This window comes from Lissotriton vulgaris, chromosome 1_1 (genome assembly GCF_964263255.1).
Source record: "Lissotriton vulgaris chromosome 1_1, aLisVul1.2, whole genome shotgun sequence".
NCBI lineage: Eukaryota > Metazoa > Chordata > Amphibia > Caudata > Salamandridae > Lissotriton > Lissotriton vulgaris.
Genome location: NC_141685.1, coordinates 145,233,802 through 145,377,584, shown reverse-complemented (window position 1 = coordinate 145,377,584; position 143,783 = coordinate 145,233,802). Strand labels below are relative to the sequence as shown.

Sequence of the window (143,783 nt, the reverse complement as noted above, 5' to 3'; positions counted from 1 at the left end):
TCTCTTGAAGATTAGATACTCCCCCATATTCACACAGGCCTTGGAGAGTTTTCTAACCACGCTCTGCATCTTCCTCATCGCCGCTTGGGATTTACGGCTGTCCTGGCGCGCTTACTCCCTATGTTCTAGAACTGCCTGATGGTTCACTTCCAGGATTGGGGGATGAGTTGCTTCCAACATAGGGCTACCCTGGAGCATCATTGCTGAGGAATGGTCCCAGCTTAGATCCCGCTGAGGCTTCTCATGTGCTTTTGAAGTTGCCGTTGCTTTTATTGCAGTCGCTGCAAGTTCTTGTTCCAGGTCACTCTCAGACTCTACATTACTGTCTCCCAGATAAGAGCTTTGCTCATCCTCCGCTTCTGACCACTCCGCGCCTTCAGAAACGGAGAAGAAGCACTCACTAGGGGCCTTCTCTTGCGTACTTTTGCCGCTACTAGTTTCTGGGGGATCTGAGTATACAAATTCTTCCCTTCTGGTCAGGTCGCTATTCATTAAAGTAGTTTCGGGGGCGCATTGGGCCTGATGTCCCTTTATAGCACCGGGCTAATCTGATCCTGGGCAAAACTGTCGCTGCTCCCTGTGATGCAAGTAGCTGGTTGCTTTGTTTTATCAGCGGTAGCAGCAGTACTCTTCCCAACCATGGGCGACCCCAGAGGAGCATCTTTCAGCTGATCTATTAACTGGGCATCTGGAAGCGTGGGATGAGGCTTTGGGGTACAGCTGACATCCTTCCCCAAGGGGGAGGGTTGCATAGCGCCATCAATAGCAGAGGCAATCATCCCCTGCTTTCGACCTGAAACCTCCTGAGCATTAGCCCACTCCCCCACCTCCTTAACCACAGTAGTGTTTGCCTCCTTCTCCTTACCGCTCCTTAGAAGTAAGTCCACAATAGACGCCGTAGCCTGGCGAGTCCTGGCAATGATCTGCTTACTTTTTTTAATCAGTCCTGCAGGGGGCGTCTGCAACTGCGTCCCTGCTGTGTTTCTCCATTGGGTATTATCTCCTCCAATTCCGCCTTTTTTCGAGCTGCCGCCGCAGCCTTTGATAGTGTTTTGGGTGCCATTACACCTCTCTGCCTCCGCAAACTTCGCGAGCTCCGTCGGTGCCTTTCCGCCGATCTTTCCTCTCGGCTTCTCGGTCTGCTCCGCCCACTCGTGCCTGCTCGGATCCTCCAGAAGGAAGAGAGTAGAGCTCTAGCGAAGGCTACCGACTGTGCAATTGTGCTCGGCACCCCCAGCCAAAACACCCGGCAAGTACAGGTAATCAGCATGAGATCCTTCAGCATAAAACGTGCGGCTTTTAGGATAACGGTAACCAGCTACAAGCAAGGTTGATCATAACAGGTCCATATCCTCATTGCTGCGCTGCAAACGGCCACCACTACACGGCCGCCATCTTGCTTCCCCGTTCATATTTTTTTTGCAATGACAAAGAAACCTTTATTGCAGCTTGAGTCAACTGAAGAGATAAAACCCCTGGACGTGTTTAATTAACTACTGACAAACATGAATAATCAAAAACATGAGTTTCTGGAAAACTATCAACCACCCAATCAGAATCAGCCGCCCTTCACACCCAGGAATTCTTGAGGCTTTGGAGAGGATGAATTGCACGTGGTATAAGAGGAACACTACATGACTCAAAGCTCACTTCTCAGGGATGTACTAAACTACCAGCCTCACGGCACACTTAGCCAGCTCTTCCCCTCCTCCTCCTCAAACTGTTGACCAGCTATCAGGGTAAATGAGGCTGCAGCAAAGCATCAATGGCTTAATTCCCCACCGGGACAGGCAAGGTGGTCAACTCCATACTCCTCCAAGTCAGCAAGCACTCTGGTCGAGCCAGTCCTAACCCCACATGAATGTTCCCCATCACAACTATTTTAATGGTACTAAGTTATGGTTCTGCCAAAAATTGAAAGGTTTTACTTTGAAGTGCTGAAAGAAAAATCATGAAGTTTTTCAAAATTTCTGAGTCTGCCACAGTACACAGGAGCATTATTTCTCTACAGCAGCAAATCATGTATGCGCCCTGTAGAAAGCACGTTTGAATGAAACATGGAATGCATTGCAACCAAAAATCCATGCAACAACATTGAGTGCAAGATAACTTGTGTTATTATTCCAGCAGAACGAAATGCCATTACTAATGTGTACATCATTTTAAAGACAAACCCAGAAAAAATGTATGGTCAGTGTTGTTCTTCTGCCAGTTAAAGACAATCTCCATTAATGTGCCAGGAAATAAAATACTATGAGAAATCCTACTCTATGGCAGGGTGCTGCCTGTCACTATATTGCAGGTTACTTCCAACATAATCTGATTTATACATACATACTCCAGGGTGCTGCCAGCTATCGGGTCTGCACGCAGCAGACTGGAGCCACTCAGGAAGGAGGTAAGCTCTTCATTTCATCTTAATCCCATAGGTTACATTCACAGCCTGATGAGTCCGGAGAACTTTATCTTCGCTCTAACTGCGCCGAGCAGATAGACGTAGCCCAACATACTCTGTGTTGTGTGCTGGGTGATGCCTGAAATCTTATTATCATTGGCGGGAGGATGAAGGTCTCATAGGAGCTGCTACAAGAAGAGCAGAGAAACAGGACCACAGATCGCCACAGAGCGACAACAGTCCAGAAGCTGAAGAAAGAACTCTTGAATAGGAAACTTCCTACACCTTGGAAATTTTACAGGATAGGAAAATGATGGTAATGAAATGTAAACTGCAGCATTAAGGTCACACACTACAACATCTTTCCCTTTAAACCGAAGATAACAGCAGACAATAAAAAACAAACCAAAAAGCAACAAAACTAGAAAATGCATTTCCAAATGCTTCAAATGCTTTCTTGGCTTCACTCCATCTGCAGCAATAACGCTCTGAAAGGAGAAATTACTGCTGTGAGTCTCAGAGTCTTCAGTGTTACTGCTCTCAGTCACGAAGACTGCGGTGTCGGAAGATAACTTTCTCTTATTTGGCTTTATAGTTCCCACAGTCACGTCATCGCTTTTAGCAGACATGCTACTGTCAGCAGCATCATAACTTCAGGCAGATCAGCAATGCGGATATCACCACTCACATTGGGTGAACAGACTCATCTCTGCTACATACATCCACTCTGTTCTCAAATTTGCTTGGGGCTGTCAAAATGCAAAGAGCTGCAATATATTCCTCACACTTTCCTGACTACCTTGTTTTTAAAAGTTGTGACATTCAAGTGTGATTCTTGGTTCATCTGCAAGCTGAATTTTTTTAGAGGTTCTATTGTCACACAATACTCGTCCCATATTCCAATTTGTCCACAGGGTGCTTGAACCCTGGTAGGTTATCAACTGCCTGTTTTGCAGATAATTTCAGATAGTTTCTGTAAGAAACTGAATTTCTATTTGCGGTAGATGAGGAACAATCACAACCGTTGTCAGAGTGAACTTTCAAAGCCATTCAATTAACCTAGGATCAACCCCCTGGTACCTAAGCACCGAACAGGCAGGCTTAACGTAAGGTAATATGTAAAACATTTATGCAGAAACCAAACAAGTAAAAGTCAAAATGCAAAACAATAAAAACTCCAAAACGAAATAGAAAAATAAAGGAAAATGTATTGAACAAAATGACACTAAAATGACAAAATCCAATAAGGGGATTTAGATATGAACTATAACACTGTAAGAATCACAAGGTGCCAATGGATGAGGGGCCCGGGCATGGAGTAGTCTCTCTGGAGCTGACTGCCAAGTCAGAGGAAACTGGAGGCCACGGCCTTCAAGCACATAGTGCAGGAATTAGCCGCAGTGGTCCAAAAAGACATCTAGTGCTCCAGGATCAGATAGGGCTGCTGGCCTACAGGGGGATTCACTGCAGGTTTGGGCGCAAAGTGCTTAGAGTATTGAGAACAAGCAGCAGATGCCCAGCAGGGCAATAGCAGACGGTTGAAGGCAGCAAGGCCCGGACGAGACTGAAAGGGAGTGACAACTATGGCCCTCACAATCATGCAACAGGGTAGTGGAGCTCAGCGGGAGGACAACCCAGTGACAGCCACCCATTGGGGCTGGGACCCCCACGACAAGGCAGGCCTGTCTGGTGATGTGGTAAGAGATATAGCAGCCATGTCCTCAGCGAGAAGCAAGAAGGATCATAATCTAACAAAGATGCTGACCAAGCTCCCGATGACCGGCAGCAGAGAAGGGAGGCTCTCCCCAATGACACAAATCAGCCAAGATGCAGACACCTCTGAAGCCCCAGTTACCCACGCCTTTTTAGAGTCGCTATTCGGTGTATTACGAGGCGACTTGCAGACGCTAAAAAGGGAAATAGCGGGGGAAATGAAGGAGATAACCGATGGAGGCCACACGTTCCCAAACGGCATCAATGTCCCGCCTCATGATAAGGCGGGACGTCGATGCCGTTTGGGACCGTGTGGCCTCCATCGAGGATCAGGGGCATGCGCGGGAAGAGGAGGTGGAGCATCTACAGAAAGAGATACTCCGGCTCCAGGCTCAACAGAGCGATCTCCAGGCACACACAGAAGACCTGGAGAATCGGTCTTGGTGAAACAACATCCGCGTTAAGGGAGTTCCACCTAAAGAAGAAGGGCCAGACATCACACAATACCTGCAGGGTCTCTTCAGGAGCACACTGGGCGCCCTCACCGGATATTTTGGCTTACATTCCAGACTTTCAACTAAAAGAGTGTACACTACGAACTGCCAGGGACAAGCAAACACTAAGATATCAGGACCACTCCATAGCTTTGTACCAGGACCTGGCTCTAATACCCCTTCAAAAGTGTTGGGTGTTCCGAGTGGCAACCACACGTCTTCGAAATCAAGGAATACCATATTCTTTGGGTCACCCTTTCTGGCTGATTTTCATATGGCAGGGCAAACTCCTCCAGCTCGGATCCATGCAGGACACTTGCCAGGTGCTGGGCATTGAGAAAGATGGCATAAGGTCTACGGGAGGCGTAGCATAGAGCGAGCAATGAGACCGGACCCCAAGACCATGTCACAAGAAAGACTGGCATTTCTGAAGACATTGTCGAAGGAGACATTCCCCCATGATGACACCGTGAGGGACAGATAAGTGACATTTGCAAGGCTTGGTGGGCGGCGAAGAAGTCTGCGGGGAGCATAGAGACACGGGGAGTATAGAGACACGGGGAACAGGCCACACACATTCCCAACTATTCCGACTTCCAAGGACGCGTACGTACGAATGGCTGGCCCAGGACAATTGGAGGTTAATGGGTTTCTAAGTTGGGGTTAGGGAGGGGAGGGTGGAGAACTGGTATGCAGGTTAAAGGCGTTGAAGAGAGGATCATAGGGCAATGGAGGCCGGGCAGACGTTGGGAGCTCAGGGATAAGAGGGATCACAGGGACCCATATACAGGCAAAAGCTGGTGCACTCACTATGACACACTATTTCCCAGCCCACACTGAAAATTCTCACTCTCAATGTGAGAGGTCTCAACAATCCCAATAAAAGGAGGTCCATCCTTTCCTATCTCGATAACATGGAGGCAGATGTGTGCCTCCTCCAGGAGACACAGCTCCTCTCCAAAGACTGGCATAGAATGAGGTCACAACTCTTTCCCCAGCTGTGTTCTTTTCATCCACCCTGGAAAAGAAGGCGGTGGCTATTTTAGTAGCCAAACATTTTAAGGGGACAGTGGGGGAAAAGGTCGCCGAAATCAAAGAGGTTGATGGGAGTAGGGCCATCGATAGTGTAGGTGTTGGTATGAGTATTTTTGATGCCAAAATTGTGTTGCAAACCGCCAGAGTTACTGCTCCCGCAATCACCCTTCACCCGATATACGATCAATCCAGGGGCTGCCTCAATTGCCCATAGATAGGAATGGGTCCCCCCACACCCCTATACCAATAACCATTTCAAATACCAAGGGATGGTGCTAATAGTTTAAACAGGCCCAGTGGCTCAAATCAGAACAGGCTGTCTAGTACCTTGTGCATTAATGTTCCTGCCGCCCCAAGAATGAATGGCTAATCAGGATGTCCTGAGTCTGCCGCCCGCTGCTTGCCCTTATGTGTTGGTACTAGCAGGAGTACCTACTTTAAAGAGGGATCAGTATAAGTCATGGGACCAACTACGCAATAAATGGGCAGACTGGCTATCAAGGCATAGAAGCTTCCATATATCCGAAATATAGGATATTAATATGCATGCAGGGTTGGGTGAGTCAGTGCATCTACAAAAAATATCGAAAGGTAAAGTATTCTAATTAACTTTTGCAGACCTTCTTTGGTGAGACACCTATTAAGGGGTTGCGAATTCATAACACCTAATAGCACTAACATAAGCGCACTACCCCTTCGTTATTTCTACAAACCAAGTCATGCTCCTTTCACCAACTATTCCTCTTGAATTACTACCTCTAATAGGGTCCAGGCCTTATCTGGATTAGAGACCCAAGACTGACTATCAACTTTTGGGGAAAATACTGATCCTGAGATTAGGTTACCTCAAACCTGCCAGTAACTGAGTGTACTATTCCTACAACCCACTTATCCCCCCTATGCAAACGAAGGCCTCAGCAAGTTCAGACCTCCTCATCTTAAGCTGGAATGTTGCAAGGTTGTACTCTAAACTGGTTAGTGGAAACATGAATCTTATTAACATCTGTTTAGAGGCCCTGTTTGCACACCCAGTGGCTATCAGCGCCTTTACCAAACTCAGTGGAGCCATTAAATCCTTGCTGTCGAACCCATTCGTACAGTACTGCGCGAACCTAATCCGGAGTGCTCAATTGTCAACAGGAAGCTCCGCAAGGCCCTATCTCAAAGCCCTAGGTGTAGTTTAGTTTAGTTTATTGCTTGATTAATTAAAATTCTAGCATTACACACAACGATATAACATTTGTAAACGAATACATATATATGACATAATTTCATTTTGTCTTAAAAAGCGTAATGGATATACTTTAAAATCGAACGATATCCTGGTTAAAAAGTTCATACGGTTTGTTTTGCAGTGAAGGTATAAAGTTGAAGTAAGGCTAAGGGTGTGTCCCCGTCTGGGGGTGACGCCAATGTCCGTAAATCTAATAGTCTATTGTGAGGGCGTGAACAACTGACTCAGAGTCAGAACGTAGTGGAAGTCTAAGGGAGTTGCCGGTTAAAAGAGCTTGGGTGTGCGCTACTGTGCTCAGGCAGTGGCAAAAAGCTTTATTTGGGCAGTTTCATAAAGCGGACAAAGCTGCAGGTTAGTTTTACATTGGCCCCGCTGAAGCATGCCTTCACTGCCTGTCTGCACGTCCGAATGTGCATTTCATTTATATGCGGTTTTAACAGTTCTCTCCTCTCCCGGTCTAGGCCCTTACATATGCATAGGAGATGCAGCATATCTTCTTTGGTTTCTCCGCATAATCTGCATTGGTTAGATTTAAATGAACGTTTCCAGGGGGGCAAATGGGGTTTAACAGGAAGGATCCCCATCCTCAGTGCCAAGAAGCCTTCCTTGGATGGCCAAGGCCCTAGGTGTAATGATTTGGTCAAGTCCTTATGGTTGACATATAAGCAGGCTATTGCTAAAAGGAAGGAACAGTTATTAGGTGAGCACTGGGATGCGCTCATTAATGCTGCCAGCTTAAATAATGGGAATATATTTTGGACTACCATTAAAGAGTTAAGATCAATGGGACAACCGTTAACTGCCATCAGCTGCAACATAATGAGCGCTACCTGGGAAAGTCACTTTTTCACTATTTACCAAGAGCCTGCTTTTTAATCCGAACCTTTTATTAACAGGGTGCCCCTGGAGTCTCATTATCAATAAACGAGGTTGAGGAGGCTATACGTCAGAGTGCGGGCAATAAAACTCCAGGCCCTTATGGGTTGTCCATCGATCTTATTAAATATAAACCAGATTTTTGGGCCCCACTGTTGTTAAATATTTTTAATATTCTAACCAATGCCCCACTGCCTAAGACATGGTGCACTAGCACGATCGTTCCCATTTTTAAAAAGGGCGATGGCACACAACCTTGTTGCTGTAGACCGATCTCCCTCATAGATAACACCCTTAAAATTGTAGGCAGCGTTTTATAAACAAACATTTTAACCTTGACAGAGGACAATCAGATTGTAGAACAATGCCAACTAGGTTTCAGCGGTAAAGTTTGCACAAACGAGCAAAGTCTTAATCTTAATTTGATCATAGGGAAGTACACTATTGCACAGCACTCGCCACTTTGCTTAGCTTTTATAGACCAGTCCTCAGCTTTCGATGTTGTCAATAGGTCCCGTCTTTGGTCCATCCTTTCAGAATATGGACTGGATGAGGCCCTTGTTCATTTTTTGGCCTATCTCCATACGGACCTGAAAACGCAGGTCAGGATTGGTGGTGGGGAGAAGTTTCCAATTACATCAGTGTAGATAGAGGGGTCAGACACTTATAAGGTCCCAAAGGCGAGACCTACTGGCTATGCCAATGCTTGGTCACCTGATAGGCATTGGCTGACCGCTACCTGGTTACTGAGGGCTTAGTGAGGTTGAGACATATTAGGGGGAGTTTTAGCCACATCAGATGATGCTGTGCACGCCCAAGCCTAGGTAGCAATGAGGCGCAGTCGGCAGTGCTGACTGTGAGTGTTTTCTTTCACTTTCAATTGACGGGGCTGCCCCCCTTTAGTCTGGTGAAATGCAAAAACAGAATCCAAGTCGATCTTCTCATCACACAGACTTTTCAGGTGAAAAAATTGTCAATGTTTGCTGTGGCCCTTCAAAATAGTTACCCAGCTCCAAAAATGAAGGTCAATGAACATTCATTGCAAAGACAGTTTTGGTGAGATGCACACCTTTTTTGTTGTTCGCTTCTAGCTTTCTCCATATTCATTCATTTTCAACCTTTGTTCGGCATGCAAGCTTGCTCCGCGCTCCGCCCAACTGCACTGCAACTGTGAAACCAAACTGAAGAGGAGCCAATTATGATCCCGTCAAGCTGCACAGCCGTGCCTTCAAATAAGTCCAATAAATCAAACTCATGTTATACTTCCGTTAATCCATATTTACTCCATTTTTATCAATCTTTTTATCCTTTGTTTTCTTCGATTTATTTTACTCATTTAATTTCTTTGTCAACGTCTTTTCACAACAACAAAGGAGAAACGTGTTTCCACAGGTCACAATTTATTCAAGAACACTCAATGCATTTCGGGATTACCCTTCGTCAGGGGTTTATCTGGGGGAAAATATATACACAACTATCATTAAAGTCCAACTTCTAAGTTTCTGTACATAAGCATCAAGCCAAGTGTAAAGCGTCATTTATCAGTGCTATCTACTACAACAGTCAAACAGTGTGCAACATTTCATTGCTCATTTTTCAAACTCCACAGCTCGGTCACAATACCCTCCTCAATTTAATACATCATGGAGCTCCCTTTTTGATGTGGAAAACTAAACCGTTAATATAATTTACATATTAGTGGATTGGCAATCGCATCCTTTGGGGAAACTTTAAAGTACATCAAGACCCCCAGTTTCCCCCTGAGCCCTCCATCTAAACTCTGTTCCAGTTTAAGCAATCGAAGAATTAAACCCCATACTCCGCTTACCGTGACTAGTGTTCGTTGGCTATTTAAAAGCATCATTATAATCCGCTTTACGTGTTTTATCAGAACTTTCCCGTACCATCTCACGGTCTATCTGCGGTTACCCCCGCACTCCTTTACAATCAGTGTCATGATCAGGGGTGTCCATAGATAGAGGGCTCACAGATTCGTATTGGTAAAGAGCCAGGTCTTCAAGGCCTTACGGAATGAGGAATGAGTTTCCAGAATCGAAATTGAAAGAGGTAGGGAGTCCAACAAATTGTCCGCAGCAAGAGAAAAGGACCTCCCCCCATCTAGATTTTCTGAATCTAGGCACAGTCACCGAATTACTTTAAACTCAATTCTCAGACCTAAAGGAAGCCAAGGAAGGCTATTGATGGTAGCCGCAACAGAGTGGAATTTAGGAAGGCCCATCACCAGCCTGGCAGCAGCATTCTGCACAAGTTGGAGTTGGTGTAGGAGACCCTTATTTATCCCTACATAAAGGGCATTGCAGTAATCCAATCTGGACAACACAAGCTCCACCACTGCCTGTTTCCGCGTGGAGGGGGAGAGAAATCGACATATCTTTCTGAGGGTTCTTATCACTTCAAAGCAGGTGGAAACTTCTATTTATTTGGGGGCCCAAGGAGAGGGAGGTATTAACTATGATGCCTTTATTTTTGGCACTGAGGCCAGGGCGAGGGCAAGATCCAAGCGTATCTGGCTTCCAGGCCCTGGACCATATCTCCTGATTGACTCCGAAAATTTAAATCTCAGTTTTATCCCCATTGAGTCTTAGATAGTTCTCAGCCATCCATGCAGCTATCGCCTGTATGCAGCTTTTAACATTTGCTGCTGAAGCTTCAACACTCTCAAGGATGGTAATCATGATTTGAGTATCATCAGCATAGGATAACACTTCTAGGCCAAACGATCTTACAAACCTGGCAAGCAGGGCTACATAAAGGTTAAAAGGGTGGTGCTCAATGAGGATCCCTGGGGAACTCTGCAGAACAGCCGTTTAGGAGCAGAAAGGAATTGACCCATCGTAACTCTTTGAGCCTGTTCCGTAAGGAAAGATGAAAGCAAATTAAGGGCGGAGCACTCAATCCATATTTCCCGGAGCCTCCTAGCCAATCTAAGGGGAGAGATGGTATAGAAGGCTGCCGTTAGATCCAGAAGGGTCAGTAAGGTGGTGTGACTTGCGTCGACCTGTTGGCGAAAGTTGTTAAAAACAACGGTTAATGCCGTCTCGGTACTGTGCTCACATCTGAACCCATGTTGTGTGCCATCGAGCAACTGATGATCCTCCAGATAGGTGCTAAGATGGAGGTTCAGGTGTTTCTCCAAGATTTTAGCTGGGACGGGTAACAGGAAATTGAACTGTAGTTCCTTAGTTCCTCCGGATCCAGAGAGGGCTTCTTTAAGAGAGGTTTAACCACGGCCATTTTCCAGGCAGTGGGATACTGGCCAGAAGTAATAACGGCATTAAGAACTACGGTCAAAGTAGGAACAATAGCCTCCATTCCTAGTTTCAGGATCTTCAGGGGACAGGGCTCCATAGGGGAGCCAGATCTAATTCCCCTTACCATCCGTTCGTGTCTTTTTGAAGTATAGGGGGAAAGGCGCTCAAGCGGCAATCCTTTGGAGGAGCTACCAGAGAGTCCGAATGACGATCGGCCTTTGACCCTCCGACATTGGATATCGCCAGGGAGGAATATATGTCCTTGATTTTGTCAGTATAAAAGCATGCCCTCTTATCACATTGCTCCTGGGGGACCTCGGTGTTGGCAGAGGCCAAGGGGGCTAGGAGGGAATTAATCACAGTGGAGAGTTCCCTCTGGGATTTGATGGATTCCGTCATCTTGGAACAGTAGATAACCTTTTCCTCATTAATAGCTAGCCTATATTCCTTCAATCGGAGTTTATGCAGGTCCCTTTCGGCTGTGATAATCTCACGGTGCCATATTTTTTCCTGCTGTCGGCATACCTGCCTACGGTTTCTCAAACTTTCAGTGAACCAGGGCGCCGAAGGGTGTTTTCTGGCCACATAATGCTCCTTAAGAGGGGCAAGAGAGTCCAGTGCCGCCAAGAGCCAGTTGGAAAAATCATCATAGATTGAGTTAACATCCAGGTGTGGGAGACAGCAATAATTACTAAGCTTAATTAGAAGACCCTCCTTATTTATGCGGCTACGGTTTCTCTTCATCTCCACCCTGTTCTTAAAATTGGGATCTGGGTGGGATTCTGCAATTTGCAGAAAAAATGGAATGGCATAATGATCAGACCAAGAGAGTGGGATGGGATCATTCACCTCCATCCTCGGGCCGTTAGAGAAGATCCCATCCAGAATATGTCCCACCGTATGAGAGGGGCTCCTCACCAGCTGAGGAAGGCCACCTGCGTTTCAGAGCACAGAGTTTTCTCCAAATGGAAGTTAAAATCACCCAAAAGAGTGACATTGGATCTAGCCAAATAAGGCTCAATCCGATTGCTGAAGTTCTGATTAAACATTCCTCTGGGTCTGGGAGGCCGGTAGCTGACCACTCCCACAAAACTATCAGTGCGTAGGATCTTCAAGGAGAAATATAGGTCCTGGTAGGGATCTGAGTGACCTGGCCTCGTGGCGTGGTTCCCCCCGTTCTGCAGTACCCCGACAGTTAGCCCTGCACCACAGTAAACCCTGGTCGCCCCGTTCCTTGTCCACCCCGCTCCCTACACGACCCTGCCAACGGGCGACCATCCCGCAATTTCACCATTCCCTTCCCGGGCGCCCCGATCCTGTCATTCCTACCGGGCCCCTGGCCGCCATTACCCTTCCCGAGATCCCTGACTCCTTAGCCCTTGCCTGACCGCGGCCCCAGCGAAACATAGGCTTCAAACGCGCCGTGCCAGGCTGAGGGGGAGAGGGCTTCCCGAGGAGATAAGACAAAGGGGTTTCGAGGGCACCTCCGGCCTCCCCTGAGAGACTGGTTTCTGTCACACCTCTGGCCTCTCTCTGTGGGCTGGTTTCGCTCACACCTCTGGCCTCCCCGAGAGCTGGCTCCAGACCCTGCTGGGCGTCTGGGAATCCCCGGACAATTCTTCTAAAGGATCAAAGGGCCAGCTGACGGGAAACTCCTACGACCAGCCCCGAGGCATGAGATCTCCGCCTGCGAGAGTCCGGACATCAAAGGACCAGTCGAGTATATCAAGGGCCGCCACAGAAATAGCGGGCAGTTGCATCCTGGACAAGAGAGCCCTGCTGACCTGGTCGCGGCTCAGCCATCTCGAAGATAGAACTCTGCCACTCATCGAGCCCTGCTGACGTTGTCGCGGCTCATCCTACTGGAGAAGGAACTGGAACTTCGGAGCCCTGCTGACTTGGTCGCGGCTCAGTCTTGAACTAAAGACATTCGTGAAGACCCTGAGCCCTGCTGACGTTGTTGCGGCTCCTCAAGAAGCAACAGACACTCTGACACTCCGGATCGAGCCCTCCTGACATCGTCGCGGCTCGAGGAGTACTCTGGTCCGGCTGGACCATCGCCGCTACCAACAAGACCCGGCAAGAAGAGTGAGTACAGCAGCTAGTACGATCACCATCTTCCGTACCCCCCGGCTCGAGGATTGAGAGCTGTGCGCAGGGTACGCTTCGTATTGGCCCGATACTGAGACTGTCCCGCTTCCCTATTCCTTGACCGAGACTTTATGATCCCTCGATCGTTGTAAATATCTGTTCGTATTCCTGCAATCTTACTGTTGATAAAGAACCTCTTACTGAGATCTACGGTGTGGTGTCCGTTCCTAAGTGTGGTGTGAGTTCAGTGTGTACGATCCTAGACCCACAGTCCTCCCCGGCGAGGACCTCACGATCAGGCTCGGCAGCATTTGTGGGAGAGGTGGGTCACGGAGTGGTCAGGAGAGTAATTCCTGCCCCTCTCGGATTCGCCCTTCCAACACTCAGGGAAGCACGAGAAAGTGTCTTTATAAAGTACTCCCAAACCCCCTATCAAGTCTGGTCAGAGCATACCCTGAGGGGATGGCCTTCACCAGGTCAGGCTCTGAGCAATCGCTAGCCCCGGTTTCAGTAATAAATACCCAATCAGGCATACGGAAGGAGACAAAATCATTAAATTCTGCTCTATGTTTAATCAGAGACCAGGAGATACCCTTAAAAGGACTGTTTCATATTATTTGCAGGAGAATCACATAAAGGGAACCTCTAAATTGTATGAAAAGCCAGAATCAGAAATAACTCTATCTGTAAAGTCGATAGACAGACCACACACAACAAATGTGTGCTAAGATATACGAAAACATTTTTTTATCATATAATATCAAATAGTAAACTGATATAGAATCTGCTCAGTTAGGAATCAAGGAAAAGTTCTCAAGTTTAAGTTTTTAGACAGAGAGAACACATTATTGACATGGTTCACGATGAGGTAAAAATTACAGCAATCAATGAATGTTCATGAAAACATGGCACAACAAAATGTAATTTAATAAACCACACCTACAAAATGAATAATGAATAATTAATTGTGACTCTTCCCCAAAAAGCCACAAGTCATTTTACAAGGTAATTCCCTAACATAATAACTGGATCTTAATCACAGTATACTTTTCTGGCCATTCATCATTGACCCAATTTGTACGGGAACATTTGCTGACAGCTTATTAGTTGTTTATTAGAAATGCCTACAACTTGGACTCCTTTCCCAAGAGGGGTAGTTTGGGGGCTCCTGTCAGTCTGACTGTGGAACGGGAGGCACATTTATTGATTATAAGAGATGCTGGATTCCCATTTACTTCTTCTATAAAAGGGCCACTCTGGGTGACCTCTAGGACTGGCCCAAGCATGCAATCCTTCTCCCATCTCAGGCACCGTCATTTTGTCTGATTAAGTCCAGTAGAAACTCCTAGTGTAGATGCAAGTTGTGGAAAATCCTTATTAATCACTGAAGGATGTTGTTGAAATCCTGAATTTGTTGAGAATTTGGCGTTCTATTCTGCACTGGGCTGTGGGGCCATCGGGACTGAAGGCGTGTTCCAATATACCTGCCTTTTATTCTGCATGCTCGGCACAGAGGCCAGTTGGGCTGGGACCACTGACTGTGACATCCCATTCTGGCCATCTGATTCATGTTCCAGTTTCCCAGGTTCCTGCAAACATCGCAAGGAGCGTGTCTTATTCTGCACACTATTAGTGTTTGAGGTATTTAAATTGCCACTATTAGTAAAACCTACACCCTGAGCAGGGCCGGACTGACCACAATGGGCTTCGGGTGTTTCCCCGGGGGGCTGGAAGAGTGGGGGCTGATTCTTCAGTGCTGGGAAACATATTGGTCACTGGGGGCTGGTTTTGCTGTGGTGCTGCTATATCACCCCCAGCAACAAAAGAGGCAGGGGGCTGGTCCGTCAAAGATGTCAGGCCTGGTTTGGGTTCCCAGTCCGGCCCTGACCCAGAGGAACAACATTTCCTCCTTGCACATACTGAACATCATTACTCAGCACCCCAACGCCGTGCATATCCAAATTCACACCAGCAACAAACCCAGAATCAAAACGAGAATACAATCCGTGAGAAGCACTTACGTCACCCGTTTGGAACATTTTTGTCTGAGCGCTCATTATTTTTTCTTTGATATTTTTCTGCTTAGTAACAAAATTCTCATTACAGAACTTTGCGTAAAACAAAATCTCATCCGGAATGTTAGTCTGCAGCCCCTCACATTTTGCTGGATATGAGAACTAACCTCTGGATGCAACGCTAAAAGATGCGCCCTCTTTTACCCGGTCTTTGCCTTTGCAATATTGTCTGTAACTCTGCATTAATCTCTTGTAATATAATAAAATATTTTGAGGCGGTTCACTCTGTGGCTCTTCAATTGGCCAGTTTACAAGCAACTTACACTCATTCTACAAATCTCTTGGGACAACAATTAACAAACTTAAACTCAGCTCTCGACTACCCCGTCTGGACAAACAGGCCTCATCTCCACTGCATCCCTCCTGTAGAGGCCCCACCTCCTTTGAACCACCCAAACACAGGACAGGTCTCACCTCCTCTACACCCTCCAGAACAGGCCTCTCCCCCTCTGCACCCCTGGACAGGCCTCACCTCCTCTACACCCCACTGGACAGGCCTCACTCACCTCCTCTGAGCCCCTGGACAGGCCTTGCTTCCTCTGCATCCTCCCAACAGGTCTCGCCTCCTCTGCACCAACCTTCAAACAGGCCTCAGCCCCTCTACATCCCATGGACAGTCCTCCCCTCCTCTGCACCTGCTGGACAGGCTTCACCTTCTTTTTGCCTCCCCCTGGACAGGCTTCACCTCTTCTAACCTCGCCCCAACAGGACAGGTCTCACCTCCTCTGCCCTTTCCCCCTCTCCACAGGTCTCACCTCCTTTACCCCTCACCCCCTCGCCACAGGTCTCACCTTCTCTGTACTACCCGGACAGGTCTCACCTCAGCTGAACCCCCCTGGACAGAACAGGCCTTACCTCCTCTGCACCCCTGGACAAGCCTCGCCTCCTCTGCACCCACGGACAGGACTCGCCTCCTCTGCACCCCTGGACAGGCCTACCCTCCACTGCACCCCCCTGGACAGGCCTCCCCTCCACTCCACCCCCCTGGACAGGCCTCACCTACAATGCAGCTCCCTGGACAGGCCCCACCTCCTCTGCACCCCTGGACAAACCTCACCTCCTTTGCACCCCTTGGACATTCCTAACCTCCTCTGCACCCCACTAGACAGGCCTCACTTCCTCTGCACCCCCCTGGACAGGCCTCACCTATTTTGCACCCCCCAGCTCTGGACAGGCCTCACCTCCTCTGCACTACCTTGGACAGGCCTTGCATGCAGCACCCCCCTTCCCTGACAAGCCTCACCTCCTCTGCACGGCACCACACCACAGAACAGGCCTCTTCTGCAACCCCCCACCAGAAAAGCATTACCTCCTCTGCACCCCTGGACAGGCCTTACCTCCTCTGCACCCCCTCAGGACACACCTCATCTCCTCTGCACCCCCAACCCTTGCAGGACATGCCTCATCTCCTCTGCCCCCACATGGACAATGTGAGAAGTGGCCTGGTATATGCTGTCTATTAGTTATAATGGGCACCGTGTACCAGTCCAAACAACGCTTATTGATGATAGCTATGGAGAGCAGCTTTCAGGCTAGGTCTTGAAGGAATGTAATGCAGCTTTTTTACCAGTTTATAATCTCACGAATGACCAAATGAAAGGAGAACCACACCAGGTATATATGTAAAATATATGTATTTATTCTAAAACACACCCCTAGTTTCTTTATGAGGCTAGAAGTTGAAGTACACAAGTTACAAGTCAAATACTCACAGTGAATAGCACAATAGGCCCCGGGGGGGACCAACCCATATTCTAAAATAGTGATATAAGAACCACAACTTGACTAGACACAAGGCCTAGAGCCTGTAGAATCACTGGGCCCCTTCGGAACCACCGAAGGTAGTGACACAGGGGACCCACGGGGGATGCGTACAGTGTGGGAACATCAGCCGCAAGCGCCGTTAGCTTCTATGGGGATAGTCGCGGTTGGAAATTTAAAGTTTCAGGACACTTAGGAGAGGACTAGGAACAAACCCTTTTGGACTTAGATGGTTCTAGGGCCAACACCCATGGGAGCACTGGAGTACTCGTGTTACCTAACCCAGGAAAGCCGGGAGCATAGGTGCCAAATGGTGTCGGGTCGTGTCGTTGTTTTCAATGGCAAGTTGCTGCAAAGTGCTGCTGACATGAAGAGGAGAAGTGTCCGAAGAGATCCAAGTCTGGATCGAAGATGAGAAGAACCTGAAAGCAGAGGGGACAGAGTTTCGGTCACTAATCAGTGACCAGGGGCACGATAGTCGAATGCCCACTGATATTGATACTTCAGGTGAGATGAGGGGAAGCTTGACTCTTCAGCCACGAGTACCAGGAGGCGTCGATGACAACCTGAAGCAGGTTTCAAGCTCACCCACAAAGGATGTCGAATGCTGCAGCGTCGGTGCCCGGATTGGACACAACAAGCTTTGGCAACAGCAACCGCGCAGAAAGAAAGCAATGGCTTCGGAGTGAACCAGCAAGGTCCAGGCGACTCACCAAGCAATGGAACGTTAGGGCACATCTGAAGCAACCAGGGAAGCCCAAGGAAAATCAGAATTGCCTTCTCAGGTACCCACAAGTCAACGGACAAGGGATCGTGAAGGTACCTCAAGCTGAATCACAAAATGGCAGCCCTCAGTTCACTCAGAGTTGGTAGGCCAGCAATCTTCAGTGGATTCTCTGCTCGGGGTCAGGATACAAGTAATCCAAAGCACAGCTTCAAAGAACGTCGAGAAGCTGTTGTACTTGCAAATGTGCATGGTGTCCAGGGGTTCGTTCCGGTTCCACATTACCCATGATGGCTACAGGTCTCGGCTTTGCTGGGGACTCAGATCAGCCTCGGGGAAGTCTGGAAATCCACCTCTGCTGTTGCAAAGTCTTTGGCGTCTGGCGGGAGCTTCGGAGATGCAGACCGGTCAGATGCGTCCTTGGTGCCTGCCAAGCAGGGGAGTAACTCCTTTACTCCAAGGGAGATTCTTCAGTCATCTGGCGTTGAACAGATCGTCGAATGTCTGGTCTGGTCCGGATTCAGTTTCAGAGTTTCGTCCAGGGATATCTAAAGTTCTGGTTACAGAGGTTCCTTCATTATACCCAAGGAATGGGTTGGACTAGCTCTAGGGACCCACCTATGGGAGGGTTTGGAAAGAGGAGGGGCCACACCCATTTCCTTTGTTCAGTTTTGCACCAGAGCAGGGGCTGGTAGCCCCTGGGGCTGGTTTGAACTGGACTATGCACAGGGACATCAAATGTGCCCCCAGTGAAACTTCAAAGCACTCTTGTAGTGCTCCCACCCAGCCCCAATACACAAACGCCTGTCTGGGAGGTGGTTACACCTCCCTGTGACAGGAAAACTATTGTCAAGGCCTCCCCTGCCGGAGTTTCGGTCAGCAGCAGGAGGTCAGACTTGTGTCTGTAGCTGCAGCATCCATTTTGTGATGCCAGGGCTCTTTTAAGCAGGCACAGGGTATACCTGTGCTGTCATGTCTCTCCCTCTAGAAGGGTGGGATCAAACTCCCACACCAGTTGCTGGTGTGGGGGTATGATTCCAAGGTGTTTGACACCAAACACAACATGTTTCCATGCAGCCAGTCCAAAGTTAGCATTTACCGCAAGGTTATAATGCACTTAAGAGTAGATAAAGCCAGGCAGTGGTATTTGATTTAGGTAACAAAGCACCACATAGAATAATTACACACATTATTTTAAGGAACCCAGTATTTGATGGTGCTAAAAGGTGAGGAGAGCCACCCCACTCCTCGGGATAGGCCTCTGGCTTCTAGAACAAATGACACTCCTTAGCACACGTCTCACTTATAAAGTAACATAAGTATGTAACACGTTTCCAAAAATTCAAAATTAAATAATGCGCAAAAGATTAGTCTTCCTTCTTCTTTGTTGGTCACTTTATTATGTGCAAGTCTTTCCAGAAATTATCTACAGCCAACACGTGTTTCGTCGTAAACGGGAGGTCGTCCCGCGACTTTCTCAAGAAAAAAGACACAAAAAGACCAGTATACATATTGGGAAAAACAGTCCCATTGATAACAAACAAACCATACTATATCAGTATTGGGAGAGTCACCAATCAAGTGTAACTCATGCTTGTGGTGGGATAAGAAATCAATACAAAAATCCAACAACACAATAACACAGAATATACCTCTGTGAAACAGTAGGTCTCTGAACTTAATAGCGAAGGAGAGACCAAGTAGGTGCGCTTAGTATAGTAAGAGCCAGCTAAAACCCTCCCACACTAAACTAGGTGAGAACTTTCCGCTGTTAGAGCGATTGTGAGAAGTGTGAATCATTACGAGGGCTAAGGGTCATATTAAAAGAAATCTGAAGCGCGCAATGAATAGGTAAAATAAAATAGTGATGTGAGTTAGTGAAACTTAGACACTAAAAGCAAGTCTTATTTGAGGGGATATAAATACCTATCGCCTGTATGAGAACTGATTCTGTAAAACAAGCAGAAAGATTTGTATATATCAATCCATCATTTGAAATTCAATGTTTGAGATTAGCTCTAATACTAGTGCCTTTAAAATGGTCCTACTTATTATGCGGAGATAATTCCAAACCGCAATGGGTTTCAGGTGTGGTAGTGTCTATGATTCTGAACGATTTCACTGGTTTCTCTTTCTTCCAGTAACAATCTTCTTAGTGCTGCAAAAATGTGAAATCACTAAATAATGCTTATTTGGAACCGTATTTCCTACTTAAGTCACTAATCATTACTAGCAACAAAGTCCTTGCTATTCTTTATTAAAAAGGCTTCAGAGCAACTGACGTGTTGTTTAAATATTATAGTTTGCTTAATGAACATGCAGATTGACAACTCAATCGAAATGAAGTATCCTAACCCAAAAGCCATGCCAACGAAAACCCATGCAGTATACTGTTTGTAATGAATACCTGCATATTTGGGCCATAGTTACCAAAATCTGCCTTCTTATGCTACGTGCAAAGAAGCATATTGTGAGCATCATAATCTTAATTTACCGTCGTATCGCAACCATAAGTTGGTGGATGTGAAGAGCCGGTGTAGTTAGAATGGCCGCCAAGTTAGAATAGAACGCTAAGACATCCTCTCTGTTTATACCATGAGAGTAGGGAGTGAATTCACAAACAACATGAACACGCTGTTTACACTTCTGGTATTCAAACTAGTTTGGGAAACTTCTTCGCACAAGCATACTCGGCATCGAAGATACATGGTGGCATCGCGGAGGATTCTCTTAAGAGTGGTACAAGGTAAAAAATAATGCTAATGCTGAGGTGGTAGCAAGACCCAGGAATTCTAGATTCTTCTAATGTTGAGTTTGCGATAACATTAACATTGTTATATGTCTTCATGACAACTTTTAAATATTTTGTTTTTTTAAGGGGGCATACTATAGCCAGTTGGTGTTTTTGAGCCGTATACATAGGTACATTAGGGAGAATGTGTAATTTTACGTGTCACCTCTTGTTCTAACATTAACAAGATGTAGCTCTCAGAGTGTTTAACATTCTAACTGAACCGGCACTTCACAACCACCAACTTATGGTTGCAATACGACGGTAAACTAAGACTATTTTTTGGTTCCTCTAGAGGTACCTTCGCAATCCCCTGTCCGTTGACTTGTGTGTCCCTGAGAAGGCAGCTGTAACTTTCTTTGGGCTTCCCTGGTTGCTCCAGATGTGCACTTACTCTCCATAGCTTGGTGAGTCCCCTGGACCTTGCTGGTCCACTCCGAAGCCATTGTTCTCTTCCTGCATGGGTTGCTGTTGCCAAGGCTTGTTGTGTCCAATCCGGGCACCAATACCTTGTGGGACAGCTCGAATCCAGCTCCTGTTTGTCGTGGACACCTCTTGGTCCTCGTGGCCGAAGAGTCAAACTTCCCCTCATCTCACCTATAGTATCCGACATCGGTGGACATTCGACTATTGTGCCCCTGGTCACTGGCAAGTGACCCAGACTCTGTCCCCTCTCCTTTCAGGTTCTTATCATCTTCGATTCAGCCTTGGATCTCTCCGACACTTCTCCTCTTCCCGGCAGCAGCACTTTGCAGCAACTCGCCATTGAAAACAACGACGCGACCAAACACCATTTGGCACCTATGCTGCCGGCTTTCCTGGGTTAGGTAACACGAGTACTCCAGTGCTCCCGTGGGTATTAGCCCTAGAACCATCTAAGTCCAAAAGGGTTTGTTCCTAGTCAACTTCTAAGTGTCCTTAAACTTTAAATTTCCAACAGCGACTTTCCCAACAGAAGCTAACAGCGCTTGCTGCTGTGTTCCCACACTGAACGCGTTCCCCGTGGGTTCCCTGTGTCACTACCTTGGGTGGTTTTGAAGGGGCCCAGCGATTCTACAGGCTGTAGGCCTTGTGTACAGTCATGTCGTGGTTCTTATACCACTATTTTAGTATATGGTTTGGTCCCACCCCCGGGGCCTATCGAAAACTGTGATATTTACTGTGAATATTTGACTTGTAACTTGTGTACTTCGACTTCTAGCCTCATAAAGAGACTAAGGGGTGTGTTTTAGAATAAATACATGTATTTTATATATATACTCGGTGTAGTTCTCATTTGGTCATTCAAGAGATTGTAGACTGGTACAAAAAGCTGCTTTATATTCCTTCAAGACTTAGCCTGAAGGCTGCTCTCCACAGCTACCACTAGGACAGCTTTCAATAAAGGTTTTCTTTAATCTATCATCAATAAGGGTTGTTTGGACTGGTGCATGGTTCCCACTATAACTAGTGGACAGCATTTGCCAGGCCAACTTCTTACACTCACCTCCTCTGCATCCCTGGACATGCTTCACCTCTTCTGCACCCCCTGGACAAGCCTCACCTCCTCTGCACCCCTGGAGAGGCCTCACCTCCTCTTCAGCCCCTGGACATGCCTCACGTCCTTGTCCCCTTGACAGGCCTCCCCTCCTCTGCACCCCTGGAGAGGCCTCACCTCCTCTGCACCCCTGGACAGGCTTTTCCTCCTCTTCAGCCCCTGGACAGGCCTCACGTCCTCTGCCCTCTTGACAGGCCTCCCCTCCTCTGCACCCCCTGGACAAGCCTCACCTCCTCTGCCCCTGGACAGGCCTCTCCTCCTCTGCCCCCTGGACAGGCCTCTTCTCCTCTGCACCCCTGGACAGGCCTCTTCTCCTCAGCAGGTCTGAGGTTTGATGCGGGGCAGGGGCTCTGAGGGGGGGCAGGGGCCAGATCTGGGGTCTGTGTGGATCTGAAGATGGAGGTAACTGCCCACCAGACAGGGCTCCTTCCTCCTCTGCAGCAGGCTGCACACACAAGCAGAGACAGGAAGTGATGTCACCACCACTGCTGGTGCTATCTCTGCCGCCGCTGACCCGGAAGAGGAAACCCTCCTCCTTTCCATTCAATGTGTGCTCAGTGGGTTTCATCGTCAGGCGAGAAGCGCCCTCTGGTGGCCGCTGACGGAACCGCCGCCTCCAGGCTCCAGCAGTGAATACATTTCACACAAACAAGCACTTATACCTGATTTCAGATGTCACAGACATGAATGTTTTTAAGGGCCAGACAGTTCAAGTACAGGGCCTCACACATGGCTGCTGCTGTGGAAAAGTATTCATAGCTTCACTTCAGATGAGCATCTTCCAAACACTGACGTAAAGGACTTAAGAGTATTTACAGAAAGGTGACAACTGGAAGTGCCAGTCTGTATTTCAATGAATATATCTGAATTTCAATGAATATATCTTTATTTCAATGAATATATCGGTATTTTAATAAATATATGAGTATTTCGGTAAATTTTGCAATCAATTATTCTTTTAAATCATTTATTTGCAGTTTTTCAAATCCACAACGTGTTAGATAGCAAAGTAAACAGAGGTAATAAATACCATGGAGTTTTAGACACCAGATCAAGTACAATGTGGCATAGGTCATGTGTCAAAGCGACAATTGAAGGAACAGCTTATTTCTAATTTTCCTGTGTCTGTGGCTTATTCCTTATATTTGATACAGTTTTATATCCTCGAACAAAACTGAATTGTAGGTTCTAATTAGGTTTTGAGTTTCTGGTTTGAGAGCACAACTGTCTCCTAAAATATCAAGATAGCGGCCTCTTCCAGGCTTTTTTGTTTTGTTTACAGTAACCACCATCCTCTCTCAACAAAGATTCACTGACAAAAAATAAAGCAATTTATCTTTGAAACAACTAATTCCTAAGATAGAGATATCAAGTATGAACCAGAAATTTCTCACACAGTTTGCATTGTATCATAAAAATGAGTGGGTGTTTCTGGTCTGAGGAACAGGGGAGGGGCATTTCACTACTCGAAAATATTCTACTCCTTCACATAGGCCCCTATATCCTAGTTAGGGCTCCCAGTTTTATGGTATTTATTTTTTTGCCATTTTTTCTGTATTTATCCACATTTAATTTTGCCACAAGCAAAAGACGACCTTACAGCTAGTATTTTTCCACATTTATTTAAATTGACAATTTTATTAGTTTTCTAGTACAATATAGTATATATTTAGGGCTCCAGGTTTTATGGTATTTATTTTTTGAAAATTTCCGTCTGTATTTATCCATATTTATTTCTTCATCATTTTATCTGTATTTATCCACATTTATTTTTGCCGCAAACAAAAGAAAATGCTGCAGCTAGTATTTTTTCACATGTATTTAAATAGACACTGCACACTGGCTCTCAGTTGCTATAGGTTTAGATATATTTATATATACCTAAAATCAAATAAACACAATATATTCATCTGAAAACTTAATAATTTAAAGAGAACATAGGCCTAAACAGACCTTGAGTAACTTCCATTAAGAAACCTTTACTGTGGGTCTGTATACTAGGGACCAGAGGGAGGATAGAACTAGCTTTTTGTAAACAGCTTTAAATCCTGCCAACTTGTCACATTTGCTGTGCATTCAAAGACAGAGGTCAAATGACAAGCTGTGTCTATGAAGAAGCAACCCATTCTTGTTTCTCATTGCAGAATAACATGTCTGGGATTATTTAGACCTACATAAGAATTCTTTTGGCAGATTTTTCTACTATTTTGTTTTTCCAGTGTACACTATTTATGCCTTGCTAAAACGCAAGGTGACTGTTCATATTTTTGAGGGCAAGTGTGAGTGAAATGCTTTTTTTTAAAATCGGAAATATTCTTCCCCTGGAGCAAACACATGGAACTGGCCCTGGAGGTCTTGCAGTGCTTTACCCGAGCACCAGTTAAATGTACGTGTTCATATGCATTGTTTACAGGAATGAGGAAATTAAGTGATATTCCCAGAATCACATGAAGGTTTTCGGATGCAGCATCCTAGATCACTCAATGAAAGTATTTAAATTGATTAACTGGCCTAAAGTGTTATACCCTGCAACAAAAGGGCCACAGAATTGCGTACACAATAAAGCTATGTACTGCTCGCCCTCCCCCTTCCGCTCTGAAGCAAACCTAAAGACAAGGGGCTGCTGAAAGCGCCGACCAAGGTAAAGTACTGCACATTCAATAGGGGAAGGCACTCAGAGGCAGGAGCAACAGGCTCTAACACTGCCCAGCTCACCTGTACACTGCGAAGCACTCTCAGATTACGAGACCTAGCACACATCCTGAAGTGACACGGGGAGAGCATGCTGGATGGGGATGACTACCCCAGGCTGCCCCCAGGGGTCTTGATGAATGACCTGCAAAAGGAGAGTGTCAAAGGCGTCTTCCCTCTTAGTAGGACGCCTTTCATATGCAGACAGATGGCTGCCACATTTCCCTTGGCATTAGATTAGGCAACCCTGGGGTGAAACACTGCCCGGGCTCAACTGAATGAAGTACGCTCAGACTACGAGACGTGGCAAACGCTGAGTGCAGCTGCATTCCTTTGTGCACTAGACTAGACAATCTTGGGCTGAAGCACTTTGTCGAAATCTTGTTTGTTAGTATTTTTCTGTTTATATTTATAAATACAGACAAAGGAAAAAACGTTTTCCGTCTGCATTTATATGTGAAAATCCGTTTAAACAGAAAACCGGGACCCTTATATATATTGTACTAGAAAACAAATAACAAACATTGGCATAGCCAATAGGTCTCGCCTTTGGGAACTTATAAGTATTTAGTTATGCAGCACAATATCCTTGGTGCAACAACATCAACTGTTGCATGGATAAACACTTATAGGCCCCAAAGGCGAGACCTATCGGCTATACCAATGCTTGTTAAGGTTTATGGTTCGATAATGGGGCCACTTTTATGTTGGTGCCAAGATAGGAAGGAAGTGCACGTGAAAGCAGCTCATACATGAATAAATGGGACTGTGCCAGCGCTGGCATCAGGCTATCGTGCTGTGCCAGGCCTCGCTGCCACTTACTAATGTAACCACTACAGCCTGTGATGCCCACAATGCTACAGACCTAGAGTACCAGCAGGCTAAGGGGTCCCTGCTCTCAGCAGCAGCGGTCCCTCCATTTAGTTAGTGCAGGCTGTGATGCCAACTTAAAAGGGGCTCCAAATCCGAGGCAAAAAATAAAATTAAAACAAATACAAAGTGGTCGGGGTACCTATTGCATGAACTGGGCAGTCAGGTAGGCAGTGTTACCAGGCCCACTATAGACATTTGGGTACTTCAGAGGGAACCAGGCAGCCAGGGGCTCCTCTGGAGAGTTCAGTTACTGGAATAGTACGGGTGCCGATGAGATGGTAGTGTGGCCAGACCCAGTGCAGTGTAGTGCTGTGAGACAGCCAGTAGTGTCAGGTGGCAGTCATGTGGAGTACATAAAAGCTACAGTGGATGAGACATCACTTCAGTCCTTAAGATGTCTGTCTTCCTGACAGACTCGAGGTTCTGACGGCGCTCAAAAGGCGCGCGAGGCAGCTCCCGTACTGTAACGAAACCTGCTGCCTCTCCCCGGAGATTAGTCCCTTCTCTCTGTCTATTCTAATGGAACCCTGTCTCGCCTATTGAATGTATGAAGGATAATTTCAAATAATAAAGCGCCATTATGCTGGTGTGCCAATTCTCTATACAGCATGACAATTGCGTTTATCAAATAACAATGTTTTCCCCCAAAAAACCTGAACGCAGACATGCCCCAGAGCAATCATAAATAAATGGTGTTTTTTATCAAACTGTTTCAAAGATTGAAAGACAAACTGATTCTGAAGAAAAATTATTTGTGTTGCGAGTCTCGCTATTAGAATATCAAAACCACAAAGGCAGTCACTATGGAAATCGCTGAGAAACAATTGATCTAAAGGGCATTTGCAATTTAGCTCTACCTGGCGGGTCTGATATCTGCGTATGCGAGAAGGGAGAGTGTCGAGGTGAGATTTTATAGTCCTTAGTCTTGAAAGAAAGCCACCATTATGCCACTGTACCAATTTTTGTATATTGCAAAAAGGTTTTTATAGTTGTCAGTGCGACGGAACCGCCTTGAAAAGGGAGCAATTTTAGATTGCTGCAAAACAAAAAAATCTTTAAGCTGCTGTTTGCCTAGGGAAGGAGAAGTTTGGTCTAAAGACGAAAAAGTATGGCATTGGACCATCGGAAAGTATGTTCAAATCTCGGCCTTGACCCAACATTATGTGATTCTGGGCAAATCATTTAATCTCCTTGTGACAAAAAAGTGACATAGTCTGGTTCTTTTGTAAAGCTGTCTTATACCTGTGGGCCAGGTTTGCCCTATAAAGAAATCACATGTTAAGAATAGTTGCCAAATGCTTTCTGGGAGATGCAGTTTGGGTTCATCCTAGTGCTCTCGTTGAACTACAGTGATGCGAGAGTATGGCAGGAGGCATGGTGTCTTTAAACCCTCCCCCTCCCGCTACCAGTCTAGGGGGCGCAGGTCCTTCAGCAGATCGGAGGGGCTGCTCTAATTGTTATTCACCAGTCTGTGAAGGTAGCCTGGAAATGTGACCTCTGCTTGGTGCATTTCCAGCCTGCCTTTCACACCTCATTTACGCAGGGGCGTAACACAGGCCCCAGCAGCCCCCGTAGTGCGGGGGGCCCTAAGCTCCAGAGGGCCCCCTCGGCACTGCACTATGCCCAGAGAGCTCCTGATTGAGCCTGGAGGGGGCCCCTCTGCATGCCGTGCAGGGAGGCCCCCTCAATTTTTGTTACGCCAGTGTATTTACGGTGATGGGAGGGGAGGAGCAGGAGCAAATCACAAGCCCTGTAGCCAGCGGCGCAAGTAGAGCCACATTTAGTGGGGGTGGGGGGCTGGAAAATATTTTGGGTCTCCCAGCAATAGTTAGATTGGAGATACAAAGGCTCTAGACGTAGTGACAAAACAACAAAGCCTCATTAACAAGCTAGAGGTCTTTAAAAGACCTGTGAAGTACTCGGTGCGGCTCTGTGTGTGCCCGGGAAGCTGTCTCAGCCCAGGCAACCACACACGAGGGGGGGCCTGTCTGCAGCTGAGGGATGGGGCAAGTCACCTTGGCTGGAGCACGTCCCCCAGCTGCAGACGTATCGGTTCAAAATTGTAGTAATGAATTGCAAACATAACAAGATAAACTATATGAACCCCAATGCCCCAGGAACTAAATCATGTTACTAACATGAAGTAATCATTGGTTTAAATACAGGAAGTACTTTGGGGGCGGCACCGTGATAAAGTTCTAGGTTAGAACGAAACGCGTTGGTGTTTGTTTGTTACGGAAAAACCTAATAAAATCTGAGATTTACCAAGAAGTTTGCTGTGGTGCGATCCGTTGCTTTTCATCAGGAAAGTGTGGAGAATATAGAGCGGGTTGCTCACCCGCGGGACACCGCACGGCTGTATGCAGCGCCTAGCCGCGAAATTGAGCAAAACGTGAAGAAAAAAAAAAATATATATATATTTGTTTTTTGATAAAGTATCAAGTTTCATGTGAGGGGCAAGTCAGTAAAGCCGCACATTTTGAAAAGAAGACACATGGGCTCCATTAGCATCATGCCATGCTGGGAGAAACAAATCGTACAATGTTTCAAAAATGAAGTTGGGTGAGACACGAGCAACAAATGAAAAGTCGAGCGGCCGCCATTATTAAAGTCCAAGCAGAGCATGCTGCATTGCAAACAGTCATTACATTGCGGATGAGTGTGTCGTGCCTACAACAACAGGTTGGGGAAAGTCTTTTAGGGAAATAGTGCTCCAGATTGTAAATACAACATACAACGCAGCAACACAAGTAAGGGGGCAGTCACAATGGGAGGTTACAACATGAGAAAAGGTGGCTCTAAGGGAGTACTAATACTATTATTTATAACTTTTATATAGTGTAAGCTAGACGTAAAGGTATCAGAGCGCTTTACATGAAAAGAAATGGCATATTGCAGCTTTACATAGGATGCATAAAATGAGAAATAGAATAACGTACTTCTGCGTAGGATGCCATACACTTAGATTAACGAGCAAGGATGAATAGAGATAAAGAGAATAAGGCAAAAAAAGGTGTGTTTACAGTGAGCGGACTAATTAGAAGAGCATAAATTATAGAAGTGAATGACATACTTTATCACTGAAACAATCAAATAACTAACTATCCCAAACCGTCGCGTAATGGAGAGAATGAGCTATTGGAGCCTAGTTCAGTTGGCGTGTGTGGGAGGTATTTGTTGAGGAGGTGTCTCAGGTTCCCTTTGAAGCAGGAGAAGGAGCAGTGGCATCGGAGGTCTCTAGGGAGTGTGTTCCATATACTGTGTGAATTCTATTCACCAATGAAAAGCCACCATTTACAAATGACAGTAACATGAGACAATTAAAAAAATGGGCAGAAAGTGGGAGGAGCTACACTCCCATATCCTGAATACAGCATGTCTCAAAGGGATAGCACAAGCGCTACCTAGGCGAGACCTAATACGGCCCTTGAATAGGAATGAAAGCCCTTGGTAGCCTAATGTTATCTAAATCTGGAGGCTAGTCAAATGTAGAAAGCATGTTAAAACTCACTTCCCAGCCGGGATGAGATGAAAACTGTAGATCAATGTTTTGTCCACGGGGCAAGGTAACCTAATTGGGAAAATTAATTAAATTAGGATCGCTATACAAGATATAGTGCCAAAGTTCATAATGCCATCTTTGATGCAATCTTTCCTAGCTTTACAGTGCAGGACAGTAGAAAAACGAATTTGCCGGGATTTGCGCTGAGTGTGGCACTTCTTTACGATCCCAAAGGGATTCTATAAGGACAGTATCCACTTGTCCTTGCTAAAATTTACATTTTGTTACAATCAGTCAGGGAACAAAGGGCCAGATGTAGGTGGTCCTTTACCGGTCGGTAAACCCGAAATTCGGTAAATTTCAGGTTTACCGACCAGTATTGAGCCATTTGACATGTAGGGGAGATACCGAATCGGTATTTACCGATTCAGTATTTACCGAATCATCATTTACCGATTAGGTATTTACAGAATCGGTAAATGATATGTAGGAAGCACTTTTGAAGAGTGCTTCTGTGCTTTAAGGATTCGTTATTTACCACCAACTATTAGTTGGTGGTAAATAACGAATACCTCTGTAAATGCAAATCTGTGCATTTACACCAGTGCCATGTGGCAGACATACATGCCCTTAGGGCATGTATGTGTGCCACATGTGCACACAAGCACTATTCAGGCGTGCAACAGGGTGTCAATGTGACACCCTGCCACCCTTGAATGTTTCCCTATTTTACCGCATCGGTATTTACCGATTCAGTATTTACCGAATCATCATTTACCGATTAGGTATTTACCGAATCGGTAAATGATATGTAGGAAGCACTTTGAAGAGTGCTTCTGTGCTTTAAGGATTCGTTATTTACCACCAACTATTAGTTGTTGGTAAATAACGAATACCTCTGTAAATGCAAATCTGTGCATTTACACCAGTGCAATGTGGCAGCCATACATGCCCTTAGGGCATGTATGTGTGCCACATGTGCACACAAGCACTATTCAGGGGTGCAACAGGGTGTCAATGTGACACCCTGCCACCCTTGAATCTTTCCCTATTTTACCGCATCGGTTTTTACCGATTCGGTAATTGGCATTCATTCCTATGGGCCTCCAGGCCCATAGGAATGAATGCCAATTACCGAATCTGAAAGTACCGATTCGGTAAATACCGAATCTTAACGATTCGGTAATTTTTACCGAATATTTACCTACATAGCATTTACCGATTCTAAAATACCGAATCAGTAAAATTCTGTATTTTAGAATCGGTAAATACTATTTACCTACATCTCGCCCTTAGAGTCTAATAACTTAAAGTATAAGTAAAAGATTCATATATTCATTTGAAGTTGTAAAACTCCACGTTCGATTTCTGAAGAACGAAAAAAATCATTGTGGCTTCTCTCTGCGCTTCTGGTTAACGAAACACGGCAGAGAAGACCTACAACATAAGCGGGATGCAGCTGGCAGCCCCAGCGTGTACATGCACGTTTTTACAGTGTTTAAAGATGGCCAATCAGTTGGGTGGCGGTTTAGCTGCCGCTTGCTGTATGGTACAAGTGGGATGATACGAAGTATGCATCTCAGACTACCCAAGGTTACAGTCCTATTTTTCAATCACAAACTTACTTCAAATGTTTAGTTTGATTTAAGATATTCCTGTAACTGTTAAAAACAAAGAGATAGATCTTGAGAACACAATTTGTCACAAGGTGAGGCTGAAAAACAAATCTCCTGGTTTTCTAGATTCCATCTTGTTTGTTACACAAAGTGGTTGTCACTGTCTGTGATGGTGAGACCGGGACTGTTCTTATCAAGGAAATGCCACTGAGTGCGAGCTGCCCAGACCTTTAATAGAAAGTTCTCAACCACAATATTTTGGCAAAGAGGTCAAGCCAGGAATAAATGGGTGAGGTTTGTGGCTGCCCAACTCTGTGAACTAAACACCTTGTTGCAGGGTTCACAAGGATTTTTTAAAGCACTCTGTACTTTAACAGAGCCCGTTACCAAGCACTCAAAGAGTTTACAGATAATAGACTAAAGGAATAAGGAGATAGTGATCCCTAAGAATATATTTCATACCAATCAAGTTACAGCCTGTGTAAACTTGGCTCCCCAAATGCAGCAATAGCAGGCAGAAAAGGCATACTTTAAGATCCATTACTGTTTAATCTATGTTTCTTCTAAACATTAGGGGATTCAACAAAATGTATCCGGTTTTATAAAACAAAAAAAACATTAAAGTCATGCATATGAAGTTTTTTTGCAGCAGGCTGCTGGGGTTCTGGACAAGGAGATGGAATTGGCTATAAGAAGATTATCTCGCTCACCTTCCCACCCTTCCCTAGTGGTTTCTTCTGTTGCTCCATATGCCGGTTCCCATACTCAGCCTCAGTCCCCTCAAGTAGGCTTGGTGAACATACCTCAAGATATGCCTCAAAACCAGGCTGTGGGTATTAACCCTCCTTACACCAGTTGTTGTCACGCGGGTCGGTGCCCAGTCGCCAATTTTTAGGTCAGCCCCTGACATGACCCCTGGCAATGGGTTGGGCCCAGGAGGCGCTAAAAGGAAGCGTTCCCCGGTTGGGGGCCCTTGTAAACGCAGAAAGAACATTGGATCACAGTCATCTTCAGCAGTCCACCCAGTAGTGCCTAACCCGGATGCTGTTCAGTTAGACATGCTGAAAGCGGCCTTGCTGTCAGCACTTGGAACTAAATTGGACCACATCCTACTACAACTTTCTGCACTGGAAAGCAACCTGTCTGCACTGATCGCCTCCTTGCAAGGTGACAATGCCCTTCTCTCCACAAGTATCCATCCTACAAGGCCTACGATCTCAACCATCATTTCCAGTCCCAGTGGTAGTGGCACAGGAGCAGGAGACAGAGCAGTGTCTATCATGAAGCAGACTAGTCACATGGTAGGAGATACACCGCCACCTATTATGCCCAGGACTGACCCTAAAGACCGTCCAGCCAACCGGAGAGGGGTGGGGGTCCCCCTGCACCCAGTTTCTTCTCAGTCTCTGCAATCTCAGGGTTTCAACGTGGGCGGATTTTACAATTCCAATGATAGGTGGGAAGGATGGAAGCCATGCCCCCCGGGGACTAGAATAACTATTCTCCTAGTTTGGACTCTGTTCATCTCCTACCTGAGTCCACTACGCTTGTTATGGTGTTAACTAGAGTACCATGCCTCAACCCCACGACCAACGAAGACTTTTACCAGCTGAACAATAAGGTGGTGCACTGGTTCAATTCTAACATTGCCCCTGGGCTTAGGGTGGAAAACCAAATTCTCATGGTGCGCCGGACACAGTGGGTTGGTAGTACCAAGAAATCCTGGCTGGGGGACTGTATTATCATCAATTTTAACAATCCAGTCATGGTAAACCGAACCTTAAGCACGGTTGCATAGTCTACCTACATGTGTTGGAACTCAGCAATCTTGACACTCCTGCTGAGATACTTCTAAAAACTCAATTATTACCAAGCACGGTCCCAGAACGAACGGCTCCAAGAGGTGGGTCATAGGAGTCGTGCAGAGGGGATCATAGGGGTAAGCACAGCAAATAGGTTTAGTCCTCTGAGCTCATTGGAAGATTGCGATTGACGATGTGTGGGTCTATCGGACCCTCCTCAGAAAAATGGTGCGAGGAGCTATCCTCCTTTTTCATTGATAAAATTGTGAAGATTCAGGATGGTCTGCGTATTGTCTGCCCTGACCAAAGGACTTCACCCTTGCTGCCTTCTCTGCCTACGTCTACTTCTGCTGTGTGCCAGTTTGAGAGATTTGCCCCCTCCGCAGAAGCAGATATTTTGGCAGTATTAAAGTCCATGAAGTCAGGGTCCCCTACGGATCCTTGTCCGGCGCGAGTGCTGGGGGGAGTGTCTGAGACAATATGTGGGGAGGTCACTCAGATTGTCAACCTCTCTTTTTTAACAGCGACTGTCCCGATCTGCTGGAAGCAGGCTAAACTATTGCCGCTTCTAAAGAAATCCGGGTTGGACCCTGCCACCCCGTCAAGTTACCGGCCCATATCTCTGTTGCAGACGCTGGCTAAAGTCTGCGAAAAGATGGCGTTTTGCCAGTTGGACAACTTTGTTGAGACCTCTAACGCCTTGCACCCGGCCCAATCAGGGTTTCGGGCAGCCTACAGCACTGAAACAGCCCTGGTTGAGATGACGGAGGCTATTCGGGAGTGCTTGGACGGAGGCGGTAGAGCGGTCCTAATTTTGTTGGATCTCTCTTCCGCCTTCGACACGGTGCCCCATGAGCTTCTCCTCGCCGGGCTGTCTGCTATTGGCATTACTGGCTCGGCCTTAGAGTGGCTGACGTCATTTTTAAATAATAGGACCCAGCAGGTTTGGATGCCGCCTCCTGCATCCTCACCTAGGATACTTTCTACGGGGGTACCACAGGGGTCTACACTTAGCCCCCTGCTGTTCAATGTTTACTTGACCCCTTTGATCTACCTAGCTGAGCAGTTGGGGGCAAAAATAAATGCCTATGCCGACGATACCTAGCTCTTGTTTACCTGGCCTGATGACAATCTGGATACGTCTGCTGTCCAACTCTGTCTCTCTTCCGTCTTTCGCTGGCTTGCGCTTGCACAGTTAAAGTGCAATGAGGAAAAATCTGAAGTCCTCTTTTATGCACTTTTCCCAGCAACTTCGGAGATCTTTTATGGCCACAAGAGGCTCCCTGCCCCAAATCCATGGTTGGTCCGGCAAAAAATCTGGGCGTATGGTTCAGCAAAAATCTGAAATTTGAGGACCATGTTAAGAAACTTACAGGTGTCTGTTTTGGCACCCTGAAAGCTTTGTGCAGATTTTTTCCACAACTGCCAAGGGAAGCTAAAGAGACGGTGTCGCGTGCCCTAATTTTATCTAGGCTCGACTATGCCAATGCCTTGTTCAGTGGCATTCCATCCTATTTGATTCAACGACTCCAGGTTGTCCAGAATGCGGTAGCTAGACTCCTGTTTAATATCCCTAGGAGGTCTAGCGTCCGCCTTCATCTGCGCAGTCTACATTGGCTGCCGGTGACACAGCTGAATCTATTTAAATCGTTGGTTCTCTCCTTTAGAGCGACACACGAGCAAGGGCCACTGTACTTGAGAAAACATTTTTCTATGTATGTTCCCAATCGCTGCCTGAGATCAGCTAACCAGTGCAGGATGGTCCTTTCCCGATTTAAGCGTGCTAGGCTGGGGGGGCCAATCTATCTCTGTTACAGCAGCCAGGGCCTGGAATGCACTCCCCCTTCACCTCCGGGCTATTCAGGACATTTCCCTCTTCAAAAAAGCTTTAAAAACTCACGTTTTTAATTCAAACAATTAATCAAGACTGTCTCACTCTTTTGACGCGTCTTTTTAATACATTCTCGGAGCCGGGTGCCATCCCCCCGGAATTCCTTCAGGCTACGGTCTCTGTGATTCCAAAACTGGGCAAGGACCGGACTGCTTGCGGCTCCTACCGCCCAATCTCGCTTCTGAACACAGACCTGAAGATTTTCACTAGTATTCTGGCGGCACGTCTGGTGCTCCATCTCCCGGGTATGGTCGACCCGGATCAGGCCGGCTTTGTACCAGGCAGGCAGACTGTTGACAATACGAAGAGAGTGACCCATATCCTGGAGAAGGCCTCGAGGATTCCCTTATTTAGAGAAGGTCCTGGGCAAGTTTGGGGTCGGCGAGAAGTTCAGGCACCTGGTTTTTAACTGCTACCGTTTCCCATCTGCGGTAGTCCGGGTGAACGGGTGCAGCTCCCGGCATTTCCCAATAGAGCGTGGTACCAGACAAGGGTGCCCACTGTCCCCTCTGCTTTTCGCTCTTTATATGGAGCCGTTGGCGCAAAGGGTCCGCCAGAACCCCGACGTCATAGGGGTCCGGATGGGAGAGTTCCATCATGCTCTCAGTCTCTATGCGGACGATGTAATCCTGACACTCGACGACCCGCGGAGGTCCCTGCCTGCATGTATCGCAGAACTGGACCTCTTTGCGACGGTGGCGGGCTTCAAGGTGAACCTTGGGAAGTCTGCGGCCCTTGATATATCGCTGACTAGCGCCACCAGAGCTGACCTGCAGAGGCTATTCCCCCTGAGCTGGTCTGGGGACCGGATTCCGTACTTGGGGATTCTCTTAGCACCCTCGCTCCCCGCGATGGTCACAGCCAACTACACAGCTCTGAGTGCGAAGATCAAGGAGGAATTGGCCCGTTGGGACAGGGGCACGTTGTCGCTGCTGGGCAGTGAAGATGACCCTCCTGGCACAGGTCCTGTACCTGTTCAGGGCGCTCCCGCTACAGCCCCCCACAGGATGGCTTGCGGAGACTCAGTCGGTCATCGCCCGTTTTGTGTGGCAGGGCCGTAGGCCTAGGATCAAACGGACCATTGCAAGGCTGGCACCGGAGTCTGGGGGACTTGGGATACCAGACCTACAGAAGTATTTTCAGGCCGCTCAATTACGTTACTTGGTGGAGTGGAGCCGGTGGGAATCGGACAAACACTGGCTGTTTCAGGACCAGGCGGTAGCAGGTAGAACACTACAAGAGGTGCCTTTCCTGAAGAGGGCCCACCGGCCCCCTAACCTCTATGCCTCCTTTGTGACGCGGGTCCCGCTTCGTGTGTGGGACTCTGTGGCCACCAAGCACGACCTCACTACTTTTCCCTCTCCCTTCACGCCACTGATTGGTAACCCGGACTTCGGCCCGGGTATGGAGCCTGGAGCCTATGATCATTGGCGGGCGGCCCGATGCTTCACTTTATTTCATCTATATGGCCAGGAGGGTGTTGTTCCCTTTCAGGACTTGCGTCGGGACTATGGCCTCCCCGAAACGGAACGCATGCGGTATATGCAGGCACGTCACTGGGCGCTACAGCCTCAGGTGCGCGCGACCGCAGACCGGTCGATCACGGCGTACGAGCGCTGGCTCGTGACTCGCACGTCGGACGCCAAGCTCATCTCTGACTTGTATAAGATGTTGCAGCCCCCCCCTTTCACATCTACAACCCGGGTAGGGAGCGGTGGGAACGGGAGCTTGGTCGAGTGCTGAGCCACACTGAATGGGACCACATCTCCTACCGAGCGCGTCATTCCGCCTATCACACCGGACTCACAGAGACCTTCACCAAAATCACAACCTATTGGTATCGCACTCCTGAGAAATTACATGACATGGACCGCTCGATACCTGGGACATGCTGGCGCAACTGTGGTCAGACTGGCACACTTACTCATATATTGTGGGATTGTCCCCTTCTGGCTCCTTACTGGGAAGAGGTCCTTAATGAGGTTGATAAATGTTTTGGGATAGAACTACCCCGCTTCCCTGCCTATATCCTACTGGGCTTGCCGAATGGGTTAATGTACCCTCTAAGGTCTCAGAGGGGCAGACAGACAGCGATAGCTTTGGGGTCAGCAGTACAGAACATACTCATACACTGGCGCACTACCACGCTTCCCACTGTTGTCGGCTGGCTGCACAGGTTGTGGCATGTCCTTGGCATGGAGAAGCTGTCCCTAGTAGTGGCGGGGGAGGTGGACACTTTTGAGGAGCTGTGGGCACCCTTCCATAATTTGTTAAGTTCAGAATTCAAGGAAATCACTTGCCCTAGGTATCTTAGACTGCTGCGGCTGACACCGCCGCCAGATCCGCCTGATTAACCGATCCAAGCCGGCAACTGGTGGTGGAGGGAGACCATAGGCTGCCACAGGGAGAGAGCGAGTGGTTGACGGCACAGTACAGGGGGTGGGGGGGGGGCTTGGGGGGGCAGTTGGCTGGGTGGGGGGAGGGGTAGGGTTGTTCCCCCTTTTTCCTTTTCTCCCCCTTTTGCTTTCACCCACAGGTGCGCTGGCTGTGAGATCCTGGCGCGACTGTGCCCAACGTATTGAAAGGACTGCCTTATGCATTTATTGTACCATGCACACTGATTCTGAGGGGCACCTGTGGTTATATGTTTGTTATGTTGTTTCCTTCCTTATCCTGCTTCAATAAAATACTTTAAACCTAAAAACTCACCTTTTTAATTTAAACAATTAATCAAGACTGTCTCACTCTGCCTCTGCTCATCTTACAACCCCACACGCGCCAGGATACTCGTGAGTAATCGAGCGCGCTATAAAACATTCTATAACATAACATTCTATAACATAACATAACATCAGGCAAGGAGGAGTGGAAGCTATGGGCTCTGCACGACAAGCAGGCTTACACATGGAACATACTCCCCAGGGTATTGAGCTTAACTCCATCTTGCTTGAATTTGATCTAACATCTGTAATGAATAGGCTGCCTTCGGGGAAAACAGACATTACTCCCACCTTTAATTGGAAGAGGGTGTGAGAACTTGAATTCACCTTTGTATCTACCCCCCTTATTCTCTGGTTACCGATTTTTCTGTGCAGGCGAGTGAATGTAGTGACCACAACCCCATTTGTGTCTTAACAGGCTAGACCCGAACACTCGGAAATACCAAGGTGGGTGGGGGTGCTGGTGTCCCCCTTAAAGTGGTGGAAGCGGGAAGGAGCGTAAAGTGGGGGTGTATTGTCCCAGAGCTACTCCACGAGTCCCTTTTAACTCAGTGTTGCAGCAAGTTTGTAACCTGTCTCGATGATGAGGCAAGTGCTCCGGACATCATGGGTGCATTTGGATCCATGTCTACTGTCATAAGGAAGTTACTATGGGCCTCGGTGGGGGCTGTAAGCAACCAGGTCCACGATGGTTCGGCATACTTCCAGGCTTCCAGGAACCTGAGACAGGCCTTGGGTGTTAAGCCCCGAGACAGGGTGGAGGTCAAAGGCATACGAAGAGCATATAAGGCTGCTCTAGCAACTCGCGAGTCGGACCAGAAGATGGAGGCCTGGATCGATTTTGTGGAGGCTAGTACACTGTGTAATAGCTCAAAGTTCTGGGGCATTATTAACAGCCCATTTCTATATGGGAATAATGTTAAATTACTGGATGCCCATGTCACTGAGCACAATTGAGTACATCATTTCGAGAGTATCTTCCAGTCGGATACCCCGCCAACTGAGGGGCAGGAAAGGGTGGAAGGCAAGTCGGAACTTATTTTCACCACGCAAGAGGTGAGAGCCGGTATTATGGCTCTGTCTAAAAACAAGGCCCCCGTGCCAGATGAGATCCCGCCATATCTCTACATCGCCCACGTGGAAACCTGGGTGCCTGTCCTCCAAACTGTTATCAATGCTGCAGTCCAGGTTGGCCGCCCAGATTCTTGGCCTTGATATAGTCCCAGTATTTAAAAAGGGAGATCGGTATAGTACCTATTGTTATAGGCTCATTTCTCTTCTGGACTCTGTGCTGAAGGTGGTGGGCCGCATGGTACTTGACACACTTGTATCCTAGGTTGATGAAAACCACTTTTTATCCAGTATCCAATACGGCTTTCGCCCAGGTCGTTCCACTGTGGAACAGTGTTTAAACCTGTACATGGTTCTGAACAAATACACTGGCTCGTTCCAGCCCCATATACCTAGCCTTCATGGACCTGTCCTCAGCATTCAACTGGGTTAATAGGTCCAAGCTGTGGCAGTTGATGTCCTCCATTGGCATTGACAGTAACATCATTTTATTTCTGAGGGATCTTCACCATGATTCAATCGCGGTTGTCCGCGATTCAAAGGATCTGAAAGTGTCCAGTCAGCTTGACATCAAGAGAGGGGTGTGTCAAGGGTGCATGTTAGCATCCTTTCTTTTTAACCTATATATTAATTCCTTAGAGAGGCCCTCTTGGCCACAAATGCGGATTGTCCCCAGGTAGGCAAGCGTAGCCTGCCAGTCCTCTATACGTGAACGACGCAGTCCTCTTTGCGAGGACAGCTAGGTGCCTACAACTTCTTCTGAATTCCTTTGCCCTTTTTATGAAGGACTTGGACCTTTGGTTTAATCATTCCAAGTCGTTTATTATGCAAGTAGGACCTCGTAAAGCTAAGCAGCTCACTTTTAAATTCGGACTTTCGCAATACCGAAGACCAATGTTTTCTCCTATTTGGGAGTTGTGTTTGACAATTCCTTGAGTTGGTGCCCTTTGCTTACTTGGAAGAAAGGGGATATAGTGAAAGCTTTTGCAGCTGTTTTTAACTTTGCCAGCAGAGTGGGAGGGAAGCCAATAGCGGATCTTTTGAAGATATATGAAGCCAAATATATTTCAAAGGTTATACATGCGAGTGAGATATGGGGCCACATTGGGGTAGGGGCAGTGCAAAGTGCTGAAAACTCTTTCCTGCGATGGGCCTTTTCTGTCCCACAAAGCACCCCGTTTTATGTCGTGCACGGAGAGTTGGGGATGCCTTTCCTCTCAGATGTGCTGGCTTTCCGTCCCCTGGCATTGCGGCTTAGTATTTGGGCTAATTAAGATAATACACTTAGCAAAGATGTCCTATGGGAATGCCTTTCACTTGCCCTTGTCTCAAGCATCTGATGGCTCCAGTATATAAGAGTTGGCCTCTCCAGGGTAGGTAGGAACTATTTGCTAACCCTGAGAGCATATGTAAGAGGGACCTTGCTCTGGTCAAAGAGTGTTTTTTAAGAATGAGCTGCTGTGATAGAGAGGGAAATGAGCTGTGTAAGCCTAGTGTGCGTAAGTACGTTGTGGTAAAAACTGTACCAACCAATGAACCTTATCTTCTAGGGATTAAAAGCATCCATGATTGTTTTCTATTGACCCAGTTTCGGCTCAACCTCTTCCATTACCTCTTGGCACACCCTTGCGGCTCCCACAGAGGCCTTGTACCTCATTCCCTGTGGCTGCAAAGGTGAGTCTCCTCAGGACATGATGCACTTTTTTAATGTTTTGTAGTTTTTATGCTGTCCCTAGAAAGTTATTTATTATTCCCATTCTCAAAAAAGAGGGTTTTAGGATGGTGAGACCAGCTCTTATCTTTTAACAACTGCTCTCTAATGACACTGTTTTTGCATACGCTTAACTTTTTACGGGTTGCTGTTAGACTCCGGTCAAGCTGTACTGTAATTCATGAATTTTTATCTTGTGCTCTGATTAACTTAGACATATTATATTTGTCAATCTGTAACTTGGAAGATGTTTTTCTTTTATAAAACCGAATAAAGTTTGTTGATAATAATCACTAGGGGATTTATTTACAGGGTAGCATGGTATCACTCACAATAACTCCAGGAGTCACAGTCCACACAATTTACATGCTTTGTTCCCCCTACTTCCAACCTTACATGTACCCCTAATCACCTGCCCAAACCTCACCCTGCCTATACAATAAAAATGCTGCAGTTGTAAATACATACAATACATATCAACAACCATTTATTGTGTTTAAAACATTGTATTGAATAATAAAACCTAATAAACATAAGCTGATTATTAAAGCAAAACAAAACATCAGTTGCCATAAACCTAAGAGACAAAAGTAGTACATAAAAAACTACATACTGTAACACAGCAAAGTTATGTAGAACACAATTCCTAATTTCGGGCAATCTTTAAAGTTCAACAATAGAAACGTTCATAAAGAACATGAAAGGAAACAAAGAAGGTGGGATACAGTGATTTCATTAATGTAATGCTTCCTACATATAGAAAAACAAATACTAATTATTTTCCTTAAGCAATAAAGTCCTTACATTAAAAAACTAAGAGAAATATATTGAACAATGAACATTTCATATGTAATTAGAATTCAATTGAAATATTCTAACCTCCTCCCCATTATTTAACTCCCTGAATGCTTTCTGGAAAGGAACCACCTCATGGGGCTCAAATCACATCTTTTCCAACAATAGGATTCAAATGATAAACTTGCATTTCAATTCAATTTATTGATTTAGGCATTTTGGAGATCAACAATTTTAAATATACACAAAATCCATACACTTTTGTAAAATTGTCACCTAAACTTGAATTCAATCAAATTTTTGATTAACACTTCCCATTCCAGAAAGCATTACAAGACCACTTTTTGTTCTCTTCCCAATTAGTGATAATGTTTTGATTGGCAACAACAATAAATATGTTTAGAATTTTACCTCCGAAAGTAAACACATGCCATTTCTGAATCATGGTGCACAATAAAATGTAGGCACAGAAGGGCATCTTTTGGGGTAGCATTCATTTGGTTTGACAAGGCTTGAAACTAGAATTCCTGAACTTTGGACATTTAAACGTCATATTTTAAAAGAGTTCAAATAGACCCAGCACGAGCTCCGCGGAAAATAGAAGATGAGTGAATTGTACTTAGAGAAAATGTGTTGATAAGTAATCTATTGATGGAACATACAGTGGTAAGGCAATGCTTGTGGATCTAATATATTCAGATTTTAACTCCACAGTTTGTTCAATAATTGACTAAGCATAATACTTGAAGGTCCATCTCTCAGATCAGTTCTATTACAGTTGTATTTGCAATAATACTAAAAGAGATCAATGATAAATAGATTTTAAAAGTCATGGGTGGAATTGGTCCTTGGTCTTAATGTAGATTATTGTCTGCAATAGAAACCAGTACAAACAGATCAAATCTAAAAGCATTGAATATGTTTATTATAGTGGTTTAGGGTAAACCAAGAAGACACACATTGTTCCTGAAACTCAGAAAATGTATCTAAAGATTATGATTACATCCTATTTTATGTCCGGAGACTGCTTTAGCTGCTTTCCTGTTTAAGTGACAACATTTGCAAATATATTTAATAAAACATTAAAGCTGGATGTCAGTAATTCTGTCTTTAATTATTGTGTAAGAGTTATGTGTGATGGTTATTATTTGAGCTGAAGCAACACTAACACTAAATAGGTACATGCACCGGTTATCATTGAACTAACATTATTAGAAAACTTAATTTGAGGGAATTGAGAAAAATGAGCAATAACCACTGGTTCATTAATGCACACGGTTACAATTCAGAATTTGGAAGGGGAATGTTAATAGTTTTCATTCTGAACATTTAATACAACGTTAAGGTATATATTGAGCTTTGAAACTATATTTGGGCTGAAAAACAGTAACAAGAGTTAGTAACCCAAGGGGACATTTGTGAATCTGAAAGTAAAATGGGGTGCATTAAAAAATCTCTTCATTTAAAAGCAATCACAGACAAAGTAGTGTGCTGACTCTACAAGTAACCACTTTTTACCAAATGGATTATTAGTACATGAACCTCAATATTTCCTATATTGCTGCAATGTAGTCTAATATTTTTGTAATGTTGTGTAAATATTTGTTCCTGTTATTTCCCATTTCAATATTGTCAAGAAATGTACCTATTCTTTTCATCAAACATATTGAAATATCTTTATCACAATTTTTGGGGCGTTCTAAAAAGTGTTTTTCACTCTAACTTGAAGCTTCCTAAGAAAAATACTGATGCGCAGTCCTGGTTTCTCCTAGATCATTTAGCTTTCTCACTAAAACCAAGCACAATATTGATTTGAGAGCGGTGGTTATTGTAGTCATACGCACTGGGGTTAGTTTAGAAAAGACCAATATAGAACTTCCTTAATCTTTAGAAATAATACTTGCAAAAGTTTATGTTCAATAATTTCAGATAATTTACTGATAAAGATATCAGATAAAGATCCCCTAATTTCTTATACCTTGTGGTATCACAAATCTGCTAGAATTAACAGGCTTCTCTTCTAGATAAATCCAGGTATGAGAAGTTATTAAATGCGATTATCAACTTTCTGTTATTTTAACACATATTATCAGTGTACAGAGTAATTTCCCTACATAGATCACCACATTTCATGCAATGGTCTGTGCTTGAACGTAGAGTGAAGGGGTAAAAATGTATTCCTACCACAATCAAGAAACCCTTGGGTCTCTGAGGATTACTGTTGCAAATGAAGAGCTAGGTAAGATGCAATATCCCTTTAAAAGGACGATTTCCCTCACCCACCATAGTTGGCATGCTTCCTTATTGGGAATCTCCTTGCACCATGAAACAACCCCCTCACTGAGAGGATGGAGTTCAGGCATATTTTGTTATACAGAAAGGTATACTAAATACCACAATAATGAGCTCAGGGTAGTGTGGGCAGCAGAGTGAAAGTTAAAACTTGCTAAAGGGTATGTGGTTTCCATTATTTGTACGCACCTGGGCCAGGATTAACAACAGGACACTGTGGGAGAAATATATATGCACTGTTAGAGTCAATAATCTTCTAATCATTCGACCACTGTCTCTGCTGTGAGGATCTGCAAGCGCTCCTAGACCTTCGGGTGATTTATGTGCTATATAAATGCATTTACAATTACAATTACAATAAGAGGTCAACATGTTTCAGCCTATTCCCTCCAAAGAGGTGTTTGTGGCATTCTTCAGGACTTAATCAAAAGTTCTGCTGCTCAATGTACTCAATCAATAACAAGCCTTGTCATAGTCAATAGGTCATGCCTTTGGGACCTTATAAGTGTTTAGCCATGCAGATCCAATTAACAATGTGAAATAATTTCTATAAAAAAGAAAAGAAGACTATAAACTAAGCTAGACGTGACTTTATAACTGGTTAATCGAACGTTTCTGGAGGTTTAGTATATATAAACAACTCCTTTTTTCTAAGGTGTGTCATATAAAATTGATGCTCTAAATTTTGGTAAGAGTACACAATGTCAAAAAGTTCAATACTGCTTTTATATCAATTTACTTTTGAAAGCTTGAAGTGAAAGACAATTCTAAGTGGCATTTGCTTATGAGTAGGCGCTAATAACTATTTCCGGATGACAATGTAATTAGCATTTTTTGTATAAGATGTGTTAAAAGTATGGGTAGGGAAAATGGCTATTTTGGCCAAAGGCTCCCTATTATATATGCATGCTAGTTTTAATTTGTAAACACAATCACAATATTGTATGTGCTACACTGTAATGTTAGATGAATCTGTTTTACCCTTCTGATAAGCAAGGGTTGACAATGAACCGTTTTTTCGTCCCTGGTTTTAAATGGATTCAGGTTGGAACAGACGAGGCGTTGGTTGACTTAGCCTGAGAAAATGATTGTTTCCCGCATGCTGCTTTCATGCAACTTAAATCCCTTCAGTGGAAGAGGCGGCTGCATGCCTGCATATATGGCCAGATCAGTACTTGGCTGTTTCGGTTCTCTAGTGGGGCTAGAATAGAAGCTGTTAAGGGCAGGGGCTTAGCTTCCCATTGGTGCAGCAGGTGCAGTGGCATGAGGCCCCGGATGCCTTAAAGGCCCACTGAACCCTGGTAACTGCTGTTTTCCACAGTCCAAACAGGGGGCAGGGGTCACATTTCCTTTCTTGCCTTGGGGCCCAAGGCACACTGGCTAGGACACTGGTTAAGGAAGCAGCGGGGAAGAAGTGGCGAGACAGGTGGATTATCTAAACAGCTCGACGATGACTTCATGCCTGGGTATTAAAGCATTCATTACAATTAAAGACTTAAGCAGGAATAGATATCATAATATAGGAAGGCCTATGTACAAATGCAGCTCGATTAGCGGCAGCCTTTAACTTCTCACTTATCACCTCTCCTAATTTACAGTTTTATATTAGATGCAGACATAAATCGTGACCTATGAATATGTTTATCTATCTTTAGGCTCAAATGACCCAACTTTTCCATATGCAAGTATCAGACAGGTCGGAAACGCCTAATGGCTTTGAACTTGATAAAGCCACATTAATCACTGGTCTTGAAATGCAAATAGCAGCATTAGCCACGCAGAGGTGTATTCTACGTAATCTCATTATGTTCAGGGTACGGGAGAGTATTTAGGGCATTAAGCACTTTGACAAAAACATTTCTGCCACCATAGAAATTCAATCTTCCTTGTCCTACCCTAGTATACAAGTAGTACCACATTCTTTGTATACCTGAATTAAATAGGCACACAAAATAGTACCGTATTTAAAGGCCCAGTTCAGAATTACATGGAAGGTGCACTGTCCCAGACTACACAATGGTGCAGTTTTCAGTGGGTGCTATCATCCCACACAGGGGGAGCACACCAGATTATGCTGGAAAAAACATGTGGTGCCCCAACGTAGGCGCAGTTGTAAACCACCAGTCTGCTTACATAGTAAAGCATCTGGCAGCTATTAAGTGAGGTGGCACGTTTCCTCTGCAGGTGGTTGGGGTCTGTCACCATCCTGTCAGGTGGGGGTATACAATCAGTGCGCCTCCTGACTGCTTGTTTGCCTTTTTGCCCGTGTCAATAATACAGTGGAGTCCTTGGACGAGTCGTCAATTTGTATACATGAAAGACACTTGTGTTTCTCGAATGTGTAATCCCCAGATGATGCCTGAACCGTTCCCCAGTGGGCTATTTGTATATCGTATTGAATTGTATGTTCTTATGAGGACTGTTAATAATAATAAAAAAGATTTAGTGAGTGTTTATTGCCCTCTATGTCACTCTACTTCTAAGCACCTAATACAGCTTATACAGTGCTTACTGTCATCTGCTCACTTACTTGCTTACTATGCTTAATATAAATAGTGCACAATTTAGGCGTTTGTGTCTGCCTACAACGTGGACATGATACAAATAGCAGTACCTACAAGGTGGATGGTACAATTCAAAAAGAGTCTAAGATACTCCAGCACAGATGACTTTGCATCAAAATTACGGGGCATCAGTCTTGATGGCAAGCCAACTTGAAACTTATCAGTATTGTATACATTATTATCAGAGACTATACTTGCCTCTTGGATACAACTTTACAACTGAATTTTATTAATTTGTGTACAGTTGTGTGTATACAATAAAACAACCTCCCCACCATAATTGATCTGTCTATTCATCTTGTTGGGATCTGGAGTAGCATGCTACTCGCCGAAAAGCACTTCAACACTTCATCAGGGGTAGAAGGCGCTATATAAATGCAAAACCTTCCCTCTTCTATCCCCCCACAATCTTTTTTAACCCAACTAACAGACCAACATGTCCAGCTCTCAAATTAATTTTATATTTCCCTATACTAATTCATCACTAACCATTTCTGGATCCTAGAGTAGTGTGCTACTCGTCAAAAAAGTGCTTCAAAGTTCGTATGGGGTAGTAAGTGTTATGTAAATCTAAATACATTACAATTACTGTTTACATCGGGCTGCACTAACACGTGGATAGAAGTAGAGTGGGGATTAGAGTTTATCTGCCCAGAACAAAGCATACTACAGAAAGTGTGTGAACAGTCTATATGTTGTGCACCTGGCAGAGAAAAACACAGCAGAGGTGGGAAGAAGGTAGGTAATCTGATGGTCAGACCTATGTGGAAAGAGGCAATCACTTTGGGCAGAAAAGAGGGCTTACACGGAGGACTACTTTGTTTGGATGGACAGCAAGAAAGGGAGGTCTGGAGGATAAGCCTGAAGCTCACTCATCCTGCAAGCAGAGGTGATGGCAAGCAAAAAAATAGTTTTCTAAGGAGGCGAAGAGGACAATTATGTAGGCGCTCAAAGGGAGCACACATAAGATAAGTGAGGTCAACTCCCACTAGAGTATTACGAAAGGAGAAGGAGGAAAGAGATGAGTAATGCACTTCAGAAATCTGTTAACAATAGGATCGAAGGCCATGCTCAAGAGCTCGGGGTACCAGACTTGGGACTGATCGCGTTTGATCTTCTTCAGCAATCTTGGCAGAAGTGGTACAGGAGGCCGCAACTCCACTCGCAACGAAAAGGGTCGCCGAGCGAGAGCCGCTTTGGAAACTCTAACACGCAGAACTGCTGACATTGAGCGTTCTCTTCGGTGGTGAATAGATCTAACCAAGGCTCTCCCCACTACTGAAAGAGACCTAGCACGACCTTCGAGTGAAGATGCCATTTGTGATCCATCATGCACTGGCGGCTGAGTTTGTCCGTCCTTGCGTTCAGTGAACCTGTTAAGTGTTGAACTACCAGAGATATGCCCTGATGTTCCAGCCATGTCCAAAGGCGAACAGCCTCTTGACATACGGTCCACGACCCCACCCTGCCCTGTTTGTTGCAGTACCACATGGCGGTGGTGTTGTCCGTGAACACCTGCAACACTCTTCCTTTGACAGAAAGAAGGAATGCCTTCAGTGCAAGATGAATCGCCCGGAGCTCCAGAGGGTTGATGTGGTGCCTGGACTCCGCCAGAGACCAGAGGTCTTTGATCTCCACCATTCCCATATGGCTGCCCCAACCCAGGAGTGACGCATCCGTCACTACTGTGAACTCAGGTTGGAGAAGGTAGAGGGATCTGCTGTTGACCCAATCCTAGTTCGTGAACCACCACTGCAACTGACTTGCAGTCCCCTCCGTAATCTGAATGTCATCGGAAATATTCCCCTGGTGCTGCGCCCACTGAAACTTCAGGTCCCAATGCAGAGCACGTATATGCCATCTGGCATGATGCACCAGCAGGATGCAGGAGGCCATGAGGCCCAGCAGTCTCAGGGTCATTCTCACCGAACACCGGGATGGAGGCTGAAACATCGGTATCATAGCCCCAATATACTGGACTTGCAGCTAGGGAGGATAGACCCAAAACTGTGTTGTGTCCAGAACGGCTCAGATGAAAAGGAGCTTATCGGATGGAATCAGGTGCAACTTCAGCACGTTAACTGAGAACCCCAGCAAATGCAGGAAGTCCGTCGTAGTCTGGAGGTGGGAGCCTTCTACAGCCAGTCGTCGAGATAGGGGAAGACTGGAACGCCTGATCTGCGCAGATGAGCTGCGACCACCGCCATCACTTTCGTGAACACCCGGGGGAGGGGGTGGCTGGTAAGGTCAAAGGGAAGCGTGGTAAACTGAAAATGCGGGTGGCCTACCGTGAACCATAGGTAATGCCGGTGGGCAGGCAAGACGGGGATGTGAAAGTAAGTGTCCTGCAAGTCCAACGCTACCATCAAATCTCCAGGGTCGAAGGCAGATAAGACCTGAGCCAAGATTAACAACTTGATGTCCCTGAGAACTAAGCTAGGATGCAGGCCTTTGTCCTTCTTGGGTACCAAGAAGTAGTGGGAGTAGCAACCCCGACCTACTTCTGGCACAGGGACGCGTTTGACAAAGAGATCCATAACTTCCTGGAAGAGAAGGGCCAAATGATCCTCCGACATGGGATGAAATCACCACAAACTGCATGACCCTTACGCACTCCGCTGCTTGCGGAACTCCGCGTAGACCGCCAGAGTTTTTATGTCACTTTGCGGAGTTCCTCACTGAGGAACTCCGCATAGGCTTAATCTTATCATGAAAAAATAGATATCAGTCATATGTTGAGAAACAAGGGTGAGTAGAAACCTTTTGGGTGGAGTAAAATTTAAGACATTATTATGGTGATTTTTTGGGCAATTAGTTGATTTTTGCAAGCACTAACACTTCTCTGTGTAAAGTAAAGACCTTGAGAGTTTTGTAACTTTCAGATACTCAAATTGTGGATTCTGTTGCAATGAAAAATATTTCCAGGCCTGAAATTTCTTTGGAGGTTGCAGGCGGGCAGCCCAAGTTATCCTGCAAGAGTTTCTTGATGAATTCTATTGCAACTACAATATGTGCTCTCTCATGTAAAGTCAGGTTGTTAGAAGTTTTTCTGCAACTCAAGATACGCCTTACTTTTCACCTGGTGTGGATGCATTTCTCATGTTTAGTGATATCTCCTTTCTGAGTATAACGTTTCTGGCTTTCCCCTCCTGTATATGGCTTTAGTCCAGTGTGAATTCTCTCATGTGAAATGACATTGTATTCAAGACTAAACCGTATCTGACATTCAGAACACACATAAGGCTTTTTTCCCCCGTGTGAGTTCGCTCATGTCAAGTGAGAAGTAATTTGTACCCAAAACATTGCTTGCATTTCAAGCACTCATAAGGTTTTTCCCCAGAGTGAGATCGCTCATAAAGCATAACACTGTCTTTCAGATTCAACCTTTTATGGCATAAGGATTTTCTCTAGTGTGGAGTTTCTCATGGTGAAATAGCGTTTTTATCTGCAGCTTTTCTGACATTCAGAGCACTCATAAGGTTTTTCATCAGTATGGAGTCGCTTATTGTTAGTGAGGCTGTGCCTATCAAATAGGAATTTCTAGCATTCACAGAAATTGGTAATGTTTTTCCCCTGTGTGCGTCTGCTCATGTAGAGTGAGATTGAGTTTAAAATGTATGCTTTTCTGGCATTCGGAGAACTGATTATTTTGATGGTGTGTTTTCTTATGGCGCTTGTAACCATCTCTACCTCTGAATCTTTTCTGACATTTAGATCACTGATAATTTTTTTTCTCGAGTGTGGATTTTCACATGATCAGTGAGAGTAGATTTTTGTATGAAACATTTTTGGCATTCGGAGCACTGATAAGGTTTTTCCCCAGTGTGGATTCTTATATGCTTAGTGAGACTGTCTTTTACACTGAAACATATCTGGCATTCGGAGCACTGATAAGGTTTTTCCCCAGTGTGGATTTTTATATGCTTAGTGAGATTGCTTTTTTGACTGAAACATTTGTGGCATTCAGAGCACTGATAAGGTTTTTCCCCAGTGTGGATTCTTATATGCTGAGTGAGATCCCTTTTTTGCCTGACACATACCTGGCATTCAGAGCACCGATAAGGTTTTTCCCCAGTGTGGATTTTTATATGCTCAGTGAGATTGCTTTTTTGACGGAAACATTTGTGGCATTCAGAGCACTGATAAGGTTTTTCCCCAGTGTGGGTTCTTATATGCTGAGCGAGACTGCTTTTTTCACTGAAACATTTGTCGCATTCAGTGCACTGATAACGTTTTACCCAAGTGTGGGTCCTTGAATGTTTAGTGAGTCTTTTTTTGTCACTGAAACATTTCTGGCATTCAGAGCATTGATAAGGTTTTTCCCCAGTGTGGAATCTCACATGTGCAGTTAGAAGTGATTTAAGTTTGAAATCTTTTGGGCATTCGGAGCACTGATAAGGTTTTTCCCCAGTGTGGGTTCTTATATGCAACGTGAGATGTCTTTTTTCATTGAAACATTTCTGGCATTCAGAGCACTGATAAGGTTTTTCCCCAGTGTGGAATCTCACATGTGCAGTTAGAAGTGATTTAAGTTTGAAATGTTTTGGGCATTCAGAGCACTGATAATGTTTTCCCACAGAGTGGGTTAATGCATGTTGATATAGACTCGCTTTGACTCTGAAGCTTTTCTGGCATTCAGAGCACTGAAAAGGTTTTTCCCCAGTGTGGATTCTCATATGCTCAGTGAGATAAGATTTATGCCTGAAATTTTTTTGGCATACTTTGCACGGAGAGTGTTTTCCCCCAGTGTGGATTCTCATATGTTCAGTGAGATAAGATTTACGCCTGAAACTTTTTTGGCATAATTTGCACTGAGAGTGGTTTTCCCCTGTGTGCATTCTGTCAAATTCTGTGAGATAAGATTTATGGCTGTATCTTTTTGGGCACAGGTAACTTTTTTCCCTAACTTCGGTTATTTAGCCTCGATTTTAGAGTCGGGTTTGTTTAGATAATGTTCAGCACTTATCTCTAAAAGAAATTGTGTGTAATCTTCTCAACACTTGAATTGAGCAAAAAACGTCGGGAAGCAGTCCTGTAACACCTGTTGAAATCTTTCTAACAGATAATAGTCTTTAGGTAATAGCCTCTCCGGCAGCAACTTAATTTGTGACTGAAGTTTTTCTCAAATCTATTTCTATAGGTTCTTAGCAATGCAGTAGTAAGGTTTTAGTCTGATATTTAATGATTAAACTGATAAGTACCTTTTTGCACTGGTGTAATGGCAGTAACTGAGGGCGTTAGAACGTGCAGAGTACTATTGTGGATCATTAGTCGGAGAACATCAGTTCCTTCTACCCTTTCTATGTTTGGGGTAAGTTTAAGGTTTGTAGTTCTGAGGATGAGGATTTATTTACATTAGATATAGCGCAACAGTGCTCCTTTAATCCATTTTTATATTTAACAGTTTTACATATCACTCCTGCACAACAGATAATGTTGAGGCGATTTACATAGAACTACAGAACAGTACACAATAAAAAGGAAACAATCTGAGATGGTCATTAACACAATAAAGTGGTGAATTTTTAAGGTTTTCGCAAGAAAGAGCAGAGCGGGTGAAGGTGTTTTATATCCCGAGGCAGATAGTCTCAAACTTGCGTAACTGGTTAAAAACGGTTGTTGAACAAAGGTGATTTTCCAATCTTTTGGTTGTTAACGTGTCAGCTTCGGAGTCTTCTTTCAGCGTCTTTTCTTTGATGGTATCCAGAAGAAACCTTTAGTTGTAACTTTCTTTTATGTAGTGTGTGCTTCCTCTCTAGAATTACATGATGCTTTAGATGAACGTTATTCTGTCATGCTGAGGCAATTTGTCTTTCTGATAATATTTCAGATGAGGATGCTGAAGCGGTCTTTCTACATTATTTCTGATGCTGTGTGCACAGATATGGCTTTGCTCTGGGTTAATGAAATGCAAAATTAAAGACTTCACTTACAGGTATAGTACTTTCCTCGCCACACTTAGATTTTTGGAAATTGTTTAAACGTAGAATGCTGGATGTCCTTCAGTTTTTCAAAATAATCCTTCTTATGGCACTGACATTCAGTTGCTTAGTGCTAAATCTTGCTTTCTTCGTCCGTAATTTCAATCACCTATAGTATTAAAATTAAATAGTTAATGTACATTTCCAAAAATATAATTTACAAGCCAAATCAATGCAGAATTTTGAATATGCTGAGCTGTTTTTCAGACAGAGCAGAGTGCAGAATGGTAGCATGAGAGTACTTGGATGTAGGAGTGAGGTTTTGTAGAATTTTCAACATTTTATTAAGTTCACAAAGGATACATGTACCCTATGGAGTTGCAACATAGAATCCCAAAGGCAGATTTGAAAGTCATATGGACTGGCACCAAACAGATATTAAAAAACTATATACTATTAATTAATTTGTAATGCAGATTTCTGGGAAGGGAATGACTCCTCCACGGACAACAGGCGTTTTCCCCTGCCCTGAGTTACCACCTACTTGTATCTGGTTTCCTGACTTTTGAGTTTTGGCCTTTGCCTCAAGCAAATCTATTGTGTGCTGCGAGGACTATGCCTAAACCAGGGGTCTCCAACCTTTTGCGTAGTCAGAGCTACTTCTGGCCAGTGAAAATCGTCGTGAGCTACTGAACCCAAAGCAACTCGCGCATTTTTCCGAGAGACCCCTGCACGCCCAGTTTCATTGACTTTAAGCCTAATTTCATCAGAGCCCATACTGTGCATTTCTGCGCTCCGTTTCACTCATTTTTTGTGCCTTTCTGCCCTCTGTTTCACTCGTTTTCCCCTTGTTTTTTGTGGTTTCTGCTCTCTGTTTCACTCGTTTTCCCCTTGTTTTTTGTGCCCTTCTGCCCTCTGTTTCACTCGTTTTTTGTGCCCTTCTGCCCTGTTTCACTCGTTTTTTGTGCCCTTCTGCCCTCTGTTCCCTCGTTTTTTGTGGCTTTCTGCTCTCTGTTTCACTTGTTTTTTTTGGCCTTCGGCTCTCTGTTTCACTTGTTTTCCCCTTGTTTTTTGTGCCCTTCTGCCCTCTGTTTCACTCGTTTTCCCCTTGTTTTTGTGCCCTTCTGCCCTCTGTTTCCCTTGTTTTTTGTGCCTTTCTGCCCTATGTTCCACCCGTTTTCCCCTTGTTTTTGTGGCCTTCTGCCCTCTGTTTCACTCGTTTCCCCCTTGTTTTTTGTGCCCTTCTGCCCTATTTCCCTTGTTTTTTGTGGCCTTCTGCTCTCTGTTTCACTTGTTTTCCCCTTGTTTTGTGCCCTTCTTCCCTCTGTTTCCCTCATTTTTCGTGCCCTTCTGCCCTTCGTTTCCCTTGTTTTTGTGGCCTTCTGCCTTCTGCCCTCTGTTTCACTCATTTTCCCCTTGTTTTTTGTGTCCTTCTGCCCTCTGTTTCTCTCGATTTTTGTGGCCTTCTGCTCGCGGTTTCACTTGTTTTTTGTGCCTTTCTGCTCTCATTTTCACTCGTTTTCCCCTTGTTTTTTGTGCCCTTCTGCCCTCTGTTTCCCTCGTTTTTGTGCCTTTCTGCCCTCTGTTCCACCCGTTTTCCCCTTGTTTTTGTGCCCTTCTGCCCTCTGTTTCACTTGTTTTCCCCTTGTTTTTTGTGCTCTTCTGCCCTCTGTTTCCCTCGTTTTTTGTGCCTTTCTGCCCTATGTTCCACCCGTTTTCCCCTTGTTTTTGTGCCCTTCTGCCCTCTGTTTCACTCGTTCACCCCTTGTTTTTCGTGCCCTTATGCCCTGTTTCCCTTGTTTTCTGTGGCCTTCTGCTCTGTGTTTCACTCTTTTCCCCCTTGTTTTGTGCCCTTCTGCCCTGTTTCCCTCATTTTTCTTGCCCTTCTGCCTCTGTTTCCCTCATTTTTTGTGGCCTTCTGCCCTCTGTTTCACTTGTTTTTTGTGCATTTCTGCCCTGTTTCCCTCATTTTTTGTGGCCTTCTGTCTTCTGTTGCACACGTTTTCCCCTTGTTTTCTGTACCCTTCTGCCTTCTGGTTCCCTCTTTTTATGTGACCTTCTGCCCTGTTTCACTCGTTTTCCACTTCTTTTTCCTGCCCTTCTGCCCTCTGTTTCCCTCGTTTTTCGTGCCCTTCTGCCCTGTTTTCCTTGTTTTTTGTGGCCTTCTGCTCTCTGTTTCACTCGTTTTCCCCTTGTTTTTTGTGCCCTTCTGCCCTCTGTTTCCCTCATTTTTTGTGGCCATATGCCCTGTTTCACTCGTTTTCCCCTTGTCTTTCGTGCCTTTCTGCCCTCTGTTTCCCTTGTATTTTGTGGCCTTCTGCTCTGAGGTTCCGTGACGATCGTAAGTGGTGTTTTCGACTCGCACGAATATGGTCGAGTCTGGTATCTATGAACCGCAAATTTTTAGTGGGTGTGCGCAGTTTCGCTGTGCTAACCTGAACCGTTCGTTTGTTTCGTGGGTTTCTGTCTGTACCCACGGGTTCCATCTTAGATACGGCATCCATTTTGTCTCTTGCCCTCAAGTAGCCAGCGAACGGACGCTGTCCGCTTCGCGACCCTGGGATTCCCAAGACTCTTGCGGAAGACACATTTCCTTTGAAAGTGTCTTTATGACGAGGGGGATGATACTATAAGGCAGATGGCCCCGCTCGAGGCTCATCTTGCCGTGCCGGACTATTGTCTCAGCCGTGCATCTCATTAGGCACGTCCCTTTGATGCCTGTAGCTCGTGTTTCCCGATACCACCCCTTTTACACCCTTTCCGATCTCCCCACTGTTCCTGCCTTCCTCTGCACCTGTCTCTGTTCCTTCTTCGATCTGTTTACTGCCGATTAGAATGTACTAATGGTGGGAAGATGGGTTTTTACAGTTGGGAACCACCAAATGTTTCTGTACTTATGTTCCGGACCTTGAATACATCAAAGCGACCCCTCTCGGGGATAATTATGGGAACCAAGTTGTAAACCTTTGTGTACCATGTTAACCTATGAGAGAAATGTGTATAAAAAGGAGCGATCCACAGTAGCAAATTGAATCAGATCCCGCGAACATACCGACTGTGTACTTCACGTGACTTCTGTGTTCCCTGCAGTAAATAAACCCCGAATCTTTGACGCCGAAGGAAGTGTCCCGTGTCTCTGTCATTTGTACGCCGGAACAGGTTACCCACGAAGGTTTCAGGTGTTGTCCCCTGGCACCGCTGGGTCTTAAATAACCCAGTCCTTCAGTTGGCGCCCAACGTGAGGCTGCATCAGTGGTACCGGTCCAAGCCCGACGATCGTGAGGAACTTCGTGTGAAATCTCCGAGGGAAGGTGCACTCCGCTTCATCGATCCTGTTGTCGAAATAAGTGGCCCGACGACTTTTCCCACGAAGATTCCCGCCTCCTGACGGCTGCGACGGACTGCTGCCCTGACTGTAGACCTGTTTTGGCGCCTGGCGTAGACCTTGGTACAGCGAGACGATTGACGGGCCTTCCTGGTGACGCCATCGATCTTTGAGTTAAGTATTTGTGGGTCGCTCCCAGAGTCCTTGGTTGTGGTTGCTTAGTTGTTGCATGGTTCCATTGCATTTGTGGTTCTTCGTACTTGGTTCTTTGTTGTGATATTTGACGACTGCAGCCGCCAAAAACCGAGGGTTTTTGCTCTTTGCTGGGACTTGGTAAATCCCGTAACCCTTGAAGTTTGTGAAACTCGGCTAGTGTGCAAGATGCCTGGTCGTAGTACTTTGTTTAGTTGTTTCAGACGTTGTGGTACGGATTCCCGACTGGAGGACTCGTGTCCGATACCTCCGGTTGGAACTCCCACTTATGAGCTCTATAGTAAGCACGGGTTAGGTCCGATTACCTTTAATGAATATTGGATTCGTTACACCAAAAAAGATGGTGTCCTTAGTTGGCCACCTCATGGTAGTTTTGAGACCCCGATTTTAGATAACCTCGAGGCTAAATTGTTCAAGAAAAAGTCAAGGCCGGCCATGTTTGATGCCTTTCGGTTATGGCGCAAAGAAGCCAGACAGAAAGAGATCAGACAGACAAAACGTAATCAGAGAGATGGTGTTGCTACCATTGTAAAGAAAGCAGAGCAGTTTCAGCGTGATAAGGAGGAAAAGGAAAAGGAAGTTTTTGACAGGCTTCAGCGTATGACTATAGATAAATGTTATCCTGCTTTGCCAACGGAGTCGGATAAGAAGGAGGAATTAGTTGAGGATCCTTTAATGTCCTATCTTATGAAGTCACCACCTCCGTACGCACAGGGTACCGCAGCTCCTGTGGTTCCCCCTGCCCCTGCTCCTGTGCCTGTTCCCCAACCTGTTCCTCAACCTGTACCCGTTCTTCCGACTGTTCCTACTCCTTTGTCTACTTCTGTTCCTACTGCTCCTCCGCTTGTACTTCCACATCCTCCTGCTCCCGCTACTGCTCCTGTTCTACTTACTCCTACTGCTTCTTCTGTTCCTACTCCTTCTCTTGTTTTTACTCTATCATATACTTCTCCAACTACTCGACGTCGTACCCCTTCAATGGCTGCTAATTTTGCTAATTCTCTTGGACCTATTTCTGAGTCCGCTGATTCGGACGGTCCACAAAGACGTAGTCAGCTTCCTGGTAATAGGGAACGTGCCGCGTTGTACAACATTAACGAAACTACACAATTGCCAAAGCTGAGGAACTGATTCTAGACAACTCAATTACAAAAAAGCATACATGAAAAAATATCATGGACACTGGCTTTATAAATTGCACCTTTTTTGCTTTTAATTGTTCAAGAATTCACCGGTTGGAGTTTGAAGGGGAAGGAGCGGACAACTGTATGAATCTTTGTAGTTCCTGCGTGGAGCACGGCCACGCGGTTTTTGGCGCCCAAATCAATCAAACGGACTGATCCCACCCAGCCAAGGAAACCACTTGCAACAAGCACTCACTGCAGCTCAGTACCCTTCACTCCACCTAATTGGAACATCCCTGATTTTACTCACGGCTGGAGCCATGACCCAACAGTAGAGAGTTACTTTTTGGTCCTGAGGAGAACCCTGGCACTCACAGGGTTCGAAACGCGTCGACCGACCCGGTCCCGTGTCTTCTGTGTGAATTAACACTGGAATTGATTTGTCAATGCATTACGATCTATTTGACTCCTTTTCAAACCTTGATTAACAAACTGTAAAATCTGTAAAACATAACAACTGAGATTGTTTCGTTTATATCAAAAAGTTTTCTTTGACACTGGGACCAGTATGAATGCGGCATAGGATGAATGGTTGGCCATGAATGTGTTGTTTGTGAGGTTGTCTGAATCACTGTACATATCCAATTGTTTGTTACATGTTTGTATATAATTGTATATATATTTCTTCATGTTTTTGTATTTCCGTGCACAAAAGTAAAATAACAAAAAACTAAAACAATTCTTGAACAATTAAAAGCAAAAAAGGTGCAATTTATAAAGCCAGTGTCCATTATATTTTTTCATGTATGCTTTTTTGTAATTGAGTTGTCTAGAATCAGTTCCTCAGCTTTGGCAATTGTGGAGTTTCGTTAAGGTTTATTTTGGCAACCGGTGTGGGCCAAGATTCGTCAGGAAGATCATGCAAACGAATTAGGTGGTGATTGGGCTGCTCTTACTGCGGCAGATACACGACAAACTGGTGGGGCTAAGCCTGAACAGCTCATTACTGCTCTCCCTCAGAGAATCATTACCCTGATGAAAACGCTTATGCCAGCTATGAGGGTGAACTGGGACAAGTTGTCAGCTTGTCGACAGAAGAAGGACGAGAGTGTCTCTGATTTCTTTACGAGATTTGAGGAGGCATTTATCGACCACAGTGGTCAGGATATGAGTACTGAGGGTGGTCAGCGGTTGTTTGTGGATAAATTTGTCTCTAACCTATTGCCTGACTTGAGCAACAAATTAAAAAATTCTGAGAGTGCGTGGGCTGTCTCTACATCTGCTCAAATATTGGCTACGGCACAGTATTATGAGAATAGGGAGAAAGAAGAGAATGACTGCGCTGATAAAAAGACGAAAGAACTTAAAACTAAAGTGTTGTTGCAGCAGGCGTATCCTCCCCGTTCGACTCAGAATGATTCGCAGCAACGGAATTGATCGCAGTCGCAATCTAATAGGTCGCAATTGCGAAATGACTCCTCTTCGCAAAGATCTTCGTTAGGATACAATCAGTGTGCCTATTGTAGACAGGAGGGTCATTTAAAATTCAACTGTCCTGTTCTAAATGAGCGTAATAGTGGTAACACATCTAGGAGAGGTCGTGGTGGTTCTCAGCAGACATCACGGGGTAGGGGTCGTGGTGCTCCCAATGATCGTTCAGACAATTCGTCAAATTCCAACAATTGTTTTGATCAACGTGGATCATCGCAAGGACGATCTGCGCAGTACAATGTAGATGATTATTACGTCGATCAGGGAACTGACGACGGTAATTACTAGGACAGCCGTAGACAAGGAGAGGGAGTAGTATCAGTTCCGGTTGATCAGAGAGGGCCTTACGTCGCAGTTGCCACATCGGGCATCGTTGAGCCTTTTCTGTTGGACACTGGTGCAGCGAAAAGTTCCATCATGCATTCGAAACTCCCTGGCGCACCTTTGTCTGGCTTAACCAATGTTTCCGTTGGATTCTCTGGCGCCCCTGTTAGCAATCCGGTTTCGTGCCCTTTGCCACTTACAATTGGGCCTCGTGAGCTGAAAGCTCCGTTGATTTTGACCACTGGTTGTGGTGAAAATCTTTTGGGCCTGGATTTGCTAAAACGTTTGTATGCGACTTTGTACTGTTCTGCTGCGGGAGTAAAGCTTACTTTGGGTGAGAGAGTTATCTCTCCAATGTACTTGTCTCTCGATAAGCTTCCACCGGAATTGAGTTCTCTTCCTGCATCTTTGTGGGCAACAGGTCCCAATGACGTGGGCCTGCTTGACATCTCCCCTTATGTTGTTCAGCTGAAATCTAACGTGCGACTGCCACGTATTCCCCAGTATCGAATCTCTCTTGACGGTGAACGAGCACTGTTAGCGATCATTTATGATCTGATCGAGAAAGATGTTATTGAGGAGACTCGGGGAAACGTGTGCAACAGCCCTGTACTGCCTATTTTGAAACGTACCGATCCTTCCAAACCACCTGTTTATCGTTTTGTTATTGATTTACGGGAAGTAAATAAAATTGTAATTCCTCAGTTCCCTGTTGTGCCTGACATCACGGCGTTACTGACTCTGATTCCAGCTTCGGCATCATGGTTCTCGGTGATCGATCTGAAGAATGCTTTCTTTAGCATTCCGATTGCCGAAGAAAGCAGAGACCTTTTCGGTTTCTCTCTTGGTGGCCGTAGCTTCCGGTTTAAACGTGCTCCTCAGGGCTACTGTGAGAGTCCATCGATTTACAGTCAAGCCTTGAAGGGTCAACTGGATGCGTTTATGTTGCCGGCTGGTGCGGCTTTAATCCAATACGTTGATGACTTATTGGTGGCTGCAGATACTCAGGACATTTGTAAAATCGCTACGGTGTCGTTGTTGCAACATCTCTGTGACTTACATCACAAGGTGTCACCTTCTAAACTTCAATATTGTTGTCAAGAAGTAACCTACCTAGGTCACTTATTGTCAAAGGAGGGAAGAAGGTTGACCCCAGAGAGAATTGCAGCAATTGCGCGAATGACTGTGCCAACAACCCAAAGAGATGTGCGTGCCTTTCTAGGTATCACGTCATACTGCAGACAGTGGATTCCAAATTTTTTATTGTTAGCGAAACCATTGGTGGCTCTTACGTGCAAGGATGTTTCAACTCCTTTACCATGGACGGAAGAATGTCAGAAAAGTTTTTCTGAACTGCGTGATGCATTGTGCTCGGCTCCTGTGTTAGGTACTCCTGACTACAGCAAGCCGTTTACACTATACGTTCACGAGAGGGAAGGTTGTGCGTTGAGTGTCTTAACGCAACCCTTCGGTGATAAGCAGCGTCCATGTGCATATTTTTCCTCGACCTTGGACCCGGTAGCTAGAGCATTACCGAGTTGTTTAAGAGCAACAGCGGCAGCTGCGGTGTCCATCCGACAATCAGCAGGATTGGTCATGGATAATATGCTTACGGTGATGGTTCCGCATGCAGTTGACACTCTTTTGAATCGTACGAAGACTCAGCACTTGACGAGTGCGAGGTTGTCTGGGTACGAGTTGACGCTTTTGGCAAGTCATATTCAGATAAAACGTTGCAATGTTTTGAACCCGGCGACTTTATTGCCAATTAGTGCAGAGTCAGATGAAGTAGCAGCGCATGACTGTTACTTAAGGACTGAGGAGGAAACAAAAGGTCGAGTGGACCTTAAAAACACTCCTTTGGAAGATCCCGATGGAACTTTGTATGTGGATGGTTCATGTTTTAAATTGCCAAATGGTGATGTGACTACTGCGTATGCTGTGGTAACGTTGAATACTGTTGTGGAAGCTGCGAGAGTGAATCAGAACTCTGCCCAGGCTGCAGAGCTGATCGCTTTAACTAGAGCGTGTGTCTTGGCGAAAGGGAAACGTGTGAATGTGTTTACCGACAGCCAATATGCTTTTGGCGTCGCTCATAGCTTTGGACGATTGTGGAGAGAGAGAGGTTTTATGACGTCGCATGGCACGAAGATTCAGCATGGACAGCTTGTGAATGATCTTTTGGAGGCACTTACGTTGCCTAAGCAGGTAGCGATTGTTAAATGTAGTGCGCATCGTAAGGTGACGGATGATGTTGGCCGTGGTAATGCGTTTGCGGATGAGACTGCTAAGGAGACTGCCCGGAACCTTAGCACTAGAATGTATGTGACGAGTTCGGTTAGGTGGCCTACAGAGACTAGTATGTGTGAGGACACTATCGAGAGTGTGAGAACAATTCAGAATGAGGCCACTGAGACTGAAAAGACGAAGTGGAAAGAGAGTACGGGAAAGTTGGATGCGAATGGTTGTTGGGTCGATTTGTCGGAGCACAAGAGGTGGATGTTGCCAGATGCGTATGTGCTGGCTGTTGTGACAATGGCACACGGGTTAGCACATATTAGTGCGAAAGGTATTTGTAAGTTGTTGTCTCCTGTGTGGAAGAATGACGGTATTACGAAATGTGCTGAGAGATTGGTGAAGAATTGCATGATATGTATGTTGTACAATCCTGGTAAGGGGACCCCCACACCTTCTGGCCATTTTGCTCCCCCTTCATATCCCTTTGAAGTAATCCAGCTAGACTTCATCCATATGGAGCGATGCAATAATCTGAAATACGTTTTAGTTGTGGTTTGCGCATTCTCCCGATGGATTGAAGCCTATCCTCTTAAAGACAATACAGCCTTGTCGACTGCGAAAATCCTACTGAAGGAATACTTCCCTCGGTATGGAATGCCTCGGATTGTATGGTCTGATAACGGAAGTGAGTTTGTGGGAGTGTGATGAAGAGTGTGTGTAAGGGCCTTGGAATTAATCAAAAATTCCATAGCGCCAATCATCCCCAGTCAGCAGGTTTGGTTGAGGGGTATAATGGCACCCTTAAACTCAAACTGGCTAAGATTCAGGATACGACTGGTCTTTCGTGGCCTGACGCTTTGCCCCTTGCTTTGTTGTCAACAAGGGCGACCGTACACTCCCGAGTAGGGCTCAGTCCCTATGAAATAGTGTTCGGCCGTCCTGCGAATGTTTGGGGGGTCCCTAGACCGGGTGTATTTTCCAATCTTGAGTATCCAATGTTGATTGATTATCTTCATGATCTGACTGCTAATCTGAGGTTAATTCACCAACAGGTTTACGAAGCACTGCCGACGCAGACAGAGGGTCCAGGCCACCAGCTCCAACCCGGAGATTGGGTGGTTACTCGCAATTTTGCTCGAAAAAAGAATTTGGAACCCCGCTTTACTGGACCCTTCCAGGTCCTCCTTGCCACGAGAACTGCCGTCCGTTTGGAAGGGCGCAAAAATTGGGTGCACGCCACCCATACGAAGAAGGTTCCTATACCTTTACCGGCAGACTCGTGGGTGAGGAAGGGCATTGCTTCATCTGAAACCGAAGGACTACAGACCTTTGTACCCTTTAGCGACGCACAGCCTGCTGGAGAATCCTCAGTGCAGCAGAAAGACATTGTTGAACATTTGCCATCACAAGACTCAAGATCTGAACAATCGACTGATCAGCAGAACTCTGTCCCCTCATCGGATTCTTTGTTTGACGAACAGACACGTCCTGGGAAAGCTCGATACTTCTTGCGATCCAGAACCAGAGACTAATAAAAGTTCCCGTTCTGTCCCTTGACAACTGCATTATCCCGTTAGCCACGATCAGTCTGAACACCCGTATCATTGTGATTATTTTTGTAAATATTGAGTTTCGTTCCACATGTGTTTTTACTTCCACAGCTAAGAGACTTTTTGTATATACATATTTGTAAATAAGATACCTTGCATCCAGGTGTACCGTAGGGCCGCGCGTGTACTTCCTTCTGGTTAGTAGGTCTTGACACTAGGTCAAAGACCGTCGGTTCCTGGGAACTCCTAGGGATTGACTACTACTACACAGAACGAAGTGCGTCAAGAAACGTTGCGGACGGTCTTAGGGGATGGCGTTTTCGAAGCTGATGGACTTGGAAGAAGCTCAGGCGCAAAGATTCAAACTGCAACAAATTATTCGTACCAAATGTTTTATGTTTCAAATGTTCCTATTGTTTTTGACTGTTTCTTCACTATTGGCGGGTGGGGTATATTACATGATGTCATACTTCTTACCTTCTGCCATACCTACTCCTACTTCTGACCTTAAACCTACCTCCACTGCATCCCCTCATTCTTTCCATATCTTACCCGAACACGAACAGGCTAGACGTGCAGAGTTCAGAAATAATTCCTTTATCCAGCTCCTTCATCAGCACCAGTTGGTGGTTAACACTACTAATTGTTGGGTGTGTGGATTAATGCCACATACCACGGATAAGGGAATTCCATATCTGGTCCTACCTTATAGTTCCCAGGGTTCAGCTCGAGCATTCCAAACAATGTTTCGAAGCGCACTAGACTCCTACCCCAATCGAGAGCCACGTTCTCCCTACTCTGGTCCTGGCTCGTATCAGAAGCCTTTGTCTATAGCGATAGAGGACTTAGATAGAGATATCTATGAACCGTCGCTCATTCCAGAAGAAGAGGTACAAGCCTATAGGGTCCTGAGTAAGGTCGAGTATAGTGCGCTCACGAGTGAAAAACAGCTTAGAAGCTCGCCTCCGATATGGGTCGTACCCCACCTTGGTAATTTCTGTCTAATGGGTCGTGGCCGAAGATCGAAAGCTCGTCTTGGAGAGAGTGCTTGCTCCGAGACTTATATCCTGCCGATGGTCTCGTCCCCTGTGTTTCTGGCTGCCAAGGGTACATACTTTGTCTGCCATGATCGTGCGTATACATGGTTGCCCTCCGACTTTGTGGGCTCATGTTTCATCGCAAATCTGTTGCCTCCGACGTTCACTGTAGATGCAGACTATCACAAGACTAGAGTTGTGAGAGGCGTGATTAGCGAAGAGGACACTGCCGGTCAAGAGGCAGGAGACTTTTTCAAGGGTTTCCTCCCGTTTTGGGGACCTATGGTCAATAGTAGGAACCTGAGACAATTGACTCGAGTGGTGGAATCGACAGCTAATATCACTGCCAGTGCCCTAGGTAATATCACCACAGAACTTCAGGCGGATAGGCTTATGACGTTACAAAACCGTATGGTTTTAGACGTGGTCTTAGCAGATCGAGGTGGAGTATGTAAGGTGATCCATTCGAGCTGCTGCATTTTCATTCCAGATAACGCTCCGACTGTTTATCAAGCCATCTCAAAGTTGCATAAAATCTCTGAGTCCATACACGTGGACGTAGGGGATTGGACGCTGCTTGGGTGGTTTTGGGGCCTGATGTCGACTTGGGGCTGGAAGATTCTGATGATCATCGGAGTTGTTGTGGCGTTCCTGTTCACGTGTTGCCTTTGTGTGCAGTGTGGTCCTGCCTTATGTGGCCTCTGTGCTACGACGTGTATAAGACAGCCGCCTGTTACCAAAGGAGCTCGGTTGGACAGAGCTATGTTACAGCAACATCTAGATGGTCTGATGAATATCGAGTATGATTCTGACTAGTGCTTGCCTACATGAGGGCAAAAGGAGCGTCTGAGGTTCCGTGACGATCGTAAGTGGTGTTTTCGACTCGCACGAATATGGTCGAGTCTGGTATCTATGAACCGCAAATGACGAGTTTAGTGGGTGTGCGCAGTTTCGCTGTGCTAACCTGAACCGTTCGTTTGTTTCGTGGGTTTCTGTCTGTACCCACGGGTTCCATCTTAGATACGGCATCCATTTTGTCTCTTGCCCTCAAGTAGCCAGCGAACGGACGCTGTCCGCTTCGCGACCCTGGGATTCCCAAGACTCTTGCGGAAGACACATTTCCTTTGAAAGTGTCTTTATGACGAGGGGGATGATACTGTAAGGCAGATGGCCCCGCTCGAGGCTCATCTTGCCGTGCCGGACTATTGTCTCAGCCGTGCATCTCATTAGGCACGTCCCTTTGATGCCTGTAGCTCGTGTTTCCCGATACCACCCCTTTTACACCCTTTCCGATCTCCCCACTGTTCCTGCCTTCCTCTGCACCTGTCTCTGTTCCTTCTTCGATCTGTTTACTGCCGATTAGAATGTACTAATGGTGGGAAGATGGGTTTTTACAGTTGGGAACCACCAAATGTTTCTGTACTTATGTTCCGGACCTTGAATACATCAAAGCGACCCCTCTCGGGGATAATTATGGGAACCAAGTTGTAAACCTTTGTGTACCATGTTAACCTATGAGAGAAATGTGTATAAAAAGGAGCGATCCACAGTAGCAAATTGAATCAGATCCCGCGAACATACCGACTTTGTACTTCACGTGACTTCTGTGTTCCCTGCAGTAAATAAACCCCGAATCTTTGACGCCGAAGGAAGTGTCCCGGGTCTCTGTCATTTGTACGCCGGAACAGGTTACCCACGAAGGTTTCAGGTGTTGTCCCCTGGCACCGCTGGGTCTTAAATAACCCAGTCCTTCAGTTCTCTGTTTCACTCGTTTTCCCCTTGTTTTGTGCCCTTCTTCCCTCTGTTTCCCTCGTTTATTGTTTGTGCCCTTCTGCACTCTGTTTCCATCGTTTTTCGTGCCCTTCTGCCCTCTGTTTCCCTCGTGTTTCGTGCCCTTCTGCCCTGTTTCCCTCGTTTTTTGTGCCTTTCTGCCCTCTGTTCCACCCGTTTCCCCCTTGTTTTTGTGGCCTTCTGCCCTCTGTTTCACTCGTTTTCCCCTTGTTTTTTGTGCCATTCTGCCCTGTTTCCCTTGTTTTCTGTGGCCTGCTCTCTGTTTCACTTGTTTTCCCCTTGTTTTGTGCCCTTCTGCCCTCTGTTTGCCTCGTTTTTTGTGGCCTTCTGCCCTTTGTTTCACTCGTTTTCCCCTTGTTTTTTGTGCCCTTCTGCCCACTGTTTCCCATTTTTTTGGGGCCTTCTGCTCTGTGTTTCACTTGTTTTTTTTGGCCTTCTGCTCTCTGTTTCACTCGTTTTCCCCTTGTTTTCTGTGCCCTTCTGCCCTCTGTTTCACTTGTTTTCCCCTTGTTTTTTGTGCCCTTCTGCCCTGTTTCCCTAGTTTTTTGTGCCTTTCTGCCCTCTGTTCCACACGTTTTCCCCTTGTTTTTGTGCCCTTCTGCCCTCTGTTTCACTTGTTTTCCCCTTGTTTTTTTGCCCTTCTGCCATCTGTTTCCCTCGTATTTTGTGCCTTTCTGCCCTCTGTTCCACCCGTTTTCCCCTTGTTTTTGTGCCCTTCTGCCCTCTGTTTCACTCGTTTACCCCTTGTTTTTCGTGCCCTTCTGCCCTGTTTCCCTTGTTTTCTGTGGCCTTCTGCTCTCTGTTTCACTCTTTCCCCCCTTGTTTTGTGCCCTTCTGCCCTGTTTTCCTCATTTTTCTTGCCCTTCTGCCTCTGTTTCCCTAATTTTTTGTGGCCTACTGCCCTCTGTTTCACTCGTTTTCCCAATGGTTTTTGTGCCCTTCTGCCCTCTGTTTCCCTCGTTTTTTGTGCCTTTCTGCCCTGTTTCCCTCGTTTTTCGTGCCCTTCTGCCCTCTGTTTCCGTCGTTTTTTGTGGCCTTCTGTCTTCTGTTGCACACGTTTTCCCCTTGTTTTCTGTGCCCTTCTGCCTTCTGTTTCCCTCTTTTTATGTGACCTTCTGCCCTGTATCACTCGTTTTCCACTTGTTTTTCGTGCCCTTCTGCCCTCTGTTTCCCTCGTTTTTCGTGCCCTTCTGCCCTGTTTTCCTTGTTTTTTGTGGCCTTCTGTTCTCTGTTTCACTCGTTTTCCCCTTGTTTTTTGTGCCCTTCTGCCCTCTGTTTCACTCGTTTTCCCCTTGTTTTTTGTGCCCTTCTGCCCTCTGTTTCCCTCGTTTTTTGTGCCTTTCTGCTTTCTGTTCCACCCGTTTTCCCCTTGTTTTTGTGCCCTTCTGCCCTCTGTTTCACTCGTTTTCCCCTTGTTTTTGTGCCATTCTGCCCTGTTTCCCTTGTTTTCTGTGGCCTGCTCTCTGTTTCACTTGTTTTCCCCTTGTTTTGTGCCCTTCTGCCCTCTGTTTGCCTCGTTTTTTGTGGCCTTCTGCCCTTTGTTTCACTCGTTTTCCCCTTGTTTTTTGTGCCCTTCTGCCCACTGTTTCCCATTTTTTTGGGGCCTTCTGCTCTCTGTTTCACTTGTTTTTTTGGCCTTCTGCTCTCTGTTTCACTCGTTTTCCCCTTGTTTTTTGTGCCCTTCTGCCCTCTGTTTCACTTGTTTTCCCCTTGTTTTTTGTGCCCTTCTGCCCTGTTTCCCTAGTTTTTTGTGCCTTTCTGCCCTCTGTTCCACACGTTTTCCCCTTGTTTTTGTGCCCTTCTGCCCTCTGTTTCACTTGTTTTCCCCTTGTTTTTTTGCCCTTCTGCCATCTGTTTCCCTCGTATTTTGTGCCTTTCTGCCCTCTGTTCCACCCGTTTTCCCCTTGTTTTTGTGCCCTTCTGCCCTCTGTTTCACTCGTTTACCCCTTGTTTTTCGTGCCCTTCTGCCCTGTTTCCCTTGTTTTCTGTGGCCTTCTGCTCTCTGTTTCACTCTTTCCCCCCTTGTTTTGTGCCCTTCTGCCCTGTTTTCCTCATTTTTCTTGCCCTTCTGCCTCTGTTTCCCTAATTTTTTGTGGCCTTCTGCCCTCTGTTTCACTCGTTTTCCCAATGGTTTTTGTGCCCTTCTGCCCTCTGTTTCCCTCGTTTTTTGTGCCTTTCTGCCCTGTTTCCCTCGTTTTTCGTGCCCTTCTGCCCTCTGTTTCCGTCGTTTTTTGTGGCCTTCTGTCTTCTGTTGCACACGTTTTCCCCTTGTTTTCTGTGCCCTTCTGCCTTCTGTTTCCCTCTTTTTATGTGACCTTCTGCCCTGTATCACTCGTTTTCCACTTGTTTTTCGTGCCCTTCTGCCCTCTGTTTCCCTCGTTTTTCGTGCCCTTCTGCCCTGTTTTCCTTGTTTTTTGTGGCCTTCTGTTCTCTGTTTCACTCGTTTTCCCCTTGTTTTTTGTGCCCTTCTGCCCTCTGTTTCCCTTGTTTTTGTGGCCATCTGCCCTGTTTCACTCGTGTTCCACTTGTTTTTCGTGCCTTTCTGCCCTCTGTTTCCCTTGTATTTTGTGGCCTTCTGCTCTCTGTTTCACTTGTTTTCCCCTTGTTTTGTGCCCTTCTGCCCTCTGTTTCCCTCATTTTTTGTTTGTGCCCTTCTGCACTCTGTTTCCATCGTTTTTCGTGCCCTTCTGCCCTCTGTTTCCCTCGTGTTTTGTGCCCTTCTGCCGTTTCCCTCGTTTTTGTGCCTTTCTGCCCTCTGTTCCACCCGTTTTCCCCTTGTTTTTGTGGCCTTCTGCCCTCTGTTTCACTCGTTTTCCCCTTGTTTTTTGTGCCCTTCTGCCCTGTTTCCCTTGTTTTCTGTGGCCTGCTCTCTGTTTCACTCGTTTCCCCCTGGTTTTGTGCCCTTTTGCCCTCTGTTTGCCTCATTTTTTATGGCCTTCAGCCCTCTGTTTCACTCGTTTTCCCCTTATTTTTTGTGCCCTTCTGCCCTCTGTTTCTCTCGTTTTTTGTGGCCTTCTGCTCTCTGTTTCACTTGTTTTTTTTGGCCTTCTGCTCTCTGTTTCACTCGTTTTCCCCTTGTTTTTTGTGCCCTTCAGCCCTCTGTTTCACTCGTTTCCCTCTTGTTTTTTGTGCCCTTCTGCCCTCTGGTTCCCTCGTTTTTTGTGCCTTTCTGCCCTCTGTTCCACTGGTTTCCCCCTTGTTTTTGTGCCCTTCTGCCCTCTGTTTCACTCGTTTTTCACTTGCTTTTTGTGCCCTTTTGCCCTCTGTTTCCCTAGTTTTTTGTGCCTTTCTGCCCTCTGTTCCACCCATTTTCTCCTTGTTTTTGTGACCTTCTGCCCTCTGTTTCACTCGTTTTCCCCTTGTTTTTTGTGCCCTTCTGCCCTTTTTCCCTTGTTTTCTGTGGCCTTCTGCTCTCTGTTTCACTCGTTTTCCCCTTGTTTTGTGCCCTTCTGCCCTCGGTTTCCCTCGTTTTTCGTGCCCTTCTGCCTCTGTTTCCCTCGTTTTTTGTGGCCTGCCCTCTGTTTCACTCGTTTTCCCCTTGTTTGTTGTGCCCTTCTGCCCTCTGTTTCCCTCGTTTTTTGTGCCCTTCTGCCCCGTTTCCCCCGTTTTTCGTGCCCTTCTGCCCTCTTGTGTCCCTCGTTTTTTGTGGCCTTCTGTCCTCTGTTGCACTCGTTTTCCCCTTGTTTTCCGTGCCCTTCTGCCTTCTGTTTCCCTCTTTTTATGTGGCCTTCTGCCCTGTTTCACTCGTTTTCCACTTGTTTTTCGTGCCCTTCTGCCCTCTGTTTCCCTCGTTTTTCGTGCCCTTCTGCCCTCTGTTTCCCTTGTTTTTTGTGCCCTTCTGCCCTCTGTTTCCCTCGTTTTTTGTGGCCTTCCGCTCTGTTTCACTTGTTTTTTCTTACCTTCTGCTCTCTGTTTCACTCATTTTCCCCTTGTTTTTTGTGCCCTTCTGCCCTCTGTTTCACTCGTTTTCCCCGTGTTTTTTGTGCCCTTCTGCCCTCTGTTTCCCTCGTTTTTTGTGCCTTTCTGCTTTCTGTTCCACCCGTTTTCCCCTTGTTTTTGTGCCCTTCTGCCCTCTGTTTCACTTGTTTTCCCCTTGTTTTTTGTGCCCTTCTTCCCTCTGTTTCCCTCATTTTTTGTGCCTTTCTGCCCTCTGTTCCACCCGTTTTCGCCTTGTTTTTGTGCCCTTCTGCCCTGTTTCACTTGTTTTCCCCTTGTTTTTTGTGCCCTTCTGCCCTCTGTTTCCCTTGTATTTTGTGGCCTTCTGCTCTCTGTTTCACTCGTTTTCCCCTTGTTTTGTGCCCTTCTGCCCTCTGTTTCCCTCGTTTTTTGTTTGTGCCCTTCTGCACTCTGTTTTCATCGTTTTTCATGCCCTTCTGCCCTCTGTTTCCCTCGTGTTTCGTGCCCTTTTGCCCTGTTTCCTTGTTTTTTGTGCCTTTCTGCCCACTGTTCCACCCGTTTTCCCCTTGTTTTTGTGGCCTTCTGCCCTGTTTCCCTTGTTTTCTGTGGCCTGCTCTCTGTTTCACTCGTTTCCCCCTTGTTTTGTGCCCTTTTGACCTCTGTTTGCCTCGTTTTTTGTGGCCTTCTGCCTTCTGTTTCACTCGTTTACCCCTCGTTTTTTGTGGCCTTCTGCTCTCTATTTCACTTGTTTTTTTTGGCCTTCTGCTCTCTGTTTCACTTGTTTTTCCCTTGTTTTTGTGCTCTTCTGCCCTCTGTTTCACTCGTTTTCCCCTTGTTTTTTGTGCCTTTCTGCCCTCTGTTTCCCTCGTTTTTTGTGCCTTTCTGCCCTCTGTTCCACCCATTTCCCCCTTGTTTTTGTGCCCTTCTGCCCTCTGTTTCACTCGTTTTCCCCTTGTTTTTTGTGCCCTTCTGCCCTAGATTTTTGTGCCTTTCTGCCCTCTGTTCCACCCATTTTCCCCTTGTTTTTGTGATCTTCTGCCCTCTGTTTCACTCGTTTTCCCCTTGTTTTTTGTGCCTTTCTGCCCTTTTTCCCTTGTTTTCTGTGGCCTTCTGCACTCTGTTTCACTCGTTTTCCCCTTGTTTTGTGCCCTTCTGCCCTCTGTTTCCCTCGTTTTTCGTGCCCTTCTGCCTCTGTTTCCCTCGTTTTTTGTGGCCTTCTGCCCTCTGTTTCACTCGTCTTCCCCTTGTTTTTTGTGTCCTTCTGCCCTGTTTCCCTCATTTTTTGTGCCCTTCTGCCCCGTTTCCCTTGTTTTTCGTGCCCTTCTGCCCTCGTTTCCCTCGTTTTTTGTGGCCTTCTGTCCTCTGTTGCACTCATTTTCCCCTTGTTTTCCGTGCCCTTCTGCCTTCTGTTTCCCTCTTTTTATGTGGCCTTCTGCCCTGTTTCACTCGTTCACCCCTTGTTTTTCGTGCCCTTATGCCCTGTTTTCCTTGTTTTCTGTGGCCTTCTGCTCTGTGTTTCACTCTTTTCCCCCTTGTTTTGTGCCCTTCCGCCCTGTTTCCCTCATTTTTCTTGCCCTTCTGCCTCTGTTTCCCTCATTTTTTATGGCCTTCTGCCCTCTGTTTCACTCGTTTTTTGTGCATTTCTGCACTGTTTCCCTTGTTTTTTGTGGCCTTCTGTCTTCTGTTGCACACGTTTTCCCCTTGTTTTCTGTGCCCTTCTGCCTTCTGTTTCCCTCTTTTTATGTGACCTTTTGCCCTCTTTCACTCGTTTTCCACTTCTTTTTCGTGCCCTTCTGCCCTCTGTTTCCCTCGTTTTTCGTGCCCTTCTGCCCTGTTTTCCTTGTTTTTTGTGGCCTTCTGCTCTCTGTTTCACTCGTTTCCCCCTTGTTTTTTGTGCCCTTCTGCCCTCTGTTTCCCTCATTTTTTGTGGCCATATGCCCTGTTTCACTCGTTTTCCCCTTGTCTTTCGTGCCTTTCTGCCCTCTGTTTCCCTTGTATTTTGTGGCCTTCTGCTCTCTGTTTCACTCGTTTTCCCCTTGTTTTGTGCCCTTCTGCCCTCTGTTTCCCTCGTTTATTGTTTGTGCCCTTCTGCACTCTGTTTCCATCGTTTTTCGTGCCCTTCTGCCCTCTGTTTCCCTCGTGTTTCGTGCCCTTCTGCCCTGTTTCCCTCGTTTTTTGTGCCTTTCTGCCCTCTGTTCCACCCGTTTCCCCCTTGTTTTTGTGGCCTTCTGCCCTCTGTTTCACTCGTTTTCCCCTTGTTTTTTTTGCCCTTCTGCCCTGTTTCCCTTGTTTTCTGTGGCCTGCTCTCTGTTTCACTCGTTTTCCCCTTGTTTTGTGCCCTTCTGCCCTCTGTTTGCCTCGTTTTCCCCTTGTTTTTTGTGCCCTTCTGCCCACTGTTTCCCTTGTTTTTTGTGGCCTTCTGCCCTCTGTTTCACTCGTTTTCCCCTTGTTTTTTGTGCCCTTCTGCCCACTGTTTCCCTTGTTTTTTGTGGCCTTCTGCTCTCTGTTTCACTTGTTTTTTTTGGCCTTCTGCTCTCTGTTTCACTTGTTTTCCCCTTGTTTTTTGTGCCCTTCTGCCCTGTTTCCCTTGTTTTCTGTGGCCTGCTCTCTGTTTCACTAGTTTTCCCCTTGTTTTGTGCCCTTCTGCCCTCTGTTTGCCTCGTTTTTTGTGGCCTTCTGCCCTCTGTTTCACTTGTTTTCCCCTTGTTTTTTGTGCCCTTCTGCCCACTGTTTCCCTTGTTTTTTGTGGCCTTCTGCTCTCTGTTTCACTTGTTTTTTTTGGCCTTCTGCTCTCTGTTTCACTTGTTTTCCCCTTGTTTTTTGTGCCCTTCTGCCCTCTGTTTCACTTGTTTTCCCCTTGTTTTTTGTGCCCTTCTGCCCTGTTTCCCTCGTTTTGTGTGCCTTTCTGCCCTCTGTTCCACACGTTTTCCCCTTGTTTTTGTGCCCTTCTGCCCTCTGTTTCCCTCGTATATTGTGCCTTTCTGCCCTCTGTTCCACCCGTTTTCCCCTTGTTTTTGTGCCCTTCTGCCCTCTGTTTCACTCGTTTACCCCTTGTTTTTCGTGCCCTTCTGCCCTGTTTCCCTTGTTTTCTGTGGCTTTCTGCTCTCTGTTTCACTCTTTCCCCCTTGTTTTGTGCCCTTCTGCCCGGTTTTCCTCATTTTTCTTGCGCTTCTGCCTCTGTTTCCCTACTTTTTTGTGGCCTTCTGCCCTCTGTTTCACTCGTTTTCCCATTGGTTTTTGTGCCCTTCTGCCCTCTGTTTCCCTCGTTTTTTGTGCCCTTCTGCCCTCTGTATCCGTCGTTTTGTGGCCTTCTGTCTTCTGTTGCACACGTTTCCCCCTTGTTTTCTCTTCCCTTCTGCCTTCTGTTTCCCTCTTTTTATGTGACCTTCTGCCCTGTTTCCGTCGTTTTTTGTGGCCTTCTGTCTTCTGTTGCACACGTTTTCCCCTTGTTTTTTGTGCCTTTCTGCCCTCTGTTTCCCTCGTTTTTTGTGGCCATCTGCCCTGTTTCACTCGTGTTCCACTTGTTTTTTGTGCTTTTCTGCCCTCTACTTCCCTTGTATTTTGTGGCCTTCTGCTCTCTGTTTCACTCGTTTTCCCCTTGTTTTGTGCCCTTCTGCCCTCTGTTTCCCTCGCTTTTTGTTTGTGCCCTTCTGCACTCTGTTTCCATCGTTTTTTGTGCCCTTCTGCCCTCTGTTTCCCTCGTGTTTCGTGCCCTTCTGCCCTGTTTCCCTCGTTTTTGTTCCTTTCTGCCCTCTGTTCCACCCATTTTCCCCTTGTTTTTGTGGCCTTCCGCCCTCTGTTTCACTCATTTACCCCTTGTTTTTTGTGCCCTTCTGCCCTGTTTCCCTTGTTTTCTGTGGCCTGCTCTCTGTTTCACTCGTTTTCCACTGGTTTTGTGCCCTTTTGCCCTCTGTTTGCCTAGTTTTTTGTGGCCTTCTGCCCTCTGTTTCACTCGTTTTCCCTGTTTTTTGTGCCCTTCTGCCCTATGTTTCCCTCGTTTTTTGTGCCCTTCTGCCCCGTTTCCCCCGTTTTTCGTGCCCTTCTGCCCTCTTGTGTCCCTCGTTTTTTGTGGCCTTCTGTCCTCTGTTGCACTCGTTTTCCCCCTGCTTTCCGTGCCCTTCTGCCTTCTGTTTCCCTCTTTTTATGTGGCCTTCTGCCCTGTTTCACTCGTTTTCCACTTGTTTTTCGTGCCCTTTTGCCCTCTGTTTACCTCGTTTTTCGTGCCCTTCTGCCCTCGGTTTCCCTTGTTTTTTGTGCCCTTCTGCCCTCTGTTTCACTAGTTTTCCCCTTGTTTTTTGTGTCCTTCTGCCCTCTGTTTCCCTCGTTTTTTGTGCCTTTCTGCTTTCTGTTCCACCCGTTTTCCCCTTGTTTTTGTGCCCTTCTGCCCTCTGTTTCACTTGTTTTGCCCTTGTTTTTTGTGCCCTTCTGCCCTCTGTTTCCCTCGTTTTTTGTGCCTTTCTGCCCTCTGTTCCACCCGTTTTCCCCTTGTTTTTGTGCCCTTCTGCTCTCTGTTTCACTTGTTTTCCCCTTGTTTTTTGTGCCTTTCTGCCCTCTGTTCCACCCGTTTTCCCCTTGTTTTTGTGCCCTTCTGCTCTCTGTTTCACTTGTTTTTTTTGGCCTTCTGCTCTCTGTTTCACTTGTTTTCCCCTTGTTTTTTGTGCCCTTCTGCCCTCTGTTTCACTTGTTTTCCCCTTGTTTTTGTGCCCTTCTGCCCTGTTTCCCTCGTTTTGTGTGCCTTTCTGCCCTCTGTTCCACACGTTTTCCCCTTGTTTTTGTGCCCTTCTGCCCTCTGTTTCCCTCGTATATTGTGCCTTTCTGCCCTCTGTTCCACCCGTTTTCCCCTTGTTTTTGTGCCCTTCTGCCCTCTGTTTCACTCTTTCCCCCTTGTTTTGTGCCCTTCTGCCCTGTTTTCCTCATTTTTCTTGCCCTTCTGCCTCTGTTTCCCTAGTTTTTTGTGGCCTTCTGCCCTCTGTTTCACTCGTTTTCCCATTGGTTTTTGTGCCCTTCTGCCCTCTGTTTCCCTCGTTTTTTGTGCCCTTCTGCCCTCTGTATCCGTCGTTTTTTGTGGCCTTCTGTCTTCTGTTACACACGTTTCCCCCTTGTTTTCTGTTCCCTTCTGCCTTCGGTTTCCCTCTTTTTATGTGACCTTCTGCCCTGTTTCCGTCATTTTTTGTGGCCTTCTGTCTTCTGTTGCACACGTTTTCCCCTTGTTTTTTGTGCCTTTCTGCCCTCTGTTTCCCTCGTTTTTTGTGGCCATCTGCCCTGTTTCACTCGTGTTCCACTTGTTTTTCGTGCTTTTCTGCCCTCTGTTTCCCTTGTATTTTGTGGCCTTCTGCTCTCTGTTTCACTTGTTTTCCCCTTGTTTTGTGCCCTTCTGCCCTCTGTTTCCCTCGCTTTTTGTTTGTGCCCTTCTGCACTCTGTTTCCATCGTTTTTTGTGCCCTTCTGCCCTCTGTTTCCCTCGTGTTTCGTGCCCTTCTGCCCTGTTTCCCTCGTTTTTGTTCCTTTCTGCCCTCTGTTCCACCCATTTTCCCCTTGTTTTTGTGGCCTTCCGCCCTCTGTTTCACTCATTTTCCCCTTGTTTTTTGTGCCCTTCTGCCCTGTTTCCCTTGTTTTCTGTGGCCTGCTCTCTGTTTCACTCGTTTTCCACTGGTTTTGTGCCCTTTTGCCCTCTGTTTGCCTCGTTTTTTGTGGCCTTCTGCCCTCTGTTTCACTCGTTTTCCCTGTTTTTTGTGCCCGTCTGCCCTCTGTTTCCCTCGTTTTTTGTGCCCTTCTGCCCCGTTTCCCCCGTTTTTCGTGCCCTTCTGCCCTCTTGTGTCCCTCGTTTTTTGTGGCCTTCTGTCCTCTGTTGCACTCGTTTTCCCCCTTCTTTCCGTGCCCTTCTGCCTTCTGTTTCCCTCTTTTTATGTGGCCTTCTGCCCTGTTTCACTCGTTTTCCACTTGTTTTTCGTGCCCTTTTGCCCTCTGTTTACCTCGTTTTTCGTGCCCTTCTGCCCTCGGTTTCCCTTGTTTTTTGTGCCCTTCTGCCCTCTGTTTCCCTCGTTTTTTGTGTCCTTCCGCTCTGTTTCACTTGTTTTTTATGGCCTTCTGCTCTGTTTCACTCATTTTCCCCTTGTTTTTTGTGCCCTTCTGCCCTCTGTTTCACTAGTTTTCCCCTTGTTTTTTGTGCCCTTCTGCCCTCTGTTTCCCTTGTTTTTTGTGCCTTTCTGCTTTCTGTTCCACCCGTTTTCCCCTTGTTTTTGTGCCCTTCTGTCCTCTGTTTCACTTGTTTTGCCCTTGTTTTTTGTGCCCTTCTGCCCTGTTTCCCTCGTTTTTTGTGCCTTTCTGCCCTCTGTTCCACCCGTTTTCCCCTTGTTTTTGTACCCTTTTGCTCTCTGTTTTTTTTTTTTTTTCCCTTGTTTTTTGTGCCCTTCTGCCCTCTGTTTCCCTCGTTTTTTGTGCCTTTCTGCCCTCTGTTCCCCCGTTTTCCCCTTGTTTTTGTGCCCTTCTGCCCTCTGTTTCACTCGTTTACCCCTTGTTTTTCGTGCCCTTCTGCCCTGTTTCCCTTGTTTTCTGTGGCCTTCTGCTCTGTTTCACTCTTTTCCCCCTTGTTTTGTACCCTTCTGCCCTGTTTCCCTAATTTTTCTTGCCCTTCTGCCTCTGTTTCCCTCATTTTTTGTGGCCTTCCGCCCTCTGTTTCACTCGTTTTCCCCTTGTTTTTTGTGCCCTTCTGCCCTCTGTTCCCCTCGTTTTTTGTGGCCATCTGCCCTGTTTCACTCGTGTTCACTTGTTTTTCGTGCCTTTCTGCCCTCTGTTTCCCTTGTATTTTGTGGCCTTCTGCTCTCTGTTTCACTCATTTTCCCCTTGTTTTTTGTGTCCTTCTGCCCTCTGTTTCCCTCATTTTTTGTGCCTTTCTGCCCTGTTTCCCTCGTTTTTCGTGCCCTTCTGCCCTCTGTTTCCGTCGTTTTTTGTGGCCTTCTGTCTTCTGTTGCACACGTTTTCCCCTTGTTTTCTGTACCCTTCTGCCTTCTGTTTCCCTCTTTTTATGTGACCTTCTGCCCTGTTTCACTCGTTTTCCACTTGTTTTTCGTGCCCTTCTGCCCTCTGTTTCCCTCGTTTTTCGTGCCCTTCTGCCCTGTTTTCCTTGTTTTTTGTGGCCTTCTGCTCTCTGTTTCACTCGTTTTCCCCTTGTTTTTGTGCCCTTCTGCCCTCTGTTTCCCTCGTTTACCCCTTGTTTTTCGTGCCCTTCTGCCCTGTTTCCCTTGTTTTCTGTGGCCTTCTGCTCTCTGTTTCACTCTTTTCCCCCTTGTTTTGTACCCTTCTGCCCTGTTTCCCTCATTTTTCTTGCCCTTCTGCCTCTGTTTCCCTCGTTTTTTGTGGCCATCTGCCCTGTTTCACTCGTGTTCCACTTGTTTTTCGTGCCTTTCTGCCCTCTGTTTCCCTTGTATTTTGTGGCCTTCTGCTCTCTGTTTCACTCATTTTCCCCTTGTTTTGTGCCCTTCTGCCCTCTGTTTCCCTCGTTTTTTGTTTGTGCCCTTCTCCACTCTGTTTCCATCGTTTTTCGTGCCCTTCTGCCCTCTGTTTCCTTCGTGTTTCGTGCCCTTCTGCCCTGTTTCCCTCGTTTTTGTGCCTTTCTGCCATCTGTTCCACCCGTTTTCCCCTTGTTTTTGTGGCCTTCTGCCCTGTTTCACTCGTTTTCCCTTGTTTTTTGTGCCCTTCTGCCCTGTTTCCCTTGTTTTCTGTGGCCTGCTCTCTGTTTCACTCGTTTTCCCCTGGTTTTGTGCCCTTTTGCCCTCTGTTTGCCTCATTTTTTGTGGCCTTCTGCCCTCTGTTTCACTCGTTTTCCCCTTGTTTTTTGTGCCCTTCTGCCCTCTGTTTCCCTGTTTTTTTGTGGCCTTCTGCTCTCTGTTTCACTTGTTTTTTTGGCCTTCTACTCTCTGTTTCACTCGTTTTCCCCTTGTTTTTTGTGCCCTTCAGCCCTCTGTTTCACTCATTTTCCTCTTGTTTTTTGTGCCCTTCTGCCCTCTGGTTCCCTCGTTTTTTGTGCCTTTCTGCCCTCTGTTCCACTGGTTTCCCCTTGTTTTTGTGCCCTTCTGCCCTCTGTTTCACTCATTTTTCCCTTGTTTTTTGTGCCCTTCTGCTCTCTGTTTCCCTAGTTTTTTGTGCCTTTCTGCCCTCTGTTCCACCCATTTTCTCCTTGTTTTTGTGACCTTCTGCCCTCTGTTTCACTCGTTTTCCCCTTGTTTTTTGTGCCCTTCTGCCCTTTTTCCCTTGTTTTCTGTGGCTTTCTGCTCTCTGTTTCACTCGTTTTCCCCTTGTTTTGTGCCCTTCTGCCCTCGGTTTCCCTCGTTTTTCGTGCCCTTCTGCCTCTGTTTCCCTCGTTTTTTGTGGCCTTCTGCCCTCTGTTTCACTCGTTTTCCCCTTGTTTTTTGTGCCCTTCTGCCCTCTGTTTCCCTCGTTTTTTGTGCCCTTCTGCCCCGTTTCCCCCGTTTTTCGTGCCCTTCTGCCCTCTTGTGTCCCTCATTTTTTGTGGCCTTCTGTCCTCTGTTGCACTCGTTTTCCCCTTGTTTTCCGTGCCCTTCTGCCTTCTGTTTCCCTCTTTTTATGTGGCCTTCTGCCCTGTTTCACTCGTTTTCCCCTTGTTTTTTGTGCCCTTCTGCCCTCTGTTTCACTCGTTTTCCCCTTGTTTTTTGTGCCCTTCTGCCCTCTGTTTCCCTCATTTTTTGTGCCTTTCTGCTTTCTGTTCCACCCGTTTTCCCCTTGTTTTTGTGCCCTTCTGCCCTCTGTTTCACTTGTTTTGCCCTTGTTTTTTGTGCCCTTCTGCCCTCTGTTTCCCTCGTTTTTTGTGCCTTTCTGCTTTCTGTTCCACCCGTTTTCCCCTTGTTTTTGTGCCCTTCTGCTCTCTGTTTCACTTGTTTTCCCCTTGTTTTTTGTGCCCTTCTGCCCTCTGTTTCCCTCGTTTTTTGTGCCTTTCTGCCCTCTGTTCCACCCGTTTTCCCCTTGTTTTTGTGCCCTTCTGCGCTCTGTTTCACTCGTTTACCCCTCGTTTTTCGTGCCCTTCTGCCCTGTTTCCCTTGTTTTCTGTGGCCTTCTGCTCTCTGTTTCACTCTTTTCCCCCTTGTTTTGTGCCCTTCTGCCCTGTTTCCCTCTTTTTATGTGGCCTTCTGCCCTGTTTCACTCGTTTTCCCCTTGTTTTTTGTGCCCTTCTGCCCTCTGTTTCACTCGTTTTCCCCTTGTTTTTTGTGCCCTTCTGCCCTCTGTTTCCCTCGTTTTTTGTGCCTTTCTGCTTTCTGTTCCACCCGTTTTCCCCTTGTTTTTGTGCCCTTCTGCTCTCTGTTTCACTTGTTTTCCCCTTGTTTTTTGTGCCCTTCTGCCCTCTGTTTCCCTCGTTTTTTGTGCCTTTCTGCCCTCTGTTCCACCCGTTTTCCCCTTGTTTTTGTGCCCTTCTGCGCTCTGTTTCACTCGTTTACCCCTCGTTTTTCGTGCCCTTCTGCCCTGTTTCCCTTGTTTTCTGTGGCCTTCTGCTCTCTGTTTCACTCTTTTCCCCCTTGTTTTGTGCCCTTCTGCCCTGTTTCCCTCATTTTTCTTGCCCTTCTGCCTCTGTTTCCCTCATTTTTTGTGGCCTTCTGCCCTCTGTTTCACTCGTTTTCCCCTTGTTTTTTGTGCCCTTCTGCCCTCTGTTCCCCTCGTTTTTTGTGGCCATCTGCCCTGTTTCACTCGTGTTCACTTGTTTTTCGTGCCTTTCTGCCCTCTGTTTCCCTTGTATTTTGTGGCCTTCTGCTCTCTGTTTCACTCATTTTCCCCTTGTTTTTTGTGTCCTTCTGCCCTCTGTTTCCCTCATTTTTTGTGCCTTTCTGCCCTGTTTCCCTCGTTTTTCGTGCCCTTCTGCCCTCTGTTTCCGTCGTTTTTTGTGGCCTTCTGTCTTCTGTTGCACACGTTTTCCCCTTGTTTTCTGTACCCTTCTGCCTTCTGTTTCCCTCTTTTTATGTGACCTTCTGCCCTGTTTCACTCGTTTTCCACTTGTTTTTCGTGCCCTTCTGCCCTCTGTTTCCCTCGTTTTTCGTGCCCTTCTGCCCTGTTTTCCTTGTTTTTTGTGGCCTTCTGCTCTCTGTTTCACTCGTTTTCCCCTTGTTTTTTGTGCCCTTCTGCCCTCTGTTTCCCTCGTTTACCCCTTGTTTTTCGTGCCCTTCTGCCCTGTTTCCCTTGTTTTCTGTGGCCTTCTGCTCTCTGTTTCACTCTTTTCCCCCTTGTTTTGTACCCTTCTGCCCTGTTTCCCTCATTTTTCTTGCCCTTCTGCCTCTGTTTCCCTCGTTTTTTGTGGCCATCTGCCCTGTTTCACTCGTGTTCCACTTGTTTTTCGTGCCTTTCTGCCCTCTGTTTCCCTTGTATTTTGTGGCCTTCTGCTCTCTGTTTCACTCATTTTCCCCTTGTTTTGTGCCCTTCTGCCCTCTGTTTCCCTCGTTTTTTGTTTGTGCCCTTCTGCACTCTGTTTCCATCGTTTTTCGTGCCCTTCTGCCCTCTGTTTCCTTCGTGTTTCGTGCCCTTCTGCCCTGTTTCCCTCGTTTTTGTGCCTTTCTGCCCTCTGTTCCACCCGTTTTCCCCTTGTTTTTGTGGCCTTCTGCCCTGTTTCACTCATTTTCCCTTGTTTTTTGTGCCCTTCTGCCCTGTTTCCCTTGTTTTCTGTGGCCTGCTCTCTGTTTCACTCGTTTTCCCCTGGTTTTGTGCCCTTTTGCCCTCTGTTTGCCTCATTTTTTGTGGCCTTCTGCCCTCTGTTTCACTCGTTTTCCCCTTGTTTTTTGTGCCCTTCTGCCCTCTGTTTCCCTGTTTTTTTGTGGCCTTCTGCTCTCTGTTTCACTTGTTTTTTTGGCCTTCTACTCTCTGTTTCACTCGTTTTCCCCTTGTTTTTTGTGCCCTTCAGCCCTCTGTTTCACTCATTTTCCTCTTGTTTTTTGTGCCCTTCTGCCCTCTGGTTCCCTCGTTTTTTGTGCCTTTCTGCCCTCTGTTCCACTGGTTTCCCCTTGTTTTTGTGCCCTTCTGCCCTCTGTTTCACTCGTTTTTCCCTTGTTTTTTGTGCCCTTCTGCTCTCTGTTTCCCTAGTTTTTTGTGCCTTTCTGCCCTCTGTTCCACCCATTTTCTCCTTGTTTTTGTGACCTTCTGCCCTCTGTTTCACTCGTTTTCCCCTTGTTTTTTGTGCCCTTCTGCCCTTTTTCCCTTGTTTTCTGTGGCTTTCTGCTCTCTGTTTCACTCGTTTTCCCCTTGTTTTGTGCTCTTCTGCCCTCGGTTTCCCTCGTTTTTCGTGCCCTTCTGCCTCTGTTTCCCTCGTTTTTTGTGGCCTTCTGCCCTCTGTTTCACTCGTTTTCCCCTTGTTTTTTGTGCCCTTCTGCCCTCTGTTTCCCTCGTTTTTTGTGCCCTTCTGCCCCGTTTCCCCCGTTTTTCGTGCCCTTCTGCCCTCTTGTGTCCCTCATTTTTTGTGGCCTTCTGTCCTCTGTTGCACTCGTTTTCCCCTTGTTTTCCGTGCCCTTCTGCCTTCTGTTTCCCTCTTTTTATGTGGCCTTCTGCCCTGTTTCACTCGTTTTCCCCTTGTTTTTTGTGCCCTTCTGCCCTCTGTTTCACTCGTTTTCCCCTTGTTTTTTGTGCCCTTCTGCCCTCTGTTTCCCTCATTTTTTGTGCCTTTCTGCTTTCTGTTCCACCCGTTTTCCCCTTGTTTTTGTGCCCTTCTGCCCTCTGTTTCACTTGTTTTGCCCTTGTTTTTTGTGCCCTTCTGCCCTCTGTTTCCCTCGTTTTTTGTGCCTTTGTGCTTTCTGTTCCACCCGTTTTCCCCTTGTTTTTGTGCCCTTCTGCTCTCTGTTTCACTTGTTTTCCCCTTGTTTTTTGTGCCCTTCTGCCCTCTGTTTCCCTCGTTTTTTGTGCCTTTCTGCCCTCTGTTCCACCCGTTTTCCCCTTGTTTTTGTGCCCTTCTGCGCTCTGTTTCACTCGTTTACCCCTCGTTTTTCGTGCCCTTCTGCCCTGTTTCCCTTGTTTTCTGTGGCCTTCTGCTCTCTGTTTCACTCTTTTCCCCCTTGTTTTGTGCCCTTCTGCCCTGTTTCCCTCTTTTTATGTGGCCTTCTGCCCTGTTTCACTCGTTTTCCCCTTGTTTTTTGTGCCCTTCTGCCCTCTGTTTCACTCGTTTTCCCCTTGTTTTTTGTGCCCTTCTGCCCTCTGTTTCCCTCGTTTTTTGTGCCTTTCTGCTTTCTGTTCCACCCGTTTTCCCCTTGTTTTTGTGCCCTTCTGCTCTCTGTTTCACTTGTTTTCCCCTTGTTTTTTGTGCCCTTCTGCCCTCTGTTTCCCTCGTTTTTTGTGCCTTTCTGCCCTCTGTTCCACCCGTTTTCCCCTTGTTTTTGTGCCCTTCTGCGCTCTGTTTCACTCGTTTACCCCTCGTTTTTCGTGCCCTTCTGCCCTGTTTCCCTTGTTTTCTGTGGCCTTCTGCTCTCTGTTTCACTCTTTTCCCCCTTGTTTTGTGCCCTTCTGCCCTGTTTCCCTCATTTTTCTTGCCCTTCTGCCTCTGTTTCCCTCATTTTTTGTGGCCTTCTGCCCTCTGTTTCACTCGTTTTCCCCTTGTTTTTTGTGCCCTTCTGCCCTCTGTTCCCCTCGTTTTTTGTGGCCATCTGCCCTATTTCACTCGTGTTCCACTTGTTTTTCGTGCCTTTCTGCCCTCTGTTTCCGTTGTATTTTGTGGCCTTCTGCTCTCTGTTTCACTCGTTTTCCCCTTGTTTTTTGTGTCCTTCTGCCCTCCGTTTCCCTCGTTTTTTGTGCCTTTCTGCCCTGTTTCCCTCGTTTTTCGTGCCCTTCTGCCCTCTGTTTCCGTCGTTTTTTGTGGCCTTCTGCCTTCTGTTGCACACGTTTTCCCCTTGTTTTCTGTACCCTTCTGCCTTCTGTTTCCCTCTTTTTATGTGACCTTCTGCCCTGTTTCACTCGTTTTCCACTTGTTTTTCGTGCCCTTCTGCACTCTGTTTCCCTCGTTTTTCGTGCCCTTCTGCCCTGTTTTCCTTGTTTTTTGTGGCCTTCTGCTCTCTGTTTCACTCGTTTTCCCCTTGTTTTTTGTGCCCTTCTGCCCTCTGTTTCCCTCGTTTTTTGTGGCCATCTGCCCTGTTTCACTCGTGTTCCACTTGTTTTTCGTGCCTTTCTGCCCTCTGTTTCCCTTGTATTTTGTGGCCTTCTGCTCTCTGTTTTACTCGTTTTCCCCTTGTTTTGTGCCCTTCTGCCCTCTGTTTCCCTCGTTTTTTGTTTGTGCCCTTCTGTACTCTGTTTCCATCGTTTTTTGTGCCCTTCTGCCCTCTGTTTCCTTCGTGTTTCGTGCCCTTCTGCCCTGTTTCCCTCGTTTTTGTGCCTTTCTGCCCTCTGTTCCACCCGTTTTCCCCTTGTTTTTGTGGCCTTCTGCCCTGTTTCACTCGTTTTCCCCTTGTTTTTTGTGCCCTTCTGCCCTGTTTCCCTTGTTTTCTGTGGCCTGCTCTCTGTTTCACTCGTTTTCCCCTGGTTTTGTGCCCTTTTGCCCTCTGTTTGCCTCATTTTTTGTGGCCTTCTGCCCTCTGTTTCACTCGTTTTCCCCTTGTTTTTTGTGCCCTTCTGCCCTCTGTTTCCCTCGTTTTTTGTGGCCTTCTGCTCTCTGTTTCACTTGTTTTTTTGGCCTTCTGCTCTCTGTTTCACTCGTTTTCCCCTTGTTTTTTGTGCCCTTCAGCCCTCTGTTTCACTCATTTTCCTCTTGTTTTTTGTGCCCTTCTGCCCTCTGGTTCCCTCGTTTTTTGTGCCTTTCTGCCCTCTGTTCCACTGGTTTCCCCCTTGTTTTTGTGCCCTTCTGCCCTCTGTTTCACTCGTTTTTCCCTTGTTTTTTGTGCCCTTCTGCCCTCTGTTTCCCTAGTTTTTTGTGCCTTTCTGCCCTCTGTTCCACCCATTTTCTCCTTGTTTTTGTGACCTTCTGCCCTCTGTTTCACTCGTTTTCCCCTTGTTTTTTGTGCCCTTCTGCTCTTTTCCCCTTGTTTTCTGTGGCCTTCTGCTCTCTGTTTCACTCGTTTTCCCCTTGTTTTGTGCCCTTCTGCCCTCGGTTTCCCTCGTTTTTCGTGCCCTTCTGCCTCTGTTTCCCTCGTTTTTTGTGGCCTTCTGCCCTCTGTTTCACTCGTTTTCCCCTTGTTTTTTGTGCCCTTCTGCCCTCTGTTTCCCTCGGTTTTTGTGCCCTTCTGCCCCGTTTCCCCCGTTTTTTGTGCCCTTCTGCCCTCTTGTGTCCCTCGTTTTTTGTGGCCTTCTGTCCTCTGTTGCACTCGTTTTCCCCTTGTTTTCCGTGCCCTTCTGCCTTCTGTTTCCCTCTTTTTATGTGGCCTTCTGGCCCTGTTTCACTCGTTTTCCACTTGTTTTTCGTGCCCTTCTGCCATCTGTTTCCCTCGTTTTTCGTGCCCTTCTGCCCCCTGTTTCCCTTGTTTTTTGTGCCCTTCTGCCCTCTGTTTCCCTCATTTTTTGTTCGCTTCCGCTCTCTGTTTCACTTGTTTTTTTTGGCCTTCTGCTCTCTGTTTCACTCATTTTCCCCTTGTTTTTTGTGCCCTTCTGCCCTCTGTTTCACTCGTTTTCCCCTTGTTTTTTGTGCCCTTCTGCCCTCTGTTTCCCTCGTTTTTTGTGCCTTTCTGCTTTCTGTTCCACCCGTTTTCCCCTTGTTTTTGTGCCCTTCTGCCCTCTGTTTCACTTGTTTTCCCCTTGTTTTTTTGCCCTTCTGCCCTCTGTTTTCCTCGTATTTTGTGCCTTTCTGCCCTCTGTTCCACCCGTTTTCCCCTTGTTTTTGTGCCCTTCTGCCCTCTGTTTCACTCATTTACCCCTTGTTTTTCGTGCCCTTCTGCCCTGTTTCCCTTGTTTTCTGTGGCTTTCTGCTCTCTGTTTCACTCTTTCCCCCCTTGTTTTGTGCCCTTCTGCCCTGTTTTCCTCATTTTTCTTGCCCTTCTGCCTCTGTTTCCCTAATTTTTTGTGGCCTTCTGCCCTCTATTTCACTCATTTTCCCATTGGTTTTTGTGCCCTTCTGCCCTCTGTTTCCCTCGTTTTTTGTGCCTTTCTGCCCTGTTTCCCTAATTTTTCGTGCCCTTCTGCCCTCTGTTTCCGTCGTTTTTTGTGGCCTTCTGTCTTCTGTTGCACACGTTTTCCCCTTGTTTTCTGTACCCTTCTGCCTTCTGTTTCCCTCTTTTTATGTGACCTTCTGCCCTGTTTTCCTTGTTTTTTGTGGCCTTCTGCCCTCTGTTTCACTCGTTTTCCACTTGTTTTTCGTGCCCTTCTGCCCTCTGTTTCCCTCGTTTTTCGTGCCCTTCTGCCCTGTTTTCCTTGTTTTTTGTGGCCTTCTACTCTCTGTTTCACTTGTTTTCCCCTTGTTTTTTGTGCCCTTCTGCCCTCTGTTTCCCTCGTTTTTTGTGGCCATCTGCCCTGTTTCACTCGTGTTCCACTTGTTTTTCGTGCCTTTCTGCCCTCTGTTTCCCTTGTATTTTGTGGCCTTCTGCTCTCTGTTTCACTCGTATTCCCCTTGTTTTGTGCCCTTCTGCCCTCTATTTCCCTCGTTTTTTGTGCCCTTCTGCCCTGTTTCCCTCGTTTTTGTGCCTTTCTGCCCTCTGTTCCACACGTTTTCCCCTTGTTTTTGTGCCCTTCTGCCCTCTGTTTCACTTGTTTTCCCCTTGTTTTTTTGCCCTTCTGCCCTCTGTTTCCCTCGTATTTTGTGCCTTTCTGCCCTCTGTTCCACCCGTTTTCCCCTTGTTTTTGTGCCCTTCTGCCCTCTGTTTCACTCGTTTACCCCTTGTTTTTCGTGCCCTTCTGCCCTGTTTCCCTTGTTTTCTGTGGCTTTCTGCTCTCTGTTTCACTCTTTCCCCCCTTGTTTTGTGCCCTTCTGCCCTGTTTTCCTCATTTTTCTTGCACTTCTGCCTCTGTTTCCCTAATTTTTTGTGGCCTTCTGCCCTCTGTTTCACTCATTTTCCCATTGGTTTTTGTGCCCTTCTGCCCTCTTTTTCCCTCGTTTTTTGTGCCTTTCTGCCCTGTTTCCCTAATTTTTCGTGCCCTTCTGCCCTCTGTTTCTGTCGTTTTTTGTGGCCTTCTGTCTACTGTTGCACACGTTTTCCCCTTGTTTTCTGTACCCTTCTGCCTTCTGTTTCCCTCTTTTTATGTGACCTTCTGCCCTGTTTCACTCGTTTTCCACTTGTTTTTCGTGCCCTTCTGCCCTCTGTTTCCCTCGTTTTTCGTGCCCTTCTGCCCTGTTTTCCTTGTTTTTTGTGGCCTTCTTCTCTCTGTTTCACTCGTTTTCCCCTTGTTTTTTGTGCCCTTCTGCCCTCTGTTTCCCTCGTTTTTTGTGGCCATCTGCCCTGTTTCACTCGTGTTCCACTTGTTTTTCGTGCCTTTCTGCCCTCTGTTTCCCTTGTATTTTGTGGCCTTCTGCTCTCTGTTTCACTCGTATTCCCCTTGTTTTGTGCCCTTCTGCCCTCTGTTTCCCTCGTTTTTTGTTTTAGCCCTTCTGCACTCTGTTTCCATCATTTTTCGTGCCCTTCTGCCCTCTGTTTCCTTCGTGTTTCGTGCCCTTCTGCCCTGTTTCCCTCGTTTTTGTGCCTTTCTGCCCTCTGTTCCACCCGTTTTCCCCTTGTTTTTGTGGCCTTATGCCCTGTTTCACTCATTTTCCCCTTGTTTTTTGTGCCCTTCTGCCCTGTTTCCCTTGTTTTCTGTGGCCTGCTCTCTGTTTCACTCGTTTTCCCCTGGTTTTGTGCCCTTTTGCCCTCTGTTTGCCTCGTTGTTTGTGGCCTTCTGCCCTCTCACTCGTTTTCCCCTTGTTTTTTGTGCCCTTCTGCCCTCTGGTTCCCTCGTTTTTTGTGCCTTTCTGCCCTCTGTTCCACTGGTTTCCCCTTGTTTTTGTGCCCTTCTGCCCTCTGTTTCACTCGTTTTTCCCTTGTTTTTTGTGCCCTTCTGCCCCCTGTTTCCCTAGTTTTTTGTGCATTTCTGCCCTCTGTTCCACCCATTTTCTCCTTGTTTTTGTGACCTTCTGCCCTCTGTTTCACTCGTTTTCCCCTTGTTTTGTGCCCTTCTGCCCTCGATTTCCCTCGTTTTTCGTGCCCTTCTGCCTCTGTTTCCCTCGTTTTTTGTGGCCTTCTGCCCTGTTTCACTCGTTTTCCCCTTGTTTTTTGTGCCCTTCTGCCCTCTGTTTTCCTCGTTTTTTGTGCCCTTCTGCCCCGTTTCCCCCGTTTTTCGTGCCCTTCTGCCCTCTTGTGTCCCTCATTTTTTGTGGCCTTCTGTCCTCTGTTGCACTCGTTTTCCCCTTGTTTTCCGTGCCCTTCTGCCTTCTGTTTCCCTCTTTTTATGTGGCCTTCTGCCCTGTTTCACTCATTTTCCACTTGTTTTTCGTGCCCTTCTGCCCTCTGTTTCCCTCGTTTTTCGTGCCCTTCTGCCCTCTGTTTCCCTTGTTTTTTGTGCCCATCTGCCCTCTGTTTCCCTCGTTTTTTGTGGCCTTCCGCTCTCTGTTTCACTTGTTTTTTTTGGCCTTCTGCTCTCTATTTCACTCATTTTCCCCTTGTTTTTTGTGCCCTTCTTCCCTCTGTTTCACTCGTTTTTCCCTTGTTTTTTGTGCCTTTCAGCCCTCTCTTTCCCTCGTTTCTTGTGCCTTTCTGCTTTCTGTTCCACCCGTTTCCCCCTTGTTTTTGTGCCCTTCTGCCCTCTGTTTCACTTGTTTTCCCCTTGTTTTTTGTGCCCTTCTGCCCTCTGTTTCCCTCGTTTTTTGTGCCTTTCTGCCCTCTGTTCCACCCGTTTTCCCCTTGTTTTTGTGCCCTTCTGCCCTGTTTCACTTGTTTTCCCCTTGTTTTTTGTGCCCTTCTGCCCTCTGTTTCCCTCGTTTTTTGTGCCTTTCTGCCCTCTGTTCTACCCGTTTTCCCCTTGTTTTTGTGCCCTTCTGCCCTCTGTTTCACTCGTTTACCCCTTGTTTTTCGTGCCCTTCTGCCCTGTTTCCCTTGTTTTCTGTGGCCTTCTGCTCTCTGTTTCACTCTTTTCCCCCTTGTTTTGTGCCCTTCTGCCCTGTTTCCCTCATTTTTCTTGCCCTTCTGCCTCTGTTTCCCTCATTTTTTGTGGCCTTCTGCCCTGTGTTTCACTCGTTTTCCCCTTGTTTTTTGTGCCCTTCTGCCTTCTGTTCCCCTCGTTTTTTGTGCCTTTCTGCCCTGTTTCCCTTGTTTTTTGTGCTCTTCTGCCCTCTGTTTCCCTTGTTTTTTGTGGCCTTCTGTCTTCCGTTGCACACGTTTTCCCCTTGTTTTCTGTGCCCTTCTGTCTTCTGTTTCCCTCTTTTTATGTGACCTTCTGCCCTGTTTCACTCGTTTTCCACTTGTTGTTCGTGCCCTTCTGCCCTCTGTTTCCCTCGTTTTTCGTGCCCTTCTGCCCTGTTTTCCTTGTTTTATGTGGCCTTCTGCTCTCTGTTTCACTTGTTTCCCCTTGTTTTTTGTGCCCTTCTGCCCTCTGTTTCCCTCGTTTTTTGTGGCCATCTGCCCTGTTTCACTCGTTTTCCACTTGTTTTTTGTGCCTTTCTGCCCTCTGTTTCCCTTGTATTTTGTGGCCTTCTGCTCTCTGTTTCACTCGTTTTCCCCTTGTTTTGTGCCCTTCTGCCCTCTGTTTCCCTCGTTTTTTGTTTGTGCCCTTCTGCACTCTGTTTTCATCGTTTTTCATGCCCTTCTGCCCTCTGTTTCCCTCGTGTTTCGTGCCCTTCTGCCCTGTTTCCCTCGTTTTTTGTGCCTTTCTGCCCTCTGTTCCACCCATTTTCCCCTTGTTTTTGTGGCCTTCTGCCCTCTGTTTCACTCGTTTTCCCCTTGTTTTTTGTGCCCTTCTGCCCTGTTTCCCTTGTTTTCTGTGGCCTGCTCTCTGTTTCACTCGTTTTCCCCTTGTTTTGTGCCCTTTTGAATTCTGTTTGCCTCGTTTTTTGTGGCCTTCTGCCCTCTGTTTCACTCGTTTACCCCTTGTTTTTTGTGCCCTTCTGCCCTCTGTTTCCCTCGTTTTTTGTGGCCTTCTCCTCTCTATTTCACTTGTTTTTTTTGGCCTTCTGCTCTCTGTTTCACTTGTTTTTCCCTTGTTTTTTGTGCCCTTCTGCCCTCTGTTTCACTCCTTTTTTGTGCCTTTCTGCCCTCTGTTCCACCCGTTTTCCCCTTGTTTTTGTGCCCTTCTGCCCTGTTTCACTTGTTTTCCCCTTGTTTTTTGTGCCCTTCTGCCCTCTGTTTCCCTCGTTTTTTGTGCCTTTCTGCCCTCTGTTCCACCCGTTTTCCCCTTGTTTTTGTGCCCTTCTGCCCTCTGTTTCACTCGTTTACCCCTTGTTTTTCGTGCCCTTCTGCCCTGTTTCCCTTGTTTTCTGTGGCCTTCTGCTCTCTGTTTCACTCTTTTCCCCCTTGTTTTGTGCCCTTCTGCCCTGTTTCCCTCATTTTTCTTGCCCTTCTGCCTCTGTTTCCCTCATTTTTTGTGGCCTTCTGCCCTGTGTTTTACTCGTTTTCCCCTTGTTTTTTGTGCCCTTCTGCCCTCTGTTCGCCTCGTTTTTTGTGCCTTTCTGCCCTGTTTCCCTTGTTTTTTGTGCTCTTCTGCCCTCTGTTTCCCTTGTTTTTTGTGGCCTTCTGTCTTCTGTTGCACACGTTTTCCCCTTGTTTTCTGTGCCCTTCTGCCTTCTGTTTCCCTCTTTTTATGTGACCTTCTGCCCTGTTTCACTCGTTTTCCACTTGTTGTTCGTGCCCTTCTGCCCTCTGTTTCCCTCGTTTTTCGTGCCCTTCTGCCCTGTTTTCCTTGTTTTTTGTGGCCTTCTGCTCTCTGTTTCACTTGTTTCCCCTTGTTTATTGTGCCCTTCTGCCCTCTGTTTCCCTCGTTTTTTGTGGCCATCTGCCCTGTTTCACTCGTTTTCCACTTGTTTTTCGTGCCTTTCTGCCCTCCGTTTCCCTTGTATTTTGTGGCCTTCTGCTCTCTGTTTCACTCGTTTTCCCCTTGTTTTGTGCCCTTCTGCCCTCTGTTTCCCTCGTTTTTTGTTTGTGCCCTTCTGCACTCTGTTTTCATCGTTTTTCATGCCCTTCTGCCCTCTGTTTCCCTCGTGTTACGTGCCCTTCTGCCCTGTTTCCCTCGTTTTTTGTGCCTTTCTGCCCTCTGTTCCACCCATTTTCCCCTTGTTTTTGTGGCGTTCTGCCCTCTGTTTCACTCCTTTTTCCCTTGTTTTTTGTACCCTTCTGCCCTGTTTCCCTTGTTTTCTGTGGCCTGCTCTCTGTTTCACTCGTTTCCCCCTTGTTTTGTGCCCTTTTGAATTCTGTTTGCCTCGTTTTTTGTGGCCTTCTGCCCTCTGTTTCACTCGTTTACCCCTTGTTTTTTGTGCCCTTCTGCCCTCTGTTTCCCTCGTTTTTTGTGGCCTTCTCCTCTCTATTTCACTTGGTTTTTTTGGCCTTCTGCTCTCTGTTTCACTTGTTTTTCCCTTGTTTTTTGTGCCCTTCTGCCCTCTGTTTCACTCGTTTTCCCCTTGTTTTTTGTGCCTTTCTGCCCTCTGTTTCCCTCATTTTTTGTGCCTTTCTGCCCTCTGTTTCACCCGTTTCCCCTTTGTTTTTGTACCCTTCTGCCCTCTGTTTCACTCATTTTCCCCTTGTTTTTGGTGCCCTTCTGCCCTTTGTTTCCCTTATTTTTTGTGGCCTTCTGCTCTGTTTCACTTGTTTTTTTTGGCCTTCTGCTCTCTGTTTCACTCGTTTTCCCCTTGTTTTTTGTGCCCTTCTGCCCTCTGTTTCACTAGTTTTCCCCTTGTTTTTTGTGCCTTTCTGCCCTCTGTTCCACCCGTTTTCCCCTTGTTTTTGTGCCCTTCTGCCCTGTTTCACTCCTTTTCTCCTTGTTTTTTGTGCCCTGCCCTCTGTTTCCCTCGGTTTTTGTGCCTTTCTGCCCTCTGTTCCACCCGTTTTCCCCTTGTTTTTGTGCACTTCTGCCCTCTGTTTCACTTGTTTTCCCCTTGTTTTGTGCCCTTCTGCCCTCTGTTTCCCTCGTTTTTCGTGCCCATCTGCCTCTGTTTCCCTTGTTTTTTGTGGCCTTCTGCCCTCTGTTTCACTCGTTTTCCCCTTGTTTTTTGTGCCCTTCTGCCTGAGGTTTCCCTCGTTTTTTGTGCCCTTCTGCCCCGTTTCCCTTGTTTTTCGTGCCCTTTTTCCCTCTGTTTCACTCGTTTTTTGTGGCCTTCTGTCCTCTGTTGCACTCGTTTTCCCCTTGTTTTCCGTGCCCTTCTTCCTTCTGTTTCCCTCTTTTTATGTGTCCTTCGGCCCTGTTTCACTCGTTTTCCACTTGTTTTTCGTGATCTTCTGCCCTGTTTCCCTCATTTTTCGTGCCCTTCTCCCCTCTGTTTCCCTTGTTTTTTGTGGCCATCTGCCCTGTTTCACTCGTTTTCCCCTTGTTTTTGTGCACTTCTGCCCTCTGTTTCACTTGTTTTCCCCTTGTTTTTTGTGCCATTCAGCCCTGTTTCCCTTGTTTTCTGTGGCCTTCTGCTCTCTGTTTCACTCATTTTCCCCTTGTTTTGTGCCCTTCTGCCCTCTGTTTCCCTCGTTTTTCGTGCCCATCTGCCTCTGTTTCCCTTGTTTTTTGTGGCCTTCTGCCCTCTGTTTCACTCGTTTTCCCCTTGTTTTTTGTGCCCTTCTGCCTGAGGTTTCCCTCGTTTTTTGTGCCTTTCTGCCCCGTTTCCCTCGTTTTTCGTGCCCTTTTTCCCTCTGTTTCACTCGTTTTTTGTGGCCTTCTGTCCTCTGTTGCACTCGTTTTCCCCTTGTTTTCCGTGCCCTTCTGCCTTCTGTTTCCCTCTTTTTATGTGTCCTTCGGCCCTGTTTCACTCGTTTTCCACTTGTTTTTCGTGACCTTCTGCCCTGTTTCCCTGGTTTTTCGTGCCCTTCTGCCCTCTGTTTTCCTTGTTTTTTGTGGCCTTCTGCTCTGTTTCACTCGTTTTCCCCTTATTTTTTGTGCCCTTCTGCCCTCTGTTTCCCTCGTTTTTTGTGGCCATCTGCCCTGTTTCACTCGTTTCCCCTTGTTTTTCGTGCCTTTCTGCCCTCTGTTCCCCTTGTTTTTTGTGGCCTTCTGCTCTCTGTTTCACTCATTTTGCCCTTGTTTTGTGCCCTTCTGCCCTCTGTTTCCCTCATTTTTTGTTTGGGCCCTTCTGCACTCTGTTTCCCTCATTTTTCGTGCCCTTCTGCCCTCTGTTTCCCTCGTGTTTCGTGCCCTTCTGCCCGCTGTTTCCCTTATTTGTTGTGGCCTTCTGCCCTCTGTTTCTCCCGTTTTCCCCTTGTTTTTTGTGTCCTTCTGCCCTCTGTTTCCCTCGTTTGTCGTGCCCTTCTGCCCCCGTTTTCCACTTGCTTTTCGTGCCCTTCTGCCCTCTGTTTTCTTCATTTTTCGTGCCCTTCTGCCCTTCTGCCCTGTTTCATTCATTTTCCACTTGTTTTTCGTGCCCTTCTGCCCTCTTCCCTCGTTTTTCGTGCCTTTCTGCACTCTGTTTCCCTCATTTTTTGTGGCCTTCTGCCCTCTGTTTCACCCGTTTTCCCCTTGTTTTTTGTGCCCTTCTGCCCTCTGTTTCCCTCAATTGTCGTGCCCTTCTGCCCTCGTTTTCCACTTGTTTTTCGTGCCCTTCTGCCCTCTGTTTCCCTTGTTTTTCGTGCCCTTTTGCCCTCTGTTTCACTCGTTTTCCCCTTGTTTTTCGTGCCCTTCTGCCCTCTGTTTCCCTCATTTTTCGTGCCCTCCTGCCCTGTTTCCCCTCGTTTTTCGTTCCCTTCTGCCCTCTGTTTCCCTCGTTTTTCGTGCACTTCTGCCCTGTTTCACTCGTTTTCCCCTTGTTTTTCGTGCCCTTCTGCTCTCTGTTTCACTCGTTTTTCATGCTGTTCTGCCCTCTGTTTCACTCGTTTTCCACTTGTTTTACGTGCCCTTCTGCCCTCTGTTTACATTGTTTTTCGTGCCGTTCTGCCCTCGATGACGTCACAGGGGTCAGACTCTCACAAGAAGAGTCTGCAGCATCAGGAGAGGAGCATCATCCTCTTCACCCGCCCCCACCCTCAGCTAAGCTCCAATCCGAGCGGCTGGTTTGGGTGAGGGCGGGTAAATGCAGCCAGAAAAGTAAATAGCCCATGAATGGTTACACAAGCTACTCCTGGGGTCTCCGCGAGCTACCGGTAGCTCGTGATCGACCGGTTGGAGACCCCGGGCCTAGACCTATCCCTCAACTATGGTCCAGAGTGTGAATCAAGGGCAATGAAATTAAGGCGTACTTTCATGTGTTCATTTTATTCCACCTTTTTCTGCACCTGGATTTACTGGGTGCAGAAAACTAGGACACAATCTTCTTCCAGACAGAAAACTTAGACTGAAAAGACGCATAAGACTCTGGGTGCAGCAAAAGCAGCCAAGACTTATGCTGTTTTTTTTCACTAACTAGGGGGAAACACACAATTCTTCCCTCTGTTGGTGTTCACAGTTGTTGTCGGCCTGTGATTCGGTGTTGAGTGCAGAGCGTATCGATTAGAGCCGAGGGGCCGAGCCGAGGAGGAATTGATGAGCAAGCGGAGCGGAGCCTGGGACGACTGCCAGGGTTTGTTTTGTGATTCAAAAAAGGGGGTGGTGATGAACAGAGTGTCTGAATTAAGCAGACCACTCTTACCCAGTCCAAAGATCAGGGCTTGATCCATCACCGTTATTTAGCTCACTGCACCATCCCAGCTCAGAACCTGGCTATATGCAAATTAGTCTGTCCCTGGCCCAGTGCATCATGGGAACAGGGTTTGTTTTGTGACCGGTTCCCGCTTCACCCGCGTCCTGTTATACGGGCGCTTTAAGTTCTACGGATCTGCGATGGAGGCACGAACGGCCGCTGCCAGCACCGCTGTGCTAAAGCGCTGCTGGTGCTGCTCGTGCAGCGGCTGCTGCGGAGCACAGAGGAGCCTTGGCCTGCCACCTGATTTATGTCAAAAATGTGTTTATAAAAATTTTTTTTTCCACAGGCAAAAATTACATCATCACTTGTTCCCACGCAGGGGATCAGAAAGCCTCAACAGAATTATAACAGGTGGACAAAGTGCATTGATCAATATAAATCAGCTCCTCCTCTTATTAGATAAGCCAAATGAAAGATACAGCTTATAAGTGCCCCGGAGCTTAGAGAGAGAGATAAAAAAGAAAGAAAAGAAGATCATACAACTTTGCTAAGCCAGCAGATAGGTCTAAAAAAAACTCAACGGCCTTCTGTAACGGTAATTTCTCCAGGTTGCTCCCCCGAGGTGTTGTATGCGGAATAGCCTAAAAGCGTGGACAAACTCATCCTAACATGGGATAAGTAATTATGAATCTAACAAGGAACAAAGAAAAAAAATGAATAAAAAAACACTTCCCGGCGTGGCTACCGGCCGAGAAAGATGGCTGCTTTCTAGCAGAGCTCCGTGACTGCAGGGCACCTTCCCCGACAATCCGCACAATAATCCTGACTTCAGCAGGCGCTGCTACGGCTGTATAAAAACGGATCTTCCAGTTCCCGGTGAAGCAATCGGCTACTCCAGACTTCTAAAACTCAAGCGGCTACGAGACAGTGCAACCGGGGCCTAACAGCACTACGGAAGCCGGGGACTAAAGTTTCACGGCGGCCCAGCATACAGATGACCCGACAAGAACTGATCCTGGACACAGAATAAAGGCGGCAAAAACCAGAACGGATGCGGCTGCGCGCACAGGACATCCTTGGACTACAAGGTACTGGCGACTGCTGGAGGAGGCAGCGAGGGGGCTCTGAGTGAAAACCCGACGTTACCGGGCAGGGACGGCTTAATCCTGGAACCACCGGCCTGTCTGTTACCGCCGCTGAGCACATCAGCCCGCTCACCTGCCCCACACGCAGCACTAGCTGCAAATCAGTGACACCAGCAGGCCTTTTAAGGGGCATACCCTAGATAGCACTGTGCGAAGACACCCGGTGCTGTCTCACGAGCTTACCGGGGGCTATAGGGAGCAGTTCCACGGCTGAAAGACAGGAGCTGGAAGTACCACAGGCCGCTGGTTCTACACAGCGGACCAGCCCAGCGCAACGCAGGCTCACACGCGTTCCCGGAGTCACCAAGGAACACACTGTACAACACATCGAGGAACAGTTGGCAAACGGGGCTCTTCTCCTGTCCTCACGAATTTTGGGGTGCGTGTCCACTGCTATCAAGTACCATGACGGGCAGGGGGCCCAAGGTGCAACAGCCTCCGCGCTTGGAAAAATATGCCTATGTAAAAGAACCCCAGAATGGTCAACCGAACGAAGCGCCACGCACATCATCCCAGATGACCAACCCGCCTGGTGACGCCGAACAGGTCACCCTGAAAGACGTTATGGCGGCATTGCACACAATGCAAACTTCAATGGGCACTATCTCCACCGATATCTCCCTGATAAGGGCGGACTTCTTCAAGTTGTCACACCATTTGATTGAGGTGGAAAAAGCTACATCGGGGCTAACTGACGACACGGGGGCCTTGAAACACAAAGTACAGAAACTGGAAGATGACAATCTGCTATTAAAGGCGAAGCTTGACGAACAGGAAGGCCGCTCACAGCGCAACAACGTACGCCTGGTGGGTGTACCGGAAACAACAGGGGGCCCTGCGTTGGACCTATTTGTAGAAGATTTGATCCAAACTAAGCTGCAACCGAAGGGCCTGTCAAATTATTTCTCAGTAGAACGTGCCAACCGGGTGTCAGGGAGGAAACCAAAACCAGGGGCACCACCGCATCCAATCTTAGCGAGGATCTTCAACTTTCACGCCCGCGATGCCATCCTGCAGACAGCTCGAATGGCTCCACCAGTCAAAATTGACAATGCAGAGGTCACCTTCTATCCAGACTACACGGCAGCGGTGGCACAACAACGACAAAATTTCACAGAAGTGAAAAGGGAACTCCGTTCTAGTGAACTCAAATACTCAATGCTCTTCCCAGCGAAGCTGCGTGTTGAAGCGGAGGGAAAAACGTGTTTTTAGAATCGCCCAAAGATGCACAAGACTGGTTGGAGGGCTGTCGGCAGACAGGGAAACCCAGGAACCGGGAAGAAAGACAAAATAACCGATAATGGAAAAGACAGAAGCCCACAACAAACTGCATCACTGAAGCGACGCTATGACTTGGCTTTTTAAGGATTAAGGACCTCACCGGTTGCCACGCTTCACAACACCACAGTAGGAGACTATGATATGGACACGGCCCGATATTGGGCGGTGAGCGCAGGGTGGTGGGTACTGTTACATTGACCTTCCTTACAATGGGTCGACTAAGGACGTGATACACAGGCAAGTTATGAAGACTCCTACAGGTAGGACCTACCGTGATGTTGGTAGCGCTGCATGGACATTGATGGGTGGGAAGGAGGCTATAACAGTCACGGTAGTCTCACCCTCACGAAAACTACATTTTGTTCTGGGAAGTAAGCACTCTGCTCAGTTGGGGGTGGTGGATGGTTCTGTATCCGCCGGGCAGGGAGGCAGGGTGGGGGGTTGGGATTTTGATAGCGATAAGTTTCGGTTTGTTTTGGTCTCTGGTGAACAATGACCACTTTCTTCAGGGACTACAATTGTTTATCAGGGGCCATAATGAGCAATTGGAGATGGGGACAGTCACAGATACGATGGGGGGGAGGGCAGGGTGGTGGGTACTGTTACATTGACCTTCCTTACAATGGGTCGACTAAGGACGTGATACACAGGCAAGTTATGAAGACTCCTACAGGTAGGACCTACCGTGATGTTGGTAGTGCTGCATGGACATTGATGGGTGGGAAGGAGGCTATAACAGTCACGGTAGTCTCACCCTCACGAAAACTACATTTTGTTCTGGGAAGTAAGCACTCTGCTCAGTTGGGGGTGGTGGATGGTTCTGTATCCGCCGGGCAGGGAGGCAGGGTGGGGGGTTGGGATTTTGATAGCGATAAGTTTCGGTTTGTTTTGGTCTCTGGTGAACAATGACCACTTTCTTCAGGGACTACAATTGTTTATCAGGGGCCATAATGAGCAATTGGAGATGGGGACAGTCACAGATACGATGGGGGGGAGGGCAGGGTTTGGGATTAGGGGCCAAGGATTCTTGAAGCAACTGTTACAATGTTTACGTTTAATATGTTACGTTAATTCAAGGAACAAGTTTACGTGTCAACTATACAATCTATGAGCACACAGGGCAGGTCATGTACAGCAGGTATCAACAGTAGTCACTGACCATAGGATATACATATCAAGCACGACGTGACACCACATGAGGGGCGGGAGACCAACACTCAGTTACCACTTCAGCCGGGCCCCCCTTGTCCATAATTTCATGGAACCTGAATGGGTTGGGTCATAAGATTAAACGAGGGCTGGTCCTACAGTACCTGAAGCGCAAGGGGCCCTTGATTGTTCTACTCCAGGAAAAACATTTGACAGGAACAACATGCAAGGCACTAGATAGATGGGGCTTTAAAATGGTAGCTCACGCTGAGTTCACATCTGGCTCTAGAGGGGTGGGAATCCTGGTCCATAAGAGCTCCACATTCATGATTAAGAACACTTGGACTGATGCACAGGGACGATTTGCGGTACTAACTGGGCAGTGGGAAGGTAGGTTGTATCACGTGCTCTCCGTTTATGTTCCCCCTACACTTCACAGGCAAGCATTTCAGGACCTCGGGAGGCTACCCACAATAGAGGACAATACACATTTCTTGCAAGACATTAGGATGCCTACGCTTTCCCCGGAAGCCAGGGAAGACCTAGATGCTGACCTCTCGTCGGAAGAATTGGGGCGGGCACTGGCGGCACTCAACACAGGGAAAGCAATGGGTCCAAATGGGCTACCAGTAGAGCTGTACAAAAAAGTGGCGGGTCTGATCACACCTCACTTACTTAACATGTACAATGACTGCCTGGAGGATGGCAGGCTGCCACGGGATCAGCGAATAGCCACAATTGTGGCAGTGCACAAACCGGGCAAACCTGTGCATATGGCAGCCTCTTACCACCCAATATCGCTAATGAATACGGAAGCCAAAATACTGGCCAAAGCGTTGGCACTCCGACTACAGCCACACCTCAAGGACTTGGTTCACCCAGACCAATCAGGGTCCATGCCGGGACGTAACAGCTCCCTTAATCTACAGAGGGTGCATGCCGTTATGGCCCGTACACCAGAGATACAGAAAGATGCAGCCATCCTTTCCTTGGACGCCACTATGGCCTTCGATTTAGTGGAATGGCCGTTCCTCTTTGCGGTACTTCGGAAGCTGGGACTTGGCCCGAAATTCTGTGCATGGATACAACTTTTATAAACGGAACCCCTCGCGCAAGTAGTAGCAAACGGAAGAATATCAAGAGAATTCAAACTAGGAAGGGGTACCAGGCAGGGATGTCCGCTGTTGCAGCTGCTATTCGCCCTAGTGCTGGTACCGCTCGCTGCATGGATCAGGCAGGACGTCTCCATTCATGGAATGAGATGGGAGGAGGACTGGGAGGATCGTATCTCGCTATATGCGGACGACGTGCTCGTATATTTAACATCCCCGGCGAGATCTTTAGTGTTCCTACTAGACATTTTTACTGCATACGGGAAAGTATCCGGCTACACTATTAACTGGACGAAATCGCTACTCTATGTATTGCACGGGCCTACACCCAAAATCCCGGCGGGATGCGAACTGCAGATCGTGACCGGAGATTTCAAGTACTTAGCAATATATGTCACGCCATCAGAGTCCATATTCATGGAAGAAAATTTAATGAGTCCCCTGGAACGGCTCCGAGCGGACGTAAAACACTGGAGATCCCTCCCGCTGACGCTCCTGGGTAAAGCTGCACTATTTAAAATGCTAGCCCTTCCGAGATTCCTTATATGCCCTACAAAATACCCCATTTCCTGTCCCCCCTAAGTATTTCAAATCCATTGAAGCAGAAGTAACAACCCTATTGTGGGACGGTAAACCCCCCCGGATAGCACAACACAAACTGGTCCGGAGTTGGTATGACAGTGATATTGCTCTACCGAATGTTAAACTCTACTACTGGGCATCACAACTGATGACAATAAATCAATGGTTGCACGTCCCACAGGACGAATGAGCATACAGGTTGGACCGGAGCCTCCTGCCGGCAGACCGACTGATGAGGGCGCTTTACACCTACGGAAAACAGGAAGGACTTACAGGACCAACGGCACACACGATTAAAATATGGCACGCCGCACAGAGGGCCTTGGGAAGGGAGGGAGTGTTGACACAAGCCACTACCCTCTGGGACACGAGAAAACTGGGCATACTGGCGAACACAAAGGGATTCAAAGAATGGGACCTAATTGGTATCTCTAAAATAGGCGACCTATGGGCGAAAGGAGAGATAATATCATTTGAAAACTTGCAAGCGGGGTATAAGATGGCAGACTCGGAACGATTCCGTTACATACAGATACGACACGCATTACAAAGTGCAATTCCCCCAGAGACCAAATTGATGGAATCCTCCCCTCTGGAGGATAGGCTCCTCACGGATTACATGGAAAAAAAGGCAACCTCCTACACATACAAAAAACTGATCAATAATCAACCAGACCCCCTGATAGCACTAAAGGGAAAATGGGAGACTGAATTGGGAGATATCGAGGAAACTGATTGGATGGACGCCCTAGCCTCAGCCCGAAAGGCAGCGATCCCATCCCGACTTAAACTCATTCAACTGAAAATATTACACCGAACAAATTATCCTCACACCACAATATTTAAACTGGGACAGACACCAGATCACCTTTGCCTCAGAGGGTGTGGAGGTATTGGAACATTTTACCAAGAGTATTAGCGATAATTTCAGAGGTGGGAGGAGCAGAAGTGATATATGGATTGATGTAGCCTGATTACTGTGTTAAGTTACCATGAGCCTTTTGTGAGTTTAAACACCATTTTTCCTTTCTGTTGCTTTTTGCACACGACACACACCTGCTGCTTTAGCTTTGAGCCTAGTAAAATGTTTTCGGTTCATACGAGAATAATATGTTGTTACACTGATATCAGCCTTGCTTGGAGAGCTATGTCTGTACAGGGAGTGCTGAAACCTTCAAGGATATCTCAACACAGTAAATGTTATGAGCACTGATCTTCGCACGTCCCTAGACATAACATACATGCAGCTGCAGCCAAGTTCTGGCTTTAGGCGCGTTTTATATTGCTTTGCACAAGAGCATAACACACACTTGATGGTGCTTCGCATGCAGAGAGCTGGTTGCTGATGATGTGATCCCTTACCACTAGGATCTTGAGGTTCGGGCCGCTCTGCTAAAACCCACAAGAGACCTTCTTAGATATAATATAATATACTAGCTAGGGAGGGTGATAATTAGGTTTTGTTAAACCCTATTCATTTTAGCATAATACTATGCTTGCACCGTTTGTGTTATATGGACTAGTGACTATACTGATTACTTTTGTTTCTTATAATATGTTTGCTTGTATTAGCTAAGATACTGCGCTTGAGAGCACTGCATTAGTGAATAAACATTTCAAATATGCACGTGTCCTCTTTTACTCCTTGTTCTGGATTGAAATGATTGTATAACGAAAGAGTGTTCATGTGTTCCAATGAGACACTGTAGCTAGTCTGGTAGGGGATTTTTGGGTACTAAGGTGAGTTTTGGGACATCCTAATTCACTGAGGTTCCAAGCCTCTATGCACAGTTCAGTCTGAGCACGGAATCCCTGCGACATGGCGCCCAATCGTTGGTGGTCTTATAGCGTGATACTTGAGTAGTACATCTTTCAGTCCTTAACACCTTCACTATTGTTTCCGGTAAACGGTGGTGTCGGACAAACCCACCTGTATTAGTATAGGTCTTTTGAAGCTTGAATCTTTCTAAACGGTTTCCTTGAATTACTACCCAGTTATGCTACAGGGTTGACTTTGTACCTTTTTCTTTCTGTGTCGCTATGGCCGCGGTGGACATTCCGCAGCATAGTCGTATTGCGGTGCGCAATCATTTGCAAAATTATAATGTTCCCGTGGATGGCATGGCAGTAATTATGGTGGTGAGTGCAGAGGTGGCTTACCCTTACGAAATCTTTTATTCGTGGGTGACCTTCCTGGCGGTGGACGGAACTTCAGGTGCGTTCCATACGTACACTCCCACTGCTGTGCCAAATGAGTATACTCCGTATAGGGCACAAGAAATTCCTATTGATACTTGGCAGCACCGCGTTTGGTTTAATGGCGCCCTACCCCATTCATTATCAGCCCCGAGGTTAGGTCCTTTGTCCATTCCAGGCGCAACTTGGCCTGTCTTGGCTGGATTTACACCTCATCCTCAGCACGGGGCATGTCCCGTGGTTGAGATCAGATGGCTACATGTAGTCGCAATTAGCGTGATTAGTTCGTTAGTGCAATTCATCACCCGCAATCTCCCGGGCGGGGCCCCGGATGGTGCGGCGCTTCCTGCCGGACAGGGCGATATGAAACTCAGTCCCCTTATGGTCAACGCTGTGATGGGCAGGCGTCCCCAGGAACTGGATGATTTTCCTTTCTGGCTTGCCGAGAAGTTTGACCAGCTGGAAGCAGTATTTCCTAACACTTATCCTGGTGAGAAACACAGGATTCTGACAATTAGCTTGCCAAAGGATTTGACCCTGTGTCTCCAGCTTACGCATTTCCCCCATTCCTATTCATTCAGAGAGTAGCAGCCCAGGTCCGCAGGCAACGAGCCTCTCTAATCTTGATCACCCCGATCTGGAAGGCTCAGTGCTGGTTCCCGTCCCTTCTGGAGTTATCTTGGGACAAACCTCTACAGTTGCCGTTCTTCGACCTCATTCTAACGGATCCTCTGGGTCATCCACACCCTCTGGTTCTCCAAGGCCATCTACGTCTCATGGCCTGGAGGATTTCAGGGGACGTTGGTCTAACGACTCACTTTCGAGAGACGCTGAACTCCTCATTCAGCGAGCATGGGCCCCTGGTACCACTAAATGATACCGATCTGCATGGAACAGATGGGTTCGTTGGTGTGTGGCAAAACACCTGGATCCCGTGGGCTCTACTGTGACGGAGGTAGTAAATTTCCTCGCTAAACTTTTCCATGATAAACTGGCTTATTGTACTATCAATTCTTTCAGATCAGCAATTTCTGCGGGTCATGCCCTTGTGTATGGTTCCCCTGTTGGAGAGCACCCTTGGGTTTGCAAACTCCTCAAAGGTATTCGTCTTTCACGTCCCCGGGAACCTCGATATTCCGCTCTTTGGGATGTGAATGTGGTTTTACGTTTTCTTCTGTCCTGGCAGGATAATGATTATCTTTCACGCAAAGAAATTTCAGCAAAATTGGCTATTCTACTTTGTCTTATTTCCTGCAAAAGGGCTTCCGATGTCCGTGCTCTTGACATTTCTGCCAGAGTTTTTACCCCTGAAGGGGTCACATTTACCATTTCCAGGAGAACTAAGTGTAATACCAGGTCAGCATCTTATCCAGCTTTTCCGGATTCACCCAAACTGTGCGTTGTCCGTTGCCTCAAATCATATGAAAATATGAACTTGGAAGTCCGCCCACCGGGCGAAAGACAATTGTTAATTGCGATAAAGAAGCCTTTCAAGGCAGTTTCATCCCCCACCATTGCCAGATGGGTCAGGTGGATTATGTATGAAGCCGGTATCAACATTACGAACTTCGGCGCTCACTCTACTAGAGGCGCCATGGCTTCCAAGGCTGTCCAAGTTGGAGGCAGATTGGAAGATATTATGAACGCAGCGGATTGGTCTTCAGATTCAACTTTCAAAAAGTTTTATTTTAAGCCAATCCATGAAGCTGCTTCTCTGGTGGTAAGTAAGCTTTGAACAAGCAAAATCCTCGCCTCCGCTTCCTGACATAGAATGAGAAATTTCCTAGTTGACACAAAGGAAAGTTTCAATTCTATTAAGGACGCGGAGGCAAGGATTTTCCCACCCTGGCTTATCTAGCCTTCCCTCCCAACACAATGGATTCCAGTACTTGTTTCTTCATACGAGGGAAGTAATATTTCCATATGTATTGATGTATACATTTGATTAATGTGTTTTACTTGGTATATCTTCTCTTACTGCAATTTATCTTTGACCATATCCATTGCAAAGTGTCAGATTTATTTTCAACATTGTTCTGGACAAGATATTATTATTATTATTTCTCTTCCCTAGGGTACGATCAGAAAACGGACTAGAGGATAGAGGACTTCTTTCCTACGGCAGCAACGAAAGAGGAAAGACTAAATATAAATGTAAATGTCAAGGTATTTGTAGAGCGCACTGTCACCAAGCGGTTTCCTGGCGCTATTACTCATACCGCTGTGGAACCCCTCCTGGCTTTCCCTGTGAAGTGTCCACTCCTGGGCACCCCCAGGGTGAAGCCAGGCATCCACAGCGCTGTTGGGGCCGGTGTGGAGTTTAAGCAAGCTATTGCCCAGAGTTGCAGCGTGGGACCCATGATTAGAATAGGCACCGAGGCGAGAAATCAGGTCCGAGGAATTATGAGCCCAAGACCCGCCGAGGCGGGAATTGAACCCTGGTCCCGGACCAGAACTCTGCATCAGGGTCTGCCGCTCTAACCATTGAGCCACACTCCTCCACCGACGTGGGATACCTTTATGCTGTTGTGTGGACTATGATTGGTTACTGTATTACGATGACTACTGCTGCCATGTTGGTTAGGGTAGTTCATGGTTGATGTTTTTTTCTTATACTTTTAATGTGCTGTCCAATAAAATGGAGAAAGGACAAGCAAAATCCTCGCCTCCGCGTCCTTAATAGAATTGAAACTTTCCTTTGTGTCAACTAGGACATTTCTCATTTATTCTTCAAAACCTCACAATTAACTCTGGAAACTTTAACATATAAGTCCAACAAAAAGGAGGTCCAAATAGATCTCTTGAGTGCTACGGCATCCTCTGTTGCCGGAACTGAGCAGAAGATAACAACACAAAATAATCTAATAGTAAGGGCACAATCTCAGCCAATATCTACATATTCAGAGTGTAGTTGTGCCCCACTAATTAACAAACTGGCTTAAAAACAATAATTGACGATGTAAAAGGGAATTTTCCTAATGTGGGAATTCAACCCATCAAGACCGACTGCCCCTCTAAAGATACAGTAAAATGTAAAGACAATACTGTTGTTGTTAAAGATAAAATAGACGCTAAAACAAAAGATCAAGAAGTGATAAACCTATGCTCGACACAATCAACAATGACAGACGCAGCTCCGGAAGTTTAACTATCAAAAAGTCAGAGGAAAAAACAATGGAAAGCAAGAAATAAAGCTTCTAAAAGTATAAAAAAAAATACAAATGTATCAGATATAGTGAGATTGAACACTCGAAACAACCATGACCAAATATCATATTGTGAAGGTGAGGGTAAACAAATGTCTCCAACAAAACCCTTTTACCCTCTATTTAATAAAGATCTATCGGAGGTACAAGCAGTTATGAAAAATAAATACCTAAACAAGCAAGCTGATAGTATAAAAATGATAGAGTATGGGAAAATTCAGTCCTTAGAAATGCTGCAAGTGGAGGAATGTAATAAACAGGTGGAGAATAAGCCATCACAATTGGAAACAAATAGAGCAAAGAGTGAGAGTATCAGAGGGGATGAAACGAATAGAAATTTGTTAAAAACATTGAAGGATATTAAATTACCACAAGATCTGGGAACCAAAACGAAGCAGTTACATAAACATCGACAATCATGGTCTCAAACTGTTAATAATCATAATGGAAGGTTAATTGAGCATGCTCAAGGTGAAAATAGCCTGCAACAAATTTAATTAAATAACCCAGATCAAAAAGGAGTGGTGCAGGTAATTTCTACGCTGGTATATAAATCTAGGGGTAATAATGATATAATGACTTGTGGGAACATATTAAAATGCAGTACCCTCATTAAAGAAAATTAAATGTACCGACTCAATTGAATTCCACACATCAAGAATAATAATCGCAAATCAACATTAGTAATTTGGACATCTTCTACTGCCGCCAGCCTTATTATGCAAGAACATAATCTCTTTCAGGACTGGGGAATAAAAATAACAACTCCCCTGCAACTTTCCTATCCTAGCCCTTTTGTTTCAACAAAATTACAAAATCATAACCAATGAGAACCGATAATAATAAGAAATACTCAATATTAAAAAACCCACAGGTATGACCAACAGGCATCTTTTAAAATTATTAGAGGTAAAAAAAGAAGACCTATTATTTGACACTGTCAAATTAGGTTGGCTAACAGCAGCCCTCCATAATGTCAGGCAGGATTGACATCTACAATCTGAAGTTTCTTTAAGGGGGCCAACAATTATGAATAAAAGGGTCAGATTATGTTCGTGGAATGTAGATGGGGTTCAAGCAAAGATTCAGAATAACCAACTCGCTACTTTGTGCTGTTTTCAAATCATTTGTTTACAAGAGACTTGGGCTTTAGTTCTTTTTAGATTGGAAGGGTATAGGGTTATTACTCATTAGCTAAGAGAACAAGTAACTATGGCAGACCTTGTGGGGGTTTGGCTATTTTTATATCAACTGAGCTAAAAATGGAAAGTGAAATGGACGTCCCAAGTCAAAAGGATTATCTAATTGTCAAAATACGATACAAGGAACAAAATATAATTACATCTCTTGTAGTAATCAACGTATATAATTACGAAGAACAATGGCGACCAATTTGATAATTATGATATTGCAGCAACTGGACAATGACACCCAACCTGAGATTATTATTACCGGTGATTATAACATGAATATGCTATGGTCTTACGATAGAGATGTTGAAATACAATGGCAAAATTACTTATAGTCAATTCCAAGCTTTTCATCAACAATGGGTATGAGGGAACATAAGAATGAAAACATCGGCAAGACTCTTGTATAAGAATTAGAAACCAGAGGTCTAAGATGGTAAAATGGGCGATTTCCTCAAGATTTGCCAAAAGCATGGACTTTTCAAGCAGGGGATCATAGTGCTAGAATAGATTATACTATAGCATCGTTGAATCTATTTCATAAAATGTTGGCTTATCGGAAAGAGGGAATATATATAAACGACCACGATCAACAAATAATTGAGTTAAACCTAAATGGCCTAAGATTTGAAAACTATAGGTCACTACCGGGAGAAATAACGACAGTAAATTATAAGAAACTTTATTGGTCAGATAACACCAAAGATTCTATTACAAACACTGCGCAGGCAATTGTGGATTTTCACTTCGAAGGAGATTATTCGAATGCTGTCGAAAAATGGTCTCTCTTCACAAAGCAATTAATTACCACAATCTCAATAATATGCTAATAAAGGTCAGTGGAGGAAAAAACCAGCATGTTCATTGGTGAAAATTTCGTTTGAAAGCCATCAATTAAAAAAAGGACGTAACAGAATCCTGAGATTGGTAAAAAAGTTCCCAGTTAATTTAATTTACAGAGTAAAACTTAAAAATATAAATGCAGGGGTGACTTTAATTCAGTTTTCTCTGGTCTCCTTGATCGTCAACCGCCTCGCGACCTACGTGGGCCACAGATGTGGCTGCCGTCCTTCCTTGAGTCTACTGGGCTGGTGGACGCGTGGCGGCTCTTGCACCCCACGCTCCGTCAATTTTCTTTCCTGTCGGGCGCGCATGGGAGTCTCTCGCGTATCGACTATGTCCTTACGCTGGCTTCGGACGCACTCCCCGTTTCTGAGGCCCGCTTTCTTGCGCGGGGCGTTTCCGACCACTCCCCGCTATGGGTCTCCTTTGACTTTGGAGTGACTCTGTCGGAGCGCCCGGCAGCAGTCAATCCATGGTATTTCCGTGATTTCAAGACCCGCTCCCTCCTGGCCAAATCTATTGATCTTTACTTCTCCGAGAATGTGGGCTCGGTGGAGTCGGCCGTTACACTGTGGGAAGCTTTTAAGACGGTGCTCTGGGGCGAGGCCCAGGCAATTATCGCTACTACCCGTCGTGCCAGAGACTCAGATATGCTAACTATTGAGCAGGAAGTGTTACGCCTCGAGGCTCAATTGGGATCCAACCCGGACCCCTTGGTCCTTCACAATCTCTCGCTGAAACAAGCGGAGTACCACGCCCTGGCCACTAATGCCGCTCTTGTCCTGGCCAAGGAACAGCAGGGTCGCATCTACGATGTGGGCGATAAGGCCGGGAAGCTGTTGGCTTGGCTCGACAGAAGGGAGATGGCCAGCCGGGTGGTGCCAGAGCTTCTTGGTGACGACGGTGCGATCCTTACGGATCCTAGCGCCATTGTGGATTCTTTCGCAGACTACTTTCGGGGGGTCTATGAGTCTGCCTCGGACTTCTCGGAGGCGGACTCGACGGCCTTCCTCTCTGTTATCGACCTGCCCAGTCTTTCCGAGGAAGAAAGAGAGGACCTGGATAAGGACATCACCGCGGACGAGGTCGATCTTGCGATCCGTTCACTTAATTCCGGAAAGGCCTCCGGGCCTAACGGTATACCAGTGGAACTATATAAAATCCGCTCGGACGCAGTCTCCCCGCATCTCCGTAAGATGTTCCTGGAATCCTTTGAGAGAGGCTCTCTCCCCCTAGACCAACGATTGGCCACCATCGTGGTCATCCACAAGGAGGGCAAACCACGAGACGTCTGTCGTTCTTACCGTCCTATTTCCCTCCTTAACGCGGAGCCCAAGGTCCTTGCCAAACTCTTGGCTAATCGTTTGATTGGAGTCATTGGTGATCTCGTGCACCCCGATCAATCTGGATTCATCCCCCACCGTAACACTGCCCTGAACTTGCGCCGCCTTCATGGGTCATGGCCCGGGCCCACACTCTTAAAGAGCCGGCTGTGTTGGCATCCCTGGATGCCACTATGGCCTTTGACTCGCTCGAATGGCCTTACTTGTGGGCGGTTCTGGCCAAACTCGGGTTTGGACCTGTCTTCGTGAGCTGGGTGAAGCTCCTGTATGCGGACCCGATGGCCAATGTTACAGTCAATGGCCGCCTATCGGCGCCATTCCCCCTACGTCGCGGTACCAGACAGGGTTGCCCCCTGTCCCCCCTACTGTTTGCCTTGGCCCTCGAACCCCTTGCAGCGTTGTTGCGTTCACATCCCGACTTGAGAGGTATCAAATGGGCCCCTGGCTTTGAGGACAGGGTCTCCTTGTACGCTGACGACATACTGCTGTACCTGTCTTCACCTGGCAGATCCCTTGTTGTGGCCTGTGACGTCATCAAACTCTTTGGGCGGTACTCTGGCCTGGTTATTAACTGGGCCAAGTCCTCTCTATATGTCCTCAAAGGGGATACCCCGCGCCTCCCTAGGGGCTGCGGTATTCAGATTGCTTCGCGCGGTTTCAAATACCTGGGCATCTACATCTCCGGTAATGCCAAGCTCCGGTATGACAACAACCTGCTCCCTCCTCTTCAGAGGCTGCGACGTGATGTCGACAGCTGGCGCCACTTGCCACTCTCCCTCCTCGGCCGTGCCGCCCTTTTCAAGATGATGGCCCTGCCCAGATTCCTGTACGCACTACAAAACACGCAAGACCCTGTCCCAGCCCGCTACTTCCGTGAGATCGAAGGCCTTCTTCGTAACCTCCTCTGGGAGGGTCGCCCCCGCGTCGCCCTCCACAAACTCACGCTCCCCAGGTACGATGGGGGCATTGCCCTCCCCGACGTGCGCCGCTATTATTGGTCGTCGCAGCTAGCTGCCCTAAACCATGGGTTCTACGGCCCAGTGGTGAGCCCCGGATACGCCATGGATAGGTGGCTGACGGGCGGCGGTAATTACTACCGTGCCCTCTATTCCAAATCCTTTGACCGCAAGTTAACGGGCCCCACCCGAACGGCAGTCCGCACCTGGAAAGCGGTTACCAAGGCGCAAGAATGGCAGGGCAGACTCACGAGGTTCACTCCCCTCTTTGACTCCGACACCCTGGGTAGACTGTGGCACACCAAGGGTTTTGATAGGTGGGACCTCATTGGCATCAGCAGGGTTGAGGACATGCTCTCTAGGGGTTTGATTAAGACCTTCCCCCAGTTACAGGCTGAGTACCAGCTGGGCGCGACGGAGTTCTTCCATTATGCGCAGCTGCGACATGCGCTGCTTTCGGCCTCTCCGCCGGACGGCGTCATTCCCGAAAGTTCCCCGCTGGAAGATAGGATCCTGGATGGGCATATGCCAGACAGTGCAATTTCCCTCTCGTACAAGAAGTTGATCAATACACGCACAGACCTCCTCCTTGGCTTGAGAGATCAGTGGGTGGCGGACGGTCTTGAATTGGACGACGAGGATTGGCAGTGTGCGGTTTCCTCTCCTAAGGAGGTTGCCATTTCTTCCCGTCTTCGCCTCGTACAGTTTAAGGTCTTGCACCGGGTGTACGTGACAGGGCCCCGATTGATGCGTATGGGTTTCTCACCTGACGGTCTCTGCCGCAGGGGCTGTGGAGCTCCTGCCACTTTCCTACATATCCTCTGGGACTGCCCGGTGATCGCCTCCTACTGGAGAAGGGTCCACCGAGTGATGGCGGAGGTTACTGGCGTGGCTTCCCAGGCGGAGGCCCGTCGATGCCTCTTGAATGTATGGGAGCCGTCCGACCACAACGTTGCACAGACTAGGTGGGTCACCCTTGGGAACATGGTGGCGATGAGGGACATAGCCCAGAGATGGGGTGCGACTGAGGCCCCTCTATTGGTACAGTGGAAGGCCAACATGGACTGGTGTATGTTTAGGGAAAAGACAGTCTATGTGGCCAGAGGGAAACCTCGGACTTGGACGAAAATTTGGGGAGCATGGAACGAATATAGGGGGGATGTGTGTCTACCGCCTGAACCAATTGACCAACATGATACTGTTTCTCCCTAACCTGTGACGCCATCTGAGCTTTAATGTAATTCTTTCTCCTGATACCTTCCCCCGCCCTCCTCCTTCCCATTCTGCAATCTGCCTTTCTTGAGTGTTTTCCTGCCTTATTCCCTACCCATCCCTGACACCCAGCGTCACATTTTATACACTGCCACTTTCGCGCCCGCGGGCGCCTGTTGTTGTCTTTATATCATAAAATTTAACCTTTGATGATTATGTCTCAACTGTTTGACACTATTTGTCTCCTTTATTCTTGCTGCCTCGCCTCCGGGATGTCAGGCTGAATAGCTGTGTGTTCTGGTCTCAATAAAGGTTTTCAAAAAATTTAAAAAATAAAAATATAAATGCAGGAGTAAGGAAAATGGTATGTAAGAACAAAATGCAAGAAAAGCAATAGTTGTGGGCAAAAGCTCTATATGCTTGCAAAAGGAGTAAGTCAAGAGGCTTCTGGATTCTAGTAAACAAACTGAGTAGATCTAGTAGGAAATCTACTTCATCAACAGTAACTGAATCTGAATGGGTATCGTTCATAGATATGCATTTGAATCCTACTCCTAACATGGCAATGAATTCTACTGATTGGGCTATAAATGGAATTGGAGGAGAAAAGAAAGATAAAACCAAGTATGTAAATTAATAAAGAATCGGAGATCCAATGGTGCCCCCGGCCCACATGGGATTCCCGCTGTGTTGTATAAGGAGAAAGCATCATATTGGTCGAGCTATCGAACACCAGTATTTAATCATGCTCTCCAATAAAGAACAGTCCCCGAGGCATGGAACGGATCTATAATTTCTCCTATATAAAAAAGTGGGGACTGGTCCCTCCCATCTAATTACAGATTAATTACGCTCCAAGATATCGAAGCTAAATTAGTTGCATCGGTTCTACTTAAGGAGTTAACTGATTGGGCTAATGAAAACCATTTAATTCCACCGAACCAATCAGGTTTGTACACGGTCAAGGTACAACAACAAACGTGTTAACACTGGGAATTTTAATGGAAAAATATAAAACAAGAAAACAGCCATTATATTTATGTTTCGTTGATTTTAAAGCTGCCTTTGACTGCGTAAATAGGCAGATTTTATGGAGGAAACTGGATCGTTATGGCATTAGCTCCAGCCTTTTACATGCAATACAATTGTTATATACTGATACCTGGACAAGAGTCCGGCTAGGGAATGGTTCAAAGCTTTCGAGGAAAATAAAAAAAACTCAAGGCCTAAAGCAAGGGTGTGTTTTAGCTCCATATTTATTTAATCTATTTTTATCAGACTTTACCCTTGCAATGAACTTATTATACGCTGATGACGTCGTCCTGCTAAGCCAAACAAAGGTAGGACTGCAGCAATTAATAAACAAAAAATCAATGTATTCAATTGAGAACAAAATGACAATAAACTAAACCAAAACAAAAGTAATGGAAGTCAGTACCAAGAATCGGAAGGGCAGTCAATACAAATGGTCACACAAAAAGCGAGCGCTAGAAAAAGTTCAATGTTATAAATATCTTGGGATACTGTTTGACGAGAAAGGATCTTTTTCATACCATAAAATGGAGATGAAGGAAAGAGCCAAAAGTCTACAAGGGGCTTTTCGCCTACTTTATAGCTTCTTGGGAGGCCCAACTTATACCCCATTAATACAAGTAATAAAAGCAAAATTGCTCCTGAGCCGTATATGGAAGTGAAATACTCGTGGCTTGATGCCGCCCAGGCAGCGTGCCCCAGCCCTGAGACGCTGGCGCTGCTTTGCCAAAAGCACACCGAATTCTCGGATGAAGCCGCCAGTGAACTGTCCTTCCTTGGTAGAGAGGGTCAAGCGCACCGCTTTGGGGAGAGAGACCGACCGGGGTGTACCCTTGCTAACCTCCTACATCCACCGCTCGCTGCCTCCTATATAACTGCTCTCAGTGATAGAGCCTGGACAGGACCACCTCTCCGGAAGATATTAAATCCCGTTTTCTCGACTTTTACTCTCACCTCTATTGTGTTGGCACTCCCTTGCCACGGTAGGAGTTCGACCAATATTTTGAGTCCTTCGCCCTCGTCTGGCTCGAAGACTACCATAGAAAATTTCTAGTTGAGCCATTCTCCAGGGAAGAAATATTGGGAGCCATCAACAGCTTACCTAGTGACAAGGCCCCTGGCCTGGATGGCCTGCCTGCCTCGTTTTACAAATCGTTCGCTGACATCCTGGAACCGCATCTGGAGGCCATGTATAATGAGTCTTTCGACACCGGGCTATTACCGCAGTCCCTGCGCGAAGCATTGATAAATTTGCTCCTTAAACCTGACAAGCCTGCCGACCGTCATGACTCCTCCCGTCCTCTTTCCCTAATAAACATAGATAATAAAACCTTCGCCAAATCTCCCGGATCAATCTGGCTTCATACCTGGCAGGGCAACCTCACATAATCTTCGCACCATTTTCTCTTCCCGGCATCAAATTAACCATAACTTGCCGCCCGTGGCCACACTGCTCGACGCCACCAAGGCATTCGATACGTTGGAGTGGCCGTTCAGCATTCTACCGCGTATGGGTTTCAGTGCTCACTTTCTGCGTAATATCAAACTCCTTTACACCAGTTCCTCCGCACGTCTCCGCATTAATGGTCAGGTATCCGACCCAATCAACATTGCCCGTGGCACTCGGCTGGGGTGTCCGTTATCGCCCATGCTTTTTGCCATCGCCATGGAGCCCCTGGCTGCCAGGCTACGGCAGCACCATACACACAGGGGCATTGGTTTCTCTTCCCGCTCTCTCCTGGTCTAAATGTATGCAGATGACGTCACCCTATATGTCAGCCACCCCCAGGAAAACCTTAGCCCCCTGGTTCGGGAAATCATACGTTTTGGCGGGCTTTTGGGCATCCAGATGAACTGGAGTAAGTCGGTCCTATTTCCCCTAACTGATACTACTGTCCCCTTCACACCAGACTTTCCATTCGTGTGGGCATCTGGCCCCACACACTATTTGGGCATCTGGTTAATTAGGGATTTGGATGAATTGTGGAGGTCAAACTTAGGGCGGGCTGTTGATTGGCTTGAATCCAGAATCCCTTTGTGGAGCCGACTGCCGCTATCCTTGGCTGGCCGTATCGCCATACCAAAAATGGTGGTCCTGCCTAAATTCCTCTATCTCTTCTTGAACATACCTATCCCCCTCACCTCTCATTTGTTTCGCAAACTTCGCTCTCTAGTCATTTCGCTTATTTGGGCAGGTGAACAACCCAGGGTGGCCTACGATATCCTCACTCTCCCTATGTCTGCCGGTGGGATGGATGTGCCTGACTTTCGGATCACCCAGATTTCCCTTCACTCCAGTCTTCCAGCATGTCCCGACACGCGGCGCGCTTGGGCCTGAGAACGGTGGCGGATCTGTACCTGGAGAATTCCTTTTACACTCTTCCAGAGTCTCCGGGGTTGCAGGACACGCTACTATTTTATCAGTTACGTGCCACTTGCCGCAAACTGCACTCCACATTGCCTCAGCCCCCGCCCACTCTCCCGGCTCTGGACTTCATTCATACTTCCACGTCGCCGCACAAGTTAGTCACCAAACTGTACGCTTTGTCCTTGGGGTCTGCCCCTATCTCATCGGATTGCGCAGACTTTGGAATTGACATTTCGGAGGCCGACTGGTTGTATTGCTGTAATCAAACCAAAAAGTTTTCCCCTAATTACCGGCTCCGCCTGATCCACTTCCAGTACTTGCACAGACTGTACCGCACCCCAGTGCTGCTCCACCGGTTCGGGCTCACCCCTGGAGATACTTGTATGCGTTGCGCTGCTCCATTTAACTTGGCTCTGCCCCAAGGTCTCTGAGTTCTGGCTGGCGGTGTGCTCCACCGTCTCTGACATCACCGGTACTGCAGTGTGCCCAGACCCTCCCCTGTGCCTTCTTGGCTTTGTTAAGTTTTGCCCTGATGCTTCCCGCCGTCTGATTTCGATGCTTTTGGTCCTCGCCAGACGTAGGGTGGCCATGTGTTGGGGTCGGCAGCCTGCTCCTAGGGTCGAGAGTTGGTTGGAGGATGTCTCTTGATGCCAGACTCCTCTCTGAGTTTTGGGATTTAATGCCTGCCAGGTCCCGCCCTGTCGACATTTGGGCCCCCCTGATCGTCTATCTCCTTTCCCACTCCCACCCCAGCGGCGCTACCTCTACCGTGCTCCCCGCCGGCCCTGGGTCAGCGGCGGCCGCCGGTGTTGGTTAGTGAATGCTCCCACCTCCCCATCTGCACCCCTGCTGCTTTAGACTTTCATCTGTTATTGTGCTTCTATGCGTGCTTCCCCTTGGGAGGCTGTAGCCCTGGACTGTGGTTCTGTGACTTTGACATTCCTGGTTTTACTGAATTGCTGTAAACGTAACCCAATTGCAACTCAATGTCTGTATTGTAATTTATCTTCCTACCGCGCGCGGCGGTTCTGCACGGTGTATTGTGTCTCCCATGTTGATATTCCTTAATAAAGGTTTTTGAAAATAAAAATAAATAAAAAAATGTCACTTTTAAAAGACAAAGAACTGTTTATTAAGAGATCCCAAGCATGGATGTTGGTCCAGGAATATACAAGTCTTAAGGTCCAACCATATTTAGAAATACCATGATCTCTACAAACAAAAAACACCTTTATGAAAGCACGATCCGGCAACTTACCTGGCTTAAAACATGTAGTGCCCTGGCTGAGACCATCTAAGACGACTATGTGCAGCCCATGCAACCTATGGGACGAACGTATTTTGCATTTTGTTTGTGTATGTGTAGTAATGATGGCGGAAAATAAACAATATTTGAAAAACTGCTTCATAGGCAGAGGTGCTCGTACCTGCAGACATGCCATAATAGTTTTTTTAGACCATCGGGTATTAAAATGAACGCCAATTTTACAACATTTTTAATACTTGTTAAAAAGAAGTTGGATACTTGTGAGTTGCCCACAGGAAATCTGGAAGTGTAAGATAATTAAGGACAACATTTAGGACTATTTTTTTATCACACATAAATTACAGAAATATTAATTGACACAATTTATATTAAGTCCTGAAAAGATGACGATCTGATGTAATGTCTATAAATTATGTTTATGTTATTTAAGAAAACTAATTGGATTTTTTGACATTTTAAAATGATTGGTCTGTATTTAAATTGGTGTGTTTCCTTTGAGAATGCAGTAACCGTAAGATTTTTGTTAATCATGCAAATAAAATGTACCTTATTCCCTCTGTTAGAAAATGCTTTCCCCGTCCCTCCCCTGCTTCACCTATCCCCCCCCAACCAACCACATGCATATATCTACCACCTCCTTAAAACAAGTAGTAAATAAAAGCAGAAAAACACTATGAAATAGTGAATGGCATGTGGTTTGACAGGCAGAAGAATCTGTTCCTCGTGGCAACTGCCCAGTCCATGGCGTCAAACTTGTAGCTGGACATTACTGGGGTAAATCCACCACAAAAAAAAAACAATTACATGAGATTTTTCTGCCACTCCAATACTGTGCAACTTCTAACAAGGGCCTATGAGAGGTCTTGGACCGGTCCTGTGAGCTGGAGGGTCACACCAAGTGTGTCCTTATTTAAGGCAGAGGACTGTCATGGGTTTAACAGCAAGAGCGGTTGTGGCAATGGAGCCTATTGTAAGGATCCATAGCCTGATGTGATCTTTGCATCATGGTCAGTGGAGTGGCGTCCTACTGACACACCCATGTAATGCTCCATTTCTATACCTGTGCCCAAACTTTGTGCTAACATCAAGTGCGTGTTTAGGGTGTTGGTGTGCGTAGGATAAATGCAATGTGAGAGTGCGACAGAGTAAACCGCTAGTCTAAGGAACACCCCCACCACCACCCTCAAGACTCTCCCAACAGTTCAGGGCAGAAAATAATACTCTACGGCAACGTGATTGTTGAGGCCCAGTTGGACGATTGTGTGCTGCCAACCGGCCCGTTCAAGGTTGCATTTGCCAAATTCCTAACACAACAGGGTCCGAATCTACTGGCTTCCTGGAAAGCCTGAGTTGGGCTTTTACCGGCTGAATTCCTGACTACTCTGTGTCAGAGGTCCATGAGGGACTACACTTACTCCAGTGTCTGAGCTTACGCCTGTGGTCGACCCGGCCACAGTGCGGGCTCAATTGCTGACAGTCGGGCCTCCAGAGGGCCTGCACTTACCGACAGGCCAGGTGTGACTGCTACTTTGGGACTGCTGATCTTCAGGCAACTGCAAAGAAAAGACAGAGTGGGTGCCTACTGAATGCAGCCCTACATCCAGGACAAAAGCTCTCCACAAAAGCTTGCTGGTCGGTCACTGCTCTCTCGAGTGTTGGGGCGTGCCATTCAAGTGTCGGGAAACAGGAAAGAGACCCAGACAAAACTGACTCATCCTGTGAAAGGTAAGGTAGGTAAGGTAACGTTTATTTGTACATGGTTAGTTAAAACCTTTACAAAATTATAAAAACATCAGTATGTACATTTAAAAGGCATTTGTACTTAAGCGTATCAAGTCAAATTAAATTAAAAATAAGAAGTTGATTGAGATCAGTTCGTGGTTGTCCTCAAAGCCATTTAATGTTCGTCAAACACTGTTTAGTCTTTTCTTTGTCAGATTAAAGAACCTCACGACCTGGCAGTTCAATTTAGTGTTGTTGGAGTTAAATCACAGTTTGACTGCCTGCCTGCAGGTTCGAACGGCGTGTAGTTTAAAGGAAGGTATTAAGAAGTTGTGCCTCAGGTCCGTTAGTCTAGGACAGATGCAGATCACATGAACAATGTCCTTCTTGGCGATTTTATACAGGCGACACTGCTGTGATGAATAGTTTCTTTCCCAGGGTGAGAGATGGGGGAGTATGGGGATTACGCCTAGGCATAGTTTTAGCAGCTTTTCTTTAAGTTTCCTTTTCATACAGATGTTAAGGTAAGCTTGCGGTTGTATTTTTCCATAGTCATCCAACGTTATCCAGCCGTGCGCCCTGTTTGCCAGGTCCTGCTTGTCTTCGATCACTGAGACAATGCGTGCCGATTTTTTTGCGATTTTTTTAAGGGACAATAGATCTACTGATGTTTCCCAGATGTCAGTCAGGCCTAGAACTTGGAGTGATTCAAAAAGGTAGTCTCTGGGCAAGGATTTCCGTTGGCGAAGTAGCTCTTCCCATACGTTAGAGCTTAAGGAGCCCGTCTCTGCAGTGCGGATCTTGTGCCAGCTGGCTACGCACATGCTCCGCCTTTCTATGGTTTGTTTTAGGATGCCGAATTCTAGTCGGATTTGAGCTGGAGAGACGTATTTTGGGAAGTTGAAGATGGCCCTATATGTGTTAGCTATGACTGTATCCAATACAGCGGCATTCTTCCCATGGAGCGATTCGCTGCCGTATGAAAGGGTAGGCTGCAAATTAGCACACAAAATTTCAAGGAGAGGTTTAAAGGTGAGATCGGGGAGTTTGGCCTTTAGAGGTTTTAATGCCATGTAGATCGTCGTCGCCTTACCTCGTAAGGAGTCAAGTTATACCCTAGACCAGTGGTTCCCAAACTTTTGACTCCTGAGGACCCCCGGGGACCCCCAAGTAATTTGTAGGATTTAAATTTCAAACATTAAAACAGTAATTCAGAAACAAATAACACACGTATGCACACAATCAAATACTCGAATTACTAATGATTTGAGGGGCATATTTACAAGCCCCTATTACCATGGGAACATCACTTTTTGAGACGTACCCATGGCGATAGGGACTTTGCCTTATTTGCAAGGCAACGTTAAGCCACTTAACGTGAATTAACGGTGCCTAGTAAAAAAGACCCCCTTTCAACCAATGCTTAGAGTGAAAGGGGTGGGCAGTGGGTGTTGCGGTGGGCGATTCCCCTGCAACACCCATTGATTTTGACACTGCCCCCTATTTACGAGCGCAGCGTAAATGGGAAGCAACGCCAAAATTGAGACCAGGGAAAACCTGGTCTTAACTTATTGTAACAAGGAGAAATGCTTAATTTCTTCTCGTTTTTTCAAAACGCCTTGGATTGTTTATGTTCAGGAAGGTAACCCTTCCTGCACATCAAAAATCTTTTAAAAAAATTACATTTTGTTACCTTCATGTGTGCTGTATTAAGCAGCACACATAGAAGTGACAAAATGACATTTCAAGATTGTTTATGTGCAGGAAGGGGGACCTTCCTGTACATAAACAATCTTCCCCTGTTAAGTGTAGTGCCAGTACAGGGGAAAAGTAGGGCTGCATCATATTCTAGTAAGTATGGTGCAGCCCTGCGTTTCTGAAGTGGCGGAGTGTGTTGTTAAGCCAAGGAGGCTAGCGTCACTCTACGCCACTTCTGTTGTATTTTATTTTGAAAAAATTTGCAAGAAAACGAAAAAAGTTAATTGGAAAGTTGGTGCTGCATCTCCATGACTAACTTTTCAATGGTTGGTTTAATTTCGCAGTACAAGGCTCCTGCTCCGGCCAGGGCCAGACTGGAAACCCAAAGCAGCCCTGGCAAATGATTTCAGATCAGTCCCCATATGGTGCTCACCAAGTGCAGTGAGTGAGCCTGACCTCTACAAAGGGGGCTTTGGGAGGCTCTCCCACTAAGAAATTTAGGAAACAGTGGTGCATTCTACAACACATTTATCATTATATATTGAATTGTATTAGCTTTTAAAGAATAGTAAATGAAGACCTGACTATGCACAAGAATACAACAATCTTTCTGGGGGTTCTACAATGATTCCCCCACTATCACCCTCCAACAGTGCCTCCCATCGCCCCATAGCCCCTCTGTCACATGTATTTAATTTTTTATAGCATCTCTCATACCATTGTAGGATGTCAGAGCACTTTAAATCACACACATATAGAGACAGCGAATCATACGTGTCAATCAGTGTATAGAAAATGTTACATAAAGCAAAGGGGACTACAAGGAGTAGAATTCACATGTCATTCATACTGGTAGGCATTTTTATAGAGTGCAGGTCTGGAGAAGCACAAACTCGGGATTCAGAACATAACACAGTGGTTAGCATTGACTTTAACAATCAAAATGTATTTGCACCCAAATAAACCTTTTTAGCAGCATCAGGATAATGACAGACTGGGAAAAAAGCCAAGTCACTAACTTGTACCTTGCAGTTTGCAAGCAGCTCTTTGATGACAGTTTATAGGTCCCTCTGCTAGATTAGGATTGTCACTTAAGAACTGCACTGTAACTAAAGAATCACTCTGACAAAAGCAGTAACCCACTGATCTATGCCTTTTAAATACTGTTTTTAAAAATGCATGGTACACATTCTTTGCAGTAGGCATATTAACCATCTGTGCTACATTAATTAAGTCAAAGCTGCCACTGGACAAAACTCTCATGTCTTTCAAGCAGGGACATTAATCACTGTTGTTATCTTGACACTTTTATTGTTCTTTGAAAACTGCTAATTAAACAAGATACTTTGCAGTGCTTTTAAAACTGCTGCCTGCGGACCCCCTGGGAATGTGTCAGGGACCCCTGGGGGTCCGCGGACCACAGTTTGGGAAACACTGCCCTAGACACGTTTTTGGAGTCCAGAATTACTCCCAGGTACTTATAAGAGGTCACCCGATCAAGCTGTTCTCCATTCAGATGCCAACAGAGATACCTTTTTTTCCTGTAATTCACGGCCATGACCTTTGATGTGCTGAAATTTATTTGAAGGGAGTTTTTTACTGAAAAAGTGTGAGTTATGTTCAAGAGGTGCTGAAGGCCCGTTGGTGTGCGACTTATCAGCACCAGGTCATCCGCAAATAGGAGATTGGAGAGGGTGATTTTCCCCAATTTGGGTGCGTGATTAGGGCATTTGTCGAGGGCCCTAGGTAGGTCGGCTAAAAAGAGGTTGAATAGTAGTGGTGCTAATACGCACCCCTGTTTTAGCCCTTTTGTTGTCCTGATGGCGTTCGAAAGGTGCGTACCTGCCCCAAGTTTAATTTTGATCCAGGTATTTGAATGGAGCATTATTAGCACATCTAGGAGGGGTTTCGGTATTCCCCAATTGTTCAGTTTCTGCCCGAGTTTGTTACGGTCCACATGATCGAATGCCACGGTATAATCGATGAACGAGAGGTATAAAGATGACTTGATCTCTTTTGCTGCTCCCATCAGCAAGGACAATGCTATGATGTTGTTGGTTGTGGTCCCTTGGCCTTTGGAGAAGCCCGTTTGGTTAATTGGAATGATTGAGTTTTCAGATGCCCATGATGATAGTTCCTCCAGGATGACTCCAGCGATGTATTTTGCCTCCACATCTAGTAGGGCAATGAGCCGATAGCTGCTGGGGTGCTTATCGGGCTGATGACTGACCCGTGCCAAGACTCTAGAAGAGTCTGGGTGTTTCTTATATAATTAAATGTTGGTGCCAACGATTCGCTCCAAAACTCCACGTCTGATTTATACAGTATCGGTGGTATGCCATTTGGCCCCGGAGCCCCAGTGGGTCGCCCCCTCAATACTTTTCGTTTGATGTCTACTGGCAAGATTTAGTTTGTTGGCAAGATTTCGTTCGTTGGGCATAGCTCGATAGCCTTTGCAGAGTCTTCATCCGTATTAGATTTATCAAATTTTAATGAGGTAGTGGCTCCGTGCACACACTTTCCTTGGGTTTCTATGCCCGTGAAAGGGTAAGACACTTACAACAGAGCTTACATGCATTGGGGTGACTGGAGTGCAAGAACTCCACCTATACTATATTCATGATACTCCTAAATGCCCCTATAGGGTACGAGGGTATCAGAACCGAACACACCTATCTGCAACACATCTTTTCACCCAGATTGTCCATAAAGTTGATTTTAGAGCCGCTACGCACATTGCAGGGGGAATCTTAGACCATTCGCTGGTGGAGGTGCAACTCGATGGTCCGGTTGTGGACTAAATGCTACCCTCAAGGGTTGATACGTGATATTTATAAGACAAGACGTTCAAAGCTCGTCTGAGAGATGGAGCAGTATTCTATTTTAAGGAGAATGGGCGGCCTGTTGAATCAGCTTGTGTGCTATAGGATGAAGTCAACGATTCAGAAAAGGGGGTGGTGATGAACAGAGTGTCTGAATTAAGCAGACCACTCTTACCCAGTCCAAAGATCAGGGCTTGATCCATCACCGTTATTTATCTCACTGCACCATCCCAGCTCAGAACCTGGCTATATGCAAATCAGTCTGTCCCTGGCCCAGTGCATCATGGGAACAGGGCAGACTAAACTACCAAGCCAATTCTTCACCAGAAAGAAGACAAGCTACCGGGGACCGGTTTCTGGCATTTCAGCCGTCTTCGGCCCGGCTTGCTTGAATCCTGATGGTGCAGTGAGAAAGGGATGAAGTCAAGGCAGTGATTCCAGGCCAGACACAGGCCGTGATTGGGGGAATGCCGAAGGAAAGTAAATTGAAGTGCGAGGCTCAGGACAGTGAAAGTGCTTTCCTGGAGGCACGCTTGGCAAGTGGGGAATCAGTTCCTCTCCCATTACACCATCAACTGAAGCAGCACATTAAGAGCACTAATGGAAACTAGCGTGCACTCATGCGCTGGCTACCCAGCATTGTCTCTATGATGTCGTTGATAAAGCCAATGAGTTGCTTACATGGTTAGAGAGACAAGACAAAGGACGGAACTGGATCCTTGAGGACACTGACAACAAGGGGACGGAAATACTGGGAGGTACTTCCTGAAAGACCTGACCCTGCCAATGCTAACGAATGAGGACCGAGACGCACTAGACCAAGACCTGACAGTAGACTAAATAAATAAGACAAAAGGAACCTTGCAAACAGGGCAAGCGAAGGGGCCTGATGAGCTCCCCTTAGAATTATATAAAATCATGATGGATAAAATCAGGGAGTGCCTCCAGAGGAGGTTTCAGACTGCCTGAAAATAAGGATGTCTCCCAGAGTACCAAAAAACGTCTGCGGTAGTGGTCATCCCAAAAAAGGACGAGCCAGCAACTGAGTGTGGGTCTTATAGACCTATCTCCTTGCTTAATTTTGAGACTAAGGTCCTTGCGTAGGCCCTGGCGATCTGCCTGCGGACAGTAATTGCAACAGTGGTTCATCCTGATCAATCTGGATTTATGCCACACCAGGGAACGCGCTTAAATCTCCGACACCTTAATGGAGTACCACATGCAACAGGGGATTCCTTTGCTGAACCAGTGGCGCTGCTGTCATGCTCTTGTATGTGGACCCTCTAGCGCGCATGCGCTTCAATAATACAGTCTCCCGAGTCTTTTCCGTCCGACAGGGATGTTCCTTGTCCCCTATGCTCTTCTCAAGTTTGTGGGTTCGCCAGGACCTCTCATAAGGGGTATTCCAGTTGATCATGAGTGGGATGAGAGAATCTCCCTCTATGCTGACGTTTTGCTGTAGGACACGTAATCAGTCTTCTCGAGTGAACAAATCCTACACATTTTTCACATATTTGGAGAATATTCAGGATATAAGATCAATTGGAAGAAGTCCTTAATATTCCTGCTGGTGGCAGGGACCCTGCAGCTGCACTCTAGGTGCACAGTTCGGGTGGCACTACATGGCTTTAAATATTTGGGCGTGTTCATTACAAGAGAGCCACAGGCAGGAACATTCTCCCGAAATTAGACCGGTGTCGCAGGGATACCCCAAACTGGCAGGCGCTCTGGCTCTCCTTACTGGGCCGGGTGGCCCTATTTAAAGAGATGACCCTCCAGGGTCTCCCGTACATCATGCAAAAAACGTCCTTTAAGATCCCACCAGACATTTTCTTTCAAAAGATAGACTGAGAACTTTGGCTCCTGTTGTGGGATGGTGGCACTTCAGGCTGAGTAAGTTGCAGAGGGGAGTTTAATAAGGTGGACTGGCGGTCCGGAGCATTCTCAAGTATTACTGGCCCACGCAGCTAGTGGCAGTCAACAACTGGGTTTTTGCGGACCGTGAGGAACCTGCTTACCAGGTAGATAGATTGGCCATGGGCAAGAGAGGTTACCCCACCCCGGTGTTGTAATGAAGAACGTTCCGCCAGCCTCGGCCCAGAATGTGACGTAGGTGGTCCGCCGACCCATGCGGCACCGCCAGGGCCGATTCAACCTCCGGCTCGGCCTCTAACAGCCACCTGCGTGGAGGGCCGAGAGGGGCCCGGAGCGGAACGAAGGGTCCCCGACCAGCCTCGACCCAGAGCGGGACGAGGTGGTCTACTGACCCCTGTGGCGCCGCATGGGCCAGCCGGCGCTGATGCCGTAGCAGCATCAGCTCAGCCGTGGACAAGGTTGTTGTCTGTCTAGAGGGCCAAACAGGGCTCGGGGATGCAACCCGAGCCCTGCTGACCTCCTGAGACACCACAGGGACTCCCGCAGGAGTTTGCGGCGAGGCAGAGGTGCCGAGGTCCGAAGGTGGGAGCCCTGAAGGGCCGAACCCCAACAGCACCACATCCTCCAAGCCTGGAGACGAGCCAGGCGGCGCCGGGGCGCCGCGGGGACCCCCGCGCAATGCAAGGGATCTACCGACGTCCTAGGAGGGGAAGGAGAAGGAGACGCCAGCGAGGCCTGCAAAGACGCCGCATATGTCTCCATCTGGGCTCACGACGCTCCCTCACCGGGAAACGGTTGATAGGAGGACGACACGCGGGCCGCATTACCCATGGAGAGCCCATGCCCCCGGCAGGCCGAACACCAGCCCCCGGGGACAAGCTGCGACACTTACCCACTGGGGAGCGACGCTCGTGCGACATCAGAGAGGGATGAGGACGCCGACGATGACGGCCGCTTCTGATCCATCTGCGGAGGCTGATCGAGGGGATAAAGCCGATTTTGAGAGACGCGCCGAGAGTAGTTTCTTCCGGCGCTCCCGCCGCGACTTTGGCTTCAACTGTTGGCTCGCCTCACAATCAGTGGTGCCCTGATCTTTCCCTAAAACCACATGCAAATGAGGTGAGGGTCTGTCGCCGACATAAGGCGCCCACACGACGTGCCTGTCTTAAAGCCCGAAGGCATTCCCACACTGTTCCACCAAAAGATATCACAACGATGAAAGAAAAAGGGGCCTAAACAGGCCCGAACAGAGACCGTATCTGCGTTGCACGCAGAAAATAAAAAAAACGACGTAGGCGCGCCGGGGTGGGACTTATGTGACCTCGCTTACGTCAAGTACGCAGACGACGCCTGGGCGGAGTCGCGTGATGCCATCTCCCCGGCACGCAGGGATGCTGTGGCAAAAAGTTTTCCAGATCCAGTCTCATGCCTAGGGGATAATTCTACGTCAAGGAATCTGCAGCTAGTAGTCTCTATCAGATACTGAGGCTTTTGTGCTTAGTACAGGTTTAATCTTACGGTGTGTGTGTGGGTTTATTTGAACCTTGTGGTTTAATCTGTACTTGTTGTTTATGCGGTGTTGTCACATCCTTCTAATTATAAAAGGTATGTTACAGGCGACTAGCTGTTTCTTGTCCGTGACTTCTCAGAAAGTAAGTGTGCACAGTTAACAGCAGCAACATTGTAAAGTGTCAAGAGCCTGATTTAGAGATCGCTAGCCGAGTTACTGGCCGGGTTACTCAGACACAAACGTGACGGATATCCTGGCCGCCGTATTACAAGCACTACTGAATATAATATAGGGGAGCCTTGTTTCTTTCCTTCGTACTTTCTATTTCTCTTGTTTTTATTATCTTTATTTTAATTTTTTTTCTCTTTCTTATTGCTTTTTCTGTTTTTCTCTATTCCTGGTTTATCTTTCTTTCATTTCTTAATTTAAGAGTGCTCAGCCTCCTAAAGCATTTTATTCATTCATTTTAATTTATTTTTTCCTGTCATGGGGATGACTGCACAGATATCCTTACTAGTAGGATCTTCTGCATTCTGCATGAACCTTTTTACTAATGGTCCTAGTTGAAGGTGTCATTTAGAAGTTAAATACATGTTTCTGATGTGAGGCAGGGTGGGTATGTGTGACAATATGTGTGAGAGAGAGAGACAGAGAGAGAGTGTGTGTGTGTGTCTGTCTGTCTATGTCTGAGTGTGTGTGAGTATTTGAGCGTGGGGAGCCGGCTCTCACTAGACTATACCAAAAAGAGGTATAGTGAGCAGAGAGTCCAGTGGATCCCCAGAGATTTTACAGAAGCTAAAGTAGATAATACTAATGCTCTTTTGTGGTAGTGTGGGGAAGCAGTTAGATTATATGAGGGTAGTTGTAAGCATTTGTTGTACACACAGTGCCAATACATGACACACACTGTTGTACGCACAGTGGTAATAAATGACACACACTCAATGAATAAATCTAAGACCAATTTATAAAATGACACTTTGTTAGATTTATTTTGCGGACCCACAGAATTTCATCTTGAGTAAATACGTTTTGCAATAGAAATTCTCTTCAATATAAAAAGTGGACAATTAGTGCAATTTCCAGACTTTGCAATGTTAACCTACGGGGTGAAGAAAGCATTCAACATACGTACAGGCAACATCTACTTACAAGACCATTCTTCGGAAGTTAAGGTTAGTATTGGACAAGGTTCAGATCAGAACCAACAGTGCACCACCAGCGGCAATGGGGTGCCCAGGTGCAGGTGCAAGTTCAAGGTTGGAAACCCAATACAAACTAAGGGGGACTGGGGCAATCGGACAGAGGCTGCTTACAGGTAAGTACCAGCGGCTTGGGGGAACTAGTCTCTGGGGGTTGAGGCCAACACTGGACATGGCCCAAGGCAGCACCAGGACAACACCACACCACCAGCGGCACAGGGACACAGGGTGCAAGATGCCAACACAGCATGTGGAGAAGTGTGGCTCAGGGGTTAGAGGTGGCAGACCCGGAAGCTGAGATCGGCCCTGGACCAGGGTTCAATTCCCCGCCTCGGCGGGTCTTGGGCTCAAAAAATTCCACGGACTCGATAATTCTCGCTCTGGTGCCTTCTCAACTCACGGGTTCACACTCTGCGACTCTGGGCAATAGCTTGCTTAATCTCCACAACGGCCCCTCGCGGCGGGATGCCTGGCTTTCACCTTGTGGATACCCTGCCGGGGTTATCTAACAGGGGAATACCAGGACGGGTTCCCTAAGCAAGCGCCGGGAAACCCTTTGTGGGTAGCTGTGCGCTATATAAGCTCAAATACATTTACATTTACATTTACATCAAAGACAGGCCAAGTTGGAAAAGGTCTGCAGGCTCGGGCCAGGAGGCCGGTCGAAGGAAACCAAAAGCTGTCATGGTAAGTTTTGATTCTCAGAAACGTAGCAACACCCTTTGTCCTCTTCTCCAAAGCCCAGGACGATGGTTACAAGGGTGCCTTTTGGTGTCAGAAAAGGCATACCAGAGCACGTCAGGGTTGAGGGGGGTGTCCTTGCAGAGGCTGCAGGTAACGTTGAGGAGTCCAGACGAGGTCCGTGTAGGAGAGTAGGGTCTGCTATCCTATGGTCACCCCAGATTTTTGCTTTTTGCTTCACTGATTTACGACTTAATGTGGCTGTGGGCCTGCCAATCAGACCCACAGCCTGCTGTTCTCTCTCTAAATGTATGCCAAGGCACTTTAGGTGCCTTACCAATTGGAACATGGATCACCTTGTGAGCCCCTGTACAGTGTACTCTAGGTACCCAGGGCATAGGTGCATCCAAGGCCTACCAGGGGCTGCAGCACGTATTGTGCCACCCCTGGCCTGGCCTTACTATTTGACACAACGGGCTGATCACTCAGCTGGGGCAAGGTGGTGTAATCACCCTTTGCTTTAGGTATAGTATCGCTATATCTAACACATACAAGGACACACAGCAACCTATAAGTCACTCCAATGGCAGGCCTTATCAATCCTGGAGGCAGAGTGCCTGGTTATGTGTGAGATGGTGCTCTAGCATGAGCTGAGCCTGTCTGCAGCTTTCGGAACCATGTCCTTTAGCTGTTTCCTGATAGCGTCATACCATATACTCTTAAGTGCATTATGAACCTCACGGTTAAATGCTAACTCTGGTTTGACATTATCACAACATGTCGAGTAAGGTGTCATACCAATTGGAATACTACCCCCTCTCCAATTCTGGCGACGGGGTAGCATTCCACCCTTCTAGAGGGACACGACATGTACAGAACCTGAACCCCGGTTAAAGTTAAACAGAGCCTCAGCATCACAAAATGGATGCTGCCACCACAGATACAAGTCTGACCTCCTGCTGCTGGGAGTCCTTCCAGCGAGGGAGGCTTGGACAAAGGGTTTCCTGCCTTGGGAGGTGCTAGCACCACCCCAGACAGGATTTTGTGTATCTGGCTAGGTAGGGCTGAATAGAATCAGACCTGCCCGGGGCACACAAGCTGTCCCCGTGCATAGGCCAGTTCAAATCGGTGCTGGGGCACTCCAGCCCCAGCTCTGGCGCAAAACTGGACAAAGGAGGGACCTAGTAGGTAGTCCAGCCCCTAGAATTAGTTTAAAAGTAGGAGCTGAGCCCCAAGACGGCAGATTACCCTGAAATTCGACTACAAGAAGAAGAAACTCTGGACCTTTCGACGTTCTGCTGCTCAGAAGACTGAAGAATCTCCCTTGTGGCCAAGGAGAGGCCACCCTGTGAACACAGGCACCATCCAGCAATCAACGACTGCTTTGCCGCCGCCTCCGGCCGGAGCCGGAGCCCGAGCCCAGAGCCTGACAAGAACCAGACTCCCAGACATCTAACAGCCCGATCCACAGTCCCTGCTAAGCTTTGACGAGTGGAGGCGACCTGAGACGTGGGACCGGACCTCTTGAAACGTCCACGAGAAGCTGACTGCACAGCCCCTGAGGTACCCTCATCACTGTGCTTGGGGTCTTGAGAAGCCCCACCACCGAGCTACATTTGCACCAAGGACCAGCCCTCCAGCTCTCACGAGATCTGAGTGGGACCCTTCTGCTTTATTCCACTCGACTCGCCTATCTGGTTACTAGTCCGTTGGCCAGTGGCCATTTTGGCGACCAAGCGACAACTTTCCACCGCTGGTCTGGGTTCCCCAGCGGTCTACAGCGCGGAGATACCCCATGTGGGGTGATTCATGCGCTTTACAAGACATCATTACATTACATTACATTACTGTGAACACTGTCCCCTCTGCTTTCAGGTCTTCACCTCTTCAGATCCACCCTTGGATCCACCGGAACTCTTCACATCAGGTCGCCTGCAGCATCAAAACTTCAAGGCTCCATCCGGACTCCTCCAGAATCCCGACACACATTGGCACCACTGCACCCGCCTTCTGTGGGTGGTAATGCTGGCACTCCGGTGCCCCCGAGTAGTTTAACACTTCTAGTGTCCAGATTCCAAAGGGTTAAGTCTTAGACTGACCGGAAGACTTCCTATCTTCGCCTTTTTAACTTTTACGCATCCATTGACTTCAATGTAACTTGCTTCTAACTTTGCGCACTGTAAACCAGATCCCGTGGGACTCCTAGTTCCTAACCTGTGTTAGTCCAGCGTAGCCCGAGCGATTCCCAAGGCCCTAGGCCTTACTTCCTTTCAACTCGTGGTACTTATACCACTTCTTTAGTATATGGTTTTAGGGGCCACCCGGTCCTATCCATATTTGTGCTACTTTTGTATATTATCAACTGAATTGTTTTAACGTGTTTGCTCCTGTGCTCATAAAGAGTTCAGGGGACTATTTGTAGTAATAAATACATATAGATTTTGAATATATATCCTGTGTGGTGTCCTTTCACTTGGTGTTCAAGGGGGTTACATATGGTAATACAGCTGGCTTTACATGCCAAAAGAGTTTAGCCTAAGACTGCTTTGTCCACGCTACCACTAGGATAGCTGGTCTATAAGGTTGACTTACAACCAATCACCATAAGGGTTGTTTGGACTGATACAAGGTGGTCACTAGAACTAGTGAACATCATATATCAGGCCAACTACTCACAGTCCGCTCATGGTGGACTCTCGCTCTAGACTGACTGGGAGCGATCCTCTAGAAAGGAGCTAATCAAACTAAGGGCTGAGCCCTGAATGCCAGTCTCCTTGACATGCTTCACCAAGATCCCCTGGTTGACCGTGTCAAAGGCGACCGAGAGATCCAACAGCACCAGGGCCTATGAAGTACCCCTGTCAGCCCTCTTTCGCAGGGAGTCTTATACCGCCAGTATTACGGTCTCCGTTGAGTGGGCAGGCCAAAAACCAGCTTGGTGTGAGTCGAGATAGTTGGATTGTTCAATAAAATTGGACAGACACTTCACCACATGAGACTCCAGTACCTTTGCCAGGTATGGGAGCAAAGAGATTGGGCGGTAATTCAACAGGATCTGGGGGTCTTCCCCTGATTTCTTCAGAAGGGAAACCACAATTGCCTCTTTAAAGGCCTTAGGCACACAACCCTAAAATAGGGACTCATTCAGAAGAGAGAGTGCTGGACCCGGGAGGCCGGTGAAGGCTTCTTTTAGGACATGTGGTGGGCAGCAGTCCGTAGGGGATCCAGATTTTTCTTTAGACAAAAGGTCCTGGAACACCTGTATACAGTAGTTCTCTGCAATCTTCTCTGCTGGTGCACATCGGTAGTGCCCGGCTCTTCTTAGGTCATCAGGAACTGAAGTTCAGAGACTGGGGATGCCACCTGAAAACTAGATTTAAGGGCGTCACAAGGGAGTGACAGGTGGTGTCCAATGGGCCCTTTGCCTGGGGTGTCTACGCCCTCTAACATGCCCACCTTCTCTGAGAGGAGGACACAGTCCTAGCCCTAACTGGATAAGTCCCATCATCTTCATGATGGTGGGCACTGAAAAGTGTACTTGACCTAGCCTCAAGCACCTGAGGGCTGGAGTTGGCAGAGGGGGCACATCTGCTCTTCTATCACAGGTTTCCCACCTGTCCTGCCGCCAAAAAGGGGGTGAGGACAAGATGGAGGCCAGCTCCTTCGAACAGGAGAGGCTGGGGTTGCATTACAAAGGAGGCAAGACCTTTGAAGCTCCCCACCACGGATGGCTCTTCCTGTCCAGGGGAGACGTGAACACCTCCACCCAGAAAAGTCATTGTTCTCAGCCTCAGAGTGCGCAGGCACTCTCCCCTGAGGTCAGAACACACTCTGGTGGAAGCAGGCTGGCTCAGGCCAGTCAATTACCACACTAAGGATTGGTAGGTTTCAGGGGACACCTCTAAGGGGCCCTCTGTGTGCAATGTTTAATAAAATCTACACTGGAATCAGTGCAAGTTTATTATGTTGAGATGCTTGGTGCCAAACATCACATATTTCAGTGAAGCCATCATGGAGCTCGCGAACTCATAATGACGAGTGTCCAGCCTACGTATAGACTATGACTTCCCTGATCACTTACAATATCCAAGAATGGACTAGGATATTGCAGGGATGTGTGCCAGGTCGGCTCTTCAGTTTTGTCAGTAGGTGATGGAGTCTGAATTTAATAATTGTCTCACTCAGTAAGCAGGGATCTATCACCCACTCCCCTTCTTCTCTGTCGTCGTCAGTTGTGTGTGTATCCTCCGGGTGATGAGACATCGATGCCACCGGAGGGGGCGGCCTGATGGTCGATGAAGGCAGAGGAAGAGGCATCTGTGGGACAGATGAGGCCGACTCCGAGGGAGGAAATCGGCGGTGGTAGTCATCAGGCACATGTTGCAAATTAGAGATGAGAGACATGGGCATCTGCAGAGTTGGATTCTCAAGTGGTGGTTGAGTATTAGGCTCAGGGTAATAATCATATCCTTGGTCATCATCAATATTTCGTCATTTGATGAGAAGCTCGGAAGGAGTACGAGCAGCATGGAACCGGTCATCCTCTTCCGAATCCTCCTCAGCCCCATAGTCAAAAAGCTCCACAGAAAGATTTGGATATGGTTGAATTGGCAATAGATCCAAAGAAGAGTTCCTACGTTGAAGTAGGGAAACATCCGTCGTTCCTGAAGGAGGCAAAAGTGTTGCTGAAGATTTCAAGGGGACTAGAGAGATTAAAGCTGAAGGTGGAACCAAGGATGCCGCCGCCGACTCAGCGGTCGACGACGAAGAGTGTGGTTGAAGTTCCGTAAGGAAAGGCTTCTGTGCTGTCAACGGGGCAACTGTCGACGAGACAACCGCCGACGAGACAACCGCCGACGAGGCACCCATCAACGACGAGGCAACCTTCGACGACGAAACATCTGTGGACGAAGCAGGTAGCGCCTTGAGAGCCATCGACCGTCTCGTCGGCGAGGAGGCATCCGTCGACGACTGACCAGAGACAGTCCTCTTTTTCATCGACGACGAAGTGAGGGAGGTGGCATACAAGCGAGGCTTCACCGACACCATGACAAACATCGAAGGAGAGGACACCGATGACAATCATTGTAGGTTGAGGAGAAGAGAAGGTGGGAGTTGTCGTTGTAGCAGGGGCGACGGGAGTCTTTGTCAACGAAGAACCCATTTGTTTTGGCAAATTTGTCTCAGGAAGAGACATAGACGCCTGAGACTTAGAGGCAATTCTCGGAAGCGTGGAGGGCATAAGTAGCCCCTTAGAAGGAGCAGGAGCCCTTTTTGAGGAGGAAGAAGTCTTGCCTTCATTAGTAGAGGTGTGGTCTTTCTTGAGCACCTTAGCCTTAGCAGATACCATCTCCGCCTCACAAGCCCTCTTCTTAGAGATGACAGTCCCGAGAGAGGAATCACTCTCAACATCTGATAAGTGATCATCCTTGGTCTTGAGTTTCTGTAACCACAGAAGTAGACGTCCCTCTCTGTCTCTTAAAGTCTTTTAAGGAAAAGTCCTGCAGATTTTACAATCTCTCACCTGATGTTCAGGGTGGAGGCAGTAGATACACTTTTTGTGGGGGTCTTCGGAATGAAGTCGGAGTTTCCCACAAGACTCACAGTGTTTGATGAGTGACCTCTTTGTAGTAGACAAAGCAGTGAAGATATTCTGAAGAGTTTCTGAAGGGAAAAGGTAGAGGTACTGAGCAGAGCTCAGGGAGACTCCCTTGACACGACGTGCAATAGAAAGTCTGAGAGCCTGAGCCTCCGAGGAGAAGGTTCCAGAGGGTGCTGTCGCCTGATTGGCTGAAGTTTGTACCATATCTAATGACTTGGACAAGTTATTAAAGTGGCAACTGCCCATTGTCTGTATCTACTCGGGTCCAGAGATATATCCACACTCAGGATCCTAGGTCTTCCCATTTGAATCCCCTAGCTACTTCGTCCTTTAAACGCTGAAATTGGGGGGACTAAGATTTGCGGTCCTGGCCCCTCAATTTTGGAATACTCTCCCTCAGGACATTAGATCAATGATATCATATCCTCAATTTTGGAAACTCTTAAAAACCTGGCTCTTTCGCCAGACTTATGAATGAATCACTTAGCGGCAGGACTCCCTTGTCCGCAGCGCCATGAAACCTTGTGGTGTGCGCGCGCTTTATAAGTATTTTTAACATAACATAACATTTAACATTGTCTAAATGGGACAATCTGGAAAGTCCTTCTGCATTGGCACTCCCAGGTCTCTGTTTCACCTCAAAGTATATTCCCTGTAGGGAGATGGACTACTTTAGCTGTTTGGGATTTTCACCTTTCATTTGTATTAACCATCGGAGAGGCCTGTGGTAGGTTTGAACTAGGGAGTGAGAGCCAAAGAGGTTTGACCTAAACTTCTCAAGGGACCAAACCACAGCAAAGGGGTCCATCTAAATGGCAGTTCAATGCCGCTCCCTGGGGATTAGCCTTCTACTGATGAAAGCCAGTAGCTGATCTTGACCTTGGTCATGTCTTTGGGATAGCACTGCTCCTATACCATGTTCAGAGGCATCAGTCTGCACAATGAATTGCTTGACATAATCTGCAGCTTTCAGAACAGCTGCAGAGCACATTGCTTCCTTCCGAGTGTCAAAAGCCTTTAGACAGCTCACAGTCAAGTTCACTATTTGTGGGCATTCTTCTGGAAGTCAGTTCTGTGAGGGGTGCCACAATGGTGCCATAATCCCTCACAAACCTCCTATAGTACCAGGGAAGCCAAGGAAGGCCCTCACTTGAGTCTGGGTAGTTGGAGCCACCCAGGACAGAATGGGCTAGATCTTGGGTTGTAAGGGTTGAACCTGGCCTCCACTAACAAGGTGACCCAAGTATGCAACCTTTCCCTGCCCTATCTGACACTTGCATGCCTTGATAATGAGGCCTGCACTTCTCAGAGCCTCATATACTTTCCTAAGGTGGATCAGGTGATCCTTCCAAGTGGAGCTAAAGACAGCAATATTGTGTAGAAATGCTGCCCTCAAGGATTCCAATTCAGCAAGGGCTTAGTTCACCAACCTTTGAAGAGTGGTGGGTGCATTTTTCAAACCAAAGGGCATTACAGTGAACTGATAATACCCATTTGAGATTGAAAATGCAGATGTTTCTTTTGCTCCTGGCGTCAGACCTATCTGCCAGTACTCTGATGTGAGATCAAACATACTCAGATACTTGGCTGCTCCCAACCTGTCAATAAGTTCATCTGCCCATGGAGTTTGGTATGCATCGCTTTTGGTCACAGCATTCACGCCCCAATGGTCCTAAACCTCATTTCTTTCTTACCATCCTGGCTATGAGGCTTGGGGATTAAGACAACTGAGAGGGACCAGGGGCTCTCAGAAGGCTTTAGAACTCCCAATTCCAGCATCATGCTTACTTCAGCTTTGATGCTCTCTTTCACATGTTCAGTCGGCCTGTATGTTTTATTCTCAACAGGTAGTCTTTCATCAGCGTCTACATCATGGACACACCAGCGAGTCTGGCAGGAGGTCAAAAAGAAGAGCTCAGGAAAGTGATTTAGGACTTGCCTGCAATTAGTCTCCTGATGGGCAGGTGGGGTGTCTGACAAGACCACGCCTTCAACAGACCCATCTTTTGGATTGTTGGACAGGTCAGGGGCAGGTTCACTCTTTGCATCCTGATCCTCATCTGGAACCATGAGCATGGTCACATCTGCCATGTCATAGTAGGGTGTAAGGCGGTTGACATGGACGACCCTCTTATGACTCCTGTCAGAGCCAGGGTCTACCAGGTAGGTGACCGCCCCTTTTCTTTCTAGGATAGGGTAGGGTCCACTCCACTTACCTAGCAGAGCCCTCGGTGCCACAGGACCCAAACCCCACACCATCTGCCCTGGCTGGAACTCAACCATAGCAGCCTTTTAGCATTACCAGAGCTTCTGGAGCTCTAGGTTGGCCGCAACGTTTTTGCTTGCTTTTTCCACGTACTCATACATCCTGGAGCAAAAGCCAAACACATAGTCCACTATATCTGCTACGGTTCTACAAGAGGTTTCTCCAATCCCTCCTTCACACGGCACAGTGGTCCCGACAGGAAATCCCAAACAGAAGCTAAAATAAGGAGGACCCCACTCCTTTCTGTGGCCCTTTCCAATAGGCAAAAAGCAGGCATGGAAGTAAGACATCCCATCTTCTTTTGAGTGTTTCAGGAAGTCCAACGATCATGCCCTTCATGGTCTTGTTAAATCTTTCAACAAGGCCATTACACATAGCATAGTGGCTTTGGCCACACTGACCAGGACTTATGCAGCGGGGGATTGGAGGTCCCACATTTGGACCCCTAATTTTATGCCGTTCAATTGCAACACGCAGCTCGATGGCTCAACACAGTCCCTAGTTGGGAAATGCGGCTCTTGGCGGGAATGGTGGACGCTGGGTGTCTTCCAGAGCTGTTAATGGAGGAATCAGGTACACCGTTAGAGACTCCATATATTGTGCGACAGACGCCAGAGTATGGCAATGGTTTGTAGTGAGAGTACTTAAGCGCGCACCATTCCATAGGGAGATCCCAATCTGGATATTAAAACCAATCAGGCAGATGGCACTCAGTATGTCCTTCCGGGCATGGAGGGAGGGGGGATGCGAACAATAGGGTGAATTGTACCCAGATGAGACTTATCCCCTTTAAACATACCCGCAAAGAGTTTGGTCTAAGCCAGTGGCTATTTTTACAACATGCGTGCTTGGCAGACACAACTAAGCACACCTGGCCATGCTATCCGACAGCTCCACCGCATACTCAAACCCTTGAGATACTGTTAACGTATGGAGCGTGTTGACACCTAATTATGCATCTTTACAGAACAATGTGATCAAGTACAGTAGGCACTACACACGGGCCCGAGAGGCCTGGAATTTAGACTTTGACATTCCAATGGAAGATCAAGAATGGCAGCGGGCCTATGAACTAATACGCATGGTTTCTAGTAATGCCCATTTTCGACTGATACATTATAATTTTCTGCAAAGAACCTACTTAACGCCACAACACCTTCATCGAATGGTCGGGTCTTGCCCAGATATATACTTGCGCTGCAACACTGTGGGGTCTGATTTCTTACATTAAACATGGTCCTGCGATGAAATACACTCCTTCTGGCAACTAGCTGTCGAAGAAATGGTTCATACCACATAACTAAGTATTGAGCTGACACCCAAATGCTGTTTATTAGGCCTCTTTAGATGCCAGAAGGGCGCAAGATAACCTATACATTTGGTCAGTCGCCTATGGAACTGGCATGACGTAGAATTGCATTCACATGGCTGCCCCAGATTGCCCCAACGATTGCGCTCTGGCATAGAGATGGGCCTCTTCTTCTATGGCAGACACTTCTATCTCGGCTTAATCAGATTCTTCCCCGAAGATATCCAGAGTGTGTTGAATGCTTTGACGCTGCCTCTCTCGTCATCGAGCCTGATGATCGGGTAGAGTCGTCTTGGACTAAAACGACTTACAAGCATCACAGTCTTCCTTCTTGTGCTCCGGAGAGAGGCACAAGTTACAAACTTGATGTAGGTCGGTGCGAGGGTACTTGGCATGGCACCCAGGACAGAAATGGAATGGAGTCCATTCCATTTGCAGATGGCTGGCTCAAAGCAGCAAGGCCCGACGGTTGCCCACGAGGGTTTCTATCAAAAATGGAGAATTTGATGATCGATTTGAAACGCGGAGAACAGGGAAACGGGTACTGAAACAATACCGTTCAGGGTAGAGTGGACTGCGGGGAGCCCGAAGAGCGGTTTCAGAGCGCAGCAATACACATCCGAACCCGTTTGGGATAAAAAATAATCTAACAATGGAGTTGATGCCCATGCACACTATCACCGAAAGGTGGAGTCACCTTACCTTGAGACTGGAAAGACTTCTTCAAAGAAAAACAACTTGCAAACATCCAGACCCAACACAAGATGGCAGGAGTATGTAAAGCATGTGCATCTACAGCATACATGCCTCGAACAGAGGATTAATGGCCCCAAATCCCTGCCGTAGTATCTTGTCATGTTGTGGCTGAGTGTGCCATGTGATGTGACAGGCTATAGTGCTTGGTGTGATTTGGTCATTTTTGACAAGGTGGAGTGCTGAACGGTTAGGCAAATTTTGATTTTCTTTGTTTTTGGGATCGTGTGATATAGTGCGGTACCTACTGTATGATGTAAATAAATTACATTGCTAATATGCCATAAGGATGTGGGGTACGTGTTATAAGGGCCGAAGCCTTGCTGATTATATGCAGAATACCAGGTCTAGGAGGTCACTACTGACTAGGGCAGGTTAGCCGCTGCACAGGCCTTGGGCATTGATCCTATTGAGGATAATATGTGACGGGCCACTGGTGACTGGAGCTGGCTAGCAACAACGCTGGCCTCTGGTATTCATTACAAGCAGGGTAACAGTACATGTCAATATTGACTGGATCTGGTTGGCAGTAGAGTTGACCTCTGGTTTTGAATATTTGCAGGATTTAAGGTACAGGGGTCACTACTGACTGTAGTTACTTAGCAGGATAATAGGTCTCAGGGAGCCATTACTGACTGATGCTGGTTAGTATGATCACTAGTCCCAAGGTGCTACTAATGACTCAAGTTGGCTAGAATGATAACAGGTCCCAGGGGCCAGTACTAACAGCAGCTGGCTAGTAGGCTTACATACAGGCCCAAGGGGCCACTGCTGACTGGAGCCGGCTAAAAGAATAACTGGCCCAAGGGTGGTGGGGGTGCGAGTGGCACCAGTGACTGGAGTTGGCTAGAAGTATTGACAACCTTTGGTGTTGATTAAATGCAGGATTCCAGGTCACAGGTGGCACTGCTGAATACAGCTGGCTAGCAGCAGTGGTGGCCTCTAGGAAGAAGGAATTGAGAAAGCATAACTGGATATACTGGTTTCTTTAATACCGATAATTGGTTACACATGAATGCCATAACGGGCATTGATATATTACATTACCAAATTACAATATTCTTATATTAATTTGATGTGTCTGATCGCCTTAATATGCCTGCAAAGTTATATGATTCTATTAGGGCCAGAACCATTTTATTTAGTGATGTCCATCTGCACACTTTCCTGCATCTTGTAATAAATTGAACATTGACAAGCAGAAGTGTTATTTCCAGAAACAGTGAATCCTGCAGCTTGTCTGTGTATCTTTTATCTGCACCTCACGGACTCCTCACATTTCTCTCGAGAGAGAAGATCCTGCCTCCTACTCATTAGTGTTGTTTCAGTAACTGTTTCTATCACGTGTTCTTGTTTCACTGACTTGTATTAGGAGAAAAGTGTATAAAAATACATTGTGTAGCATTAGCATTATATACTCCAACTTGCTTTAGAGTGGATGCTCTCGTCCATTGCAAAGACAATCGTCACTTGTTAGTTTGCTTGGCCTTTTGCTATTTTTGCATTTAATGTATGATAGATTTGTTGGCCTCCCAGTGTGTTGTGTTTTATTTTACATATCACAAGAGAGGACAAGGAAAATGACAGTCCAGTATACACATTCTTCATCTAAATCAACTCACAGTATACTGTTCTGGAAGTTCAGTCCCACAGACATTATCTGTAACTGAACACCCTAGGAAGCATGTGCTTTTCAAACTAGTTGCCCTCTGATGCGGCGTCCAAGTTATTGAATAAGTCAGTTTGTCCTGAATTTTAGGAGGGTTACCGTATCTAGTGCACTCTGTTAGACAGCGCTCACCTGTGGTAGTAAGATGGTAATAGGCACCTTATCTCCTATGCACGGTGCAGGGCTTTGAGTTACAGAGCTCCTCATGCGGTGGAGAAGATTAGGTCACATTTACCCATTTTCCCATATTTGGTCCTGATGAAATGCCAACAGATTGCTCCATGACTACACAAGGCATGAAAAAAGTTGACCTGAAGTATAGACCCCAGCTTACCAGCAGGTCCATAGGTGATCGACACTTTCACACAGTGATAGGGGCCATTAGTTCCTCAATTTCTTTGCTACTGTTTTTAATCTCAACATGGACCAGGAAGATCACATTAAATATATTGTGGCCAATGGTCGATAGTTGATCTTATATTCAGACTTTCACTAATCTCACATCTTATGACAAAACATCTGTCCTACCGGCGTACTTAATAAAAGATCTGCGACAAAGTGCCCTCTGGTGGTGCCCGCCAGGCATTGTAGCGCCGGCCTGGTGAGGAGTATAGCCCAATGATGAAGCATGTCACCTTCAGGTGAGTGAACGCAACTTGTCTTAAAAGAACATGCTTCCTAGGGGGTCTGCGTTCAGTTACAGATAATGTCTCTGGGACAAACCTCCGGAACAGTATACTGTGATTTGACTGTTTTATTTTAACAAATGTACATAGCAGATAGTGGCGCTTGCTCGTTTCACAAAAATGATCGGATACCTGCCTCCGAGCGCACTTCTTAAGACGAGTATGGGGTTATCATGTTGCTGCTACAAGCTCCTTACCTGTGCGAGTTATCGGGAACAATGCAGGGGCAGACCCAAACCAGACACACGTGGAGATCAATGACAAATACTGAAGAATTAACTTAGCTTCCGAGCTGGAGACGATTACTTATTTGGCCTTGAGAATAAAAGACACGTTTTTAGTATTCTGGCGACTCATGACCATAAAAAACAAAGGTTATAAATTCAATATTGTGTCAAATACTTAAAAATGGAACTGGATGCGCTCAATCGGAAGTTGTCCCAGGTCATGCGTGACACCTTCCACCACTATTGCTTATGGGACTTGTAGTTTTGTTTTTCTCATTAAAAGGATGGGCTCTAAAGTCCCAGTGTTCTAAGCGATGTTGGTCAAAATCAGAGGCCTGACGGAGGATGAAGCATGACACTGCTCTGCTTAGCAGTGAGATGAATGACAGTTCCCCAGCCCTTCCATTCTTTGACCTACAAAGGCTTGTTGGCCGTTCATATTTTTTTGCAACGAGAAAGAAACTTTTATTGCAGCTAGTGTCAACTGAAGAGATAAAACCCCTGGGCGTGTTTAATTAACTACTGACAAACATGAACAATCAAGAACATGAGTTTCTGGAAAACTATCAAGCACCCAATCAGAATCAGCCGCCCTTCACACCCAGGAATTCTTGAGGCTTTGGAGAGGATGAATTGCACGTGGCATAAGAGGAACACTACATCGACTCAAAGCTCACTTCTCAGGGATGTACTGAACTGCCAGCCTCATGGCACACTTAGCCAGCTCTTCACCTCCTCCTCAAACTGTTGACCAGCTATCAGGGCAAATGAGCCTGCAGCAAAGCATTGCTGGCTTGGTTCCACACCGGACCAGGGAAGGTGGTCAACTCCATACTCCTCCAAGTCAGCAAGCACTCTGGTCGAGCCAGTCCTAACCCCACATGAATGTTCCCCATCACAACTATTTTAATGGTACTAAGTTATGTTTCTGCTAAATGATTGAGTCAAAAATTGAAAGGGTTTACTTTGAAGTGCTGAAAGAAAAATCATGAAGTTTTTCAATATTTCTGAGTCTGCCACAGTACACAGGAGCATTTGTTCTCTACAGCAGCAAATCATGTATGTGCCCTGTAGAAAGCATGTTTGAAGGAAACATGGAATGCATTGCAGCCAAAGATCTGTGCAACATCATAGCAGAGTACAAGATAACTTGTGTTATTATTCCAGCAGAAAGAAATGCCATTCCTAATGTGTACGCCATTTTAAAGATGGTGCCAGCAAATGTATGGTCAGTGTTGTTCTTCTGCCAGTTAAAAGACTAACTCCATTAATGTGCCAGGAAATAAAACACTATGAGAAATCCTACTCTATGGAAGGGTGCTGCCTGCCGCTGTGTTGCAGTTTACTTATAACATAATCTATAATGTAATTATACATGGATACTCCAGGGTACTGCCAGCTATCGGGTCTGCACACAGCAGTCTGGAGCCACTCAGGAAGGAGGTAAGCTCTTCATTTCATCTTAAGCCCTTAGGTTACATTCACAGCCTGATAGATCCGGATAACTTTATCCTCGCTCTAACTGCACAGACCAGATAGACGTAGCCCATCATAGTCTGTGTTGTGTGCTGGGTGATGCCTGCCATCTTATTATCATTGGCGGGAGGATGAAGCTCTGATAGCAGCTGCTACAAGAAGAGCAGAGAAACAGGACCACAGATAGCCACAGAGTGGCAACTGCCCAGAAGCTGAAGAAAGAACTCCTGAAACAGCAAACCTCCTCCACCCTGGAGATTCTCCAGGGTAAGCAAATGATGGGGGCGCTAGGTGGCGCACGAGCGGATTGGCCTCACCTCTGTGAGGTTCCCGCAGTCCGACGGAATAAACTTTATTTATCCTGTTTAAACTATCCTCTGCTGTGCTCTTCCTCATCTCCCTGCGTGTCTATTGTAAGGGGCATCTACTGGCGAAAAAGAATTGTCATTGCTGCAGTCATTGTGGAGCCGGGAGCGGGTGGAGCCTGACTGCGAGAGGACACTGGGAGCTGGCCGCCGCACGGGACCGTGCACAGCAGTTACGCAAGTGCCGTGTCTTCCACGTGGGCGGTTGGCCGCACAGTAACGGAAGAAGCGCATCGCAAACCGGACAGTTTTGCGGCGTGAAGACAACAACGGTGAGTCACTCCAAATAACGTTCCCCCTTCTGAGCGGTTGGACATAACCCCCGAGGCCAAGACTGACTGAGGGACTGTGTGCTCCACTCGGGAAGCGGGATCCCGGGGGGGCGGCCATTTCTTTTGCGAGCGCTGGAAGTAAGCCCTGAAATCGGGAAAATAGTGGTGGCTGCTGAAGATACCAGGGACACATTAGAAGGGGGAAACGGCGGACAACCACGGCATCCACTGCAACATTGCAAGGGTTACTGGCTAATGAACTGCGAGCCTCAAAGGGCGGATATATCAGTGGCGGCAGGCGTGGGCTACGCAATAACCGGTGCTTGCAGGTACTTTGTAGCCCGTGACTGCAATGAACATTATTTGATTGCGGAGAACTGCTGCGCACATCCACTCTGCCTGTGTGCAATTGTGTAGTTGTCAGCTACAGTAACATGGAATTGGTGTCCTAAAAGGACCGACAAAAAGCACAACACTGCAAATCAGGCTGGCCCTAGGCGGATATAGGCAAAGTGCATCTAGAACGTGGGTGACCATCGGAGGTGTGACGCCCTAACAGTGCATGAATTGCGGTATACATCTTTTGAGTTGCGGGCTGTAAACAACAGACTGGCAGGAAATATTGTACATGGGAAGAGATCTGAGGACCGGCGCGCGTGGTAATAGCGTGGAGTGGTGATTTGGGCCTAACTTGTTAAGGCCCCCCCTCTGAACATTGCTGTGCGTGGAAGCAAACTAGCCACTGATAACTGCAGCACACATACAGAGAAATTGGGCGATCTGCACAGTGATTGAACACGGGATACGATAACTGGTGGTTGATGCACAAATACTACTGAACGCCTACAAATCGACCCGCGCATGGTGGGCAGCTAGATTTCCAAATATTTGTGGTGCCGGGCGAGAAGTCTAGTGCGCTGTAAGTGCCTCCCAGAACGCAGTGTGAGGTGCAACGATTAATACAGGCGGTAGAGGGGGAAAAAAAATAAACGCACTGTGAGACGGCTGGGCGCAGAGAAGCCATACGAGAAGGGTGGAGGCATGGGGCGACCAGACGCAAGGCAACCTCGCCTCAACTTTGAGGCAACAAAGACCAACTCCAAAAAAGCACCAACAGAGGAAGAGGGTGGAGCACCTTAGGCGATGGGAGAAGGTGACCCGGGCACAGCCAATGACCTCCACACCATATTAACTGAAATGAGACAAGGGTTTGCAACGATTGCTGGCAAATTCAACACACTGACAACACGCACGGATAATATAGCACGCAAATTTGGACCATTACGATACGAGGCTGAAGGAAGCTGAACAGCGCATATTGGATTCGGAAGATGTCTCAGAACAATTAAAAACAGCAATGGTACAAATGGATAAACTTATGCACATCATAGATGCGAAGAACGAGGACATTGAAGCTCGCAATCCAACAATGTGCGCATCCTAGGCGTGCCAGAAAGCACTAATACCGGGCGCCTGGAACTCTATGTTGAAAAAATGCTGACGGCGATTGCTGGAGAAGGAACCCTTTCCGCACAATTCATAGTGGAAAGGGCACATAGATCGCTTGGGCCAAGACCGCGACCAGGAGCAACTCCGCGTCCCATAATTGCACGCCTGTTAAACTACCGTGACAGGGATGTGGTGTTAAGGATTGCCAGAGAAAAGAAACAACTAAACTACGAGGGAGTGGCCTTCACCATCTTTCCTGATTTTACGGTGCGGGTACAAGAGGAACGGAAAAAGTTTAATGTTGTAAAGCAGAAACTGAGACAGGAGCAGGTGGACTACGCTCTACTGTACCCAGCACGACTACGAATCACATATCAGGGCCAACAAGTCATACATACATTGCCACAGTCGGTGGAAAAATTCCTTAAAACGCTGAAGCGCAGGAAGACGGAGTCTTCGGCACAGGAGGAGCTGGAAGAAACATTGATGTCAGACGTTGAATGAATATGGATCAAACCAGAACACAATGTACTGCACAGTGGAGAATGCTGGATAAACGCTATGAGAAAAGAATGGAGGGGCATATACTGCGGCCTATAGTAAAGTATGACAAATGATATGCAGGGCGAGTAGATGGGGCATATACTGCGGCCTATAGTAAAGTATAAGGACAAATGATATGCAGGGCGAGTAGATGGGGCATATACTGCGGCCTATAGTAAAGTATGAGGACAAATGATATGCAGGGCGAGTAGATGGGGCATATACTGCGGCCTATAGTAAAGTATAAGGACAAATGATATGCAGGGCGAGTGGATGGGGCATATACTGCGGCCTATAGTAAAGTATAAGGACAAATGATATGCAGGGCGAGTAGATGGGGCATATACTGCGGCCTATAGTAAAGTATGAGGACAAATGATATGCAGGGCGAGTAGATGGGGCATATACTGCGGCCTATAGTAAAGTATAAGGACAAATGATATGCAGGGCGAGTGGATGGGGCATATACTGCGGCCTATAGTAAAGTATAAGGACAAATGATATGCAGGGCGAGTAGATGGGGCATATACTGCGGCCTATAGTAAAGTATGAGGACAAATGATATGCAGGGCGAGTAGATGGGGCATATACTGCGGCCTATAGTAAAGTATAAGGACAAATGATATGCAGGGCGAGTAGATGTATGTTATTAAGAAAAGGAATATTTCTGCGGGGGAGAGATGGATGCAGCATGTGAAATAATTCTCTAAGTTACTTGTTTCATTACTGATTTGACAGTTGGACGCCCGCGCTGGATCTGGGATACAAGTGGTCCCCGGCGTCACAGCAGGGTGTAAGGTGTGCCACCTGGGGAGATTGCCCTGATGGGAATACCCCAATTGTTTCATGGTTCGGGACTGTTCGGGGAGGGGGAGGGGGTTGGGAGGGGACGGTCTGACATGATTGGGATATGTCAGTGGGAGGGGGGAGGGAAGGGGGGGTCTTGTTATGGCATTATACAAGTTCCGTTACAGGTACATTTCTCTAGACAGGTACAAGATGTGGGAGACGAGGCAATGTTTGGCCTTTTGTTACTGCTATGTTATAACATGTCAGAAAACAATGCCAAATGATGATGAGGCATCGAAGATATCCGTATTATCTTGGAATATACGAGGTCTGAATGATGCTAGGAAAGGCAGGAACATGTTAGCGTATTTAGATCGGCACCAAGTGCAAATAGCGTTACTGCAAGAAACGCATCCACATCCACGCTCCAGTCACACATTCGCGAGCAGGTGGGCATCAATTAGGAAGTTCTGTTCTTACTCTTCATATGCTAGAGGTACAGCTGTGCTGATTAAAAAATCAGTGCACTTCAAGGTACTTGGAGATATGCTGGACTCGGAGGGGCGATTTGTTGTAATATGGGGCAGACTCGGCACTGACACGGTTACGATTGTAAATTGCTATGCTCCAAACGTAGACATGCCTGAATTCTTTACAGCACTATGGGGAAAGATGGTAAACATAGGGTCAATGCACATTATATGGGGAGGGGATTTCAATGTAGCGATGGTACCAGGGATAGATAGATCTGATGAATGTACACAATACAACAGACGGGCCAGGGATGTGTTGCAAGGAATTATGGATGAGGGTGGGCTGATTGACAGCTGGCAGTTTGTTCACCCTATGCATAGAGAAGGGACGCATTTCACGACATATTCTAGCACATGGGCTCGCCTCGATTACTGCTTATTATCTCGGGGTCTGAGTGCAGATCTGGGGAAAGTTGTACATTTGGCCAGAACATATTCAGATCACTGTCCAGTTTTGGTACAACTACGTATGCCTGGCTATGGTAGACCATGACCCACATGGCGTCTTCAGCCCGCAGCACTGTTAGACAAAGTCTTTAAAACAGAATTAGGCGAGGAGATTGCAGCATTCTTTCCTAGGAACAAAGAATCAGTAGACAGTGAAGAAACGGTCTGGGAAGCGCTTAAAGTTACGGTGAGGGGATACTGCATATCTAAAAGCTTCGGGGTTCTGAGGGACATTCAAGGTACTATACGGAAGTTAGAGCGGGAATTGAGAGGGTTAGAGGCACAGTTGGCATGGGGAGCTGGTGGGAGGATACATAAAGACTTTAGGGACAAGTTGTCGCAATATGAAGAAGAGGCCGCTAGGGAGGCAACATTCAGGGGAAAGCATTGGATTGCACAAAGATATTGTGAGGGGGAGAGACCGGGCCGAGCATTAGCAGAAATCACAAGGAATCCTCGATTTGGTACACACATATTGGAGATTAATAAATCAGATGGCGGGATATGTCAAGACACTGAGGGAATTCTAGAACTGTTTATGGCGCATTATGGGAAACGGTACACTATGCAACAAGCAGGGGAGGTAAGATTCGGAGATTTCCAGGATGATGTTGCACTGTGTTGGTTAAGTGACGTGCATAGAACATTTCTTAGTGCTCCATTGGAGTTGGAAGAGATAAGGGAAGCTATCATGTCATTAAATAATGGAAAAGAAACTGGGCTTGATGGGCTGCCTGCCGAGTTTTACAAATGTTACATAGACATTATGGCTCCTGTGTTGAAAGAAGTGTTTGACGAATCGTTGGAGATAGGGGTATTGCCTTGCTCGAAGCACGAGGTACTGATCACCTCCCTTTTAAAACCTGTAAAGGATCACACAGAGTGTGATTCCTACCGCCCACTGTCGCTTATTAATTGTGATGCAAAAATTTTAGCTAAGGTGCTGGCGACCCGGCTTTCTCTC

At 46.8% G+C, this 143,783-nt stretch overlaps 1 protein-coding gene across 1 annotated transcript; it reads right to left on the bottom strand.

Annotated features, from left to right (window-relative positions):
• Positions 1-45,545: 45,545 nt before the first annotated feature.
• LOC147737851 (uncharacterized) lies at positions 45,546-93,319 on the bottom strand. Its single transcript, XM_086924985.1, has 2 exons — positions 93,260-93,319; positions 45,546-50,085 (listed from the first exon to the last, which is right to left on the bottom strand). Exons 1-2 carry the CDS (start codon positions 93,317-93,319, stop codon positions 49,237-49,239), a joined length of 909 nt encoding a protein of 302 aa, XP_086781111.1. The 3' UTR covers positions 45,546-49,236.
• Between the last annotated feature and the right edge of the window lie 50,464 nt (positions 93,320-143,783).

Coding starts and splice junctions, on each gene's coding strand:
- LOC147737851 (XM_086924985.1), bottom strand. CDS start 93,319: ATGCCCCTTAAAAGGCCTGCTGGTGTCACTGATTTGCAGCTAGTGCTG. Junction 50,086..93,259: donor TAGTGCTGCGTGTGGGGCAG/GTGAGCGGGCTG, acceptor AAACATTATCAG/TGCTCTGAATGCCCAAAACA.